The 144,179-nt window shown below is 46.2% G+C and overlaps 1 long non-coding RNA gene and 1 pseudogene across 1 annotated transcript; both read left to right on the forward strand.

Moving 5' to 3' along the window:
• The first annotated feature begins 1,956 nt into the window (after positions 1–1,956).
• Positions 1,957–103,003, forward strand: LOC144774047 (DBIRD complex subunit ZNF326-like; annotated as a pseudogene).
• LOC144772109 (uncharacterized) lies at positions 63,875–66,014 on the forward strand. Its single transcript, XR_013599647.1, has 2 exons — positions 63,875–63,978; positions 65,827–66,014. It is a non-coding gene; the product is annotated as an uncharacterized LOC144772109 (long non-coding RNA).
• Positions 103,004–144,179: the final 41,176 nt, after the last annotated feature.

Below are 144,179 nucleotides of genomic sequence, written 5' to 3' on the forward strand. Positions count from 1 at the left end.
TAAGCTCATAACCTTGTTGTCCAAGGAGTTTTCGGTCCTGAAACTTAATATGAGTTTCTGAAATAACGCTAGATGGGGCTTATACATGCTTAATTCTTCCTGCACAAGTCTCCAAGGGGGAATCAAGATGGCGGATTGACGCCGCCAAGTGAAGGAAGCAGTGCAGCGAGGCTCCCGACTTACTCAATGAAATCTAATGAGGAGAGAGGATTATCGAACTAACACCAACAAAAAACGGAACTGAAATACCTGCAATTACGGGCACTTAATCTTGCCGAGGAGAGAAGAGAAATTGAACTGTGTGCTAAACGCGCTGGCACCAACGCCGATGCTTCGACTCTCCTGCCGCTGGGTGTGGCAGAATCTGCCGGTGTGGAGGCTTTCACCAACGCGGCTGCCTGTGCGCCGTTGGACCTGGTGGGCGGGCCTTGCTCTGCTCCCGGCACAGTCTGGTGTCAGGGTGCAGGAGAAGACAGCGCTGAACGAAGGACGTGAAATCGGGATAATGGCTCCAAAGCTGAACACCCGGTCGACTCGAGCAGGGAAAACTACTATAGCAGACTCTCCGGTGGCTGCGACAATGATAAAGGTAATGAATAAAGAGACGTCGGTTATAACCGAGGGGGGTAAAATTTCGACTGTAGAAACAGCTCAGTCCACAGCTGAGTTAATACCCAAGGCTGTCTCAAAGCAACTGATTCGACCTTCAATCTTTGTTGCCGATATAAATAGCACTAACAAAAACGTTTGCAACAATGTTTCTGAACTTCCTAGCACTGACAATGCGGCGATTATTGGCGAGGTTTCGAACAAGCTGACTAATGTGCAAATTAATGTGCCAGTTAAGATAATTCAGCTGCGACCTGAGAACCTTAATAGGAGCGAAGGAGATAAAAATATACACTTTGTACACGAGCTACCTGGGCAAGCGCTTGGGTCATTTTGCACTATTGATGTGCTTGACGGAATAGAAACAGAATTACGGATTGAAACTATGGACGGAAACAGGGATCATGGAGATAGATGCGAAGAGGGCTTGGACTTGACAGAGCCAGTTTCTTTATGTGTTGAAGACGGAGCTGAACTCTGTTTAGATAAAGTGAAAGAAAACATCAGGCAATCAAACTTAAATATTTCCAGAGATAGCGAAACAATTGAGACTCCCGGCACTCTTGGTGTTGTCTCTACAGAAGTAGAGGCAGAGGCTACTGAGGAGAGTATTAATATCGAATACGAAGAGATTTCTGATGTTGAAGATATGGGAAACACAAATATTAAGGCAAAAACTACCAAGTCGTCTGGATTAAAGAAAAAGAAAATGAAAGCTAAAGATAAACTCAAGAAAGGCATCAGCAACTCAATGGCTAAGGAAGTATCTATCCTGGGTAAAAACACAAACAGGGATGTGAGCACTTTAAGAAAATGGATGCAAGCTAAAGGAGGAATCAAAAATACGGCTTTGAGACTATCAGGTGCAAGCCCGCAAGAAAATATAAACCTAGAGGATAAAACAAATTCATCTTTAAGATCTTTAAGTCCCCCTATTTTGCCATCCGCCGGGACTCACCCCTATAACATTGGGAACACTACTGACATAGACGAAGCCGATACCTCTGCTATGGTGATGCTGCATCAAACAGATATAGCTACAGCTTCATCCACTGCTACAAATGTTACCACCGCCGCTCATACAAGCCGCCTCCTGACGCTGGCTGAGGAACAGACTGGGGACAATGACACGTCCGCTCATACCAGCCCCCCCTGCCGTTGGATGAGGAACAAACTGGAGATAAAGACACTGTTGTGGCTTCCAGGTCATTTGACACCCCTACAGCCATTAGTGTTAACATTACTAATGGCGTTACTACGTCCTTTCTCTTAGATACCAACGAGCCACTGAGAGAGGAAGAAGCTAGGGGTACAGATCATGCAATTATCTCTTCTACTGACTTAATCATGCAGACTTTAATGGCTCAACGAAAAGAGGGGCAACAATACTTCCTCCAGCTACGAGAAGACAATACTAAAATGCAGACTTTTTTGCAGGAAGTATCTAGCAAACTGGGGGGGGTAACCCAGGAAATTGAAGAGCTTAAACAAAGAGTAGTGGAAGTCGAAGAAGGGGCTATTCGAACTGAATCTTTAACCTACTCACACAATGAACGGATAGCCAAACTAGAAGCGAAAGTGGAGGACATGGAAAATCGGGCAGGAAGATGCAACCTTCGCCTTTTTGGAATACCGGAGGGGTCTTAAGGTGCAGATCCCCGGGCTTATGTAGTGACATTATTCCAGAAAGCGTTTTTAGATTTGTCAGACTGGGACTGGGATTCACAACTGCAACAAGTACATAGACTGCCTCTCTTTCAAAAAGAAACAAAGAAAGTAAATGCCCACGGCCTTTATTGATAAATTTTGGGAATTTTCTGTTGATGCAGGCTATGTCCTTAAAAGCAGTGGATAATGTAACCTTTTTTGTTCGCTCAGATCTGAGTAGAGAAACCATGGATAGGCGATGGCAGCTACGTCAGTTAATTGATTCCTTTAAAGGTATAGGATGTACAGTATATTTGCAGGAACCGGCTTGCCTTAAGGTGATTAAAAATGGTCAAGCTCATTTCTTTATGGACATAAAAGAAGCTGAACAGGCACTAGTTAAATGTAGTTCCTAAAGAGGTGATGGAGATAATAGCACCTGCAATACTTTTACTCTCCCCTTTTTTCTCTTTATCTCTTATATTATTTTGGTGGGATAGGTTCGTTGTGTACTTTCTCCGTTCTCCTTAGGAAGATTAAAAATAATTCCTTTTTTGGGGATAGTCGGTGGAAGCCTCTTTGCCTGTCAATTTGTGTTGCTACCATTACAGCGGCAGCAGGGTCTAGAGGGGTGTTCTCCCTGCAGGGACTCAAGGGGGGGTCTATGTGTTCTAGCTGGGAGGGAATTCAAGGGGGAAAAATTGTTGCAAGAAGATAAGATCGCCAGTAGAAACAAAATGATGTACTCTTTTTTTAGTTTTTTTTGTTTTTGTATACAGAGGAGCACTAAACACATAAATCATAGGATATGTCTATACTCCGATGTTTAGTTTGGAATGTGGCTGGTCTCAATAGCAAGCACAAAAAATACAAATTTTACAACAGAGATCTATAATGCATAATTTATCCTCCACACTAAAATCCATCCATTCCTGGGTAGAGAACCAACACAACCAAACCATTCATTCATACCTCATACACCTTCAAATCACAAGACAATCTATCTGAACAAGTTGACACGTTTTGTTGTTTTTTTATCTATTTCCCAGTGTCGGGGTACTACATTCAGTAGGATTTTACGAAACAATTTGGTCAACTCGTTTCGGCGGCATACAACAAGATTCGGAGCCACCTTCTTCAGGACCCGTCAGATATATTGCATCATGTTCACTACACCCAGGGATCTCTGTTTTCTAATCCTCGGCGAGGAATCTATGGCATCAAGAGTCTGGGACGATGATCCAGATCTGTACTCATATGTCCAGGAAGGGCCTATTTCTATTGTTTATTATTTGATGGAGAATCTAAAAATTCAAAGATATGGGAGGATGTTCCAGATAGGTACTTGTTTGTCCAGGGGAGCCTACTTCCTAAAGCCAGCCACTATAGGTCCTTCCAGTGTCGGACACGGGTTGCTACCATATTTTGTTCAAGTGTGGAAAAACCTTCAATATATTTGTTCCCAGCGTGTGAATTTCAATGTTCTCAGTCCTGTAGTATTCCGCGATGTAACATCATCACAGAAAGATCATATTAACTTTCCCAAAGTCATTTTTTGAGTCAATATCCACCGCGTACTGGTCTCTGTGACACCGCTCGCGTCCACACGATGACTTTGGGATTATGCCATACTGATTCTGTGCATGTTCTCAACATATGTTGGCCTTAAGTCATGGCAGCTCACAGTGCAAACTTAAGTACCCCTAACCCTAAGAAGCTAACAAATAGATTGTGCAACCACAGAACATGACAAACCTGACTCCCCAGGGAATCATTGTAACAAATCTATAATATTTTCGCTCAGCCACTCGTGCATATGTGTCTTGCTTTTTCTATAGAACACCTGGGCAAGACTTAAAAAATACCAGGACTCAACATGAACACTCTTCAAAATAGAACACTTTAGAATACCAAAATACAATGTGAACAAAGATCTACGCTCATTTGCCAAGTAAAGGGGAATATTTGTTGCAGCAAGTTCCCATATATCAAATAGCAATAATATACAAAAATTAACGTATAGAAAAGTAGCTGTTTATACACAAGAATAAGACCTTGCAATACTTCACCAGCTGTCTTTTCCAGCACAACTGGAGAATCCGTTGACAGTCTCAGGCAGGAGATCTCAAACGGGCACAAAAGGCCCTGGGCAGTGCATCCGCTTAGCAGGAGAGTTCCTGTCAAAGCAGCAAGAGGTCACTTTCTTAATACCTTTTACTAACACAGATATTTCTGGGGAACAGCGTTTGCAACGCAACTTTTACCACGCAGTACCTTTACCACGCAACTTTTACAACGCAAGCGTTATCCCTGTAGGATAGGGAATAGTTTAATTTACTATCCAACTCCTTCCCTACTATCCACGGGGACTGGAGTTGGAATAGTAAATTAAACTATTCACTATCCAGCACCCCCCAACGCAAGTCGTTGTAACGACTTGCGTTGTAAAACTTGCGTGGTAAAGGCATGCGTTGTAAAAGCATGCGTAGTAACAACATACATCCGATATTTCTAGAAGCTTCCCCTCCCTTCATCTGCGCTGTAGGTGCTGGCTACACTCGCTGCACCTAGGTCACTCAATGGAGCTGGCCACGCTCCAATCGGAGCTGAGGCAGAATTCCTCACATTCTCATCCTTTGAAACATTACTCATCCCAGACTGTATTTTCCAGCAGCTTATCTCTCTTGCTAGGTGAAGTGAGAAACATAAACAACCTGTGTGAGCAAGTAACCTGGGCCAGCCTACGTGCACAGCTGAAAGGCATGGTCAGACAGATACAGGATTAAACTATGCTCACATTTGTAGTTAAAGCAAAATGGGGTAAATGGTCAATACAAGATCTCACAATGTATAACTGCATGTAGCATTAAAATACCCAAAAAGATTACCAAGGCATTTCAATGTTTATTGAACCATTGTGATTCTTGCACGAAAGACGTGCTGCAATTATAAATACATAGAAGCCAATGAGAGTTATTAGCATCAAAAGAACAGTGAAAAGGATAAACAATTCCACCATTGTTCTAAAGCAGTGTATATATGCTGGCATATAGGTACTGTGCAGAGTGTACTCCTACTAAGCACTCCCGGGTGATCTGCCAAATCCCTTACTGGTTGATCTAACTCCCCATACCTGTAGACAATGTGTTTAGGTCCCCATCTTGGTCTCAAGTTGGAAATCCCTCCTCGCAGAGGGAAAACAAGAATCAGCTGGGCTGTGATTCAGTGTACAGCAACCTCGCAATAACAGCAGAGTGCTCCTCTAATTTGAACACAATAATTTCTGTAATGTTTATAATAACAGCATCCATGCTTCCGTGCTGAGACCTCAGCCAGGCCAACATTATTTATCCTTTATTGATAGCTGCATTGCCTCATGGCCGATTAACAAACAATAACAACACAATGTACATTTTAGGCCTTGTATTAAATGTTCAAGGTATAGTTATAGTGTGCCTCGGAAGTCGAAATGTAAGGAATGTGGTTTCAGAGAAACTAATCCTACACTGTCACACAATTAGGTAATGTAGTCTAAAATTGTTCTTGTCTTAATATCCATGCATGGCTGGAGCAGTGTAATCTTTCTGGGTGGTAAAATGGATTGTATATGTTAATTGATTGAAGAAGAACTGTGTTTCTCCACAGTGCAGAACAGCTTAACGCAGATATAAGGGTTTGATATCTCAGAAAGCAGTAGAGCGGCCAGGAGTGTAGCTTAGTTAGTAAGATTCAAGGGGTGTGAATCTCAAATTTACCACATAAACAAAGCAGTGGACTGAGGGGTGAAATGAACAAAGTTAAGGATGGACTGTTTCCATGAGGAACAGGGTCAGCACTGATTTGCATTAGGTGGGCCTCACTCTTGAGTGGCACAGTAGGTGAAAAGGGATGGGTTGGAATGCTGCCCCCCTGATAGACACTGGTTAGACAATTTGCAAGCATTCATCCCATCACTTTTTGGGTGTTTGTTTGCCAGTAGTATGCCTGGAAACCATAGACTGGTGCAGTAAAAAAGTGGTACATTTGCACCCATTCAAGGAGCACTTCTCTGGGACCAGATTTACTACTTTTTGGGTAAACCGGTCAATATATATATATATATATATATATATATATATATATATATATATATATATATATATATATATATATATATATATATATATATATATATATATATATATATATATTCACTGAAAAAACCATAGGTTATAGACCATATATAGTTAGGAATTAGCATTTACAAAACCTTGAAAATTCACTGAAAAAACCATAGGTTATAGACCATATATAGTTAGGAATTAGCATTTAAAAAACCTTATTTTACTCACACAAAACCATTGAAATTCCATATATAGTTAGTTGCACTAACTATATATCGCGCACCCGCAATCCACTGCTGATCATGTCACATATTACATCATTCATGACATGGTCAGTGACATCACTGATGACATCACTGATGACATCTCAAATGACATCACTGATGACAACATCCAGTGACTGTATTTTTCTGTAAAGTTAAAATATGTCTTGAGTGGATGTATAAGTGTCTGGATGAAGGATTTAGTAGGTGCATGACTGACTGTATGAGTGAGTGATTAAATGTGTCTCACTGAATGCATGGGTTAGTGACTAAACTGTCTTAATTTGTGCATCATTATGTCTGTTGTTCTGTAAACTGCTGCATGTGTTGATCATTAGCTATACGAGAGGCTATATGTGTTATTAATTGGTTGCCCAAGTATTTCTATGGGAGATTGAGTTTGTGTGGGGGTGGCTGGAAGGTGTGTGACTCTATGCATAGATGTGTGAGCAGTTTATTCACTAGGTGTATGAGTTCAAGAGTGCATGTGGAAACAGCTACATGGGCAGTTGACTGTGTGCATGAGTGTATTGATGAGTGAATGGATATCTCAATGCTACATGTCATAGTAAGTACATATGTAAAACACAGTACATGTGAGAGTTGGCATATATAAATAACTGTGCATGAGAGCCACTGAATGAGTGAGTGGTTGTATCGATCATTGTGAACTTGTATCAGGGATTGTATAAGAGAGTAAATATGTGTTAGTATATGTTTCAATAAGTAAGGTGTGTTTAACTGTATAGTTGAAGAAATGGAGGTGAGATTGTTTCTTTGCATGACTGACTGGGTGTGTGAGTAACTCCATGGATGAGTGGCAGTGTGTGAGTGTCTGTATACACTGAGTGTATCTAAGGTTATATTAGAGTCTGAAGAGGTTTATCGTATTAGCACAAGAATGATGTCAAATGAGATGTCATCAGTGATGTCATCAGTGATGTCATTTGAGATGTCATCAGTGATGTCATCAGTGATGTCACTGACCATGTCATGAATGATGTAATATGTGACATGATCAGCAGTGGATTGCGGGTGCGCGATATATAGTTAGTGCAACTAACTATATATGGAATTTCAATGGTTTTGTGTGAGTAAAATAAGGTTTTTTAAATGCTAATTCCTAACTATATATGGTCTATAACCTATGGTTTTTTCAGTGAATTTTCAAGGTTTTGTAAATGCTAATTCCTAACTATATATGGTCTATAACCTATGGTTTTTTCAGTGAATTTTCAAGGTTTTGTAAATGCTAATTCCTAACTATATATGGTCCATAACCTATGGTTTTTTCTGTGAATTTCATTGGTTTTTTAACAGCTAATATCTGTAGCTGTAAAATGTATTCTTCTTTAAATCCAAAAATATATTTTATATGTTTATGAATAATTTTTTTTTAAAATATTTTTTTTTCTTCGTTCCCGCTTCGCAAATCGGGAAGCTTCCCGTTAGCTGACCTTGATGCCGCGAAATAGACCGCGAGCCGGTAAACGTTTCTTTACCGCAAGTGCCGCGTTACAAAACAACATCGTGACGCCTCCCGTCCGCATGACGTTTCATTTTGTCGCGTGATACGTCATATGACGTACTACGTTAGCGAACTGGTACGCGAAGCGAGTCGCAAAGCGCAGGTTTCTGGAAGCAAACCGGGAGGCCCTGCAAAGCGCTTAACGTAAACACAGCAAGTCATGTGACTTGGTAATAACACTTTTCATTGGTTCATTTCACTTTTGGTTTCCTAATGATGTAAGACTAGGTCATATAATCTAAAATGAACACTTTTGATTGGTTGAGAACTCTTGTTTTTCCCAAATGATGAAAATCCCTCCTTCTTTCCTCACTCTGACTTTCATCATTGTGAGAGAAAGACCCTTTGTGATCACTGAGCAATGGCTTCTTTAGTAGCTTCAGCTGGTGCTTCCCCACCACCTCCACCACATCCAAGGAAGAGTGGACCACCTGCTCAAGTTATAATTCAACAAGAAGAAGAAGAAGAGGAACAGGAGGACGAGCACGAAGAGAGGCAGTTTTTGCCTGAGCAGCCCAGGACGTCTCACCGGAAAGAAAACTTCATTTGGCAATTTTTTAAAATTCCCAAAGGTCAGAAAAAAGTAAATGCAAGATACGTAACTTGCCTTATATGTCAAGATAGACTGTCCAGAGGGACCGACAAAAAATACAGTTTCGGAAACTACACAATGCATCGCCATATGACTAGGTGGCATCCTAACAACTACAGTGCTGCACAGTTTCGGAACGACCTAGATAATCTCCCTATTATGGCCAGAAGATCTGTTGTACCGGAAGTAACGGGACCAGAGGGCAGGGAGATGGTGCCAAATATACAAATGAGATTTGGTGATGTAAAACACATCTGCGCATTTTGCGATGGATTCATTTCCTACGGAGAAAAAAGCATCACTCTGATCAACAGAGCTATTGACTATCATATGCAAGTTTGTCCGAAACGCCCAAAATAATAAATACTTCTTTTTTTTGTTTTGTTGCTCCTGTTGAGCCCTTTACAATGAATCGTTTTCATTGCCCCCTCCAAGAAAAACCCCAAAAAATATAAAACTGTTCCGAAAAATTCAAAAACAGTAAAAAAATGTTCAGAAAAATAAAAAAAAAAGTTCTTTTCAGAACTACCTCCCCGTTATTAAAAAATTGGTACAATATTTGGAACTGTGCCAACCTCTATTTCTCTTAGTTCGCTTCCCAGTTCGCTCGCCGGTACGCGAACCGGAAGCGAACCAAAAACAGTAAGTATAAGGGAAGGAAACAGACACTTATGTTAAAAGAAAGACAGCTATAAGGGAGTAAACTAGAGATACCATTACCCGTAATCCACTGCTGATGATGTCACATATTACATCATTCATGACATGCTCAGTGACATCATCAGCAGAGGATTGCGGGTTTTTTGGCAACATGCCTTATCCACGGTTTAATAACGCTGCCTTTTGCTTTATATAAGTTTTCAAATTGTATGAAATATATACCAATAGGTCGTTATGAACCTTTAGGTAGTGCTTTTCTTCATGAGGTCTGGTCGCTTCCATACACATACAGATGTTTCAAAGATGATCAAGAAGTTTATCTGAATGGAGAGGAATGCACTGAGACGCCAGATCATTCACTAATGTGTAGGCACATACAGTTACACGGTTCATGCAACAAACACCGACCAAATATGGCTTGCGTGTTGCAAGGCACGCCAGTTCCTGCTATCATCCCCACGTTCAAGTTGTTGGAAAATGGTAGTTATTTGATGCTCAATAATGAAGATTGTTCTGAGTTAATTAAAAGTATTCCTTTTATCGTAACAGTAAGTGAACGGGTTATTTGCTGCAGAAATGTTCTATTTCCTCCCACACATGAACATAGGGAGTTTTCAATCTGGCCACAAATACCAACCTTGGGACACGTTTCAACGGCATGGCAAGAATAAGAGCTCTTTTGTCTCAGAGAGAGGTGGCCTTGAGTTCGGCCCGTGAAACTTTCGTACTTCACATAGCGAACACCCGTACAGAGGTGCACACCCTTTTCAATTAAGATTTGCCTTTCAATTTCAGCAACATGTTTCCGACTATCTTTAACGCATCCTCCACAAAGTCCCTGGCACACTTTTTTAAAGTTGTCACCAGTGGTCTCGTGACTTCATTTGAGAAAATCTTTGGAGTCATCCCTGCTTCCTTTCATTCTATTTTCTGCACTCTGGTTCGTGGATTGGCATTTTTACTTGCATTACCAGCGGACGCTCTTGTGCTTTTTTACATTTTTAAATATGGATGTCCCTCCTATGCAACCTCCCACCCTGCAGCTGCTGACACTGTTCCGCAATCGCATGCTAGAATATTATGGCACAATGCCGTTGGCGATATTAAGCACGGCATATGGATTATCTTTTCGATTCTCCTACTTCACCTGTGTCCAGCCTGTATTTCACTGCCTGACCTGTGATTTCGATTGGGCCATTGATTTGTGTCTCTGCGGACCGGTTTCTCCTGACGTCGACTTTAATCAGCTGATGACTCCTATCATTACTCACGAGTTGGTTTGTCCTGGCGAAAGGATTATGGCTGTGGCATTGATGCATGGACTACTTGGTCCCTGGAATTTACTGGCGGCAGCACAGTCTTTCTTGGAACAGAGCTTTCTTGAAAACCCACCGAGCTGTCCTCTGATGGTGATAGAGGATCCGGTGCTGGGAGAGCACGTATGTTCTTTTCCGCTTTTAAATTGGATGGCTGAACTGTTTTCGGATGAAGACGGTGACTTCCTATTGGAGGCTGTTGCAGCTTATTTTGCATACACAGTTATGTCATAGACCTTTTTCATGTTTGATATGCTGAGTACTAGCATTTCATTGACAATTCATTGACTTATTTGTCAAGCTTTTATTATTTACCTTGCCTATTGGCTTAAGACTCGATAAAGTACTTGGCTGTTTTATTTTTCTTTAGCATTAAATTTTCCTAGTTTTTAATGCTTTACCTTGCGGACCGTCCACATATAAACTTGCAATCTGCTCTCATGAGATGGCACTTCTATTATCTTATTCAGTTCGTTTCCGGATCATGAGGAGGTGTCATCTAGGTCCTGGATATCTTTACACCGTGTTAAGTTAGCATGGGCTCATTACCGGTTTAAACGCCATTTTTCCTTTTTTGCAACTTCTGCACACGACACTTAGTTGTTGCTTTAGCTTTCCACCTAGTAGTTCATCGTGGTTTACATGAGAATAATATGTTATTGGTCTACTATCTGCTTTACTTGTTAAACTATATCTGTACAGCGAGTGCTAAAGTTTCAAGAACAACACGATACAGAATTGTTATGAGGTCTGATCTCCACGACTTCATACTCATAACATAAGTGCAACTTCTGCCAATTCTGGGCATGAGGCGGGTTTTATATTGCTTTGCCGAACACACATACACAACAGTTGATGCGGTTCACATGAAGAGAGAGCTGGTGTATGCTGATGTGATTCCTTCAAATCTAAGACACTAAAGTATGGGCACGCCCTAAACCAACACAAAGAGACCTTCTTAGCAAATAATATAATATGTGTATTAGGGAGGGTGAGATATAAGCAGCCGCGGGCCGTGGAGGGAGTTACGATGGGGCAGGGAGGCGGGGAGGGGGAGAAGCAGGGTGGAGCCCTCTCTACCTTGCCCCTCCCCCTCCCCGCCTCCCTGCCCCACCGTAACTCCCTCCACGGCCCGCGGCTGCTTATAAGTGTTGCTAACTCTTATTCATTTACAGCATGTTAACATACTGTCACCATTCGCTTTTTATGTACTAGTAACTATGCTGGTAATTTTGCTACTGATAATATGTGTACTTGTATTCTCCACCCTGCTTCTCCCCCTCCCCGCCTCCCTGCCTCACCGTAACTCCCTCCACGGCCCGCGGCTGCTTATAAGTGTTGCTAACTCTTATTCATTTACAGCATGTTAACATACTATCACCATTCACTTTTTATGTACTAGTAACTATGCTGGTAATTTTGCTACTGATAATATGTGTACTTTTATTATCTAAGGTACTACGCCTGAGAAGACGGCATTAGTAAATAAACATTTCAAATACACATCTGTTCTTCTTAACTCCATGTTCTGGTTTCTAAGAAATCTATAACGACCGACTGTTCATGAGTTCCACGTATCCTGAGGTACTATAAGTTCATATTCTGGATTGTCTAAACATTGAGAGTTTGTTATATCCAATGTGACACTGTACCTAGCTTGCTAAGGAGTTTTTGATTACTAACGTGAGTTTTGGGACACCCTAATTCGCCGAGGTTCCAATCCTCTGTCCACAGTTCTGTGTGAGAACAGAAACCCTGCGACAGGGGCACCCCCGACCCTTGCTGGAGCTTCATCACACTTGCGATACAACTCCAACAATGCATTCGCCGAGGTTCCAATCCTCTGTCCACAGTTCTGTGTGAGAACAGAAACCCTGCGACAGGGGCACCCCCGACCCTTGCTGGAGCTTCATCACACTTGCGATACAACTCCAGCAATGCGCCACCTTTACGGCACAGATACATCACGCATCTGTGCTGTTTTTGCCCCATGATGCGCCGCATTGTAAATGCAGCACACCATAGGTGACGGAACAGCGGCACAGAATGACTAACACATCCCTGGTGATGCGCCAGTCATCACAAATGTATCCCTATGCTTCTTATCTTGTTAGAGATGAACCGCCATATGTATCATCAAAGTTTTTTGCATTTCCTAAATAGCGAACTTTAAGGAATAAATAGCGATTCTTTACCATTCCTAGTTTGCGATGAGCTATTTGCTAATTAGCCGAATGTAGCCCAATGAAGCCCAATGTAGCCCAATGTAGCCCAAAGATGGCCGCCAGACACACAAAAAAACAAATGTAGCCCAAATATCAGCCAGATGTAGCCCAACTATAGCCCAGTGACAGAATGACCAATCAGCTTCGCAAACCTCCGTTACGCGAAGCGGAGCGCTGTTACAGATATATATCTTTTTTTGAACGTTAATTTCTCAAAATCCACTGGAGCACATATATTGAGACCTAGCAAAGGCACATCGGGCTACCAGTCCCTAATATTTTGCCAAGTTTCGTGCAAATCCATTCAGCCGTTCGATTATTATTATTATTATTTTTTTTTGCCCCGCGGGGCCCTTTTAAAACCTCCACATCAAACCTAGGGGGTCAGCGAGGATCTACTATGCCCCCTTATAGTTATTTCCTCCTTTGTTTTGACCTCCTCTTGTCTCTCGATCCTACCGAGAGACAAGATGGCGGCCGCTACGGACTGTTTGGAATGTTGACAGACGCCGGAGAACCAATCAGCTTCGCTTCACAAAGCTCCGTTGCGCGAAAAGTCCGCCAACCAGAGCGCTGCCCGGTCCGCTGTTACAGATATATATCTTTTTTTAAACGTTAATTTCTCAAAATACACTGGAGCACATATATTGAGACCTACAAAAGGCACATCGGGCTACCAGTCCCTACAATTTTGCCAAGTTTCGTGCAAATCCATTCAGCCGTTCGGGCTAAAAGTGAGGCCAACCGCCCTATGGAAATTAACATGGGAAAAACGCGTTTTGGGACCCCCCTTTTTTCTCGGCCCCCCCTTGACGAACCCCCCCAAAATTTTCAGGGGCTGCTCAGAAACAAAATGTGCCATTTTCCTGAAAATTTCAGCCAATTCCGTCCACAAACGCCAAAGTTATTAGACATAGAATTTTCAAAAAACCCATAGAGAAAAAATCCTAACTATATATACCTACTGGCGACCGCCAGTAGGTAATATATATATATATATATATATATATATATACATACACCATAATACAATAACACATACATTGCTGACCTGACTCAGGATCCCCAGACCCAACTACCAAAACAAGAATCCATTTGAGGAGTGTCACACCTCAAACACCTACGCTGAAACGACATCCATGCCATCCAACCTGGGCCAGGTAGTGCTCTCTGGGAACTCATGACTATGGTCACATAGAGCACATCGGCCTGTATTCTTGTATGGGATCACTTACTTTAAATGTATTATCACTGCATGCACTCTTTTCCATCTCTGCTAAAATAAGCCTTGATGGCAGAGTTGCTAAATTGCTGCATGTGGGAAGGAAATGCAGTTTTGAATGGGAAGATGAGGAGTCACAAACACAAACAAGTAAAATACCATTATAAGAAACAGGAATAGGAAAATCAACCATAAAGTCCACATTTTTAATTCTTAATTGTGTCAACAGATATCTTTGATGATGATTTGGAATCAGGAAAAGATAGGATTTAATACAAGGGCTAATGCTGATTGGCATATAATTTCTCATAGTAAGTTTCTGAACTGGGTTTGCATTCTCTGAGTTTGGCACATGTTAGACCTGGCATCCTTGGCACGGTTTTCCCTAACTTTTTTGCCTTCATCCGTCTAGTGTTGCTGATTTAAATTATAATGGCCTTAGGGCTCTAAACACACTTGTATAGCGCTAATCACTGACAGGTCTCTAAGCGCTTTAGGAGGCGAAGCCAGGAGTCTTGGACAGATCGAGAAGTCCTACAGCGATGAGCGTTTTGAGTTGTTTCCTGAATGAGAGGAGCACTGGTTCTTTGCGTAGATGGTCTGGTTGCTGATTCCAAAGTTGTGGGAGTACTACGCAGAAGGTTCTCCCCCCTTTCGATGCCATGGTGCATCTAGGGGTGGCCAGGTTACAGGCCTCCGCTGACCGCAGTGTGCGCCCTAGTACGTAGATCTTCAGGCGTTCCTTTATGTAGGCCGGAGCTTTGCAATAAATCACATTATGGGCAATGCATAGGCCTTTACACTTCACTCTTTGCCTGATAGGAAGCCAGTGAAGTTTGTGGAGCAGAGGGGAGGCATGGGCTTGTCTGGGCAGCCTAAAGATCAACCTGGCTGCATCAGTAAGCACTACTTGGAGTTTGTTAATGAGTTTTTGAGGAAGGCCAAGATATAGCGCATTTCCATAGTCCAGTCTAGAGATAATTGTGGCTTGCACAATCATTTGTAGGGAAGTAGTGGAGAGAAAGGGGGGCATGTTTCCGTAGCTGTCTTAGAAACCCTGTTCAGGTGCCTACCACCGTGGTGATTTGGTTGGTCATTTATTTGGTCATTTAATTGGTCATTTTTTTGGTCATTTGGTCCTTTGGTTGGTCATGGAGAAAGTGCTTGTGCTCTCTTTTTAAAACATGGTAAGACTGTCTTACACCCAATTGTCCTATTTAATTTACTTCTAAGTCCCTATTAATGTGACAATACAAGTGCCCAGGCCTTGTAAATTAAATGCTACTCTTGGTCCCGTAGCACTGATTGTGCCAACCACTTAAGTAGCAATTGAACATGTTTCAGGCCTGCCAGTGCAGCCTTTGTGTGCAGTTTTAAACTGCCAGTTCACGCTGACAAAATAAACCTTTTGCTAAGCCTAGACCTTCCTTCTAAAGGCACGTAAGTGACTCCTAGTGTAAGCACTGCACAGCCCGGAAGGCAAGTTGCAGTGTATTTAAAAGTAGGCCGTGCACTTTTAAGTTTTACATGTCCTGGTAGTGAAAACCTGTTAAACTCGTTTTTCACTACTGCAAAGCCTACCTCTACCATAGGATACCATTGGAGGTCCATTTAATAAGCTCTAACTAGCAATTGGAAACAGGTAGAAAAGTTGAGGTTGGTGAAATATAATTATAAATAAATACTCTCTTTAATGGTAAAGTCGGATTTTTAGTCACAGTTCTGAAAATGTCACTTTTACAAACTTGGCTTTTTCTTGTCCTAACCATTTGGTTCCTGAATCACATGACTAGGTGTAGTTGGCGTTGGTCTTTCTGTATTGCCCCCAGACAGAGACACAAAGGAAAGATAGGTGGTGGCAGGATGGGCCCATCTGAGTTAACGAGGGGGAGAAGTTGTCACTTATGACCCTTGAACATTGCAAAAGGCTCTGCTTGAGCACTCTCACAAAGAATTTGGCACTAGTCTATTTTGGCCCCAGACATGCTAGGGCCAGGCCAGAGAGTAAGTGGTTGTCTGTCTGATGCCATCTGGAAGGGCAAAACCTCTAGAAGCTTCCTCCACCTCAAAGTGGGCACCAGGTATAAATATTGGACATCAGACCCCAACACTTCAGTACACTTCTGGACCCATGGACTTTGCTATGGAGAAAGACTGCTGTGCTGCTGAAAGGATTGCCTCTCTGCTGGACTGCTGCTCTGAATGACTGTTGACCTGCTTTGCTGACCTGCTGCCTGCTGCCCTCTTACCTGGGTGAAAAGGACTGGAGCTGCATCTGTTAAACCCCGGCCTGTAGACTGACTCCAAGGGTTAGTTGGCTGGCCTCCTGACTTGAGTCTCAGGGACATAAGCCTTCAACAACCTCAATCCATCTGTTAGTTGTACCCTGCCAATTGGTGTCACCCAAGTCCTGGACCCTTGGAACTGAACCTCAATGCGCTCTACCAGCAGAACCAACACATCACCTCTGCTGCGTGGCCTTTCGACGCAAGGACTTCGTATTGCAGCCTGCAGCACCATCGGAACTGGCTCTATGCGAAGCTTCCCTGACACAGGCCCTCGTATTGCAGGCCTCTCGTTGATAGGATCCTTGATGACGATGCATGAACTTGCATCGTGGCCTCGCAGCTCCTTAAAACCGATGCATCACTTTTGCTGCGGGGTGCATCCTCGGCCCCGGACTTTTTGTCATTTTGGTCGTATATTATTTATTACAATTAAGTCTAAATTGGTTCGAGATTCTGTTGTCTTTCCACTTTATTACTGTTTGAAGCGCTGCATGAATACTTTACAGTTTGCCTCTATGTTAAGCCTGCCAAGCTACCAGAGGATTGAGCACAGGTTAATTTGGGGTTTGCTTGTGTCTCACCCTGATCAAGATTGTGGTTCCTACGTGAGGAAGGTTTCACCCCCTCAACCAGTAGCCCTATTTCTTACAGCACATATCTAAAAAATGTGCCATTAAGATGTTCTTACAAGAGGCAACCAAGTCATCTGAACTATCTAATAATTGTGCAATGTTCAGGCTACGGCTGAAATTCTCAATATACGCTAGCCATAAAATCTTCACAGCCTTATCCAGACTAAGGCAGTCTTTCAGTAACAGCTGTGTAAAAGAAGTTTGGCTTTTAGTTCAGAAAGACAGCCAAATAAGAGCAGGATAATGCCTGATATTATCATTAATGTAGTCCAACCCTAATTTTGAGTGCCAAAGAAATATGGACATGCTCCGAGGGACTGCAAGCAATATTCTTAGAAATCTGTTCTCCACTTTCTGAATATCATTGTAATCCTGAGTTCCCCATAGTCCTGAACCCTATATTGCAAAATAACACTGACTCGTAGGCCGTAAGCAATTCTCTAATTTACTGCCCAACTTTGACGGAAAGTTAAATAGTGCATCTATAATTCTCTCCCAAAAGCATCCGCCCCATTCAGCCCTACAAGGACCACCTGCACAAATCATGAACTAGGATCCCCAAATAAGAAAACATGAAACAGGCCTAATCTTAGTTTGGTTTACAACATAAGACCTATGCTTATGTTTTTTGGTGTTGAACATGATAACATTTGTGACTGTTTTATAGCAAGATCAAGGTTCGACATGAAGATTGAAAAATTGTCCAAACGTCTCTGCAGCCCGAGCAGAATCCAAACAATAAGCATCATGTCATCTGCATAAAGGAGCGATGTGGTAGAGGATGGGTAGCAACACATGGTACATTGATTGCAGAGTTGAGTAAAATAAATTCTAAGCTATTAATTTACAGAATTAACAAAAGTTAACTGTTAGAAATGGGGACTCTAGTTGGCAGTAGTATGCACCCTGTCCAAGTAGAAACCCTCACTCTAGTCAGGGTAAATAACACCTTCATACTAACCGGAGCTCACCCCCTTGGTAGCTTTGCAAGAGCAGTCAAGCTTATCCCCCGAGGCAATGTGTAAAGTATTTGTAGACACACACAGTAACACAGTGAAAACACCACAAAGGTACTCCACACCAGTTTAAAACAATAGTCAATATTTATCTCTTTGAAACAAGATCAAATCGACAAAGAGCCAACATACATAAGTCCAGATATGAATTTTCAAATATTAAATCAAGTATAGCTATTACAAAACAATAGCTCCAAAGAGTTGTGCTTGATGTCCACAAATCCACCAATTTAGTCTGACCTTGACGGAGCGAGGGCCGGTGTTGAGAGTCAGGCAGACCCTGGTAAAGTATCTTTTAGGCGTCATGAAAGCAAATACGATGCAAGATGCAGGGGAGGTGAGGCGTAGGTGAGGCAGATGCGGCGGTGGTTCCTTACTGCTAGGCAGGTTGTTGACACTCGAGGACAGTGCATTGCACACAGGAGGTGAGGCATCACTGAAGCAAGGGAGTACTTGGTACCAGATGGCGTTGCAGAGTCGGGGAGTCGCTGACACCTGGTGATGTTGCAGGACACAGGGGAGGTGATGCAACAATTTCAGAGCTGACCCTGGGTTTTCTACTGCTGGGTGGTGTCGATGATGCAGTGCAAGTCAAGCTGCGATGCCTCAATTCTGCTATGTCGAACTATTGGGCCGCAACTGTGGTGCCTGAGACAGAGTGGTGCATCACGAGCATCAGTGGTGCAGTGCTCAAGACTCCATCAGTGGCAGTATTCAGAGGCGCTGCAGCATAGTCATAGACTGCATTGTAAGTCGCGGTCATTGCATCAAAAGGGAACCACGGCTTTGGTGCACACAGCGGCACGGTGTCATAGTTTCAGATAGGTACCAGTTTCAAAGTCACTCAATGGCAGGTTTTTCTTATAGCACTATAACTCACTTCGAAGGGCCTAGAAATTTGATTAGGCACCACTTGGCAAGTAGTACTATCAGCAGAAGAACCCAGGTGCTAGCAGGTGAAGCCTTTGATGGTCCTGAGATTTCCAACATGTGGCAAGCTCAACTCAAGACCTGGGAGAACCTTAGATAGCAGGATGCAGAAAGCAGAAAGCAATGCCCAGTCCTTTCACTCCCAGGACAGAAGCAGCAATCAGCAGGCTAGCACATCAAAGCAAACAGAAAAGTGGTAGCCCCTCCTGACACTAACATGATCTTCTTCCTAGCAGAATGCATTCAATCCAAACAAGGATTTAGTATATGGTGTCAGAGGTCCAGTACTTATAACCATCTTAGCCTTTGAAGTAGGGAGACTTCAAAGAAAGGTCTTTTTAGTGCACAGGACCCAGCCCTTCATGGCCCTGACTCCAGAAACACTACATGGGGGTGGATACATATTTGTGTGAGGACAGGCACAGTCGTATTTAGATGAAAGTGTCAGCTCCTACCACCACTCTAGCTCAGGAAGACTCATCAGCCTGGGGTTGGGCCATCAGGATATGCAGGGCACACCTCAGCTCCTTTTGTGTGTGACCATCTAGAGTGAATTCACAAAAGCCCTACTGTAATACTATCCAGAAGTGTATTCCAGGGACAGGCAGAGGCACAGAATGGTTAAGTAAGAAAATGCCAACTTTCTAAACGTGCCATTTTTAGACCGGCAATTTGAAAAACAACTTCACTAAAAGATGTGTCCAGAAACACTAAACTCCAATTTTCTATCTGCTCTCAATTGGAAGATACACTTGTAAGATGCTACAAGACAGTTCCAATGCTAACCTATTGAAGAGATAAGCCTTGCTGTAGTGAAAAACAAATTTCGCGATTTTTCACTACCAGGGCATGTAAAACTCACAAGTAAATGTCCTACCTTTTCAATACTCTGCCCCTGGGGCTATATAAGTCCTACCTTTGGGGTGTCTTACATGTAATAAAAGGGAAGATTTGGGCCTGGCAAGTAGGCACACTTGCCAGGTCTAAATGGCAGTTTGAAACTGCACAAACAGGCTCTGCAGTGGCAGGTCTGAGACAGGTTTGAAAGGCTACTCATGTGGGTGGCACAATCAGTGCTCTGCACGACCACTAGTAGCATTTGATTTACAGGCCCTGGACACACATGGTGCACTGTACTAGGGACATAATTACATTAGTGTGGGAGAATAAGAGAAATTCGGTGCACGAAACAGAGTATACTGTAGGTATAGTTGAGAAATCAGAGCGGTGCTCTCAAGAGGAGGGATGGCAACCCTGCATCTCGATTTTAACAATAAATAGAAAAGATCTCTGTTTTATATATTAGGGACTTACTAGTAAAATTGCCAATCATGGAGAATCCAATCACCATTTTAGGGAGAGAAAATATACACTGCACCTAAGCACTGGTTACCAGTGGTAAAGTGCTCAGAGTCCTAAAGCCAATAAAAAGAAGGTCAGAAAAACAGGAGGAAGAAGGCAAAAGGTTTCGGGATAACCCTGTAAAAAGGGCAGGTCCAACAGTAGCCAAGACACGACCTTGTTGTACTACTGGCTGTCACCTTATAGTGCAGTTGTCTAAGAAAATTCATATTGTTGGCCTCCACCCCAAGGGCTATCAAAATATCCCATAACTTGTTACAGTTGAAATGGTCAAAGGCCGAACTGAGGTCCATAAATGCTGTGTAAACAGCCTTCCCTTTCACAACTGTATATTTATAATTTAAAAGATAAAAATTGAGACACTGCCAAGATTGTAACCATAGTGTAGATCAAATAAGATCTGATCATCCCTAACCCATGACTCCAAGCGATTTAATAAAATCCTGCTAATTATCTTGGCTGTGGTGTTTATTAACGATTGTGGGCAATAATACTTTTACTCACCTTTATTGCCCTTTTTAAAGACTGGAAGATAGCGTAGGACCAAGAATTAAGTGGATCAGCTGGCAAAAGTTCTCAAAAGTCTAGTACGGTGACGTGCCCACAAATCAATATTTGCCCTGAATAGATATACAGGGACCCTATCAGGAACAGGAGCAGAGCCGGACTGGGAACCGAAACTGGCTCTGGCAAACTGCTCGGCCATCCCCCTGGGGGTTAGAGGGGTGGGTTTCTATAGTCGGTTTTGGCCGATTTTGTTATAGGAGGCCGATATTGCTGGGCCCTGGTATCAAAAACAGCCCCCCAGGGGCCCAAAACCAGCCCCACCCTGGCGGCCCACCGGGGAAACGCCCAGTGCCCACTATGGCCAGTCCGGCCCTGACCAGGAGCCTTTCCCATGAGACATTTACTGATGGCTGTGAGTAAATTGTTAAGATCTATAGTAAGGCCACAGGACTTTGCTACCTCATTACCAGTAGGCTTAACAGTTAAAATGCCACCACAGTAAACCACTAATATGTGGGCACATCAGTTGTCCAAGGAGATAACAACATCAAGCCCCAGGTTAGAATTATGAATTATTCTAAAAAAAATAAAGGTTAATCACTTACCAGGATGCTCTACTATCTTTCCCTAAGCGAGAGATTCATACCCCTGTTCCTTCTTTTTTTTGTGGTAAGAGGCTTTTTATATTCTGATCTGCAAGAGCAGACAAGGTCCCTGTTTCTGGGGATTCATTTAAGTCCATGGGTGTCATAGCAATGCTCATGCTTTCAAGACTCACTTAGGTGTAACGATAGAGGACTTGGCTCACGTGCATTTGTAAATGCATTTTCCATGCTTTTCAGCACACACAATCAAGTATAACACAAACACAGTTTTGAAAGAAAAGTGGTTTGTGCAACCAGTTCCCATCTCATCACTCATCAGTGACATCAGGGCCCGCATTATATATAGCGAGCACTGTCCCTTTATGCAGCACAGTATACCTTCAAATGGGTGAGCAGACAGAGACCGGGTCACAAATCGCTATTAGAGTTAATAAGCTGCCTCATCGCAGCTCTAAACTCATGCCTGCCTTAGCAGTGCATTAATGAGAGGTGGACTGTCTGTTTGAAGAAGCCCTTCCCCTTTTTGCTTGTGGCCCATTGGTCTACTTTTGAATGCGGGTCAGAGACTCCCATGCAGGCAGGTGTACTGAGTGGCTGCACCACCCTACTGGGTGGATGCCTGCAGCCCCTGAGACCCTTTGTACACTCTTTCAAGGGTCATTCTTTTAGGTGCACTGACTTTATGTCACCTTTTTGTGATGAATAGTCAGTGAGCCCCATGACAGCTTCTTTGCCTCTGCACCCTCATCTGTAATACTTCAAAGTGGTTCCTCATATGCATGAGGTTATCCCCCATAAAATGAGGGAGAGCCCCTTGAAATCACGCTGGTGCACGTATATTGCCAGCATAGTTTGTATTACAGAAGCATCTGTGGCTCTGTCCATAATACCAAAGTGCCCAAGGGCACAAAAAGTAGGCACACAAGCCTGGTGCACCCTCAGGGTACATTAGGACATAATGCCTGAGGTCTCTTGCAAACATCCCCACTTTAATCCTAATGAGAAGAACAAGACAGGTCATTAGCGGACCCAATTCAGAATATCAATTTCACAGGCCCAGTGTGCTGTCTGATCTTTCAGAGGCACATAAGGTGATAAGTCACTGAGATGCTTCAGCTCTCTTTCTTGCATCTGCTCATTTTGATTGGACCTAATCAGGTCCAGATTTAGACAGGAGTTCCCATTGTGCCTGACACCCTTTGGTGTTCAGATGTAATTTTAGCTTTGTTATCTGTATCTGTCCCATGGCGCTCATCTTGATCTGCCATTGAAGCTTCACAGCCTCCAAAGCTCATTAGTATCAAACACAAACTGATTATACGGACCTGATCATCTTCCCTGTTAGATGGTTTCACCGCGCGCTCTCTCAGTAGCGACAGCAATTCCAGCTAATGCCACCTGACAGCTGAATTGGATTCAGAAATCAAATTATATAAAAGCTGTCCTATCATTAGTAACTATGTGAAAGTTTCTAAAAGGAACTTTCTTCTACAAAAAAAGTTTGGTGTAGGATTGCTTTCACCAGTAAACATCAGGCTCCTGTGAATAGTTTTGTCATGACAGTTTGCTGTATTGTGACTGTGGACCAGAGGCACATTGTATGCCTCTAGTGCTGCTGCACAGGTGTGCACAGACACACACACACAGACATACACACTCAAACACACGCAAACACTAAAGCACACACAGACACATGCACAACATTTTTTACATCTTCTTGATTCTCTGATTCAGCCTTAAAACAATGTACCTTTTCCTTCTTGATGTGATGTGACCACCTGGTGACATCATCACTCTCAAATTGAAGAATAATAAATATTGGACCACGGGTAGAGGGGGGCATTACTCCTTCATGCCTTCTACCCTCCCATCCCTCTCATCTGCACAAGCCCCCGTAGACCGTAGAGGGCCCGGGGGTCCTAACTCTGAGGAGGTTTCCAAGCTATCTCTACAGCCCATGCACGGAAAAACCATAAGGAGGAGCCACCACCTGGATAGAGTCTGCCCAACCACCCCAAATCACACCGTTATCAAGTTTCAAAATAATCTTTTGATGGTGAAGAGGGCCTTGTGGGAAAGTTGTCTCCCTGTCTTTCTCTGTTAACCTCTTCCACGCTCATGACGAGCTGAGCTCGCCATGAGCCACGGCGCTCCGGTGCTCATGATGAGCTCAGCTCGTCATCGCCCGTGGAACGCTCAGGTGCGGGGAGAATTCCCCCGCTGTGCTGAGCATTCCATGGGAGTCAATACACCTGTGACGAGTTCAGCTCGTCATGAGCACAGGAGCGCCGTAGCTCATGACGAGCTGAGCTCGTCATGAGCATGGGGGCACTGTGCGCGCCCCCTCCCCCCCTGCACAGTGGGGGAATAACCCCCGCAGCGAAGGGGTTAATGAGCATGTCAGAGGAGATAGAAAGAAGACTGAAATATTGCTATAGTTGTAGAGAGGTATAAATGGAATAGGGAAGGAGAAACTCAGAGGATAGATAGGTGGGATGGGTTGAGATGACCATGGTTCCAGAAGATGGTTGGTACTGATTTGCATTAGGTGGGGCTCTGTCTAGAGTGGCACAGTGAATAACATATATTGGATTGGAATGCCACCCAGAGTGATTTACAGTGGTTAGTCTATTTGCAAGAATTCGTTCCATCACCTGTTGGGTGTTTGATTGCTAGTAGCATGCCTGGAAACCTTAGTCTGGTGCAGCTTTACAAGCCCTTTACGGGTAATGTTTTGGAATTTCAATAAAGTTGTACGTTTACATGCATTTAAGAAGTACTTGTTTGGGTGTAAATTTACTATTTTCTTTTGTAAACCAGTAACTATGTTAATTTTAAGTTTGTGCTCCAAAAAATGAACAATTAAAAATCCTTTGTGAAAGGAGAATGAAGAGAAAACTGACGCAGACATAGCAAACGTGACTCAAGGCCCACCGACCCAACTACGAAACCAAGAATGCATTTCTGGGATGTCCATCCCCAAGCACCCTCTGAAGCTACGTCCCTTCCGGTTCCACCTGGGCCTGGTAGTTCGTCCTAGAAACATATGACTATGGTCATGTACAACACAACATCCGGGAGTCGCTGCCCTGGAATCACTTATTTTAAATGCATTTTCCCTGCACACATTCTCTTTTCTTCCTCTCTGCTATGAGAAGTCTTAATGCAAGAGTTGTCAAATTGGTGTATGCCGGCAGGGCTCCATGTTTTCAGTGACTGCCTCATGTATTAACCCCTTCCATGCTGCCGTCGGCCATTGGCCGACGGCAACGCTACCTCGCTGGTGCTGCCGTCGGCCAATGGCCGACATGGCCCCGCCCGTTTTGCGGAAGTGCCGCACTTCCGCAAAATCGGGGGCCCAGTGGAGAGGTTAAGCGCAAGTTGCAAATAGAGGTGGGAGCAACAACAAATTCATAGGGCGAGCCAAGTGAAGGGTGTAACTTGACTCTAAGAGATCATGCACTAGTCAAACCATGAAAAGCGTATTTCTTTAATATGCTGAAGCATTTCACCTTAGAACATCAGATTATTTCACTGCATAGACAGACATTTATCAAAAGCAATCATTAGGTCTCGTGGCGTTAACCGCGCGAAAGCGCGGTCTCGTCAGAGACCTATTGTCACTGACTCAGCTTTCCAGGAGACAGGACCTGGCCACGCGCATCTTCCAAAAGGCGATCGGAGCGAGCCGCGCGCGCGAGAACAAGCATGCTGTGGCCATCTCCTGTCTCCTGGGAAGCTCCAACACACACACAGCCACACCTCCCCCTGCACGCATGCGCACACACAGAGACACACACACGAGCGCACATACACGCACGCACACATACAGATGCACATAACCCCCCCGCCGCTGGCCACACACACAACCCCCCCCCACCGGCCGCCGGCCACACACACACACACATGAGCGCACAGAAACACCCCCCCTACCCCTCCCTCCCCTCTTCCTCCTCCAACTAAGCCCCACTCACCGCATCGGCGCCGGGGTGGGCTTCAGTGGGACTTCTCTCTACGGGGTGCGCTCCACGCAGGCTCCCTCAGTTCACGGGAGACCCGGACTGCCGCGCACTCCATCCCCGCCCATGTCCCAGGCAAGGTGGCAGCACGCATGCTCAGTGCGTCAGCGTGTGTGTACGAGCAGCTATTGTGCCGCGCACTTTCAGTTTCCCTTCCTAGCCCTTTGATTGCTCTCCTCTTCCTGGGCTCTCTGGGACTCACAGCCCTCCTCTGGGACCCTCCGACACCGGTGAGTCACCGTCACTCCCCCTCCCTTCTCTTCATCAACCCCACATCCGCAGGCAAAATAACTTCTTGTGAAATTCCTCTGTACTGTCAGGTAGATTTTTTTCTGATGCCTTTTAGCTGTGACAGGTGTGGGAGGGGGGTGCGCCCAATCAAACAAAAACCCACTTTCCACCCCCGGATTACGCTCTTCAGGTGATTAATCATTCCTAGTGCACAAAACACATTTTCCCCTCCTCTGAACGCTTCCCTTCACCCCAATCCTTGCCCCCCAGGTGGCGTTTCTCGCCGGAAGTATGGAGGCACCAGGTTTCTGACTGGAAATGTTCCATCACTCGAGCACGCACCAGGGAACGGTGAATGAGCGTCTCGCGCGCGTGGGGAATGGGCGAATGATGGGTTGATCTGTGTTGTCTTCGCTCCCGGTGAAGCGCCTCGCGGGTCCGATGCCACTTGATTGCTCCTTACCGGTGCTGGATTGAGAACAGAAGGCCTTGAAAACCGGTCATGGAATCACAGGTGATGCGCAGTAAGTTTCCATCGCGGGCTTTGCCACAGAATTGAAAAGTATTCCACCCGGGGGTTAGCTGTTTCGAGAGTAATTCATACCAAGGTAGTACATTGATATGGTACAGTAGTAAGGGACATAGTCTATGTCACATAGACACAAACAGGTGACGTCGTTTCGTGGGTTTTTACTGTTATAACTAGAAAAGCGACTTGTGTTTATTTTCTATAAATACATGATTAAAGGCTTTGTTTTCTTTATACACATGCTTTGTCATTTTTATTTAGGCTTCCTTAATGTGATGAAAGCAACTGTGCTTTTGTGCAATTGGGCGTGGTAGCATTGATAGAAAAAGAAACTTGATTGGGGACGGAACGAGGGGAGCAAGTAAACATTGCATCACTAAACAGCAAATGTGCTCGTTTGACGTGTTTTGCTGATTGAGAACAATGTCTTGGGTTACATTGTTAAAGCAGCAACCCTGGTTGGGCAACGAGTGTTCTGCATATCCACGAAAAGAGTGTTCTCCTTGGCTTTGTGTGTTTAGCGCAGACCATGGTAAACGGAGGGGTACTGTGCACTGTTGTGAATTAAAGAGGGGCATAGTGCTGTACGCTTATCAACTCTACTTTTGTGCAGTGGTAAAAGGAGACTAAAAACAAAACTGTGCTGGGGAAAGTGGGCTTTGCTCGATGGCATCTTAAAACCTTTTTTTTATCAAAGACACATGTGGCAGTATCAGTTTTGTAGCTAGTAGCAAACGGGAAAGCAGGGTTCCCATTTAAAATGTTGCAGAACATGCAGTTCTGAAAACTACTTTCAGAAGGAGAAACCCAAGTGAAACAATACAAAAGCGTATTTTGACTCAGGATTATTCAGAAGCCACTTTATACACTTTATAGCGTTTCGAATGGGGGCAGAAAGCACCAGGCTCGTGCTAATCTTTATGGTAAAGAGACAGGTTTATTTAGTTGTTTTTTTTTAGCTTTGTAGAGCTTCTTTACACCACGTAAGCAGTCTGGAGACGGCGAAGGGTAAAATCTGGGCACATTCTATCATTTGCATACAAAAGAAATACACATTTTACATTTCACCAGGGCTGACTTTTAAAATTTGTGTAGCGACTGCATTTTGCCTTAAAGATACTAAGGGGCTCATTAGGATGGCGGACGGAAGAGCCACCGCGGCCCTGGAGTACGCGGAAAATGCCTTTTCCGGGTCCGCCTGCCGCGGACACTCCGTCCGCCATATCAGGATAGGAAAACGTGTCAAATTCCCGTCCGCAACGGAAAAGCACGCACCGCCGCCGAACTACACACGACCACGCGGCGGACGGAACACATCCGGAGGCTCCGCCGTATGTACTGACGTCTAAGACCGTCCCCCAAAGCAAGATGGCGGAAAATACAGATAAAACCGCAGCGGAAAAACAACCTGTCTGAACACGGCGGATTCCCCACAGCGAAGAAAAGATACATAGCAGAGAGACCCACCACAAGCTGCTCGCCACCATGGACCCAGCGCTACACACTTTCCCAATGCTCTTCACGATCCACCACGTCCTAGTCTTGGCCCACCATCGACGCCGGCGCAGGTAAGGCACAAACCATTGGCTGCATGGAGGGGAATACCTGCAAGGGTCGTGACGTAGGGAGGGGGAGTGTCATGTTACCGAAACCACTGATGAGAAGCAAATAGAAATACACATTTGTAGTACGCTAACATGAATGACAACGACAAACCACGAGACATGATAGACTACCTTTATTCCACATAATAGGGGTATAATCACAGTGAATGCGTGAGCATGGGCAAAGTGGGCACCAGAGCATGAACATCAGAGGCAGCACATCAGAGGGCAGAATGCAGTATCAGAACATCAACAGGGCATTGTGGAGTACAGAGCAGGTACATCAGAGGCAGCACATCAGAGGGCAGAATGCAGTATCAGAACATCAACAGGGCATTGCGGAGTACAGAGCAGGTACATCAGAGGCAGCACATCAGAGGGCAGAATGCAGTATCAGAACATCAACAGGGCATTGTGGAGTACAGAGCAGGTACATCAGAGGCAGCACATCAGAGGGCAGAATGCAGTATCAGAACATCAACAGGGCATTGTGGAGTACAGAGCAGCTACATCAGAGGCAGCACATCAGAGGGCAGAATGCAGTATCAGAACATCAACAGGGCATTGTGGAGTACAGATCAGCTACATCAGAGGCAGCACATCAGAGGGCAGAATGCAGTATCAGAACATCAACAGGACATTGTGGAGTACAGAGCAGGTACATCAGAGGCAGCACATCAGAGGGCAGAATGCAGTATCAGAACATCAACAGGGCATTGTGGAGTACAGAGCAGGTACATCAGAGGCAGCACATCAGAGGGCAGAATGCAGTATCAGAACATCAACAGGGCATCGTGGAGTACAGAGCAGCTACATCAGAGGCAGCACATCAGAGGGCAGAATGCAGTATCAGAACATCAACAGGGCATTGTGGAGTACAGAGCAGGTACATCAGAGGCAGCACATCAGAGGGCAGAATGCAGTATCAGAACATCAACAGGGCATTGTGGAGTACAGAGCAGGTACATCAGAGGCAGCACATCAGAGGGCAGAATGCAGTATCAGAACATCAACAGGGCATTGTGGAGTACAGAGCAGCTACATCAGAGGCAGCACATCAGAGGGCAGAATGCAGTATCAGAAGAACATCAACAGGGCATTGTGGAGTACAGAGCAGCTACATCAGAGGCAGCACATCAGAGGGCAGAATGCAGTATCAGAACATCAACAGGGCATTGTGGAGTACAGAGCAGGTACATCAGAGGCAGCACATCAGAGGGCAGAATGCAGTATCAGAACATCAAGAGGGCATTGTGGAGTACAGAGCAGCTACATCAGAGGCAGCACATCAGAGGGCAGAATGCAGTATCAGAACATCAACAGGGCATTGTGGAGTACAGAGCAGCTACATCAGAGGCAGCACGTGAGAGTGCAGAATGCAGTATCAGAACATCAACAGGGCATTGTGCCCAACAGAGCAGGTACATCAGAGGCAGCACGTGAGAGGGGCCAAGTGCATCAACAGTCCATAGCACTGAACATGTCCATCAGAGGCAACACGTGAGAGTGCAGAATGCAGTATCAGAACATCAACAGGGCATTGTGGAGTACGGAGCAGCTACATCAGAGGCAGCACATCAGAGGGCAGAATGCAGTATCAGAACATCAACAGGGCATTGTGCCCAACAGAGCAGGTACATCAGAGGCAGCACGTGAGAGGGGCCAAGTGCATCAACAGTCCATAGCACTGAACATGTCCATCAGAGGCAGCACGTGAGAGGGGCCAAGTGCATCAACAGTCCATAGCACTGAACATGTCCATCAGAGGCAGCACGTTAGAGGGGCCAAGTGCATAAACAGTCCATAGCACTGAACATGTCCATCAGAGGCAGCACGTGAGAGGGGCCAAGTGTATCAACAGTCCATAGCACTGAACATGTCCATCAGAGGCAGCACGTGAGAGTGCAGAATGCAGTATCAGAACATCAACAGGGCATTGTGGAGTACAGAGCAGCTACATCAGAGGCAGCACATCAGAGGGCAGAATGCAGTATCAGAACATCAACAGGGCATTGTGCCCAACAGAGCAGGTACATCAGAGGCAGCACGTGAGAGTGCAGAATGCAGTATCAGAACATCAACAGGGCATTGTGGAGTACAGAGCAGCTACATCAGAGGCAGCACAAGTACGTGTCCCAACCAACCCGTCCCAGGGACCACAAGAGTGCAAGCAGTTCTCAATGGACAATGGACACACCATGTGAACTAACATGTGAGTGAAGTGATCAGCACCTCACATCACAGAATCAGGTGGACTGCGTGAACTACCTGCCTCGGACACACTGCCAGCACCAGCAACAGGAGTGTGAGATACAGCCACAGCCCGAGTGACACACACATGGGCCACAGACCCAGACACACTGCCAGCAGCAGCAACAGGAATGTGAGACACAGCCACAGCCCGAGTGACAGACACATGGGCCACGGACCCAGACACACTGCCAGCACCAGCAACAGGAGTGTGAGACACAGCCACAGCCCGAGTGACAGACACATGGGCCACAGACCCAGACACACTGCCAGCACCAGCAGCAGGAATGTGAGACACAGCCACTGATGTAGTCACTGACACGTGAGCCACTGTCCCAGACAGACTGCCAGCACCAGAAACAGGAGTGTGCAACACAGCCACAGATCTACTCACTGACACGTGAACCATAGACCCAGATACACTGCCAGGACCTGCAACAGGAGAGGGCACAACTGAGACTGCGCCACTACATGATGCATGACAGCAAACAACAGACACAGTGCCACTATCTGATACATGAGAGTCAACTGCACCTGCGCCACTGGGACCACTGAAATGATGAGCCACAGGGCTGTATGGGCCAGGAGGCAGGGTGGCCCTGGGAGCTGGGGATAGCTGACCTTGAGCGACATCGGGGTGGGCAGGTGTCAATGGTGTGTGTCTGCGTTTCTTAGGGATGTGTGAGTGCACCCTGGACAGGACAGGACTGGTAAGTGGTGGTGACTCTAAACAAATATCACCCACCATAGGTGGAGCATCTGCAGCCGGGGATCGGGTTTCTGGGGACGTGCTGGAGCCTGCTTGTCGTTTGCTGTGTGCCTGCCGTCTGGACTCAGAATCATGTGTAATGGGGGATGCAACAACAGGGGACTCCCTCCTCTGCTTCTGACTGGGCTGGATGGGAGTGGAGGTATGGGGGGACTCCGCCGCGGAGACATCTGTTTGGCGTTCAGTCGAAAACATCAGCCTCAGTGCAGCCAGGGGTGAAGTATGCCTGTCCTTGATTGCGCCATTGTCCATGGTAGAAGCCTTGTCCGTAGGATGTGCCTTATCCTTAGGTGGAGTGTTGTCTCTGGATTTTGCCTGTGCCCTGGTCGGCGCCCTGTTCCTGCCAGCAGACTTGTCGTCTGTGGTGTACCTGTCTCCAGTAGACACCTGCTCTCTGTGTGTGTCCCTGGCCTTGGGAGATGGACCTTGCTCTGTTGTGTGGCTGTCCTTGTGAGTCTCCCTGCTCTTAGGAGGTGCCTTTGTCTTTTGACTGTCCCTGTCCTTGGGAGGGTCCCTTTCCTCTGTTGTGGGCCTGCCCTTGGGAGTCTCCCTGCTCTTAGGAGGTGCCTTTGTCTTTTGACTGTCCTTGTCCTTGGGAGGGTCCCTTTCCTCTGTTGTGGGCCTGCCCTTGGGAGTCTCCCTGCTCTTAGGAGGTGCCTTTGTCTTTTGACTGTCCTTGTCCTTGGGAGGGTCCCTTTCCTCTATTGTGGGCCTGCCCTTGGGAGTCTCCCTGCTCTTAGGAGGTGCCTTTGACTTTTGACTGTCCTTGTCCGTGTCCTTGGGAGGGTCCCTTTCCTCTGTTGTGGGCCTGCCCTTGGGAGTCTCCCTGCTCTTAGGAGGTGCCTTTGTCTTTTGACTGTCCCTGTCCTTGGGAGGGTCCCTTTCCTCTGTTGTGGGCCTGCCCTTGGGAGTCTCCCTGCTCTTAGGAGGTGCCTTTGTCTTTTGACTGTCCTTGTCCTTGGGAGGGTCCCTTTCCTCTGTTGTGGGCCTGCCCTTGGGAGTCTCCCTGCTCTTAGGAGGTGCCTTTGTCTTTTGACTGTCCTTGTCCTTGGGAGGGTCCCTTTCCTCTGTTGTGGGCCTGCCCTTGGGAGTCTCCCTGCTCTTAGGAGGTGCCTTTGACTTTTGACTGTCCTTGTCCGTGTCCTTGGGAGTGGCCCTTTCCTCTGTTGTGGGCCTGCCCTTGGGAGTCTCCCTGCTCTTAGGAGGTGCCTTTGTGTTTTGACTGTCCTTGTCCTTGGGAGGGTCCCTTTCCTCTGTTGTGGGCCTGCCCTTGGGAGTCTCCCTGCTCTTAGGAGGTGCCTTTGTCTTTTGACTGTCCTTGTCCGTGTCCTTGGGAGTGGCCCTTTCCTCTGTTGTGGGCCTGCACTTGGGACATTCCCTGCTCTTTTGAGGTGCCTTTGTCTTTTGAGTGGCCTTGTCCAAGGGACTGTCCATGGACTTGTGAGTATCCCTTGCCTTGGGAGTACCTTTTGTGTTGAATGCCTGTGTAGCTCCTGAAGGCATGTCCCCCAACAACACTTGTGGATCCTGTGTGTGTACTCCAGTGTATCTGATGTTGTCTTCGTGAACAGATTTTGCTGACCTAGGGGATGGGGTCTGTGCCCTGCGTGCCCTGACGTGCTGTCTGACGCTGCTTCTAGTGCAATAACCTGTATTTGAGTCCTGCTCAGAATAATCACTACCCCCTGAGACATCCAGTGGTGTAGATGGGGAAACAGAAGTAGCACCCTGTCCATGCGACTGTACTATTGCAGACGACACACTGCTTGCCAATGACTGCACTGTCCTGTGTAGACCAGCAAGATCGCCATGCATCCCTTCCATGAATGCCACCACCTGCCCCAACTTCCTATCATGGTCTTGGAAAGCATTTGTCATATTGGTCTGCCCCACACACAGCTGTCGCAGCAGATCAACGGCCTCAGCACACAGTGCATTTTGGCTCACCGTGGCAGGGGCAGCGGTGCCTGCACCGAACGCCACTCTGCTCCCCCTACTCCTGCGGGCACGAACAGTACATGGTGCAGTTGGCGGAAGTGTGGGCCCTGTGTGCTGTGTTCCGACAGAAGGTGATGATTGCCCACTCCCAGTCTGTGACAACAGTGCAGGCTCACCAAGATTTCCCGAAGATGAGGACGATGGTGTCTCCACATGCGAGTCCTCAGGGACGGTCCTGTCCCCCTCTCCGGCGCTGCCCTCCTCTGTGTCAGTCTGCGTGTGTGCGAAGTCTGACCCGGACTCATTTCCTCGACTAATCTCCTCCGTCTGTGGCTGAGTGTCCTCTGTCATAGCTGAAATGCACATAAAAGAGGTTTAAGTCATGGGCACACTCACGTACAGAAGGACAAGGATTCCCAAATTCCATAGCTGACAAAGTTCTTGTAGCACCCATCCTGCACACGGCCCACCTCTACCAGTCATCCTCACAATACATAAGCGTTGGTGGACGTGACACATGTACAGCATGCGGACAGGGCAGGAGCACGTACATCTGCACACATTTCCTGCCACGGGGCCATGGACCACTAGGGGATGTGCTTCAACACTCAACTACTAAGCAAGTGGCGTGTCAACATAGCGGACCTGGATGTCAAATGACACCCACCCAATGGGACCAACATGGCATCACAGAGATACATACGCACCACGGAACTCAATACTGTGTCTGTGCACCAATACATGCATTGCACTCACAAGTTTCCTACACAGACAGTATGCTCACCGCTAGTTTGCTGTTGATCGACACTCAGACGTTCGGACAGTTCAGGATGCGTCACTGCAATGATATGGTGCATGAGAGGGGTCATGGAGCGTCGGGCCAGACGGGGCGTCCTTGGAATCATCCCCAGTGTCACTTCCGCTACATTCTTGCTCAGCCTGGAAATGTCGTCCCAGCGTTTGTGGCAGTGTGTATGTCGTCTGTTGCACACCCCCAATGCCCGTACTTCACGTGCAATGCTCCTCCACACGTCCTTGCGAAGGTGCAGCTTGACCTACCATGATGGGAGACAAAAGGGTGTAAGTCAGTGGACAGTTGGCCTGTCACACACATAGGGGCAACACGTATCTGTCAGCAGCCATGCACAATCCGGAACATATGTCGAGCCCACACTACACAGCTAAGATTGCAGTAGGCAGGATTATTTGGCCCCCTCATGCACACCAACATGTCCCACACTGCACTTACCACCTGTCCGGGTGCACCGTAGAGGCGTCCTTAGTTGCGGAGCACACCGTCCACGAGGACATCAAGCTCCGCGGCGGTGAAGGGACGAGACCGGATCTCTTTGGCTCTCGACATGGCAAGATCACGGAGTATGGCACTAGAGCAGCAGTCGGTGGTCAGCTCAGCAGCAGCAGCAGGTCGAGGTGATGGTCACAGGCAGCAGTCGGTGGTCAGCTCAGCAGCAGCAGCAGGTCGAGGTGATGGTCACAGGCAGCAGTCGGTGGTCAGCTCAGCAGCAGCAGCAGGTCGCGCTGATGGTCACAGGCAGCAGTCGGTGGTCAGCTCAGCAGCAGCAGCAGGTCAAGGTGATGGTCACAGGCAGCAGTCGGTGGTCAGCTCAGCAGCAGCAGCAGGTCGAGGTGATGGTCACAGGCAGCAGTCGGTGGTCAGCTCAGCAGCAGCAGCAGGTCGAGGTGATGGTCACAGGCAGCAGTCGGTAGTCAGCTCAGCAGCAGCAGCAGGTTGAGGTGAACAGGCAGCACTGGTCCCCAGGGTAGGATGTGTGCTTTTGGACAACACACATATATAGGGCCCTCAGCACGTGTCAGTGGCATACGTCGCCAGCAATTGGTCAGCCCTGGATGCGTGTTCGTGAAATGGGCCAATGACTGGCCCTGTTGTTGCGGTGCACTGCTTCCGCTACTTTCGATTGGGCATATGTGGCCAGCGTCCCTCTTCCCATTGGCTGCATGTGCACGGACCGTCACGGGCACACATCGGCAACCGCACGTGCAAGCTTCAGGCACGGATGCTTCAGTTGCAACAATGTTCTATCACTGGCGCCACCATGGCGGTGCACGTACTCAGCGGGGGAGGTGCAGGCCTATACACCCTTTAGATGTACTCAATGGCCATGCCAGTTCATGTTCCCTCTTATAGTCACATTGCATCATCCACCTTACACCGGCCGGAGCGGCCGGGCCTAGGACGGGAGTTGTAGTTTGGACCTCTCACACACCCCACCCTCCACCACCACCACCCTCCCTGTGAACATGGGGGCCTGTTGGGAGTTGTAGTTGTGAGCTCTCACACACCCCACACACCCTACCCTCCACCACCCTACCCTCCACCCACCACCACCCTCCCCGTGAACATGGGGGCCTGTTGGGAGGTGTAGTTTGGACCTCTCACACACCCCACCCTCCACCACCACCACCCTCCCCGTGAACATGGGAGCCTGTTGGGAGTTGTAGTTTGGACCTCTCACACACCCCACCCTCCACCACCACCACCCTCCCCGTGAACATGGGGGCCTGTTGGGAGTTGTAGTTTGGACCTCTCACACACCCCACCCTCCACCACCACCACCCTCCCCGTGAACATGGGGGCCTGTTGGGAGTTGTAGTTGTGAGCTCTCACACACCCCACACACCCTACCCTCCACCACCTTTCACACACCACCACCACCCTCCCCGTGAACATGGGAGCCTGTTGGGAGTTGTAGTTTGGACCTCTCACACACCCCACCCTCCAGCACCACCACCCTCCCCGTGAACATGGGGGCTTGTTGGTAGCCATGTACATGTTGGTGAGTAGGTGTCCGACGTGCATGGGTTGGGGCGTAGGAGATGTGTCTTCTCAGTTGTGTGAGCCTGACCATGTCGTACTGATCGTGGTGCTTGGTTTGTACTTACCAGCCTCTTCTCCTTCCTCAAGTCCGTCTAGGCTCTCTGGGTGAAGTATCACCAGCACCTTCTCCTCCCAATCGGTGTAGGGTATGGGCTCCGGGGGTGTTCCGCCGCCAGTATGATTGGCTCTTGCATAGTTTTTGGCGCGGATGCCTTTCACCCGGGTCTTCAGGTCATGCCACCGCCTCTGAATTTCATGCTTCGTCCTCGGCACGGGCCCTGACGCATTCACCCGACTGACGATCCTGTCCCACATGTGGTTCTTTTGTGCCACGGACGTCTGCTGGACTTGGGCCCCGAAGATGTGGGGCTCAACACGAATGATTTCATCTACCATTACCTTCAACTCGGTCTCCGTGAATTTAGTTTTTTTTTTGGGGTGCCATGGTGTGTGGTGCTCAGTGTGTGGGTTGAGTGAGTTGGGGGGTGCAGGTGTGTGGTGTGTGATGTGTAGGAATGGTGTGGTGGGTGTTTGTGTGGTGGGTGTGGTAGGGTGGTGGTTGTGTGTCTTCTATTTGAGTAAGCTGTATATCGATTAGGGCCTCTTGCTAGCAGCAATGCTGTGATGCAAGGGATTGTGGTAGTGTGTGGGTGTCATTTTATAGTCGTGTCTCAATGGTTGTTGCCAGTCAGGTGGTAGGTGGGCGTGTTGACTAGTGTGCATTATTGGGTACTTGGGGCGTGTCATGGTGGCTTGTGCTTGGTGTTGGTGTATCGGGGGGGGCGTTGTCAATGTTCGTATGTTTGCTTTGTACTTGCGGTACACTTTCTGACATTTGTTTGACGTTAGGGATGTTGTGCGTGTTGGCCTTCCGCAGTGATGCACTGTTTATCGTTGCATTCTTTCCGCCGCGGACGTGGATGGCTGTGCGTTCCGTGGTACAGGCGGATTTATCCTAATTGCGGAGTATTCACAGGTATGGCGGTAAATGTGTCTTTTTCCGCGGTCATTCCCGTCCGCGGCGGTGGCTGTTCATTAGGCTCCGTCCGCCGCGGACGGAGTTAGATGTGTTCCGTCCACCGCAAACGGTGTTTGTTATGATCCGTCCGCCGCGGTCGGAGTTTCGTGACATGAATATCCTAATCGCAACCGCGGAATCTCCGCGGCGCAGCCGGGAGTAAAATTTCCCCGACCATGGCGGACAGTACCCATTTCCGTCCGCCATCCTAATCGACCCCTAAGTTAGCACGAGATGGATCACTTCACCTACAGGGGGGTCTATCTGGAGAGTTTCTTTAAGCACATGTCTTTAGTGTAGCGTCAACCGTGCTACGTTGTAAGCCCCCGTGAAAGGTAGGAAAACTATAATGAAGGGACAGGCATTACAAATAGGATCACTGCAAGTGCAAGGGTAATTTAATGATATCTATAGGAGATTGAGTATTCACAAATGCATCAAAGGCTGTAAAACTGTTCTTGGGTACATTGTTTGCATCCATAATGTTGGGTAACTTGGAGTTGAACATGCATTCCAAGTTTGACTTTACTTGAGGGAACTGGAGTCGCAGCAAATCAACATTTAATCCTACCTGTCTGCACAGTCTGAGCAAGGTTTCTGTATTTACTGTACTGATGCAAAGACAATTTCGGCTTATCGAATGATTTACATGTGAGAGGATCTCTTTAAAAATGTAGCGATTATCCACATCCTTGAATATTTTGATTTTGTTGTCGGCTTACAAGTGATAACCTAAATTGTAGTTCATCATTTCACTAAGATAGAAAAACAGAGATCATGTGAATCCTGCAGGTCTCCGTAGAAGGCCACACTTCTTTTGTATGAGCAAAAGTAACCTATTTTTATCTGTTTTGTACAATTTACTACGAATGACCTAAATGAATGCATAGCTATCGCCTCTGTTGATTGGGAGGTCATGAACCAGGGTTCACTGTGTCCAAGGGCGCCAATCAGTTAGTGAAGATCTAGAACAGAATCTTGGCACTGGTCCTTGCTGATATTCATTAGGTAATCTTGGCGCTTCTGCTTGGAATTAAGTAAAACTGGAAATCACAGAGAAAGTGGTTTTTTTTTTGGGTGGGCAGAGATCTGGATAGCGATCACAGTTTCAACAAACATTTGCAATGCAATTGGTCTCACATTTTTTAAATTTATTTATTAGTTTTCACTTTTATATAGCGCAAACTTTACCCGCAGGTATCAGAGCGCTTTAAATCAGAATGCTTATAACAAGCAAGACTAGCACTCTATATTACTGCCAACTTTGCTTAGCATAAGCAGCAGCTAACCATTCACAAACAATGTTTATATACCAATTGCAAATTAAAGAAAAAAATTAATGCAAAGCATTGTCATTTACAATGCCAGTAACTCAAACTTTAATGCTGCGAGACCTATTGCATTGCAAATGCTTGTTTTTAAATATGACTTTAGACACATGATTGGCTTGTCCCCTAACAACAAAGTGCATTAGTGAACTAAGAGGCAAGACTAAACATAGCCTAGGTTCTTAATATAAATGCAGCAACATCATTACAGTCTAATACATTAATCATAACTGGTGCCTGTACAGTGCATATTCTGAGCTAAAGTTTTTTAAAGTGTGCTCATATGTGATAATAAAGAACAAGGAGGCTGTGAAATAAAACTAAATTCAAAGATCACACATTTTGGCGAAGCAGGGAAGCCAGCGTTACTTCAAGGTGATCTGGTTTCATAGTTTGAAATTCAGCCAACAGATGTACACTCTCTCTCCTATTTTACATAATAGGTCACTCTTTTGTCTTTTATTCTGGGTGCAGGAGGAGAAAACTGGACACAGACATAGAAGATCCGACTCAGGGCCCCTAGACCCGACTCCCAAGCCAAGAATGCATTCATTTGGGGGGGTCACACTCCAAACAGCCCGCCTGCAGCTACGGCCCTGACAGTGAGATAGGTTAGAAAGAGAGGAACAGATTTGTAAGAGAGGAGACCAACGAGAAAATAGATAGTCAGCAGAGTGAGAGAGGGATACAGATGAGGACGATGTTATAAAAGAACAGGCATCTGAGAAAGAGAGTTAAAAGATGGAGGGGAGACAGGTGAAAGAGAGGAGGAGATCCTGTCAGGAAAAGATAGGGAGTAAAGTAAATGGAGGTATACCAGCCTCGGAGGCAGAGAGTAAAGGTACGACTTAGACAAGCAACGAGAGAATGGCGAAAGTGGAGGCTGAACCCCTGGAGACTGGGAAGGCAAAACAGGAGGCGGGACTTCCATAATGACCCGATGGAAGACCAATAGAAAAACATGAAGAGAGACGTGCAGGTAACGAACCGATGGAGGACCAATTGAAGAACAGGAGGAGTCAGGTCAGGTTAGGTAGAGTCAGTAGAGTCGAGAATGTTGGTTCACAACTTCATTCATTGTTGGGTTACCTGTAGTTGTTAGTTTCTTCACCGTTTGGAGTTTACCTACATGTTTGTTATGTATTCCTGCCCTTTCTCCCTGTTTTCCTCTATCCCCTCTCCCCTGCTTGGGGTTCTACACATGCTTCAGATGCTGATGCCCCACGTGTCTGGGGCATGTTACTGGCATCAACTGCCCCTTCACCAGACCATCAGGAACAGAGGGAGCGCCTAGAAGTTTACCAGCATCCTCAAAGGATGTGAGCCATACAATGAATATCTGCTGATTTATATTTCTAAGGAGTTCATATCCATAAGAAGCCTCAGCCCAATGCACGCCGTGGCAAGAGCTATTAGATGATTGACTAGAACTAAAATAAGATTGAGCCAGTGACTCATATCCAAGGCTTCTGTCTGTCTCTCTCTCTTGCTTTCTCTCTCTTTCTCTCCCTTTAGCTCTGTATCTTGCTTTCTCTTTCTGTTTCTCTCTCTTTCTCTCTTTCTCCCTCTCTCTATTTCTCTCGCTCTCTTTATCTCTCTCTCTTTCTCTCACATTCAATCTCTGAACCCATTTTCTCATGGAATGAGTACAGCAGCAGGCTTTCCCTCTCTCCCTCATCCCCTCTCTCTTCAATTAGGTGATTGGAAGATTGTTGTTGGCATCCTGTCTCAACCCACTGTCCACAGAGCCCACAGAGGGACCGATACAGAGACAGGGCAGTATGAGACAGCTGAGAGTGGGGTGATTGGAAGGCGAGTTTGAAAGGTGCCAAAAGGACAGGTAAGTGAAAAGAGAACACCTGGGAGAGATGGAGCGCCAGGTGGGAGGGGGCTGATAATAAGATGGACAGGTAAGCTTCAGCACGCCCCCCATCCTCTACCACCCTACCTGCTGTTACGGGTTACACCTCTCCCCCCCCTACTTCCCACACCTGCCGGTGCTCCACCTGTAGGCTGATGACAATCACAACATTCCAGTAGTCAGCTGATCCGCTGATTCCGCCCCTTCCGGTGTACTATCGAGCTCTGTACCCCATCGAGCTCTGTACCCCCCATCGTTGTGCGCATGCGCACTAATGGTGCGCATGCGCATATTAATTTTCATGACGTTTCACTACCCCGCACATCAGGGACTGTATCCCCTGTTTGCACAATTACGTAAGTGTGGGTGGGGCCTGTTGTTCTACGTTGCCATGTGTAAACACTTATTCATTGGCTCATCAACTGCTAGTCAGCGCGTCGTTGCCATGTGTAAACACTTATTCATTGGCTCATCAACTGCTAGTCAGCGCGCTCTCTTTAGACCGCAGCCAAACTTGTGAGGGTTGGAGCTGTGAGTGAGGCGCCGCGCGCGCGTGGGGGAAGGTGCTGGCACTCCAGGATACTGCGCCTCACCCCTCAGGTACCTGGGAATGACGACGCATGGACGCATGGTAAAAACGAAAGGCCAGGGACACTCGTTTTATTTTATTTGAAATGGGTGTCCCTGGCCTTTTGTCTACTATGCGCCCATGAAACATATAAACACACACACAGCGTGTCTTTCTGTTGTATATGGAGGGAGTCATGGTAGAAACCAAAAGCCTCGGATTTCATGATTTGAATGAAATCATGAAATGCGCGGTCTTTCGTTTCTACCATGACTCCCTCCATATACAACAGAAACACACACACACACACTTCTCTGTGGAGGGCTTTAAGTAGGATGAAAAAAACTGGGTGTGGGGGGGGTTCTCGTTGGGGAGGCTGATGTATAATGAGCGTGGCTTAACACTTTTAAGTTAGAAGAAATCTGTACTTAGCATAGTATGCTGCCCCACTGCTCTGAAGAGATTAGGAACAGCTGCAGGTCATTAGTTGCAGGTAAGGGAACGCATTGCTAAGCACCCAACTTTGAAATAATCCATGTGAGAGGGTTACCCCGGAACACTGGGAGCACGTGGGAAGGGAAATATTCACCCTGCTTGTTCATCACAATAATACTTCCGTGAAAGGCTGCTTCACACTCGAGTCGAGACTCTGAATCGCACTTCATTCATTGGCCAGTCAAGGGTGCTTATGTACACAAGCATTTACAATGCAACAGGTCTCGCAGCATTAAAGTTTGAGTTATTGGTATTGTGTATGACAATGCCAATATTTTTAACTTTCGCAAATGTGACACCTATAGCATTTCTATTGCAATTTGTGTTGTATTTACGTGACTTAGATGTATTGATATTACAAATAACAATGGCTTTTAATTTTTTTAAATAATTAATACTTAAATAAAAGTTATTATAATTTATAATGACAATAGCTTAAGATTTTGTAAATATCTTTTGTAAATTAGGTGCCATGCTTACCAGTAAAAGGCTGGCTCTAAGGGAGTTAGTTTTCGGTAAGAATGTCACCAGGCACCAAAGGCACGCAGCTGCCGAAGATAAAGTGCCGCGGCAGTTGTGCCAATTTTAATTAAAAACAATAAAATCATGATTCTGGGCAAATTATTTGACCTCCCTGTGCATAAAATTGTAAATATGTGTGGAATGTAACGTGATTGTAAATATATAAAATGTTATATCACAAATGTGCAAATCTCCTGTTCATGCTTTGTTGCCAACCATGTGGGTTTTCTTCAGATCCATACAAACATACGTACATTATCTGGGGGTGGATGCGTGTGGGTGTGTGTGTGGGTGGGTTGTGTGTGTGTGTGTGGGTGGGTTGTGTGTGGGTGTGTGTGTGGGTGTCTGTGTGTGGGTGTGTGTGTGGGTGTGTGTGGGTGGGTGTGTGTGGGTGTGTGTGTGGGGATGTGTTTGTGTGTGTGTGGGGGAGTGTGGGGGGGTGGGGGTGGTGTGGGTTGTGTGTGTGTGGGGGGGGTGGGGTTGTGCGTGTGAGTGGTTGTGTGTGTGGGTTATGTGTGGCTGTATTTACAAAGTCCAGGCCCTAATTTATAGTCCCTTCTTAGGCATCCAAACCCTCTCGAACCAGAAAATGTTTTTTTAATATGGTCTGGTAGGTTGATCACAAAAGTTTGCTACAACTTACAGATTGTGGACATATCGTCTCAGAAAGTGTTGTTCTTCGCTACCAGGTGAAGCCATTGTGGCACACAGAGTACAGTTTTTTAATTCTATATCGGGAGGTGCTGTGGAAAAGATATTTGCGATCTGTTTAAAAAAAATGCTTTTACAGCTAAGCATTCACCATAATATAATGGCTTAAAAAACAATTTAAAGCCTGTTTCCTTCGACTTTCACAAATAACTAATTGTAATTCTACAAAAAAAACAACTTTGACAACACTGCATTTGGATACACAATAATCTTAGCCTCTAGACTGGAATACAGGAAGTGTATTGTTTGGTACCGGGCATGAAGAAAAATACAAAGCTACATTCTTTATGCCGCCTCCGTTGAAACTAAATTCACACTTTTAAAATATGTTATCCCTAACAAATACTGCTACATTACTTGACAATGAAAAGACTGGAAAATAAGGGTAACATGAACTTCCTTCAAAACACACCTTTCTGCAGTCTTGTGTCTCCATTGGCGCACGCACCGGAAGTCAGGCAATGTCGCCTGTGACGGGGGCGGGGGCGCGTCCGGACCGGAAGAGGAGGCAGGCGGAGTAAATGCGTATCGCGGCCCGGGGCTCCTGTGAGCGGTGGAGAGCCCCGGGGCCGCCAGCAGGAGGTTACGAAAGTGTTGCGGGGCTCCCTTAACCAAGAGGGAGCCCCGGGAAAGGAGCAGGCAAGAGCAGCAGCGGCGGAGTCCCCTGAGATTGGCCCGGTAAGTTAAAAAGGGCTGGGGGGTCTTGGTGAACTTGTGTGTGTGTCTGTGTGCGACGGGGGGGAGAGGGGGGAGCACTCGTGTGTGTGTGCGTGCGCGTGTGTATGTGTGGGGGGGTGTCTGTATGTGCGTGCGTGCATGGGCTCTCGTGTGTGTGTGTGTCTGTGTGAGTGCGCGACAGCAGCTGGCCACAGCGAGCGCGTTCGCGTGCGCGTGCCAGTTTCAAATCGCCTCCAAGGAGATGCACGCGGCCAGGATTGTCTCCTGGAAAGCAGACACGCCGACAAGAGGTCTTGGGCGAAAACACGCTTCCGCGCGCTTAGCCGAGACCTAAAAACGATAATGTCTTTAATGATAAAAGGCTGACAGATAGCTTTATTGCTGCCCTGTTATATGGGGTCTGTACGAATGCGGAGCATGTGTTTGTTTCAAGAAGGCAATGGTGTAATGCAAGTTGTCCCTACCCGCCAAGCCCCAAGATTGTGAAGAGAGTCACCTGAGCATCCCATATCTGACAGATATTTACTGGCTTTCAGATGAATAAGGGCCCCTCTTATTGATTAGGAGGCACCTGTGGGCCTAAAGGACACCTGTACCCCTGAAAGAAGACCGTGGGGTAATAGACTCGTTTTGGTTTTATACGTGATGTGTTTTGCGAAATCACATGTGTCTCGCTGTCACTGATAGCTTTAGAAACTCTCCAAGACAATCAATCTCTCCAAAACTTGTGTACAGATTGACTCAACATCCGGTGAATTCACTCTTGGGGCCTTTCATTTCTACCATGCGCCCATGCAACATACACAGCACACAGCGTGTGTTTCTGTTGTATATGGAGGCATGGCAGACACCAAAGGCAGCGCATTTCATGATTTAAATGAAATCATGAAATGTGCAGCCTTTAGTTTCTACCATTGCTCCCTCCATATACAAAAGAAACACGCACACACTTCTATGTGTGCAGAGCTTTAAGTGGAATGAAAAAACTGGGGGGGTCTCTCGTAGGGGTGGCTAATGTAATTATGAGCGTTGCTTAACACTGTTAAGCTAAAAATCTGTACTTCGCATAGTGTGCTGCCCCACTGGTATTGTGCTTCATGTGTCATTGCCTCTCCAGATAAATAATACGAGACACACTTATAGGGCCTGTTTCCGTTGGTTGGGTGTGCTTGGCTTGGGGGTCATTCTGCAAGCAGACCATTTAGAGAATTGGGCTAATTTTTGATCTGTTTCTAATGTTTTCTTCATATTTGTGCTTTAACATGCTATATTTGGATCCCTGTTTTTCTCCAGTTTGCAATAAAAATGTGGTGTAAAAGCCACCATGTGAATCAATTTTAAAAAAAAAATTCTTGCGCACCCTCCTTTTGTGTTTCGGGTTTGCTCGCATCGCTCGCTTGCTCGTTATATTAGGGTACAACATTTTTCGCCCCACCACTTTCAAAATCCCTGGCCCTACCCCACCCTGGAAGAGACCAAGATGACACTAGAATACTGCATGCCCACTCCTGTGCCCACCCTGGTGGATCCTGTTCCCCCTCCTGTGATGGCTCCTGTCGTCCCCCCCCCTAGTGATGGCTCCTTTCGTCCTGTTCCCCGGCCTGTGATGGCTCCTGTCCCCCCCTGTGTTGGATCCTATCTCTGCCCTAGGTGGCTTCTGTACCAGTCCTGGAATGGCTCCTGCAGCGAGGGTGAAGTTCTTGTCGGGCCTCTTCTCAAAAAGGCTCAGCTCAAAATTAATATGAAAAGGTGGGCGAGTGAGCAAATGAAAGGATGGCTGGATGCATGCATTAGTGAAAGGGTGAATGGATGAATGAAAGATTGAATACATGGATAAACAGAGGATGGATGGAGAGATGAGTGAGTGGAAGGATGGAAGAGAGAAAAGGTAAATAGCTGGATGTATGGGTGGAAGGGTAGCTGGATGGGTAACAGGGTGGATGGATGAGTGAAAGCATGGATGAGTGAAGAGGTGGATGATGATTGAGTGGGTGGGTGGATGCATGAGTGAAATGATGGATGGATTGATGAACTGATAAGTGCAAGGGTGAATGGATGGACAGATGAGCGAAAGGGTGGATGTAAGGGTGGATGAGTGAGTGAGTGAAAAGGAAGTTAGATGGCCAAAAGGATGAATAGATGAGTGAAGGAGTGAAAGGATAAATGGATGAGAGAAAGGATGGATGAGTGATAGGGTCAATGGATGGGTGGATGAATGGAAGGAAGGATTGCTAAGTGAAAGGGTCGATGGAGAGAGAAAGGGAGGATGGATGACTGAAAGGATGGAAGGATGAGTGACTGGGTGGATGGATAGTAAGTGAAAGGATGGCTGGATGGGTGAAAGGGTAAATGGCTGGATGGATGAGTGAATGAATGGATAGATGGGTAGGAGAGTGGATGGATGAGTGTACAGATGTATAGGGTGAAAGGGTGGATGGATGGATAATGGATGAATGAGTGAAAGGATGAATGAAGGGATGAATGAGTGAAATGATAGATGGAAGATACATGATGGATAGGTTTGCAAATGGTTTAATATGTTTGGATATGGCTGGGCTTACTTATATACTATTGCGCGACCTCTGATGTGTCTGTAAAACTTATCCAATTGTCCTGAAGTTTTGTCCTGAATTTTGACCTCCTGTCCTGAATTTGTGTCCTCAATTTTGACCCTTTGTCCTGGGCATCCAACTCTAGGACTCGCCGAGACCGGGATGGCAAACTGCAGACTTATGCTGGCTGGGTGAGTGCCCTCAAGACGTGAGCGCTTATTGTAAAGTGATAATGTCCGGAAGCATAGATATATACAGCGGAAACAGTGCAGATTGTGCATAAAGGCACACGGCATCTCCTGTGCACCGCACTGCAGGCTGAGCGGCCGCAGCCCCGGGGAGGTAGCCCGGTGGGTTGTGTAGAGCGGGTAAGAGTGTGAAAGTTCTGTGCCAGGGCTGACAAGGCGGCGCTGCACACTCACTGGCCAAGTGCACAGTGCAGTGAGAGAGGTGACACTGTGCACACTGCTGCATCAGCGTTGAACGTGTGCAGTGCCGCGAGTGTGCACGGGTATGCTCGGTGATAGAATGTGTACACTGTTGTTCCAAAGGTGGCCGTGTGTCCATGGCTGTTACTGGGCAGAGAGGGCCCGCAGGAAAGTTGAGATCAGACACACGTGGGAGGAAGCACTGGAGGGGTCCCTGCTCTTCAACGGGTCTTCAACTTCTGGAATGGGTCATTATACCTCAGAGTGCGTGACCCCATCCTGATTTCACAAATTTGCTTGAAAATGCACCATTTGCCCACTCTTTTTTCAGCTGGTTCAGGCACGTTTGCTGCGCTCACTCGGCCCCAGGCCACACCCGGTCCAGCCGGCCCATCCTTATTTATTTTATTTATGCGTTTTTATATAGCGTCGACTTTACCCGAAGGAATCAGAGCACTTCACAATAGGAACAGAACTGATACATGAGGAGAAAATTACAAGTGAACAAATTACAAAAGCAAACGCTAAGTTACATGAGGTAAAAGTGACAATTGTGAGCAAACAAAATACATGAGGTAGCAAACGGTGCATTACAGGAGGAAAAAGTGACAAGTTTGCAGGTTACAAGAGAAAGCATAGTACAATTAGAGGTATAATACTGCAATATATGCTAGACACTTAGGCACAAGAACAAACGTTACGTAGGCAATGGTGGCACTTGTGAAAGTATCGAAAGCAAACAAAATGCAAGAGGTAGCAAACAGTGTGTTACAAAAGAAAAGTGGCGTGTGCATGTTACAAACGAGTACCAAACACAGGTACAAGGATAATACTGCAATAAATGGCAAACACTCCAACCACAAGAACACACTGGGAAGGCACTTCCATAGTCATGGAGAATAGAATTTTCAGTAATGGGAGGTCTTCCTTCAGATAATAGAGAGGGCGTGAATTACTTTTGGAGGTGTCTTTGGAGGAGGAGAACTTTGAGGTCCGTTTTGAAGGCCTGGGAAGAGGTGGTGGTCCGGGAGTTCCAGATTCTCACTGCGTTGCCTGAAAAGGATTGGGCCAACGATCTTTCCTTCTTGAAAGTGGGAGGTTCAAGCAGTAGATTTTCCGCATTACGTGATGGTCTAGAGCCTCCAGAGAGTTTGTTCATTCGCCAGGTAGAGTGGAGAGGAGGAGTGCAAGGCTTTGTGGGTGATACCGGCAGTCTTGTAGATAGCTCTAGCCTCGATTGGAAGCCAGTGGAGGGTGGATAACAACGGTGCAGGCCCAGCACCCAGGCCCAGCCCCCAGCCTCAGGCAGGCCCAGCACCAGCCTCAGCCCAGGACCAGGCACGCCAGGCCCAGCCCCAGGCAGGCCCAGCACCCAGCCTCAAGGCACAGCACCAGCCTCAGCCCAGGACCAGCCATGCCAGGCCCAGCCCCAGGCAGGCCCAGCACCCAGCCTCAAGGCCCAGCACCAGCCTCAGCCCAGGACTAGCCACGCCAGGCCCAGCCCCAGGCAGGCCCAGCACCCAGTCTCAAGGCCCAGTACCAGCCTCAGCCCAGGACCAGCCTCAGCCAGGCCCAGCCCCAGTCAGGCCCAGCACCCAGCCTTAGTGCTGAGCCCAGGCCCAGCCGCCAGCCTCAGGCAGGCCCAGCCTCAGCACCAGCCATGCCAGGCCCAGCCTCGTCCCAGCCCAGGCCCAGCCAAGCCAGGCCCAGCAGTAAATTGCACAGAACACTATTTTTGCCTTGCCTCTTTGTTTTCTACTATTGTATTCTGAGCGGTGCCTGTTTCACATGACAAAGTCACAGTAAGGACTGGTCTTAAAATTGAGTAGCATTAAGGCAGGTGCCCAGTTAACGCCCTCCTGCCATCTGTATATTGAATACAATGTATGTTTGTCCTTAAAATTGTTTCTGATGATAATTTGTGCATAATTTCACGTGCTGATTTGGGCTGGTTTTTGGGCTGTTACTGGTCTGATTGGGCATATTTTGGGCTTATATTTGAGCGGCTTTGGGCTTGGGCCGTGTCTATAAATCTGGCAACACTGGGACTCAGCGGAACTGTGTTCTCCCAACCTATCCAGACAGAACTATGTTTATATAAGGGACTGCTTGTAACTGACTTCCTTGCACTGATCACCGCCTCCGGTTGGACAAACATAAGCTCTTTTGGTAACTGTCAACATCTTGCCTAAGGTATGAAAGCTGGAGCTGATGTATATTTTTTCCGCAGGATTTAATCGCGCAGCTTTTGGAGTGACCGCTATATAGTTGTTTGGCTCAGCGGCTCATCTTCTAGCCTGCTTTGTCACGCCTCCGAACATGGCAGCCGCTCTTTGTGGAGCTTGGCCACCTCTGCCTTCATCATTTCATCATGACGTGGATATGGAGCCCATGTGCCAATGAAGGTTGAGGCCCAGTGACAACCACAGGGTGCTGCCCAGAGCAGGTGAGCTGGAGGTTGCCGAGGAGGGATCCGGTCGCTGGGAGAACCAAGCCCCATGGAGTGGAGGCATCGGCAGACCCTTCTTTATCGGTGAAGGAGTAAGGTTATTTGGGGACAGACTTCATAAGCGGGAGAAGGGTGAGAACCGGGGGGGGGGTGCACTGTAGCTCAGTCATTTATATAGATTGGGGATCATTGGGAATAGGGGGGTGCAGCGAGGAGGATTTCAGTGGTAAACTTGTCTATCTAATGGTCGATGAAGCGGTCTATGTCTGTGATAGATTTAATTAAAAGTGCTATTTAAAAAAAACGTGTCCACACTTCCGAACGCTCTTAAAAACTACACGTGCACAGAAAACTCACAACCTCCATCCCAGCTGCTGACTTCAGGAGAGCAGAACCAACATCAGTAAAGCACTGCAACCCTCCCTCCTCCAGACCTACGGTCTCCCCGTAGGGCCAGTCTCCACCCTGCGGCACTACGTATCACAGGCACCAATATTAGGCAAACCACACAGGTCCATCCCTAGAAGGGCCCTCAGGTCACGCACTCACAAGCCTTGCACTACTGCAGTGGTACTGTCCCCTCCTGAAGACGGTATCCAGACTTGGACGCCTCCGCAGCTCCAGCAGTGAAGTGGTACAGCACCCCTCCCCCCTCAGCAACTTCCACCAGTGGTACAACCCATCCTCTATAGGACCACTAGGTCTGGAAAGCCTTGGACCCCCGCCCCCAGTCCCTCCTCTGCAGGGCCACAATCAACATTTGTAAAGCGCCACTCTGTCACCCCTAGAGGTATTGGTGCACTGGTCTGAACACCTGCAGCTTGCATCAGTAGTGGTACAGCCACCTTCTCTGCGGACCACCAGCGACCAGACATGAACACCCCATGGCTCCCACCAGTGCACTTCCTTCCCACAGAACAACCCTTTAGCCCAAAATAAGACAGAATAGCCCCTGATTCATAGGTCCCCTCAGGTCAGACCACCTATGCAGCTCCCACCAAAACAGTCCCCCTCCCTACACAACCAAACCACGTGCACAGTCTACAGATCTGAACAGTCCTCCAGCTCCCACCTTGGACTTAGTACAGTCCCTTCCTCTGCAGGCCCCTAAGGTCTAGAAAGACCTGCAGCTCCCATCAAGACCCTGGTACAGTCCTTACCTCTGCAGGGCCCCCATGGCTGGAGCGTCCTGCAGCTCTCACCGTTGCCCTGGAACAGTCTCTGCCTCCACAGGACCCCCAGGTCTGGAGAGTCCTACAGCCCCCACCCACTCTACCGCCCTCCCTCTACCGCCCTCCCTCACTTACTCTATCTATCTATCGCCCTCCCTCACTTGCTCTATCTATCTATCACCCTCCCTCACTTGCTCTATCTATCTATCACCCTCCCTCACTTGCTCTATCTATCTATCGCCCTCCCTCACTTGCTCTATCTATCGCCCTCCCTCACTTGCTCTATCTATCTATCGCCCTCCCTCACTTGCTCTATCTATCTATCGCCCTCCCTCACTTGCTCTATCAATCGCCCTCCCTCACTTGCTCTATCTATCTATCGCCCTCCCTCTCTTCCACCCTTCCCCTTCTCCAACTCCCTGTTCTCTTCTCACCCGGTTTGATCTGCTGTTCCCTTCCACTGCCTCCTTCTCTAACTCCGTTTTCTTCTTCCGTGCTGATCTGCTGCTCTCTTCCACCCTGCCCCTTCTCCAACTCCCTGTTCTCTTCTCCCGTGCTGATCTGTTGTTCCCTTCTACCGCCTCCTACTCTAACTCCGTTTTCTTCTCCCATGCTGACCTGCTGCTCTCTTCCACCCCACCTTCTTCTTTAACTCCCTGATCTCTTCTGCTGATCTGCTGCTCTCTTCCACCTCGCCTCCTTCTCTAACTCTCTGTTCTCTTCTCTCGTGCTAATCTGCTGTTCTCTTCCACCGCTTCTTTCTCTAACTCCCTCTTCTCTTCTCCCGTGCTGATCTGCTGTTCCCTTCCACCCGCCTCCTTCTTTAACTCCCTGTTCTCTTCTCCCGTGCTGATCTGCTGCTCTCTTCCACTCCGCCTCCTTTAACTCCCTGTTCTCTTCTCCTGTGCTGATATGCTGTTCCCTTCTACCGCCTCCTTCTCTAACTCAGTTTTCCTCTCCCGTGCTGATCTGCTGCTCTCTTCCACCCACCTCTTTCTCTAAATCCCATTTCTCTTCTCTTGTGTTGATCTGCTGTTCTCTTCAACCTCGCCTCCTTCTTTAACTCCCTGTTCTCTTTTGCTGTGCTGATCTGCTGCTCTCTTCCACCCACCTCCTTCTTTAACTCCCTGTTCTCTTCTCCTGTGCTGATCTGCTGTTCTCTTCCACCGCCTCTTTCTCTAACTCCCTGTTCACTTCTCCTGTGCCGATCTGCTGTTCTCTTCCACCCACCTCCTTCTTTAACTCCCTGTTCTCATCTCCCGTGCTGATCTGCTGCTCTTTTCCACCCCACCCCCTTCTCCAACTCCTTGTTCCCTTCTCCCGTGCTGATGTGCTGTTCCCTTCCACCGCCTTCTTCTCTAACTCCATTTTCTTCTCCAGTGCTGATCTGCTGCTCTCTTCCACCCACCTCTTTCTCTAACTCCCTGTTCTCTTCTCCTGTGCTGATCTGCTGCTCTCTTCCACCCGCCTCCTTCTTTAACTCCCTGTTCTCTTCTGCTGTGCTGATCGGCTGCTCTCTTCCACATACATCCTTCTCTAACTGCACACACACACACAACCACACACACAACCACACCACACCCATGTTTATATGCATTTTATCTACTTTATTTCTCAAGCTCACTAATGCAAATGAAAACCTGTACAGCAGTGTCCATACTGCAGTTTTCAGAATTGTAGCCAAGAACCTACCAGAATGGCAACAACTGCTGCTTAGCCGGCGAATTCCTTTACCACCCAACAGTGGTTCTTGGATTATGCCTGCCCATGTTATAAAACTGTTAACACATTTTTGCACACCATGTAACTTGCCTTATCTGCACACGCTCTGCTAATTTTATGTTAACCAATTTGCAGGATTATGGGGGTATGCAGAGACCTGGAATTGTTGTCGACTACCAGACAAGTCTGGTATTTGGTGGGCCTGCTGGAAGGGGGATGAAAAGCAAGATGATGCAACCGCTAAACCCGTTGGAGGGGCGTTTGTCGGCAAAAAACCTAAATTGACAAAACCTCGATCAAATGGCAATGTGGTAAAAAAAGGTAGGTTTCTAGATAGACCGCTTCAAGAGTGTTTTTTTTTTAGGTCTTGCTGAGTCAATGCGCTTGCGCATTGCTTCGGCGAGACTTATGTAGGGGTTCCAGGAAAGGCTGCCAAGAGGGCTTTGGAATGCGGATTATGGCCAGTGCATGTGCGCCAGGCGCCCACTCACCATTTGCTCCGACCCCCCCCCTTCAGACTTGAAAGGAAGCCGCTCGCACACCACCATTTGTCTGTGCCTCGGCATCAGACTTCAAAGGGATGCGCTCCCACCCCCGCCACAGCAATGCCGAGAGTTTGTTTGCACTGTCCGGCGGCCATGCTTCTCTGCAGTATCCACTTGTCCTTCACGCCATCATATGCGCTGTCAGTTTGTCCTCTTTGCACTGTCAGTCTGTGTTGTAACTCATTCTGTGCGCTGTCTGTCCGTTCTGCGGCTTATCCTCAGCGCTGTCAGTCGGCCCCGCAAACTTTCCCTTAAACCGTCTGCCTGCCCTGCACCTCCTCTGCACTGCCAAGCTGCCCGACCTTGCCATGCAGTGTTTGCCCTGGGATCTGTCCTGTATCTATTTCCCACCGCTGCTCTTTTCCTCTGCATCGCCCGCTTGCCCTGCACTTTTCGCTTTCACTTTAGTCTGCCTGTAGATTGGCATCAACTTTATGACCAGCTACCCTGTACCCATTAGTTACCGGTGCATATCTGCACTGCACCTCTTGCCATCATACATACCCCTCACCTCTTTCCAGTCTGCCCTGTACATTAACAAGTGCGTTGCTACCTCAATCCGCCTCCATAGCCCCTTAATTCTATTTTTTTTCAGACTAGCGCATGTATATATCTGCTCATGTGCTGCATATTGTTTCCAATTCCCAAACCCCAGGACTTCCAGCCAACCCCAGCCCTAATCTCTCACTGCTCCATGTTAAATCCATCCAGTGTCCTGCTAACTACGTGCCGTTTTGTCCTTCAGCGACTTCTGCCAACCCAAATCGCTTCCTGAAATCCTCTTCCGCTAACCATTTCCAGCTTCCTGCTAATCCCCCAGCCGCTTCCTGTTTTCCTCCAAACGCTGCTGCGTTTCCTGCTAACCGGCGAACAAGATCTTTAAAGCCCCCCGCTGACACCTCGCCTATAATTCTGTAACTATACTTTCATTGCTACCGAGATATGCTGAGTTGAACACATTAAAAATGTTGCACAGTGCTGGGGAGTATGTGGTCTGCGTTGGGCCATGGGCAACACACCAAACAGTGTCAGGGTCATGCCTGCATCTTAGGGACCAGTGCACGGGCTTCCGGCCTCTGTGGTTTTTTTTGTATTATATTTCGATTATAATGTGGATGATTTTATTGTGGGCGGGGGGATTAGAGTTCTCCCACTTGTTTATTTTTTGCAGATGCAATACAGCGTCGCTGTAAAGTATTTAGCTGATGCTTAACAGCATCTGCAACAATCATTAGCAAAGCCAGTGGATGCAAAAGGCAAACCCTATTGGTCTTACCACTGCTTTTTTAATTGTTGGTTGCCGAAAGGCTGTTTTTGCATAGTTGTATTTTCTTTCCGATAACCGCACGTCCCCACCTTTTGATAACCGCACTGCCCCCCAATGCTTGCTGTTACAACCTACGCTCATTTGTACTGAAGTAAAGAACAAACTGAACCTACAGAAGAGAGCTCTCTCAAAGTTTGCTTTAGCAGCTATGGGGCTCTTTTCAGAAGAGCTGATGTGAGATGGTCACAAGTGCCAGAATTGACCAGAGCATAGCACTAACATGTGGGTCCTTCCCTGCTAGGTCTTGCTGCTTCATTTTTGGCCAGGATCTTCTTTACTGACTTCACACTCCATCCAGAAGGTCAGGACTGGCAGAGCCCTCAGTGACGTTTGACTCTTCATGCTGAAATTAAACTGGCCAGAAGGCAGAGGTGCCCCTGACCAGAGATCCTACTCTGTTAGTACTCTACTGCCCTCACTCTACTGCCCTCACTCTACCTCCCTCACTCTACTGCCCTCACTCTACCGCCCTCACGTCCTCACTCTACAACTCTACCGCCCTCACTCTACCACTCTACCGCCCTCACTCTACCACTCTACCGCCCTCATTCTACCACTCTACCGCCCTCACTCTACACTCTACCGCCCTCACTCTACCGCCCTCACTCACTCTATCTATCGCACCACCACAGCATCACTCAGGGGCACCACAGCATCACTGTGCGCTACCACAGCATCACTGAACGCAACAGCATCACTGAACGCAACAGCATCACTCCGCGCCACCACAGCATCAATCTGTGCAACCATTCAACAAGTGGTTCAAATATGTTCTCTCAATGTTTCAAGCTTTATTACAAATGTCACAAAAATATGTTAATATTTCACTTCTGTTCTTGGATTTTCGTCACAATAAAATACACTGAACATAATCTTCACAAAAGTTATTTACAAAAGTTTAAGCTATTGCCATTATAAATTACAATAACTTTTATTTAAGTATTAATTATTTAAAAAAAATAAAAGCCATTGTTGTTTGTAATATCAATACATCTAAGTCGAGTAAATACAAAACATGTTGCATTACAAATGCTATAGGTGTCACATTTGCAAAAGTTAAAAGTATTGGCATTGTTAATGACAAAGCTATTTCGTTATTTTCAAAACCAACACATAAATAAAAAATGTGTCATTTACAAGACCAATAGCTCAAACTTTCCTAATGCGAGACCTATTGCATTGCAAATGTTTGTTTTACCTTCACTGTCGTCAAAGCGTAGGTTATCCATGCGCTATATTTTACTTTATGTTCACCTTTAGTTTCTTTGCTATCGTAACATTTGCAAACAATCGTAGAACCTTCACCCCTGTCCTACCAGACTAAATCCAATGCCTCAAACGAATTTGCCATAGGCCTCAATTGACTTTATTTTTTATTAAACAGACGAGAAAAATGACGAGGAAGAAGAGAAACGCAGAATTGAAGCCAGACGAGAGAAGCAAAGACTGAGAAGGGAGAAAAACTGTGAAAAATATTGCGATGGATACAGGTTTGATTTATTTTATTAGGGTGTGAAAGTTTTGCACACAAGCCAATTGAAGAATGGTAACATGGCTGTAGTCCTGTGGGGGGAGAGGGTGAGGGGGTATCACACTAGTACTTTACTGACTATGACTCAATTATGCTATTAGCATAAATTATAGTTTTATAATGCATTAAAATAAAATACATTATGGTAATAGAATCAATTATAATCGCAACCAGTCAGACCACTGTTCCAAGAAGGAACTGGGTGGAAGATTGTTTTCTATTGTGGGATGTAAGCAGCTTGTAAAGCACCAAGGGCCAGATGTAGGTAATTTTTATTTACCGACCTCTTAAATACCGAGTCATACCGACTCGGTATTTAAGAGGTCGGAAAATAAAAATACCGAGATGTAGGTAATTGCAGATGTGCAATTACCGAATCGGAAACAGTCGGTAATTTCCGATGTGGTAAATACCGACCAGTCAATGCCCATGCATTCCTATGGGCTTTGAAGCCCATAGGATTGATTGGGCATATACCGGTCGGTATTTACCACATCGGAAAATACCGACTGTCACAAGGGTGCAGGGGGTGTCACTTTGACACCCTCTGGCACCCCCAAAAGAGGCTCGGGTGCCATGTGGCAGGCATACCTGCCCTAAGGGCAGGTCTGCCTGTCATATGGCATAGGTGTGCATGCACACATGTGCATGCACACCAGAAACGGTATTTTACCATCAAGTAGTATTTGATGGTAAAATACCGATGTTGTACTGCTTGTGGGACTCAGAAGAGTCCCACCTACATACCAATTGTCCGGAATCAGTAATGATACCGACTCGGTATTTTACATACTCGGTAAATTTACCTACCGGTAAATTTACCGAGTCTGTAAATTACAGGGACCTACATGTCAAATTGCTTTTACCGGGTGGTAACGGCCGAATTCGGCCGTTACCACCCGGTAAAAGCCTACCTACATCTGGCCCCAAATGTCATGATCGAATTTCAGATCGCAAACGTTCCAGCTCGACTGCCTTTAACCCTGAAATGGCATAAGTGCTAAGAATTCACGAGCTTCTCCATGAACAGGTTCTGGAATAACCTATTTTTGAGGTTGGCTTATGGGATGTTTTTACTTCGCTGGTATATGGTGCAGTGAATCACTCCCATTAATCTGTTCTGCTCTTCAAAGGCGACCATTGCTCTGCCCACCAATTGCTTTGGTCAGGCAATATACTAGAACATAACTTACTAAAGGTGTAGCTAGTGAACACGTGTTTTCACAACTTGTAACTTCTGGCCACAAGGAGCGGATCTGTAACTTCCTGGGTGCCATGAAAGAGACCCATGTGTTCCAGGGCCTTTGTCAGTGGACTAAACTTTGATTCATATAAAAGATACTCGAGAATCTTGATCACTTTTATAGAGCGTTTGTCATGATGCATTGCAATGTTTGATACTAACACTTCATAATCCATTCTCCCAGGATTGCGTTACTTGTTCCTTTTTGAAAATTTCGGACATTTGAAGAAAAGGACATTGAAGCTCACCTGGAAAGTACTGCTCACCAGGAAACCTTGGATCATATACAGAAGCAAACCAAATTCGACAAAGTTGTGATGTCCTTTTTGCATGTAAGTGATGGTGTTCTGCATAGTGACATTTCAGACCGTCCTTCTTTTTTGGTTTTGCTTGACGTGCATTATGCTTAGAGGTTTTTTAACCAGTGTAGTTCTGGGTATCACATTATTTATAGCTATGCTATAATGGTTTTCAAATGTCATGTTGGCAATCCTAATTATACTTCTGCCGTGCCTTAAACTGCCCCTGCATCTTTCAGGAATGCATGGTCAATCAGTTTATGAAGACCTCTCTATGTAAAGCGCAGACTAACCAGACTGAGGCCGCAAAATCACAAGAAAAAGATCTACTGGAAGGTGAAGTTTTTCAAGCTATTTGAACTGCGTCTTTTTGCAGATTGTCAAGATTTGTGGTGCTTGTGGCGGGTTCTCAAATTTTACAATAAGTTAAGGTTGTCCCATTCCCTTTGGCTGCGTTTCCCGAAGTTCTTGAGAATGCACTTGAAGGGTAGAACCACTAAAATATACTTTGGTGAAGTTTCATGCATCCACCATTGCGCTACAAGCCTACTTTTTTGGTATCTAGGTGTTTCTACTGATGATCATATGATAAGTTGAGACTGTACATTGCAGTGCTTGCAGTGTCTATGTTCCTGCTTTACATAGTTCTGTGCAGCAACATGTAAAATCATCTGATCACGCAAAAAGCAAGTTGGTAAGTTTATTTAAATGTCTTACCTCATTGATCTTTGTTTTACTCCATGTATATACAGATTTGTTTCAGTGTTTTGACATCTTGTGTAGTATTTTCTGTTCTTGTGACCTCCCACGATGAGACCTCAAGACCCCCTGTTACATGTTTCTCAGTAGGTTTTATTTGCAGCCCGCAAGCACTATTTTCTTAAAGGGCAGGCAGGATGCGCTCTCCCGCGACAGTTGGTTACTTTTTTTTTAACTAGCATCGCACGCCTCCACACTAAAGATGGCCCGCTTTCGTTTTGTGCCTGGAGAGTGTCCAACGCGGCTATATGCCTCTTAATATACTTTTTTTTTTACCAACTCATCAGCCGCACTTTATTTCAGGTGCTGCCATTGTAACAAATCTAAACCAATAGAAAAAAGTAAGCATGGGCGTAAAATCCGTTACGCTCGCGGATTTTTCGTATTTTCGGGGAATCCGCAATCCGCGAACTCTCGCGGATGCGGCGAGAATACGCAAATCCGCGCGAAGCGGATTTTTTGTTTGTGTTCGCACTGCTCGCGCTGCTCGCGGTCCGCGGCGCGGGCAGGAACAATCTCGCACTAGCGAAAGTACAAAAATTACTTAGTAAAGGAAGTGGCCCAGTCTCCAACTTCCTGTTCCTGTCCAGCAAGCTCCTCCCATAGGGGTGGGGTGAAGGAAGTGCCCCAGTCTCCAACTTCTTGTTCCTGTCCAGCAAGCTCCTCCATTTCCTGGCCACTTTTCGATCATTCTTGACTGGGAAGGATTACTTTTTGTGGTTGCTGCTGGATATTTGGATTTGAGGCCTTTTGGATTACTTTTGGATTCGAATTTTGATTTCACAAAGAAGTAAGTTGATGTTGTTTGTTTGTGGTGATTTTTGTGTGTGTTGTTTTTTTTTTGACTTTTTTGGGGGGAAAATCTGCAAGTTCGCGAGCTGAGGATGTTTTTGCTTGTGTTCGCACTGCTCGTGTCCCGCGCAGCAACAATCTCGCACTCGCGAAATTGTAAAAATTACAATTCTGCTGCACATGAATTGAAAACCACCAGGCTTATTTATGGGTGCATGGATGATACAACTGTTTTGTTGAAATTATTTTTGTTAACATGATTCTGGCCAGGGCATGGATGACATTGGATTGTGCTGATTTTTGTGTGTTTTAGGACTTTTTGGGGTGGTGTTGGGGGCTTGCTATGGGGGTGGGGGCCATTTTATTGTCTGGTCCCGTGAGGGTGGGGGTCTAGGGGCCATTTGTAAGTTGTGTGCTTTGTGCCATAGGCCTGCACCCACTGTGCTCTGATGTCATCCATTATGCCCAGGGGGGCCCAGAATCGGTCTGTTCGCGGATTTTGCGGGTTTTTGCCACGTTCGCGCCGTGAAGCAACAATCTCGCACTCGCGAAATTGTAAAAACTGCAATTTTGCACCGGAAAACCACCAGCAGGCAGCATAAGCCTTCTGAAAATGGATGGATGGCATTGGATTGTGGTGATTTGATTTGTGTTGTGTGTTTTCACTTTTTGGAGTAGGGGTTGGGTGCTGGCTATGTTGGTGGTGGCCATTTTGAGGCATGGTCCTGGCCATGTGGATGGGGGGGTCAAGCGGCCATTTTGAAGGCAGGCAGTGAGCTTTGAGACATAGGCCTGCACCCATTGTGCCTTGCTTTCACCCATTGTGCCCAGGCGGAGTCAGGGGTACATGAAAGCACAACCCTCTGTGTGTGTGCTCTCTTGGATCAATGTTAAATTCCTGTTTCCCAAAAATTTTGCAAATCCTAATTTTGAAAATTCCATATTGTGTGGTGTGCACGTGTGTATTCATAAATGCCTACTTGCTAACTGTTTATTCAAGCGCTACATATGCAACATTTATATTTACTGATGTTCCTCTGTCTTCGTTTGCGTTTAGGTGCACAAAACTACGCATCATCGTTGAGCATCAGTGCCAGGAAGAAGTGCTGCTGCGGCCTGTTGTTCCGACATCTGAAGAAGATGGCTCCAAAAAGAGGTGCCCGTAGGTCCTCTTCCAAGAAAGATGTCTCTACTAAGGAGAAGAAGAAGCAAGTGGCACCACTTACCAAGGCGACTGGTTGCTCAACCAAGACATTTTTTGGGCAACAACAACAAAAAAAACAAAGGCCCACCATGAGTGCTGCACAGGTAGCCTGTTTAGTTGTTGAATCACCAACGACCAGTGATGTTGGATCATCGCAAGAAAGTAGCAGCACGCCATCAACACAGGTTTTAACTCATCTCACAAGTACTATTCAACAACCAAAGCCGCAACAACAACTGCATGGGCTACTAGTACAAGCAGAAGTACATGCGCAAGGAGCTGTCCAAGAAGGAGCTGTCCGAGAAGGAGCTGTCCGAGAAGGAGCTGTCCGAGAAGGAGCTGTCCGAGAAGGAGCTGTCCGAGAAGGAGAAGGCCGAGAAGGAGAAGGCCGAGAAGGAGAAGGCCGAGAAGGAGAAGGCCGAGAAGGAGAAGGCCGAGAAGGAGAGGTCCATGGAGACTTGCAAGTAGAGGTCAGTGAAGATGGCCATGGAGCGGTGCAAGTGCCCACAATGGTTGTTCTTCCAGAAGTAGGGGCACAGGAGGAAATTGACTTTGGAGCCGGGGTATCATGTCAGGAAGACGAAGCCACTCCTCCTGATGATTCATTTTCTCCCAGCTCCCCAGCAAGGAAAAGATCAAGGAGGGTGTGTAGAAGTTCCTCTTCAAGCCCCGCTCCATCAGATGATGATGTGGATCTAGATTGGCAACCATCTCTGACGTCTGAGAGGGAGGCACACCATGAGCTGCGAAAGGTATCACATGGTAAAAGGAAGGGCCCCGGAAAGCTCATACTTATGGATCCGAACGTCGGACTTGATGAAGTGGTGCATTCTGATGTTGTTGAAGAGGATGACAGCAATGACCTAGTCATCACACATGTCAGTCCAGCCACACCGGCCATGCAGCAGACAGACATTTACACCCTATCCCGACGTCATGCTGAGCGTGACCCTGGCGACGTGCCACTGGTAGCACCACCAACGCAGTCAAGTAGTACCACAAGTTCAACAAAACCTACAGCTCCCATATTTTCTCCCCAGAGGGGGACTCCATCCAGCTCGACTCCCTCAAGTAAGGTTGCTGCAATAATTGCACAACCCAGTAGATGTCTGCAAGGCTCATCCACCACTGCTTCATCTGGCATTGGCAGCAGTATCACCTCGTGCGGCAAAACCAGAAGTTTCCAGTCCCCAGTTTGGAACTTTTTTAGTGTCCATGAAAAATATGATAACATAGCCGTTTGTTGCATTTGTAAGACTAGCGTTAGCCGTGGTAAGACTGGTACCAACTATGGAACCGGAGGCCAGATAGGTCATCTTGAAAGAAAGCACGCTGTCGAATGGTTTCCGCACCTAGCAAACGTCAAGGGAAAGCGATCCCAAAGGGCAAGTGGCCAAAATATACCCATAGTAGGTGTTTCATCTGAAGATGATGGGGAGGTAGAAGAAGCGTCAGACATGTGTCCGGTTGCACCCAGTACCCCTTGCAGCACCACACCCTCCGTAACACATAGCAGGCACACTGAGAGTCTGGGAGACACACCAATGCGGAAAATGTAAACACTGATCAGAAGTGGGTCCAAGAAGGCATCAGCATCATCCCGTAAATTTGTCCAGCGCACCATTTCAGCCATGTTCTCCTCAGATGCGCAATTTCAACGCAACCACCCAACTGTACGCCTCTATAACACTAAGCTGGCAAAAATGCTAGCGGTGGACCTTCTCCCTTTTTCGTTTGTCGAAGGTGTGGGTTTCCTTGAACTCGTGGCAACATTGGCCCCTAAATGGAAGGTTCCTAGCCGGTACTATTTTGCCAGGGTTGCTGTTCCAGCACTACACAAAGAGGTGCTTGAGTTGGTGGGGGCAGCTTTGCAGAAGAGTGCTGTTCACACTATACACCTGACAACAGACATGTGGACCAGTTGCCAAGCCCTTGATTACATGTGCATCACTGCACACTGGGTCTCTTTTTCAGGGGTTATTAAACAGATAAATGCAGGTGGTGACTTGGTCGAGATTTTTAAGGGTGCTCGTAAACATGCAACATTAGCCATGTTTGGCATGGAGAAAAGTCATACTGCAGTCAACATTTTGGCTGACTTTAACAAAAAGGTCTTTGAAATGGCTGCGCCCAAGACATTGCAAGGTTGGTTATGTTTCTACAGATAATGGCAGGAATGTAGTTAAGGCCATGGAGGACGGTTTCTATTTCAGAGTGCCGTGTTTGGCGCACTGTATCAACCTTGTTGTGCAAAATTTTTTGAAAAAAGAACTTGCAGTCGACAAAACACTGACCATCTGCAGAAGAATATGCACACATTTCAACCATTCTTTTAAGGCCCGGAAGGAGCTGAGGCGCAAGCAAAATGAACGTAGAATGCCAGTGAAAGCACTTATCCAGGAGGTGGCAACACGTTGGAACTCAACCTTCTACATGCTTGAGCGTCTGCATGAGCTGTTTCCAGTAGTCAATGAGTATTTCTACAACCTGGGTGGTGATACGACAGGAATGATGCTAGCGGTGGAGCAATGGCAGCTAGTTAAAAGCCTGACAGACATGCTTCGGCCTTTTGAGGTCTTCACGCGTGACGTGAGCAGGGAGGACTGTTCTTTGAGCAAAGCTATCCCACTGTTGCTGAAGCTCGAGCACCAAGTCAAGGTGGTGTCTTCACAATTAAAGGACGTTGGAAAGAACGAAGCACATGAGTTGGCGCAGAGATTATTACAACGCCTAGTTAGCAATGAACGGCTTGTAAATATCAAGAAACAACAGCACTACATTTGTGCTACTATTCTGGATCCACGTTACAAAAAGCCATTGTTTGGCAAAGTAATAATTCCTTTTGAAACATCGGATGTTACAGAGTACAAAGGTTGGCTAGCTCAGTCAGCCATTCGTTTTGAAATAGAGCGGAAGGAAACTGTAGGAGAAGACAGTACTACTAGTGAATCAGCAGGCGATCAGGCGTCCCAAAAAAGCACTTCACCATCTGTGCCTGTGGCAGAAGTGAGTGACTTTCCCTCTGAGCCGTTAACCACACCAGCAACCGTATCATCTGCACCAGGCGCATGCGATATGTCTGAAGCGAGTTGGCTAACTCAGCTAGGGTTTCCTGGTCCTAGAAAGGACACAGAAGTGCAAAGTACAGGAATCCGGGAGGACATTCTTTCAATGGTGCAGGCCTATCTGGATGACTCAACAGAGGTCAATATTACAGAGGACCCATTGGCGTATTGGCATGGGAAAAGAAAAATATGGCGAGAGCTCACCAACCTGGCTATCAATTACTTGTCTTGCCCACTCGCAAGCGTGTCTTCAGAACGTGTTTTTAGTTCTGCTGGTGGCATTGTGACTTCCAAAAGGTCCCGCCTCTTGCCCGCAAATGTGGAGCGGCTCACCTTGATAAAGATGAACCAGCACTTCATACCACCAGATTACAGAGTACGAGAATACACGCAGGAAGAAGAGGACACCGCCCTACCCGAGGAAAGTTCTCCTCAGTTACCAGAAGTAACCCCGACTGATGATTTAGCAGAGTATGAGGACGAGTTCTGCTTCCCTGACAGCGAGTTCTGAAAATGACTCAATCATTCATTCATTAATTGTAAATAGTCCTCCTTATTCACTTTTATTCCTGTGTGTCTGTCTTTCTTTAGCAAGTGCTTCATCACATTCCCAACAAAACTGTAATCAAATCAACCAATAAAACAACAAGCCCATCAACAGAACTGTCTTGATTTTGATGCCGCAGCATTCCTCAGGTTCACAACAGTTAGTTGACACGAACTCAGTCCTGGTCGTCTATCCTGAGTCCTCCTCCTCCAGACTCACCCTATCCATTACCCATAATGCTGATGCCTGGATTCTGCACAATGAAGAAACTTACTTAACGTTGACGAGTCCCCCACTGTGAATTCCAGGTGGAGCCAGCCCTCAAACACAAATTACAGGTAAGATAAGCGTTTGGATGGGAGGTAGTATAATGGAGTATTTGGAGAGGCGAGAGAGTGACAGTGGTACTAGCAGCAAAGTCCTAGGGCTCTTGAATTAACAAACTCTGTGACAGGCATTTACTTAGGAAAACATTTGGCCTATTGCACGTGAACGTGTAGGCGTTATATTGCTCGCTTGCCTGTCTCAGGGGTGCTGTCTCTGGGGCTTCTAGGTTTTAGGGTTGTGTCAGCACCGCTACCACATTTCTAATGTTGATTGCTTTTGATTTGCAGAAAATCCACGCCGGGAAACTCCAGTTGTGGCCCTGCTGCAGAACGCGTTAGGACTCTGTGAATTCCAGGTGGAGCCAGCCCTCAAACACAAATTACAGGTAAGATAAGCGTTTGGATGGGAGGTAGTATAATGGAGTATTTGGAGAGGCGAGAGAGTGACAGTGGTACTAGCAGCAAAGTCCTAGGGCTCTTGAATTAACAAACTCTGTGACAGGCATTTACTTAGGAAAACATTTGGCCTATTGCACGTGAACGTGTAGGCGTTATATTGCTCGCTTGCCTGTCTCAGGGGTGCTGTCTCTGGGGCTTCTAGGTTTTAGGGTTGTGTCAGCACCGCTACCACATTTCTAATGTTGATTGCTTTTGATTTGCAGAAAATCCACGCCGGGAAACTCCAGTTGTGGCCCTGCTGCAGAACGCGTTAGGACTCTGTGAATTCCAGGTGGAGCCAGCCCTCAAACACAAATTACAGGTAAGATAAGCGTTTGGATGGGAGGTAGTATAATGGAGTATTTGGAGAGGCGAGAGAGTGACAGTGGTACTAGCAGCAAAGTCCTAGGGCTCTTGAATTAACAAACTCTGTGACAGGCATTTACTTAGGAAAACATTTGGCCTATTGCACGTGAACGTGTAGGCGTTATATTGCTCGCTTGCCTGTCTCAGGGGTGCTGTCTCTGGGGCTTCTAGGTTTTAGGGTTGTGTCAGCACCGCTACCACATTTCTAATGTTGATTGCTTTTGATTTGCAGAAAATCCACGCCGGGAAACTCCAGTTGTGGCCCTGCTGCAGAACGCGTTAGGACTCTGTGAATTCCAGGTGGAGCCAGCCCTCAAACACAAATTACAGGTAAGATAAGCGTTTGGATGGGAGGTAGTATAATGGAGTATTCGGAGAGGCGAGAGAGTGACAGTGGTACTAGCAGCAAAGTCCTAGGGCTCTTGAATTAACAAACTCTGTGACAGGCATTTACTTTGGAAAACATTTGGCCTATTGCACGTGAACCAACACGATGACAGTGTTCAGTTAAATGAAATTACTGCAAAACCACCACCCACCCAGCTCAAAAGTAGTAAAAAAACAGGTATGCTCAGATAAAGTTTGAAAAAGTATATTTATATCCCTAACAAAATAATCTCCCGCAAGACCCTCCCTAACCCCAACAAATAAATAGTCCTCAAAAGTCCCCAAAAAACCCAACTCCCAATTCCCACCCCCCAAAAGTCTCAAAAACAGGGGCAAGGGACACTCTATGGATGCAAGCTGTTAAGTTTGGCCTCCAGGGCATCATGCTTTAGGGCCAGGGCATCATACTTTTCTTGGAGGATGGCTTGATCTAGGCGGAGGCCCTCCACCACATTCTGATATTTGGTCCATTTCTGGACCTCCGCCTCTAGGTCGGACACTCTGCGGAGTGCACGGCGCAAGCGACCTTTAACAGTGCTGCGAGGTGCAGCTTTTGCTGCTCGGCGGTGGCGTCTTCCGGCACGGCTCTGGTTTGCTGGAGCACTGTGCTTACCGGTAGAACGTGGGGTAACAGAGGAGGATGTAGATGTTGTTAGGTTTGATGCACTGGAGTGCGTGTCGTCCCCCTCTAGTTCCACCAGTCGCCGATATTCAGCAACAGTTGCTTCCAGCCTCCGTTGCCGGGCCAGTACAGCCAGCATACTCCTCGTTGGTTTGGAGGTTTTAGTATTGCCAACTACATGAAGAAAGAAAGACATAATCTGTAACCAATGCTCTTTAAGAATATGATTAACACAAAATGATTCAGCAGGAAGTTGTGTCACAGTACAACTAGCAACTAGCCAGGGCAGTACAAAACTATTCAGGCCAGTATCATGGGCGTCCGCAGGGAGGGGCGCTTGAATCACCATTTCCCTTCCCACAACTCACTTGTATCCTTGGTTTGGTGCTCTTTCATATGAAAGAGATCTGGCAGAAGTGAGTGATTTTTCCTCTGAGCCGTTAACCACACCAGCAACCGTATCATCTGCACCAGGCCCAGGCGATATGTCTGTTTCCCTCCCTCTCTCTCTCTCTCTCTCTCTCTCTCTCTCTCTGTCTCACTCTTTCTGTCTCCCTTTGTCTCCCTCTACCTCGCTGTCTCTCTCTCTCTGTCTCCCTCCCTCACCCTCCCTCTGGCTCCCTCCCTCTCTCTCTCTCTCCTTCTGTCTTCCTCTCTCTCTGTCTCTGCCTCCATCTGTCTGTCGGTCCCAGCCTGCTGTAATTACCATATTGTAATTTGTCACTGGGCCACCACTGAATACACATCATATCCTATCTAAGAGTCAGATAGTACCTCCATGATCCAGCTTACCTGTACTCGCCACCGCCACCGTCTCCTTCCTCACAGTCTGTACTTCTTGCTCTTGGTCCGACTCCTCTAGCGCCGCCTCCTCCCCAGATTGACCCTCGGACTCCGAGTCACTGATGACCACCACATCTGAGCTGGCCCCGCCACCAGATGTTCCACCTACAAAGTAGATTTAAGAATGTTAGATTACACCACTCCACTAGTATTTGGTCTATGAATGAAAAAATGTGAAAACAACAGAAAAATTAATTGACTGTCTACTCTAGTCTAAAGTAAAAATGTCCCTCCTTCCAGGGAAAGCTGTTGTCTTGCTTCATTTTTTTTGTCACAATTGTTGAATGCTTGCTTAATTTTAACACACACTATTTTTCTCTGAACAGACAGAAACTGGACTTCTAAGGACAAGAGGAACATCAACTTCAAACCAGGTGAAAGCTCGGCTCGACCACAAGAAATGTGTACCAATCCAGTACTCATCAACTCAGCACCAAGCACTTTTCCATTTCCAACTAACTTTATTTTCATATATGTGTTTACTTAAACTTTTAATAAAGCTTTTAAACTTGAATTGACTCTGTGGTTTTTAGTCCTCCAGAGAGTCCAGACTAGAGTGACTGAGCGAAAAGTTTTGCAATTTTTGCAAGGAGGAGTCTGTGCTGCTGACACTACCAGGTTTATTTATACAGTGTGCCAAACACGCCACTCTGAAATATTATTACTCTGGTCTTTGCTGTCCATAGTTCGGTTTGTGGAGAATTGTCCCTGCAACAGTTGGACTATTGATTTTGCTCCTATCTAAACCCTATTTCGAAACAATTAAATTAGGAATGCTTGGACAACAATAGGTCCTCTATATTTAAATGAAAACTTACTGGGGCCAGCAAAGGAGCACTCGCCGCCCTGGCCTGCATCCTCCTCCTTTGGAGCCACTGCTGCATCAGATTTTTCGGTCCGCTTGCCCCTGGGCGGACCTGACGTACAACATGAAAGAAATAACAGAAAACATTGATGATTGCTGCTTGCCGATGTCCTTGTCAACCAAATCAAACATTTAGAAAGAACAAGAACCTACTATTTCATCCAAAAAGAGGGCTACAAAGGAAGGACTGCACCTGAGCCTCTACTCTAGGGGCAGATTTACAAGCCCCTTGCAGCTCTTTTGCTCCATTCTTGCGTCAATTTTGTGACGCAGCGCCACAAGAGAGGCGCCATGGTGTGGCGTATATTAACAACGTGACGCATATGGGAGATGCATCCCATTCTAAAACCCTGCGCCATTAGGGAGCATTCCATCGCAAGGGAGGGCGTTCCTGCGCAGGAACGCATGCTAAAAGTGGCTATGGGGAATATATACAATTTCAATCAGTCATTTAGGACAATGATGCGTCACTGAAACCCTGCGCCTGCATGAAGCAGACTTACGGCTTGACGCAGCATTGCTGGAGCTGCGCCATCGTTGCAACGCAACTCCATCAAAGAGCCGCCTTTACGGCACCGATGCGTAACGCTTCGGTGACGTTTTGGGACCATGGTGTGCCGCATTGTAAATACGGCGCACCATGGGTGGTGCTGCCGTGCCACACACTTTGCAGGGATGCGCAGGTAATTGCTAATCTGACACTTACGGGCATACTTACGAGTTCTGAGCTGGACACCTCCAGATGTGCACCAGAACAAATACGTAACGCAAAACTAACCTTGCGTCACGGCAGATGCGCCGCTATTACAATGCGGCAAACCCTGGCGCAAGGGTAGGCAGATGCGTGACGCATCTCGTGACGAAATAGGGGCGCATCTCTAGAGTCGCGTCGCGGGCGCAATGCAACTATAGCAGTGCTCAGGGCTGCCCAATACTCTACATACCGCATCAGTCCATACGCCTGCTTCAAGCAAGCAGGCATAAAGAATTGACATAGCAGCGTCGCGGAAGTGCCTGCGTTAAATCTTGTAGATTTCACGCAGGCACTTTTGCGAGGCACACATCTGCCTGACCGGCACCCCCAACCCCCCACTCCCCCCCTGCGTGGGAACGCACCCATTGAGGCGCAGGCCCAGGCATTCACGTGGCGCATCTCCTTAGATGCATCACGTTGTACATGACTCGCAGGGATGCGCCACGTTTACGTCGCTGTGCGTCAGGTAAGGCAGTGTAAACGTGGAACAAGGGGCTTGTAAATCTGCCCCTTTGTGTCTAGCATTACGCAGTTCTGTAAAATACACTCATACTCAGCCCAATTAAATGAACACAAAATACATAACAAATAAGCAGTGGCACCGGCACAGAGAAGGAGAACAGTGCACCTGAAATGCACAGAAGATTTTGAAATATTAATGAAAAAATTGCTACTACTACTCACCAAGACCGGGGACCTCCACTCCCAGCACGTCTAGCAGGTCACGCTCTCGGTCAAGGATGTCGGTCCAGCGGTGGGTGACCTGATTGTAGGTGCGCTGGACCCCGGTGATCTTAAAAAGGGCCCGGCACACCTGCCCCCACCGCTTCCGTCGCTCCTGGCTGTTGGTGTAACCAGCAGCAATCCTGCCGCCTGCCGCGATGGTCCTGGGGAGACGGCGCTGCACGTAAAAAACAAGTGCGCCCACCTCCTCAGGGCTGAAAATCTCCCGGGGCACCACCATTTCCGCCCTCAATCGACCACACGGGAGCCGGGCACGGGCTGCGGTGCCCGTCTTGGGCAGCTTCACAGCTGTCTTGACCATGTTCTGGGCAGGTGTGAGCAGTAAAGAAGAGACAAAATGAAAAAGAATAAGAGTAGGGAAGAAGGAAAGTAAAAGTTTAAAAAAGTAGTTCAAAAGTAAACAAAAGTAGCCTAAAACACAAAAATATAGATCTAGAAAAATACAGGGATAGAAAATAAGTTAAATAGATCAAAAAAATATTAAAACAAGCAAAGGATGGCAGAGATATAGAGAGGATAGAAACACCATACCCAGACACATAGGAATGAATGAAAAACAAGATGGCGGCCCGATCTCGTGCGCGTAAGTAAGTTCGCACGCGATTTCTCTCGCGAACTCGTGCGAACTTGTATTCGCAAGGCGCGAGTCGCGCGAGATTACACTTAGCGGGCGGAAACGGAAATACGTCACGCAAACAAAATGGCGGCGCCCATACTCAACCTTGAGGTAACTCGCACGAGTTCGCGGCCTCCACGGGCCAGTTCGCACTACGACGCGCCCCGCGAATAGGGCGAAATTACCGAAAAACGAGTTTTGCAAAAGCAAAACGAACGAGCAGGTGCAAAAGTTCGAGCTCATCATTTGTAACCATTTACCTGTAGTGCTTCCTGAAGGGGCCCTCCAGAATCCGGTTGCCTACTTGCAACTATTGTGTGACCCTGCTCTGACAGTCACAGAATAGTTACAAGTATGCCATTGCATCCTGTTAAAAAAAATTATTTACATTGCATTTGCAACAAAAAGGAAAGGGAGCAGACAAGCAGGTGCCAGCCTTCATTAATGTCAGTTGGGGCAGGGCAGGTGTTGTTGTTTGCAAAACTTAAAGCACTTAGCAGGTGTTTGTTCACTCAGTGGTCAATCAGAGGGTGTTGTGATGACACTGAGGGTGGCATGGGTGTGCCAGCCAGAGGGTGGCATGGGTGAACCAGAGTGCCAGTGTTGACAGAGGATGGCAGTGCTTTGCTTTGCCCCAATAATGTACACTGGTGAACTAGAGGGTGATGTGATGACACAGAGGGTGACATGGGTGAGCCAGAGGGTGGCATGGGTGACCAAAGAGAGTGCCAGTGGTGACAGAGGGTGGCAGTGATGAAGAAAGCTTAGCAAACAGGCTGGGCACGTAGAAACAACAAGTTTGCTAAACTGGCGACCCGACAAGTAAGTTCGCAATTTGCGAAATAGTACAAAACCCTCGCGAACTTGCAGAAACCCGTGCGAACACACACACCCCCAAAAAATCCGCTAATCCGCGAGAATTCGCGGATTTCGCGTATTTTCGCAATCCGCGAATACGCAAATCTGCAAATTCGCGGATTGCGAATCCGCAAAATCCGCCCATGCTTAGAAAAAAGGTATGCAGCTGCCATTTCTTTCTATATCTTTGCTTTTGAAGCAATTGCAGCTCCTCGTCTTTATCTTACGATGTTTACAGCTAATGCACGAGTGCCTCAAAGGTCTCGTATTTGAGAGAGTTTGATCTATTTGCATTGTAAATGACAATGCTTTTTATTTGTGTTCAGAAAAACTGCCAGAGGTGTTTCTAACCATTCAATCAGACTCGCTGTAACCCGTTGCCTTGCAATCTGCCTTGGAGTCCTGCTCGCCTTGTCTCTTGGCTGTGCTCTTATCCCTTGAGGGTTTCAGGTCACGGCCTGTTTGGTGGGGTTTGATTGCTTGCTTGTGGAGGGAGCGAGATTGCAGGTCATTCCCTAGTAAGAGTCCCTGGTGTTTTTTAAACGCTTCTCTGGCACACCCTGGTGGCAGAGTAGTTTCTAAAGGGTTTCTGTCCACATTGAATGCCTTCTCTTCTAGGTTGCAACCAAGTTATTGTAGTTGAACAAGCAGTATGTGTATAAATTAACGTTTATTTATCTACATTTTTTTTCCAGGCTTACAAGGAACACATAAAAAGGGAGAGCGTACTCACTGCTACAAGTATCCTAAACAATCCAATAGTCAAGTCCTGGTAGGAACAGTATGCAAAGGTAAGATTTTTAGGAGCCAAATCTGAAGACATTTAACGTATTGCCTCAAGTTGAATAATTGCTTGGCCAGTTAAATCAGCAGTCCAACTTTTTCTATGAGAGCTACCACAATGGTGAGTGACCATGCCTTGCAGAATTATTGTTCTGACTACCCAGATGTATGTCACAATTAAAGTTTTACAATCCACTGAAAAAGCTAAAGGTTACAGGGACGTTAGTTTCATTTTTACCCACACAACCATAGAAAATTCAGCACTTAAAGTTTGAATAACTTAAAAAAAAAAACTCGTGGCCTAAAGTTACTTAAGGGCACAAGTTCTAGTTTCTTTCTTCAGATAAGTATAACTGCTGAATTTCTATTGTTTTTTATTTCAAATCTGTTTTTATTTTCAAAACGAGAGGGTTCGTAAGAGATGCATTTGGAACACACCGTTAAGCCTACAACCCAGGGTAGGGCCGGCCGCGTAGTTGTATTCTAGTACTAGGGCCTAATCGCTCACACGAGATGGAATATTTGACACAGCGTTCTGCCTACAACCTCACTGGGACCGGCCGCGTATGATGTCGTAAGCGTTGGCAAATATCAGATACTGTAGATAGTCCATTTGACCAGTTCATTCATAAAAGATAACCCATTAACTAGTCCAACAGGTAAAAGGTAGCCCAACGGGGCTCTCAGGTCTTCACAACGTTGAGAGTCTGAGAAGGGAGCGAAAGGAACAGGAAAGGATAAAAGTGTATTAGAGAGGAAAGGAATAGAGTGTAGTGGAGGAGAGTGAGGCGCGCGTCATGAAGGGGACCTACGGGAAGAAGGTTGCAGCACACCGCCTATGTTGCCAAGGTGTCTAAGGCAGCAGTCTAGCGGGATTGGGCGGGGTCACAGCATCATCAAAGAGGCACAGGGTCCTAAGCCTGGTGGGCATGTGTCGCGCATGTGTTATGTTGCAGAGGTAGCTAAACAAGAGTTTCCAGACAGCCCCAAAGCGTGTGTCGCGTGCTTGCAAACGTGCTGTGAGAAATTCCATTGTTATAACATGCCAAAGTTTCACAAACCAGGTGGCTATGGGGGGGGCTTTGGTCCTCTTCCAGTATAGGGCTACGAGCTGCCTGGCTGCTCCCAGCATCTGGAGCGTCAGGATCCAGCCGCTGCGTGTAAGCGCCTTTAGACCGGCAGGTCTAATGCTGAGTAAGATCGTGCTCACGTCTTCAGGCAGAGGAAACCCCATGACCCCTTTTATGTGGCTAAGAACTTCCTTCCAAAAGACAGACAACACTGGGCATCCCCACCATATATGCACAAGGTCCCCTGTTGCAGATCGACACCTCCAGCACGTGGGGGAGACCGCGGGGAACATCTTATGGAGACGCTGAGGAGTGTAGTACCACTGGGTCAAGAGTTTGTAAGCGTTCTACCTCTGCGGGATGCTCTGATGTATCTTAGGTATATCTCGCCAGAGCCGTTCCCACTGTGGGGGTCCGATGTCCGCGCCAATCGCCAGTTGCCATTGACGTTGATATGTATGAGATGGCGTGCTCGTCGGGTGTTGCAGGATGTGATAAATCTTGGATACCAATCCCTTCAACCCTCCAAGGGAGCGTGCTAGTTTTTCGAAGGGGGTAAAGTCTTGCGTGGCTGCCTGTGACATCCCCTCTTCCGAGAGCCAGTGTCTGATCTGAGCATACTGCAATCTTGTCTCCCGTGGTACACGAAACTCTTCCCGGCAATGCTCAAATGTTTTAAGTGTGGCCACGTCATACAGGTCACATATTACCCTACAATCACCCTGTGTCCATTTGTCAAAGGCGCGGGATTTGTGGGCTGGTGGAAACTGCAGGTTCCCGACTATGGGGGTGTGCGGGAATGGGAACGTGGTGAGGCCCCTGGACACAGCCACCCTGTCCCATATATCAATACCGTCTTCGTGGGTGTCGCCATATAAGCACTTCTGGAACGAACCGCGCGGTGCAACCATGGTAGGTCCCAGATGGTTCGCCCCGTCACCGCTCGGTCCATGTGCGTAGTGTTTCTGTGCACTTTTCTCTCTGCTGATCAGGGGTAAAGTGCAACTGTTCCTGTGGTAAATTGTGCTATGGATTGGTGTTTCCAGGATTGGGTATTTGATTTACTTGTTAGTTCATAGTAAAGTAAATGCTACTAGTGGGCCTGCAGCACTGATTGTGCCACCCAAGTGAGTAGTCCTAAAAAGGTAACTCAGACCTGCCATTGCAGAGTCAGTGCACATTTTGTAATTGCCATGTCGATTTGGGGAGTGCACCCACTTGCCAGGCCCTAAACCTTCCCTTTTCTACATGTCAGTCACCCCTAAGGTAGGCCCAAGGTACCCCTGTGGGCAGGGTGCAGTGTATGTGAAAGGTAGGACATGCCCTGGTGTGTGTGGCATGTCCTGATAGTGAATTACAGCCCATTTCGTTTTTCACTTTTGCAAGGCTACCTGTTTCCCATAGGACAGAATGGGAAGTTTGTTTATAACATCTTATAAACATAACTGGCCCTGGGAACTAGGTGGGAAAATAAAGTTTAGTATGCCTAAACTCCGAGTCTAAAGATGTATCTTTTAGTGAAGGTGATTTTTACATGAAAATACCACTTTTAGAAAGTAGGTATTTCTTGCCCAGTCATCCCATGTGCCTCTGCTGGAATGTGGATGGGTTTTGGACGACAGAAGGCTGGGGAGCAGGAGTGGCTCCAGATAGTCTATGTAGGGTCAGGAAAGGGCTGAATAGACGAGGGATGCAATGGGGAAAGGGGGAGGAGATTTCCTTGTACCTCAAAGGGCCTGGTCTGCCTCTGACAATGCCGTCCTCACCTCCTGCCAGGAAATCACACCAGAGAAGGCAGAACTGGTTCTGGTTGGGCACATACACTCTCTGCCGAAGAGATCAAAGGATTTTGGGATATATTGAATTTATTTATTAACTGTACAATTAAAATCATTACAATAAAAAAGCATAAAAACAAGATAAAAGATAAAAGAATGGTCACAGTAAAAATATAGGGGCTACTGATATGCATTTTTTGTTCATGTACTATATCCCCTCCCCGCAGCACCCACTCGATCAGCCAGCACCGGGTCATTGGCATGAGTCCTTGCACAGAGTTTGTAAGACACCTGGGTAAACCTTGGCGGTTTTCTACTTCGGCAGTCTGTAGGTCATTCTCTTTGGCCCTTCCATTTAGATATAAATATTGGGGCCCAAACCCCTTGATTTTAGAACTCTTTTGGATCAAGAAGACTGGCAAGAAGAAGAGCTGTAGAAGCTGTGAGGAGGGACTTCCACTTTGCTGTGTGCTTTGCTGTGTTGACCTGCAGTGGCTGCTTCTGCCTTGGGCAGTGAAAGGACTGGACTGAACTTTCTGCAATCTACTTTTGGGAGTTTCTCTAAGGGCTTGAGGTAGAGCTTGTCCCCTGTTCAAGAAGTCTCAGGAACACCAAAGACGTCAGCCTCTTCTGCCCTCAGCACTGCAGACTTTGTGTTTTGTGCTCGAACAGAAGAAAAGCAACTCGATGACGTCGACAACGCCGCTGCTGACTCCGTGTCCTGAAGGCACCGCAGAGGGCACTGCAGAGGGCATCGCCGTAATGCCGCACCACGACCCTGGTCCTACCCACACCACCTGCTGATGCTGCCACCGAGCCGCTGTTTGCACTGCGACCTGTGGGCACCCCACTCCGCACCGCTTCGCTTTACGATGACGCCTTTGCACTGCATAGGGCACCACCGTAACACCGCACCGCAACCCTGGTCTCACCGACGATGCCGCCACCAAGCTGTTTCTCGCACCGCGACCTGTGGACACTGCACTCTGCACCACCTTGATTCACGACGATGCCCTGGTATCCCCGACGCTGCAGCTCCACGTCGAAATCGACGCTGCTGCTTGCACCATGGTTCGAGGGCACCGCTCGTAAAGTTACACAACGAATCGCCCTCATCCCACACCGCAGCCTTGGCCTGTCGATGCCGGCGCCACCGACTCCAGTTCGTCAGCCAGCGACATCGCTTCAGCAAAGATGATGCCACTGCTTGCACCGTGACCTGCCAACACCATGACGAGCACCGCCTTCATCTCGCACCAGGACCCTGGTCTCACCGACGCAGCTATCTGACGCTGCCATCAAGTCACTGCTCGCACCACGACCTGAGGGCACTGCACGCCACACGGCTGCACTTCATACCGCAGCATACGACGCCTGCTGATGCCAGCGCTCCTGACTCCATCAGAGAGGACATCGACCTGCAACGCGTGTGACTTCGAGGGCCCCGACGACTCCTGCACCGATCTCTGGAACCAACGCCTGCGGATGCCGTGTTTTCAGAAGCTCAATGAGAGGTCATTGACGCCCTGCATTTCTAAAAGGTACTGTTTGCTGGTCTTCCCGATATCATAGCTGGCCGGAACTGTTTGGATTTGTTTGCTCACGACGCCGTGATAGCCCCGGACGGAGCTATCGACATCAAGGAACTATTGTTGAAGCATATTTTGATAAGTGAAGATTTTGAAGTACTGTATTGTGGATTTTTATCATTTTTGTTCTTGTCTTAAGTATATAAAATTACCGGATATTTTTCTAAACTGGTGTGGTGTCCTTTTGTAGTGTTTACACTATGTGCAAATGCTTTACACACTACCTCTAAGATAAGCCTGACTGCTCGTGCCAAGCTAGCATGGGGGTGAGCAATGGATATTTTAGAAGTGTAACTCCCTTATCCTGACTTGGAAGAAGGGTGCCTATTTGGACAAAGGTGCAAACCCTTGCCAACCAGAGACCCCTATTTCTAACACATAGCAATGGAAATCTTTCACTCCACACACTCATCCCCTATGAGGGTATCTTGTGTCTTTGCAATGGGAATCTTTCTCCACACACATTTATCCCATATGAGGGCATCTTGTGTTTTAGCAATGGGAATCTTTCACCACAAACACACTCATCCCCTATGAGGGCATATTGTGTCTTTGCAATGTGAATCTTTCAAACTCACACACTCATCCCCTATGAGGGCATCGTGTGTCTTTGCAATGGGAATCTTTCACCCCACACACTCATCCCCTATAAGTGCATCTTGTGTCTTAGCAATGGGACTCTTTCACCACACACACACTCATCCCTTGAGGGCATATTGTGTCTTAGCAATGGGAATCTTTCTCCCCACACACTCCTCCCCTATGAGGGCAGCTTGTGTCTTAGCAATGGGAATCTTTTAAAAACACACACTCACCCCCATGAGGGCATCTTGTGTCTCCCCACACATTCATCCCCTATGAGGGCAGCTTGTGTCTTAGCAATGGGAATCTTTTAAACACACACACTCACCCCCATGAGGGCATCTTGTGTCTCCCCACACATTCATCCCCTATGAGGGCAGCTTATGGGAATCTTTTAAACACACACACTCACCCCCATGAGGGCATCTTGTGTCTCCCCACACACTCATTCCCTATGAGGGCATCTTGTGTTTTAGAAATGGGGATCTTTCACCCCACACGCTCATCCCCTTATGAGGGAATTTTGTGTTTTAGCAATGGGAATCGTTCACCCCACACACGCATCCCCTGTAAGGGAATCTTTTTCTATCACAAAGGATGTCCTTCAACACACTCATCCCCTTTGACTTTTAAGACACCCAAGCAGTGCAGCTCGTTCATTTCCTTCTTAAATAACAATGAGTCGTTTTTGTCACTAACAACAGTTTCAACACATATGGTGCCATTGACCAAAGGTCCAAAATTAATGTATACATTTAGATCTCTGTAAAAACTGTAGAACTTGAAAATTTAAAAGTGATAAAATGTCAGCAGAATCTGACATCACCTGTCGAACATACTTTATCTTGTAAACAAAATTAACCATGAAGAGTGACAAAAATATGCATCAGCACCGACCCCATAAGCTATTAAAGTTAAAAGAAAACATGATCACTTTTTTTCTGCAATTAGGAGGAGTGTTACCCTCCCAAAAATAGGAACTGCATATTTTCCCCATAGTTTACTAGTGAGTCACAAACGGAAATAAGTGTGGCTCTCATTCATCTTATCAAATAGCGAAGCCAGTACAAATTGTTTTGTCACCTTCAGAGCAACATTTCATTACAATTTCTTTAGCACTGTAGAGTTCTAAAAGTTGTGCCCTCAGATGCACATATGGTGAAGTCAATATCCAAATCAAGCAGTAAATCGACAGGCATGCGCCTCCACTTAAAATGTTCTTGAAGAATAATTATCTCTACACGATAATGAGTATTTTTATCATCTTTGCCTGTCATGAAATGAAATATCTTCTAGGCTTGGGCTGCTGATGGGCTGGTGGAATGCATTTGAATGCTTCCGAGAAACAACGTCATGGCGCAGACAGACGCAGGTTCACTTCCCGACATTTGCAGCTACAAGTACACCAGTAATTCTTTGGGAAAATGGGAGGTGAGGACATGCACCAATATAGAAAACTGCAGTTGTCTCCCGCTCAGACCTGCCAGTTGTAAATGGCACTGGTGTGGTCAACAGTTCGTCCAAGGCAGTGCTGACCCCCCTATGCTTTCTTCTTAGCAGCATTTTCTTTTCCTTATATGTTACTGGACCTTCCACACATGAGTTCTATATTCTCGTCGCCAATATTGTGATGCAGGTTGGCGTGTAGAAATACGCAAACAAAGTCAGTAGATTAGGAGTGGGTTCATTGTAAATTATATGGATACATAAATGACCCTGCTTGGATCAGATGTCATTAGATGCTTAGACCTGGCATGTCTGGCTCATCCACCTTCCAGGGAACCCTCATAACCCGGATGATATAATTGGGTAACCTGACAAGCAGAATACCACAACTATGTATTTAGATATTTATAAATAAAGATAAAAAAGACAGACAGGCAAGAAAGAGACACCTAATAGAGAGAGGAAAACAAGTGAAAAAGACAGGAGGGTTATAAAGAGAGGAGAAAGATAGTGGGGCCATGTGTGAAAGAGAGATTGAGACAGATGAAGAAGATACAACTGAGAGAGGGATGAGATTTATGATAAAGGGATAGCACGGCTAGGAAGAGAACTGATGGAATAATGGAAAAGGCATATGAGAGAGAGGAGAGAAAGAGTCATGGACATGTAAGAAGGATTTCACCGAGAGGAACCAGAGCATGCAAGTGACATAGGTGATAAAGAGACAGTTAGATAAGAATGAGAAAAACCACTTAAAAAGAGAGTGGTGAAAGAAAGCGATATTTGAAAAAGAGACAGCTGAGAAAGCGGGAAAAAGGTGAAGATGGGGCGATAATACTATACAAGTAAATGAGTATAAGTGGAACAGCTGAATTGAAGAGATGTAGACAATTTAGAGAGGTGATAGAGACAGGCAGGTGAGAACGAGACACCTGTGAGAAGTGTAAGGGGGTGATAGAAGAGAAAGAGACACATAAGAGAGGGGTGAGAAGGAAATAGGTAAGAGATACATGTTAGAATTATGTAAAATAACACAAGCATGAAAAGGAGCTGGCAGAAAGAGGGAGATGGGTGCGAGAGAAACAATAAAGATAAAGACAGGTGAGAAAGAGACAGCTGAAAGTAAAGTATGGTAGATTGGAATGGAGTGGGTTAGACTGAAGTGGACGGGGTAGAATGGAGTGGGGGTACTTGGCGTGGGGTAGATTGAGTGGATTAGAATGGGGTAGATTGTAATGGAGTGGGATCGATTAGGGTAGATTGGAGTTGCATGGTGTAGATTGGAGTGGGGTAGTTTAAAGTAGGGTAGATTGGAGTGGAGTAGGTAGATTCATTTGGAGTCAGGTAGAGTGGTGTATGGGTAGACTGGAAAAGAGTGGGGTAGAGTGGGGTGGACTGGGGTAGAGTGGAGTAGAGTAGATTGGGGTAGACTGGAGTGGGATAGATTAGAGTAGGGTAGATGTACGTAGAGTGGGTTTGATTGCAGTGGAGTCTAGCAGATTGGAGTGGGCTAGATTGGACTGACATTGAGTGGGGTAGATTGGGGTACAGCAAAGTATGGTAGATTGGGGTATAGTGGAGTGTAGTGGGCTAGATTGGAGTGGAATACAGTGGGCTAGATTGGGTGGATTGGAGTAGGGCAGAGTAGAATAAGGTAGATAGGTGTAGAGTGGAGTGGAGTTGGATAGAGTTGAGTGGAGATTGGAGTGGTATAGATTAGAGTAGATTGGAGTTGGGTAAATTAGGTGCCATTATGCGAAATTCACCCAGGTGTCGAAAATAAAGTTGCGGACGCTTTATCCCGCCTTGTCCCTAGTGATGAGTTGAGTCAAGATGATGATTTCAATCAATCAATCAATCAATCAAAGCATTTATATAGCGCACTACTCACCCAGAGGGTCTCAAGGCGCTGGGGGAGGGGGGTCCGCTACTGCTCGAATAGCCAGGTCTTGAGTTGCTTCCTGAAGGCGAGGTGGTCCTGGGTCAGGCGGAGGTGGGTCGGGAGGGAGTTCCATGTCTTGGCGGCGAGGTAGGAGAGGGACCGTCCCCCTGTGGTGGCTCTTCGGATGCGGGGGACGGCGGCGAGGGCGTGGCCGGTCGATCGAAGCTGGCGTTTGGCAGCGTAGAAGTTGAGGCGGCTGTTGAGGTATCCTGGGCCTTGGTTGTGTAGGGCTTTGTGTGCGTGGGTGAGGAGTCGGAAGGTGATTCTCTTGTTGACCGGGAGCCACTGCAGGTCTCTCAGGTGTCCGGAGATGTGGCTGCGACGGGGGATGTCCAGGATGAGACGTGCTGAGGCGTTCTGGATCCGCTGGAGTTTCTTCTGGAGCTTGGCGGTGGTTCCGGCGAAGAGGGAGTTGCCGTAGTCCAGACGGCTGGTGATGAGGGCCTGGGTGACCGTCTTCCTGGTCTCGGTGGGGATCCACCGGAAGATGAAGAAGAAAAAATGGTATGTGCTAAAGGTGAAAATGTGATTGATAAAAACAGATGGCTAGAGGCTTTACAGGAAGATTCAAACCTTATGGAAATGTTGAGACTGGTCAATATAGGCTGGAAAGTTAAACCCAAAAATAATAAAAATTTTGAGAAATTTTGGCATGTCAGAGACCAACTTTCAGAACATGATGGTTTACTTGTTAGAGGTACTAGGTAAGTTCCACCTATGTCTATTAGAAATGAACTTATTTCCTTAGCACATAATGGGCACATGGGCATTTCAAAGACTAAAGAGAATATGAGAATGTCGTATTGGTGGCCAAGCATGGATTTGAAGGTGGAGCGGAAAATTAGACATTGCATCGAATGTGCTTTAAGTAAAAGAGTGGCAAAACCTAAGGTTCAACCTATGATTATAAGAAACCGACCGTACAAGCCTTGGGAAAAGGTAGGTTTAGACATCTTAGGGCCTATATACTCTTCAGGGTGTGAATGGCATGTTCTTGTTTTAGTTGATTTTTTTGCAAGGTGGCCTGAGATTGCCATCACTTGTGGCATTGAGACTACATGTTATAACGTTTCTAGAAAATTTGTTTGCTAGGGAAGGAATCCCTAATACAATTCTCACGGACAACGGTAGTCAACTTGTGTCTAGAGAGATGGAGACATTTTTGTCAAAGCATGGTGTAAAACATAAAAAATCATCCTTGCACCACCCAGAAACAAATGGCACTGTGGAAAGATTCAACCGTGTGTTCGAAGAAACCATTAGAATGGCTAAACATGCAGGTTCAGATTGGAGAAGTGATATTTTCAAAAAGGTTAAGGCTTATAGGCTATCTCCCCATGCCACTACAAGTAAGACACCGTTTCAAATTTTCAGGTGTAAGAGTGCTAATACATTGGTAACACCTCCTTGGGTGAAAGACATGCATCTTAAAACATTCTCGAAGGGTGAGAATTGTAAATGGAAATTAAGTGCACATAAGAAAATCCAAGCTAGAAAAAGACTTCATGATTTGAGAAAAAGTGTTAAAAACATTGGTAAAGGTGGGAGATTGGGTTCTCATAAAAAATCCTTGTAAAAAAAATAAAATGTCATCAGCATCATTCTTGAAACCTATTCAAGTCATCAAAGTTTTTGATAATGCGATCAAAACGGCAGATCATCGAATTTAGAACTTGAACAGAGTATTGGTGATTAAAAAAGACTTTGTACTTAAGTCTCCTAATTCTTCAAGCACGCAACCTCAAGTTTCACATCAACAAAAGGGTGATTCCAATGTACGTCTTCAAGATACATCCCACCAAACCATGGTTGTTCCACATAACACAAGGAAATCTACGAGAGTTTCCCATACACCTGCTTATTTAAAATTTTTTGTAAGATAGAACAATTATTTACTTATTGTTTGTTATTGTAAGAAGGGAGATGTGTGACATCCTGATGTTTGTTGCTAGGCGCTTTAGAATACTCTGTACTAGGTCTAAGAATGTTATGTTTAGAGTAAGAGCAGTTGGAGCTTGGGAATTGTACTGATGACAGCTCTCCTGTGGATGGGATCCTTAATCCTGAATGAATACTTATTTTACTTCATTTTATCCTTGGACTTCTTTACATTGAGTCAAACCAACCACACACTCCAGCCTTTCGTATTTTCCATTTTGCTGAAAGGCCCTCGCCCATACCCTATTTTATTTGGTTAAATGCCAAGATGAAGTTATGTGCCTCTGTGGTTTCATCTAGGCACACTTCAAAAGCCTCCCTCTCTTTTTGAACCAGTTTTTCGAGGAAGTTAAGAGGATCCACAAGGGACCACTTTAACGCGTAACCATTACAACAAGAGATCACAATTTCTTCTTGTACAAGGGCTTTAGATTCAACGCATACTTGCCCGGTAAAATCCACCTTCAACGTGGTACTTTGGGGATAATGATCACTAAGTGCAATACCATGCAGAATAAACTCCAGGACCAATGTTCAATGAAGCTGGGGAAACAATAAAAAGTCTAACACACTATTGTCCCCCCTACCACTGTACGTACACCTCACGGTGGTTGGTGAAACAGCTTAATTGTTACAAAACCCTAAGTTGTATTTGAGAATTAGCTCATTTAGGGTATCCCCATACTGTGAGTGAATAAATTGGGGTATCTCTCTCTCTCTCTTTCTCTCACTTTCACTCTCTGAACTTATTTTCCCATGGAATGAGTACAGCAGCAGGATTTCCCTCTCTCCCGCATCTCCTCTCTCTTCAATTAGGTGATTGGAAGATTGTTGTTGGCATCCTGTCTCACCACACTGTCCACAGAGCCCACAGAGCCCACAGAGGGACCAATACAGAGACAGGGCAGTATGAGACAGCTGAGAGTGGGGTAATTGGAAGGCGAGTTTGAAAGGTGCCAAAAGGACAGACAAGTGAAAAGAGAACACCTGGGAGAGATGGAGCGCCAGGTGGGAGGGGGCTGATAATAAGATGGACAGGTAAGCTTCAGTATGCCCCCCCATCGTCTACCACCCTACCTGCTCTTACCGGTTACACCTCCCCCCACTCCCCACTCCTCCCAGTGCTCCACCTGTAGACTGATGACAATCACAACATTCCAGTAGTCAGCTGATCTGCTGATTCCGCCCCTTCCGGCTCTCGAACCTCTATACTTCCGGTATCCCTGGCCCAGCTCATATGGCCCTTCAGGGGCCCTAACAAGGCTTAGGCGTCCCAATGAGTCTCTGTAACCTTGTGCTGCTGCTTTACCACTGGGCTCGGCCTGCTTAGATGAATGGGCCTCTTTTTAAAGGACGTGCTGACCCAGTGTTTTATGTTGTGAGTTTCTGTTTCTCATTCTGTCCTCGGTCCCTGGGGCAGATTCCGCTATTTAGATCCGCCAGGACACCTGACCGTTTGAGAACTTGCTTCTGCTTGCTATTTCCCCTTGCATTAATTTGGCCTATCATCAGTGCACGATGGATTTGTAGTTTTCATGATATTTTCAAATTTTTGTGACGTTCCCGTCTTGCATGCTTATGTTACTGCTGCTGACGATGCTTATGGTTGACGGCCACCTCCCACACCGGTGAGCCGCCCTCTGCTGCTACTTCTGCCACCACGGAGCAACAGGGGCTCTGTCTTGTTTTGTATGTGCGTGGACTCTCCCACGGTACTATTCTTGTGATGCAAAGTGACATGTAGAAATAAGCAAACAATGCCATAAGATTAGGAGAGGGTTTATTGTAAGCTAAATTGATACATAAATGACCCCACCAGAAGCCACATGTCCTTACATGCTCAGCCCTGGCATGACAAGCTCAAGAGCCTTCCAGGGAACCCTCATAACTCCTGACATTCCATGACATCATTGGGTAACCTGGCAAGCAGGACACCACACATCTCTCTCCTTGTGAAACAAAAAAGAAATGCCTCCTATCTTAAGAAACTCAATGAAAACTCAGACCACAATGATACCAGGCTGTGCAACATTTCACAGCATCATCAAATGATGCATGTAAAAAGGATTTCACAAAAACATGCCGCTGTTATGACCACCACCAAACTACACCATTTGTGTGACAAACTTAGGGCCTGGTTCACAGAACTAACTTAAGACAAAATCCTAAATGTACTACCATTTTGTTATTTACAGAAGGCACTTACTCATTTTGATATTCACAGAAGGCACGTACTCATTTCGGTATTCACAGAATACCAAAATGAATGTGAATTGGGCCCACAGAGGGTGGAACACAAAATGCTAACAATTAAGTGCCACAACACAAAAACAGACGCTGACAGAACCGCTCACACAACCAAGAAAACAACAAAAACATAGGAACTGCAATCTTTCAATATTCACACAATGTTTACTTCAAACAGACATATTTTAATCCACACACCCATTCTACGAAAAAGCATCTTGTTCTTTTTAGCAATATGAACCTTCCACCCCACAGACTCATGCTCTGTAGGGACATCAGGGCCCTGGTCTACTACATTATCCTCAAGGGCGGCTGGCATGGCTCACAGATGGGGGGGGGGGGCGGTTGCAGGGGTTGCGAGAGGGGATGCAGGGGCAGGTCGCTGGGGGTGTCTTGCGGGGGGGGGGGAGTGGGAGTTGAGAAAAACAAACTTAACTTCAGGCCGAGTCCAGCGTCTCTGCTCCTGCTCTCCTGATCCCGCTTCCAGGAACAGGAAGCGGGCAGCCAGGTTCCCACCCGTAATCCAATCATAACGCTCCAATGGAGCATTGTGATTGGTCTGAGCGCCGTCACACGACACTCAACCAGGGGCTGGAGGGGTGGGCATATTCTCCATGCAGGCTGTAATGCAGCCTGCATGGAGAAAGAAAAAGTGTACATGAGTGGTTTGGGGGGCCCGAGATAGCCTACCAAATAGTGGATATTGCTGATCTTGCCAAACTTGCCAGGCAAGTGGCAAGAGTGGGAGGAAACCTCTCCAACCATTTCCAGTTGTTGGAACACCCTTTGAAAGGGTATGGATGGACATTGTGGGGCCACTGGATCCCAAATAGTAATTGCGCCCCTGCCTTGCTCCGTGTGCATTGCAGCCCTACCACCCTCCTGCCCATAAAGGAAACATAACATGATAATAACTGAAAGTTATTATGTTATGTTTCCTTTTTTCAATCTGCTTGAAAGCCGTGAGGTGACACTCCTCTGCCATAGCGGACGAGCCGCCACTGATTATCATACAGTGCATCGCAGCCACCAAAAATGATGTGCTGCATGAGAAAGATGGAGCAGGAGAGTGCCATTTAAAAAAAGAATATCTCACCCTTCTCCCATCTCTCTAGCGCCGACGCAGAATTGTGCTGCAGTGTGCCACAGAGATACCTATGTACCATTCTGCAAGGGTGTCTCCATGGGTCTATCATTGGTTTTGTAGTGGAAGGATACTTTAACAGTACAAAATACTATGCTTAGACTGACTTTAAATATTTTCCCTCCTTGCATGTGTTCTGTACAGTGCAGCACACATGCAAAGTAGGAACAGAAAGGAAAAATAACAGCATTTCTCAGTTATAGCACCAGGTCGAAATGGGCGCTAATTTCTGATGCTAAACCTTGTCTACTTTTTTTTATAAATAGGGCTTAGAGTCAGAAACCATGGGTGGTTGCATGGGAACGCACAAGCATCACCCATGGAATGCACCATTGCCGCTAAGGAATGCAAATGAGCGCTCTGCACTGCTTTGAGCAACTTTCAGGGATTTTTCAGTGAGAAACAAGTCTAATGATGGAAAGTAAATTAGTAAAAAAAAGATTTAGCGTAACTTTTGTGACACAAACAAGGTTCTACTAGTGTTAGCAACAGTCATCTTTCAACTCACACACTCATCCCGCATAGGGGCAATTAGTATTTGCGTAATAGATATATTTCACTACACATACCATCCCTTGTAAGGGATTCTTGTATCTTAGCAATGGGGATCTTTCTATCCACTCACTCATCCACTATGATGGCATATTGTGTCTCAGCAATGGGAATCCTTCACTCACACTCATCCTCTTATGAGGGCATATTGTGTCTTAGCAGTGAGAATCTTTCAAACCCACACACTCATCCCCTGTGAGGGCATCTTGTGTCTCAGCAATGGGAATCTTTCTCCCCACAGTCTCATCCACTGTGAGGGCATCTCACATCTTAGCAATGGGAATCTTTCACCACACACACGCACACATCTCCGATGAGGTCTTCTCGTGTCTCTGCAATAGGAATATTTCTCCACACACACACCCATCCCTTATGAGGGTTTATTGTGTCTCAGCAATGGGAATCTTTCTCCCCACACTCTCATCTCCTACGAGGGTGTCTCAAGTATTAGCAATGTGAATCTTTCTCCCCACACACTCATACTCTATGAGGGCATTTTGTGTCTTAGCAATGGGAATCTTTCACGACACACACACTATTCCCGAGGGCTTCTTGTGTCATAGTGTTAGACTTGGCATCTTTTGGCGTGTTTCCCCTGAGTGTTTGCTTTCCCTGCCGGTTTTGACTCTGTTTTTGCTGGCGTAGTGTTTCTGCGCACTTGTCTCACTGCTGATCAGGGGTAAAGTGCAAGTGCTCCTGTGGTAAATTATGTTATGGATTGGTGTTTCCAGGAATGGGTATTTGATTTACTTGTTAGTCCCAAGTAAAGTGCACTGAGTGTGCCAGGGCCTGTGGTATGGTATGGTAAAAATATTTCTTAAGCGCGCTTACACCAAGCGGTTTCATGGCGCTGAGAGAAGAGGAACAGGAACGAGGGTACTTATTCGTAGGCTTGAGAGAATAGGAGGGTTTTCAAAAGAGTTCTGAATTTAGTGTAACATGTGGCCAGTCGTAACTCGTTAGGAAGGGAGTTCCAAAAACGGGGGGCTACAGAGGAAAATCTGAGACCTCCATGTTTTTTCCGTCTGAAAGTGGGAATGGTGAGCAAGTGATGGTGGGAGGAGCGGAGCTTAAGTGACGGGGTATAGAGTTGGATCCGGGAAGAGATGAATGCCGAGGATTGATCGGTTAGAGCTTTAAAGTTGGTGCAGCCAAGTATGAAGAGACAGCACTTGGCTACAGGAAGCCAGTGCAAGCACTTCATGAGGGTACTAACGTGTTGGTGTCTGGGTTGGTGAAAGATGAGCCTAGCTGCCTGGTTTTGTACGAGTTGAAGGCGATGGGTTTGGTAGGCCGGGATACCGACATACAGGGCGTTTGCGTAGTCGATGCGGGAGGTGACAAGAGCCATAATGACAAGGATGAGAGCTTCCTTAGTAAGGAATCTGCAAATGTTGCGGATTCTGCGAAGGTGGAAAAAGGAGGAGGAAACTACTGCATTGATTTGGGGCTTAAGCGAGAGATCGCTACAGATGATTACTCCGAGGCTCTTTACAGAGTTGACTGGGGTGGGAGCAGCGCCTAAAGAAGAAGACGGCCAGAAGCTGGGATTCCATGGGTTGGCGGAGCCTCCGACTAAAACCAGCTCGGTTTTGTCGGGATTAAGTTTAAGTTGGCTGTGGTACATCCATTCACTGATAAAAATCATGGTGGTTTGGAAGTCAGTGATGGAAGTGTCAGAAGAGTTAATGTTGAAGACCAGCTGGAGGTCATCAGCATAGTTGAAGATAGTGACGGGGTAGTTTTGTAAAGCCTTGATCAGGGGTTGCATATATAAATTAAAAAGAAGGGATGAAAGGGCTGAGCCCTGGGGAACCCCACAGGTTAGGCTGGTTTCTTTTGCCGAGAAATTATTTAGGCGCACTGCCTGGGAGCGCCCGTCGAGAAAGGAGACGATCCATTTCAGGGCCATGCCCTGGATGCCGGCATCGCCAACACGGTCGATCAGGAGTTTATGATCGACCGTGTCGAACGCCGCCGAGAGATCCAGGAGCACCAAGGCCTGAGAGATGTTATTGTCAGCTCCATGCCTAAGTTCGTCTATCACTGCCAAGATGACGGATTCCGTGGAGTGGGCAGGCCTAAAGCCCGCTTGCCGGGGATCAAGGAATTGAGTGTGCTCAATAAATTAACTTAGGCAGTTCGTGACATGGGCCTCAAGGACTTTGCTGAGGTAAGGGAGCAGAGAAATGGGGCGAAAATTGCTTAGCACCGCGGGATCTGCATTGGGCTTTTTTGGTAAGGGGACAACTGTAGCGCATTTAAAGATGTCTGGGACAACGCCTGATTTAAGAGAGTTGTTAATGAGCGACAGCGGTGGGTCCGGGCAGGTGCTGAAGGCCTCTTTCAAGATGTGAGGGGGGCAACGATCGTTGGGGGAGCCAGATCCCACTCTGTTTAGGAGCGTCAGGAATTCTTCTTTGGAGATCAGCGGGATGTGGTCGAACGTAGAAGGGTTTTTACAGCCAGCAGGACGGATGGAAGGGGAAGTGGGGGTAGGGATATTATTTTTGATGACGGTGATTTTATCTATAAAGAACGAATTTAGGGAGTCACATAATACTTGTGATGGTGAAGACTTTTGAGTGACCCTGTCAGGTTGGGCAAGCTCGTTGACAATCGAGAAGATGTCCTTGGCCTTAGTAGAGGAGTTTGTGATTCTTTGGGAAAAATAGGCCATTTTAGTCTTAACGATGGACGCTTTGTAGTTTTTTTGTAGGGTGACATATGTCGCTCAATCCTCCGGAGCGTAAGCTCTGCGCCACCGGCGTTCTGCCTGTCTAAGTGTTAGTTTTTCCTTTTTTAGGGCATCAGAGAACCAGCGTTGTGCATCATGGGGACGTTTGAGTGAGATTTTTCTCAGAGGGGCTACCTTGTTACTGGCTGCTTCTAGCCAGCTGTCGAGACTAGAAGCTTGAAGGGATATGGGGGCCTGTTCTTCTACTTGGGGGAGGGTAGCAGTTAGGATAGCCTGGAATTCGTCTAAGTTAATCAAATCCTACTAGTGGGCCTGCAGCACTGATTGTGCCACCCACGTGAGTAGCCTTAAAAGGTAACTCAGACCTGCCATTGCAGAGTCAGTGTCTGATTCACAGAACTAACTTAAGACAAAATCCTAAACTTACTACTTTTAATATTCACAGAAGGAATTTAGTAGTAGTAAAGTTAGGATTTTGTCTCAAGTTTGATTTAAGACAATCTAAAGACAAACTTAAGACAGACTTAAGACAAAATCCTAACTTAAGTCTGTCTTAAATCTGTCTTATCCCCTATGAGGGCATCTTGTGTTTTAGCAATAGGAATCTTTCAAACCCACACACTCATCCCCTATGAGGGCATTGTGTGTTTTTGCAGTGGGAATCTTTCACCATACACACTCATCCCCTATAAGTACATTTTGTGTCTTAGCAATGGGAATCTTTCACCGCACACACACTCATCCCTTATGAGGGCATCTTGTGTCGTAGCAATGGGAATATTTCAAACCCACACACTCACCCCCATGAGGGCATCCTGTGTCTCCCCGCACACTCTTTCACTATGAGGGCATCTTGTGCCATAGCAATGGGGATCTTTCATCCCACACACTCATCCCCTTATGAGGGAATTTTTTGTTTTAGCAATGGGAATCGTTCACCCCACACACGCATTCCCTGTAAGGGAATCTTTTTCTATCACAAAGGATGTCCTTCAACACACTCATCCCCCTTGACTTTTAAGACACCCAAGCAGTGCAGCTCGTTCATTTCCTGCTTAAATAACAATGAGTCGTTTTTGTCACTAACAACAGTTTCAACACATATGGTGCCATTGACCATAGGTCCAAAATTAATGTATACAGATCTCTGTAAAAACTGCAGAACTTGAAAATGCAAAAGTAATAAAATGTCAGCAGAATCTGACATCACCTGTTAAACATACTTTATCTTGTAAAAAAAATTAACCATTAAGAGTGACAAAAATATACAGCACCGACCCCATAAGCTATTAAAGTTAAAAGAAAACATGATCACTTTTTTTTCTGCAATTACGAGTGTCACCCTCCCAAAAATAGGAACTGCATATTTTCCCTATGGTTAGTGAGTCACAAACCGAAATAAGTGTGGCTCTCATTCATCTTGTCAAATAGGGAAGCCAGTAAAAATTGTTTTGTCACATTCAGAGCAACATTTCATTACAATTTCTTTAGCACTGTAGAATTCTGAAAGTTGTGCCCTCAGATGCACATATGGTGAAGTCAATATCCAAATCAAGCAGTAAATCGACAGGCATGCGCCTCCACATAAAATGTTCTTGAAGAATAATTATCTCTCCACGATAATGAGTATTTTTTATCATCTTTGCCTGTCATGAAATGAAATATCTTCTAGGCTTAGGCGGCTGGTGGAATGCATTTGAATGCTTCCGAGAAACAACGTCATGGCGCAGACAGACGCAGGTTCACTTCCCGACATTTGCAGCTACAAGTACACCAGTAAGTCCGTGGGAAAATGGGGGGTTAGGACATGCACCAATGTGGAAAACTGCAGTTGACTCCCGCTCAGACCTGCCAGTTGTCAATGGAACTGGTGTGGTCAACAGTTCGTCCAAGGCAGTGCTGACCCCCCTATGCTTTCTTCTTAGCAGCATTTTCTTTTCCTTATATGTTACTGGACCTTCCACACATGGGGCCTCATTTATGAGGCCTTGCGTCAGTTTTGCGCTTCCGATGCGTCACTTTTTGTGACGCATCGGCGACGTAAAACATGCCTCCTGTTAAGCACTATTTACAAAGTGACGCATCTAAGCAGATGCGTCACTTTGTAAACCCCTGCGCTACATTATACCTGCGTCAGGTATAATGTATGCAGGGGGGGCGTTCTGGCGCAAGAAAGGGTCATAGAAGTGACGCTGTGAAATCTATGAGATTTCACTGCGTCACTTCTAGGACGCCGTTGCGTCAAAATCTTGCGTCTGCCTCACAGCAGGCGTAAGACTGACGCAGGCCCATTCACATGGGGCTTGCCCCATGTGAAAGGACGCATTGCTGGAGTTGCATCACTTTTGTGACACACTCCAGCAATGCGTCACTTTCGCGCTTACAGATACGTCAGAAATACTGACGTATCTGTAACTCCTTGCGACATGATGCGTCATATTATAAATATGACGCATCATTGGTCCCGCAAGAAGGGCGCAGTGAAAAGTGACGCATCGCTGTTCTCACGCAGCGATGTGTCACTTTTCATAAATGAGGCCCATGTGTTCTATATTCTCGTCGCCAGTATTGTGATGCAGGTTGGCGTGTAGAAATACGCAAACAAAGCCAGTAGATTAGGAGTGGGTTCATTGTAAATTATATGGATACATAAATGACCCTGCTTGGATCAGATGTCATTAGATGCTAAGACCTGCCCTGTCTGGCTCAACCACCTTCCAGGGAACCCTCATAACCCGGATGATATAATTGGGTAACCTGACAAGCAGAATACCACAACTATGTATTTAGATATTTATAAATAAAGATAAAAAAGACAGACAGGCAAGAAAGAGACACCTGATAGAGAGAGGAAAACAAGTGAAAACAAGCATTTACAATGCAACGGTTTCGCCTTTAGTCAAGAGGTAAAGAAGAAGCAAGGGGGATAAAGAAAGACACACAGAGAAAGTAGAATGGAGGAGAAAAAGAAAGCACCACTGAGATAGAGCACCATACATCCGTGAGGTGAAAGAGAGTGGGAAGAACTGAGAGAGACAAAGAAAGTGCAGCAACAGAGGTACAGAAAAAGAAGAGAGACCAAGAGAGTGCCACTGAGATAGAGGTAACAGGTAAATCCAACCTAGAAATCTCTCCCGAATGTAATCCTGTCAGTAAAATGTAATTTAGAGTGGAAATAGTGAGGTGCCACTACCCCGAAAATTGATGGAGGTGGTCGGTAAGGGGATTTCTAAGAGAAATATTTTCTTCATTAAGAAACAGAAATAATATGCACGTGTAAGTTTTGTATTTTATATTTGTTATGCAGAACTTGTTCCACATGTGAATCTGAGACGTATACAGGCTCGCTGGAACAAGCCAGAGAGGTGTGAACCCACAGGACGAAAAGTATTTTTTTCCCCTCTGTAATTTTGTGTGAATTGAGCCATGAGTAATGAGACCACCAGTTATGGCGACCCCAATCTCAACGAACCCCCCCCCCCCCACCCCACCCGAGAGCCACCGCAGTTTTTACCTTGGATCGGTAGCATCTTCATTCACCCACTCGGGTGGGGGTGAGATGAAAAAGTGAGAAGTACTGCAACTAAAGTTCTTCCTGGCAATCACTGTGCTGTATTTGTAAAATGAAATAAAGAGCGCAAGGAAACGCAGGGAAGCTGCTCGGCTATTACAGGCCGTAACTCAAAGGCGCCGAGCGCTTCTCAGCCTCGTTTTTCACGAGCCATAATTCATTCTCCCCCGCCATCATAATGAAGGGGGAAAAGTGTTTATTTTTGTGTCCGATGCTTTCTGGCCATGAATCAGTGTCATATTAATGTGCAACAGACTAGGGTGGAAGTGCGCTTTTATGGTCATGAGCTGCGAATTGCGGCATTACCTCTAAGTGCCGGCCGTTGCAGAGGTCACCCTCCGATCCGGGGGCACGAGGACGGAACTAACATTATTTGCTGATACCCCACCCCCCAATCCCAGCCCAGATTATGTTGTAAAGCTGGATATGCCGATAAACAACATTCAACAGACCTAGCACATCTGAGCTGGCATTCCCAGCGCAAGGAGAGACATTGTTGTATTGCAATCGTTTTTTTTAGTCAGAAGACAGCAATGCAGCACTTCGGCACACATCCAACATTTCCCTACAACGCACTGCCTGTGAGATATAAACGAATAATTTTCGACTGCTCGTCAGTGCTCGTCAGCACATGCCAGGGTGCTACATCTTACTGAGCCCGACCTACAACCGCGTTTCTGTTCCCCCAACAGTCGACGTCGGCACTCACCCACTGCAGCAGCAGAAACCACGCGGGGCTCATTCTGTCTTCGAAAGAGGGCTGGCCGGATTGAGTTCATTAATGGATGTCTGCTTTAAACTTTGAAAAATTTATAAATGGTGGTAATAATGGCTTCGTTGATTTGCATACACATCAAAACAAGTCAGGTCCCGGGCCGCGCTGTGATTGGCTGACGTCACGGGGGTGTCCCGGGCCGGCAGCCTATCACAGCGCGGCCCGGGAATGACGTCACGGGGGTGTCCCGGGCCGGCAGCCAATGGCAGCGCGGCCCGGGACAAAGGGGCGGGGCTTAAAAAAAGCACCAGAAACGCCCCCGAATCGCGTTTTCGAGAGAAAACGCGATTGACAGCCTCTGCCTCCCAATGGCTAGCCTCCATTTATGGAGCTAGCCAATTGGAAACAGAGGCTGTCCTAACCTCACTATTAAAAACAACAGATTTCCACCTGGGAGGGGCTTCGCCCCTCGCCAGGTTACGAAACCTAAAAACAGGGGGGTTATAATGAGAGGAGAGAGATAGTGGGGCCATGTGTGAAAGAGAGATTGAGACAGATGAAGAAGATACAACTGAGAGAGGGATGAGATCTATACTAATATAATAAAGAGAGAGCCCAAACCTTTGAGGCGGGTAATCTCAGGAACCACAGCACCAATCACAACACCCAATACAGCGTTGGAAAGGGCAGTTGCAGCAGAAGGACATAGGCTATGCAGACGCCCATCATATACATTTAAAAGGTAAAAGAACCGTTCCAGCAAAGTAGTCCCTTGTTAGCGTGTCTGCATTGTCCTGTGGGCGTGTGCTGGGGGCGTGACAAACGCTGGGGGCGTGTGGTACGTTCCGCCCTTCATGCCATGTCTCATATCGTGTGCTGTGGGCGTGTGCTGGGGGCATGGGCGTGTGCGGGGCGCGGGATTACGGAAAAAAAAGCGAGCGTTGTGCCCAATATTTCATTGTTTTTTCTTCCCAGGTTCTGTACATTCCATCTCCGGGTGTCCACCCTGCTCCCTTTAAATACCCCTGCACCCCATAATCATAACCCACCCTTACTCCTTAAAATCCCCAACACCCTTAAACACTAACCCATCTTAACCCTATAAATACCCCTGTACCTCAAAACCCAAACCTACCCCATAACCCTAAAAATACCCCTGTACCCCCAAACCCAAACCTAGCCCTGAACCATAAAAATTACCCTGTACCGCAAAACCCAAACCTACCTCTGAACCCTAAATTACCCCTGTACCCCAAAACCCAAACCTAGCCATGAACCCTAAAAATAGCCCTGTACCCAAAAACCCAAACCTAGCCCTGAACCCTAAACATACCCCTATACCCCAAAACCTAAACCTAGCCCTGAACCCTAAAAATATCCCTGTACCCCAAAACCCATACCTATCCCTAAACCCTAAAACTACCCCTGTACCCCATACCCCAAAACTATATCTGAACCCTTAAAACACCCAAACACCCCAAAACATATACCTCAGTACCCCAAAACATATACCCCTATACCCATACTTACCTTATCCAAACATGCTTTTACCATTCATGCATTTACAACGAATTTCGTTGTAAATGTATGCGTGGTAAAAGCATATAAAATTTAATTCCATGCGTTATAATGGCATTGCGGAGTCATGTTACTTTCATAATGAAAGTATTTGGAAAGAAAGTTGCGAAATAATGGGTGTTTACCCTCCCCCGGTAAGTACCTTGGTGGCACGGCGGCCCACATCTCCAGCAACATACTCGTATTTTTTCACCACCTATTTGAAAAATGCACAGGTCTCTCTCATTGATGGCCAGCACGGACATACACTTTTAGACACACCTCCCGCCACAAGTTCTAGAATTGCGAACTTTAGAGCGGGGAGCTACGTTCGAATCTCGGCATCAGCTCAACATCCTGTAATTCCAGGCAACTTGCTTTGTCTCCCTGTGCCTACCACAAATGAATGTGTTTTTCTGTAATGTAAATTGTGCTCCTGCCATGTTGTCGAGTTCGCGCTATATAATATTGCAACGAAAAATAAAGTAGGGAAACTCGAGTTCACACACTACTGAAAGCGCACTCTTATGTGCATCAGCAGTGCAATGTGAATCGGAGCGTTTCACAGGCCTGTCACAGATAAGAAATGCTATCAAAACGAAATCCTACAAAACAATATACTACTGGCCGGCAGCTATTCATACCCGGACAACATCAGGACAGGCTGCTAGTATATGATAAAGTGATAGCACGGCTAGGAAGAGAACTGATGGAATAATGGAAAAGGCATATGAGAGAGAGGAGAGAATAAGTCATGGACATGTGAGAGGGGTTCCACAGAGATAAAGCTGAGCATGAAGGTGACATAGGTGAGAACGAGACAGTCAGATAAGAATGAGAAAGACCACTGACAAAGAGAGTGGCGATAAACAGACAGCAATAGGTGAAAAAAGAGACAGCTGAGAGAGAGGGAGAAAGGTGAGGGTGATGCAGTAACACTAAATATATAATTGAGTATAAGTGGAACAGCTGAAAGGTAAGAGGGTATAAACGTGAGAGAGGGGATAGAGACAGACACGGCGAGAAAGAGCAACCTGAGAGAGGTGTGAGGGGAGATAGAAGAGAAAAAGACACGAGAGAGGGGTGATGTGCAGATAGATGAGGCATACAGACAAAATGATAAAGAGACACAAGCATGAAAGGGAGCTGGCAGAAACAGGGAGATGGGAATGGGATAGATTGGAGTGGTGTAGTTTAAAATAGGGTAGACTGGATTGAAGTGGAGTAGGGTAGATTAGAGTGGAGTGGGATAGAGTGGCTTGGGGTAGATTGGAGTGGGGTGGAGTGGAGTAGAGTGGGGTAGACTGGGGTAGAGTTGGGTAGAGTGTAGTGGAGTAGAAGAGGAGTAGATTGGGCTTGACTGGAGTAGGATAGATTGGAATAGGGTAGATTGGGGTGGAATGAGTTAGATTGGAGTCTGGTAGAATGGAGTGAAGTGGAGTGGGGTAGATTGGGATAGAGTGGAGTGTTGGAAGGGGCGATCTCAGAGGGCCAGGTTGTGCTCACCCGACCACCCCAGGACCCACCTCTCCCACGATAACTGCCGAGTCTTATCGTGAGGTCCCCACCGGGGAGGACTTCGAGTCTAGGATCGTATACCCTGAGCTCACACCACACTTACGAACGGACACCACACTGTAGGTATTTAGTAATAACTTCTTTATCGAACAGTAAGAAGAATCAGCCCTCTTATTTACAAGCGATCGAGGGATCGTAAAGTCTTTGAGGGTTCGGGAAGAGGGAAGCGGGACAGTCTTAGCCTTTCGGCCAGTACGAAGCGTACCCTGCGCACAGCTCTCAATCCTCGAGCCGGGGGATACGGAAGGTGATGGTTGTACTAGCTGCTTCACTCACGTCGAGTCGGCTTCGGTCGTGATGATAGCGACGATGGTCCGGCCGGACCAGAGTATTCCTCGAGCCGCGACGAGGTCAGCAGGGCTCAGCGATTTATAGGTTCAGTTCTCCTTCAGGTCAGCCGCGATCAGATCAGCAGGGCTTTCTTGTCCAGGATACAACTGCCCGCTAGTTGTGGTGCGGGCCTTGATATAGTCCAGTCGCGCTTTGATGTCCGGACCCTCGCAGGTGGAGGTCTCAGGCCTAGGGGGCTGGTCGTTGGCGAGGTCCGGCAGTTAGCTCTTTGATCCTTTGAGGATGCGCCCGGGAATTCCCAGACGCCCAGCAGGTCTGGAGCCAGCACTCGGGGAGGCCAGAGGTGCAATCGAAACTGGCCCACCGGGGAGGGCCAAAGGTGTGATAGAAACCAGTCTTTCAGGGGAGGCCAGGTGCCATCGAAACTCCCGGGCTTATCTCACTCGGGGAGCCCTTTACCCCCCCATCCGGGACTGGCACGCCTTGGCGTCTAAGTTTCGCTGGGGCCGGGGTCACGCTAGGCCCAGGGAGTCAGGGATCTTGGGAAGGGAAAATGGCTGCCGGGCCTTGTGGGGCATGCAGGTTCTAGGCGCTCGGAGCCGGGAGTGGGACGGGATAAGCGGGGCTGGTCATCGGTTACGGGGTCTGGGTGTACAGGGAGCAGGACGACCAGGGAACTCTGGGTGCAGGCTACGCTAAAGGGGTGCTGAGGAACGGGGGGGGGGACCACGCCACAAGGCCAGGTCCAACATGGAGCATGATAGATTGGGGTAGAATTGAGTGAATTGGGCTAGATTTAAGTGGAATAGAGTGGGATAGATTGGGTGGATTGGAGTAGGGTAGAGTGGAGAGGGATACATAGGGGTAGAGTAGTGTGGGGTAGATTGGAGTGGAGTTGAATTGAGTAGAGTGGAGACTGGAGTGAGCTAGATTGGAATGGAGTAGAGTGTATAGATTGGGTGGATTGGGGTAGAATAGAGTGGAGTGGGGTAGATTGTTGTAGATTGGAGTGCAGTAGATTGGAGTTGAGTGGAGTTGGATAGATTGGAGTGGAGACTGTAGTGGAGTGGGGTAGACTGGTGTGAAGGGAAGATAAGGGTGGGGTACATTGGAGTAGAAGAGATTGGGTTATCAGAATAGGGTATATTGGAATAGAGTGGGGTAGATTGAGATAGAGTGGAATGGGATAGACTGGAGTGGGGTAGATTGGGTAGAATTAGGTAGACTGAACTTGAGTGGGGGAGATTGGGGCATATTGGAAGAGGGTAGGGTGGTGGTAGATTGGGATGGGATGGTGTAAAGTGGCGTGGTGTCAATTGGAGTGGAGTGGGGTAGAATGGAGTGGGTTAGATTGGGTTGTGGTAGATTGGAGTGAAGTTGGGTAGAATGGATTGGACTAGATTGGAGTGGAGTGGGGTAAGTGGTGTTTAGCAGAGGGCCGTAGAGTGAAGGGGTGAAGACTGGAGTGGAAAGACGTGTCATAGAGTGTCTTACAATGGAGAGGAGAGGCATGGCATGTATTGGCATGACATAGAGTGTCATAGAGTGTCATAGAGTGAAGGAGTGAAATGGTGTAGAGTATTGTAGAGTGGTATAAATTGGAGTGCTGTAGTGTGGACCATGCATGGTGTGAAAACGAACTGCCCTAAGAGGCAACTCATTTCCATTGAAATAACTACTACATATTATGCACAGACTGTTATGTTTCATATAGGTACCCTAATATAGGCTCGGGTAATAACATACCCCTTCACCTACATTACCTCCCCTACACTACACAGTAACAAGCCTTTTATGATTGAACCTTTACCTAGATCTTGTCTTGGGCAGAGAAGGAGGGTTTTCCCTGAACAATAGTGTTCTATAACTTCATCAATAGACGCCCACAGTATGAATGAATATTCATAAGGGTCTTGGAAACCAGGCAGGAGCTAAAACCACCTGCATAATCTCTACGTACAAGGTTCATCCTATACGTCATCCTGAAATCCAACAATGGCTAATACGAGAAACAAGGGACAAAAGAACCCTAAATACTTTCTGTATAAATACAAGACTTCTTGCTAGAGTTAGCAAGAGGGAACCAAGACTTCCAGACCGACACACTGACCAGAGATGCTGAGGTTTCTGCATGCAGACACTCCAGCGGACAGTGGTCTAACACATCCCTTGCGGGGTGTCCAACTCGAGACCAGGGTGGGGTTAGACTAAACCTAGAGGGATTCTTGGCTTCACACCTACTTACATGTTAGGTACACTTAGGTACATCTAGATCGGCATCGTAGGAATACGCACGCATTCTTTTATCATGCATTTTATATCCATGTATGTGTTCATGACTATTGCAAAATGGTAGACCAGTACTATCATTTTATATTCACTGTACTGCTGATCATATAAATCTGCTAATGTCTAACAGTTGTTGCAGCACATCTATTTTACACTAGAAGAACAACTGTGCAATAAATTCTTATTGTAACACGCCTGACTGTTTCTTGTGTGTAAACTCTCTGAGACCAAAGTAAGTGAGCACGAGTGACTGAGCGAAAGGTAGTACATCGTTTCCACGATCCTGGGGGATCAGGGTTGTCATGTTCTAAGGTTGCCAGAAACTATTGTCTCCCCGATAAGAGGAGATTCAAGTGGTACTGTGAGCTAGCTAATGCAAAAAGGCTAACATACTCGGAGGGGGTGCTCAGAGTTAATCTGCCACCAATCCTATAGTTTATGTTATCCAAACGCACAGATCCTGTTTGGGCAATATAGGGACTACATGACAAGACATACAGTTTCACTGTGCACAAATGATAATGTGTGGAAATGTCATTACCTATGTATTGACGTGTTTTGATCGTACTAAAATATTTGTTTCCACCACACTTCAGAATTACAAAAAAAGAGCTTCATTTCTACTTTTCCCATTCTGATGTATTCTGAAATACCAGCACAGTTCATGTTTGTTATTTAGTAGAAAAAAGATAACATCCTACAGCCTGTCCTCTCACAAGGGTACTCAGCAGGATGGACTGTCACATACATTCTCTCATTTTGAAGTCAGCAAAAGAAAAGTAAACACCAAGGGCTCGATTCACAAAGGACGTCTGTGCTGATGGTGGAGGCCCGCAGTAGTGGCAGGGGGTCCTCACTCGTGCCGGGTCCTCTGAACTGCAGTTTCTCATTGCGGGGGTCCCGCCACATGTGAGGCCCCCCCGTGAGTGCAGAGGCTCTTTTTTAATCAGGCAATAGGTTCCCTCAGAATACAAAACCTGGCATTTGACCTCTGTCTTTGAATGCATAGTAAATAAGACAAGATAAGAACAAGATTAAAAGGCCTGTTTATATAGCTAGTGCTCTGAAGGATACTGTAAACAAGGAATGCTCACGGGGAGGACAAAGTCAAGCTGGACAGCCTAAAACAAATAAATCCAGCAAATAGAAAGCAAGCTACTGTGAGCTACAAACCACAAAGCTAATAGTAAGCAATGGATGGAAAGCATTCCCAGGGAAGCTTTCAGAATGCCCACAAGAAGTCGTAAGCAAACCGGATAGCTACACTGTCTGGTAAGAATGACCGAAAAAGAGCATATTTGGTCTCTCATAGCAATTCATTCAAATCCAGTCCTGTACTACAGTTCTATTCAGTTAGATGAACGAGTCTCATTGTCCAGCTAGCTAGGCACATAGGAATCCCATAGATCATTTGAAGGCTTGCTAGGGATTTAACTGGTCTCAACCCTGTGCAGGGAGAATGGATCCTGAGAGACCTTCCTTACTCAACAGGTTCCCTGCGGGTACACAACCTCAGTGACCTGTACTGTAGAAACACAGGATGCTGTTGAGATGTTTCGACCCCCTAAGTATCCCTACTTGGACCAGCCTGCTGTAGAGTACTCTGTTGCTGGCCAGCAGGTCTGTGCTTTAGAGATGCCACAACATAAATACAGACATACTCACAGATAGTATTACATACCTTAAATATATCAGGGGCATCACAGGAACTAGGGCTCATTGGTTTGACCTACGGAAACTGGAAACTGTAATATTGAGCAAGCATCCGACCATGACCTCAATTAAACACTCATTGTCCCAGAAATGTAAGGTTTTGTGAGACCATTCACATAGTGTTGGAAAAGGACACTACCTTAAGGCTGGGGTCAAGAAGAAAACTGCTGAATCCTGTGGGCTTGGAAATAGGATTATTTGGCCAAGACTAGTTGCGGGATGGTCTCCAGTAAGTTATCTATGATGCCTTGGTACCACACTTGTGCCTGTGGGTCTTCTTCTGGAGGTCATCGGTGGGAGTGTCTGTCAGGTTTCACCTGGGATCGGCAGAATCTGATGCAACAGTGTCTTTTTCCTGAGATCAGAGCCGGAGTGGCCGGAGTAGGCATCGGGTGGTTCCCCGAGAGGCTGGAAGGGTGGGGGCCAGTTATTCAGCTGTGGGGTCTGGTTTTGTTACTACGGACTGGTTTTGCAGCGGTGCTGCAATATCGGCCCCCAGTTACAAAAGCAGCAATGCACACTTGCGCACCCCTGGGGGCTGGCCTGACAAAATTGCCAAGGCTCCTTTGGGTTCTCAGTCCGGCACTGCCCTATTCTTGCTGCGTCTATTTTGAGTGCCTGCTCCGGGCCTTCCACAGACATGCAACAGGACAGGGGCACAAAAAGAGAGATATTATCATGCACTGAGATCTGCCGGTCTTGAAAGCGGGTCCAAATAAACTGTGGTGCAACCCACACTGTGTCTAAATAGATTTCACCTGGCAGGAAGAGGAAGTGCATGTAGAAAGCAATAGTCTCCTGTTTAACTGCTCATTTATTTTTTGGGAGAGGGCAATAGCAGGACACAAACACACAGCTGTATTCCTTGCATTTATATGTTTCGTAGGGGCATGTAAGGATCAAATCCCTAACATTGAATTCAACTTGTAGTTAAGTCTCTCACTCACACACACACACACACACACTACACACTACACAGTCACAGATACTCACACACAGTCAAACACTCACACACGCAAGTGCATACCCAGACACGCAAGCATACACCCACACCCACACTCACACACACACAGTTATCAGTTGCTAACTAGTACCAAACATTGCATTGCTCGTACAAAAATTCTGGGAGTTTGTATGGAAATGTGTTAACTTAGACCTGTCTCTTTTAGAAATTACAATTTTCCTGTAGCTTTCCCTTGATGGTCCTACGGTGCTGCAGTCTTTATATTCATTCTGTATCTGATTACACCGATAAACTGCCTTGAAGTATTTTCTTTATATTGCAAAAGAATCGCCTTTCTTGGGGCAATGGCCTTAATGTTATTGAAAGAGCATTCCCTGTAATAACAAGACCGTGCATTGCACTAGTAGCATCATTTAGTGGGTCATGTTCAAGACATAATGTGCATGTTATCTAAATGGATGGTTTCAATATCTATATATTGACTTTAAAATGATATGCTTATCATATTCTAGAGCACAAATAGCCTAATATACTTCACTATAAAATATATTAGGATGGCTGAGCTGCCACACAAAATGTCTAAATAGTCCTGATTGCATTATTAGGTGCAGTAACCTAAGTTGTCCAGGCACTTTCATAATGTTTCTACTTAATGTCTTCACTAAATGTACTCATTGCTCACATTGACTCAGGGGTTTTGAGATCAACCCACTGTGCCAGTTTTCAAACAGAAATTGATGGTTGTGTGTAGCACACATACACATCAGAAGCTCTACACACTCACAATGTTGCACCACTTCAACATTGTGAGTGTGTAGAGCTTCTGATGTGTATGTGTGCTACACACAACCATCAATTTCTGTTTTTTAAATAACTCCCTCAGACACAGGTTCAGTTCAGGAGCTTTATTTCCAGCTTCCACTCTCTGCCAAAGAAGAAGTGGAATGCACACAACCACAGCATTCTAATGTCTGCTCCAGGAAGAGGGAAGAACCAAAGCAAGTGTAGGGGGAAAGAGGAGAGGACAAAACCAAGTCCAAGCAGATGGGCTGACGGAACACAGGGAGAAGGCAAACAATAAACTAAGATGTAACACATCTACCCTCCCCCGAGATTATAATGAAAAAGAATAATCGGAAGATAAGGGGGCCGTGAACGCTGTACCATATAGAACTTCCATGTACTAAATACACCAATAGGTTCATCAGTTCATATTGAAGTCTTGATAGCAAGCAGGGGCTCTGCGGACTCTTTGGTTATCCGGGCCAAAAGGGGGAAGGGCTCTGGTGAAGATCTGAGTAGATCGAGGTTCCCTGGGCATGAGTGCCATTGGTTGGAGGAGCTTTGACTAATCTTTCCATGCTCCTTGTTTGGCCATTGTCCATAACCGCTACATATTGTTTCGTTGTGGCAATCTGCATAGGTTTGAAAAATTTGGAAGCACACTCCCCGCCCTCTGGGACTCTTGACACATACCCAGTCACCAACAACCCATTGAGGAATCTTGGTGCCATGTTTGGTATCATAATATGACTTGTATTTGGCTTGGTGTGCAGCGGTTGTAGACCTAACAACTTCAGTTTTGACCTGTACCCCAACCCCCCTCCCAACAAAGTAGGGAAAAATTTGGTGCATGGTTTCCTCCCTTTAAGAGCTGAGAACAGTGACACCCCAGTGGTCTGGTTAGGAGTGGTGTGGTAAGCCCACAGCATTTCTTGAATGGCTTGTTCCACTGGAATCATATTGGTGCATGCTAACTGAATGCACCCCTTAATCAACCTATATATTCTTTCAACACGCCCATAGGCTCTGGGACAAAAAAGAGAGGTTTTGAGGTGGGTAATGTCTAAGTTTCTTAGGAACTCTGATGTGGTCACACATGAGAATTGTATTCCGTTGTCAGTGATAATAGATGACAGAATTCCTGCAGTAGCAAAGGTGTCCAGTGGGAATTGTAGTCTATTAAAACAAATGCAAATCGCTTCGGTACATTTCTCTGGTTTATAGGGCCGATGATATCTAATGCAAGTCTCTCCCATGGTTTAGATGGAACAGACACCAGTGATGGGGAACCATGCAAGTAGATTTGGATTGATCGCTGTTTGAGCAGATGCTGCAATCTTTAACTCTGTATTCTACGAAGGAGTCCATAGTTGGGAACCAGTAGCATTCCCTGAGTCAAGCTTTAGTTAAACTTCTGCCCAGGTTACCCTCATGAACCAGGTCTACAATTTTATTGCGTAACAGATCGGGTGGAATGATTTTATCATTTCTTATTGAAAGGTGTTGGCTTATGCTAAGTTTGTGGTGAATCTCCCCAAATTTCTTTGTTATCTGAAACAGAATCTTTAGAATTAGGCCACCCACGTATAGTAAATTGTCAGAGTTGCTGTATGGTTTCGTCTTTCGTCATGCATTCATTCCACTACTGAGGCGAGATGGTAGTGTGATTGATTTGTAGAATGGGGTATTCTGTGGTCTCAAATTGTTCTTCCTTATTCAATGATGCTCTGGATGGGAAATCAGCTGCTGATTCAAGTTGCCTGGTACATATTTCATTCTGAAACAAAAAGCTTTCTAGCCCTAGCATCCACCTGACAATCCGAGGCTTACTGCAAGATGTGCATTTAGGATTGAACATGAATATCAGAGGTTTATGGTCTGTGCGTATGCATAATTGTATGGCCCATAGGAAGAATCTGAAATGTTTGACAGCCCAATAACAGGCGAGGGCTTCTCTTTCCACCACAGAATAGTTTTTTTTCAGATTTGGTGAGGGTGCGCAACGCAAAAGCCGCTATTTTCTCTTTACCTTCTATGATTTGGGATAGAGTGGCCCCCAGGCCTTTTTCACTTGCATCTGTAGTTAGAAATGTCTTACGGCTGGGTTCAAAGTTGCACAAATAAGGGGCAGCAAGGATAGCGTCTTATATTTTCATAACAGGATTATGTTGATCCTCTGACCGTTGGTAGTGTGCATGGTTCTTTATCAAATCTCTGAGATTCGCAGTTATGTCCGCAAAGTTTTTTTATATTTTTTGCCATGTACTCGGCTAGTCCCAGGAAAGACTTTAGCTCTTCCTTATTTCCTGGGGCAGGTGCATCCTTAATTGCTTCTAAAAGGCAAAACTTTGGTTTAAAACCATCTTTCGAAATATTGTGACCTTAATATTCTACTGAATTAACACCTAATTGGCATTTCTCTCTTTTAAGGGTTAATCCAGCATTTTTGAACCTAGACAGTACTTCTTTTAGAATTGTGTCGTGTTCCTCAGTATTGGCACCATAGATTAGGAAATAGTCTTGATAACACAGTGTATTCTGTACCCCTACAAGCACTTGCTGCATAATCTTTTGAAAAACCACAGCAGCTGAGTTGAGTCGGAATGGCATGCGGCGAAACATGAACGTGCCCATGCGTGCAGTGAAGGCTGTCAAATACCCAGATTCTGGGTGTAATTCCACTTGGTGGTAAGCCATGGATAGGTCTAAAACACTAAAACATGTAGCCTCACCCATCATGCTTAGCCTCTCCTGGATGCGTGGTAACTGACGCCTCTCCACCCAAATGCTAGCATTAAGATCACGCAAATCCACACAGAGCCTAATGTCATCAGATAGATTTTTCTTGCCGATTACGATAGGTGCTATCCAGTATGAACAATCTATGGTTGGATGATGCCTAAATCCATAAGCCTATCGAGTTCTTTTTTAAATGGATCCCACATAAGGTGAGGAATTGGCCTAGTTATATGTATAGCAGGTTTAGCGTTTGGCTTAATTTTGATTTTTTGTTGGAAGTCTTTAAGTAACCCTAGTTTGCTTGAAAAAACTTCTGGGAACTCCTCTGTTATGTGCTCACTGGCATCAGGTTGGTTCACCACAAGGACTTGTTCAGGATTATTGGGATCAAGTTTATTCCCCAATTCCTTTTGGTGTTGCCAACCAAAGAGATTAGATCCCTCCTCCACGATGTACACCTTGCCAACAGTAGTGCGGCCTTTAAACGATATGAGTGTTTAAATCACGCCTTTCATTGGAATGGGGTCTCTATTGTACCCACTGGGTGAAATATCAGCTGGGAGTATCTAATTTTTGTTAACTTGACCCATGGATTTCTAGTCTCTGTAGTTAAGTAACCTAAATGGTGAACATGAGTCTGCAAACATTTTGACTACTTTACCTTCTAACTGGACTTCACACATAGGTTACCTGTGCTGGTTTTCTGTGCTTTCCTTAACTTGCAAGATTTCTCATCTTGAGGATTAGACTCTTTTCCAAACCCTTTCTTTGTGAAGCTATTTCATACTCTAGCCAGATGACCTCTTTTGTTGCATTTCTCACATATAACTGTCTTAGCTTGATGATTAGGATTGTTTGCTAGGTGCTTGCTATTTCCGCAACTGTAGCACTTGAACTTGAATTTTCTGTATCACTCAATTGGGTAGGTTTTTTGTCAGTCTTAATCTTGTATACAGCCTGATCAGTTTCTAACTCTGCATTTTCTGTGACTTGTTCATTAGAACTAGGTGATCTGATCTCCTTCAAACACATTGCAGTGTTTTCGATCGATTTGGCAATTACAATGGCTTCTTGAAGATTGGGTTGTTTTTGTGGAAGTTTCTCTTAAATCTTATTATTGTTAGTGCACTGCACCAGTTGGTCTCTTATAAGCGAATTGTTAAGGTCTTTGAATTCACATAACTTACTCAATCCTCTAAGTACAGCCACATAAGTTGAAACAGATTCTTGTTTGCCTTGGACTCTACTGAAGAACTTGTGCTGCTCAAGTACAATGTTCACTTTGTCCTCAAAGTGATTTCAAAGTTTTATTAGGGTCGATGTATAAGCATCCTCATCTGATTCACTATCTCATAATACTGGTTCAGGTAATGACTCAAAAATCTTCCTGCCATGCGGACCTAATCTGAGGAGTAAAATGTGCTGCTTTCTAAACGTGCTGAACTTTTCTCCTCCTATAGCAATTAGGCAGGATTCAAAAATGTCTTCCTACTCCTTCCATGGGATGTTGGGCTCCCCAAACTCATTTAAGAAAGGAGAAGGTTGGGACATGCTAGCAGCTGCCATCATAATAGATGTATCAAAAAACAAAAAGAAGAAGCCACCAGGGAAATGTGGATAATGAATGGGAAAGGAGGAGATATCCAATATGAGTGCTGGAGGCAGGATAAAAACTGTACGTGGAATCGCTGGAGAAATGGCAGAGAAACCAAGGAAATGCTGTGCCTGTCAGTGATATGCAGAGCTGGCAGAGAAATGGCAAATGCTATGCCTGTCAGCGATATGTGACAGGCTGGAGTAAAATGCATGGGGAAAGAGAAGGATACTTGAGACGTGCAATGTAATGAACTATGGAGTGCGTGTCTCCGACACAAATGCTGGAATGCGGCTAAAAATACCCAGAAACCAATGAAAGTTACTTGAGACACGCAATGTAGTGGTCCACTGGAGTGCGTATCTCCGATGCAAATGCTGGAGATGGCAGAGAAACTGAGGAAATGTTGTTCCTGTCAGTGATATACAGAGATGGTAGAGAAAATAGGAATTGCTGTGCCTGTCAGCGATATGCGACAGGCTGGAGTAAAATGCGTGAGGAAGGAGAAGAATACTCGAGACACGCAATGTAATGAACTATGGAGTGAGTGTCTCTGAGGCAAATGCAGGAATGCGGCTAAAAATACTCAGGGACTGCTGAAAATTACTTGAGACACGCAATGTAGTGACCCACTGGAGTCCGTATCTCCGATGCAAATGCTGGAGTTCTGCTAACCAAACAAAGAGGACCCTTGGAATTGGGCTTAAGGTGCTTTGCCAGAGGGAAACAACCATTACAATGCAGTCATTACAATGCACTACATTTACAACGCAGCTGTTACAACACAAATGCCTTTACATTGCATGCCATTACAATGCATGCCATCACAACGCATGTTACTACAACGCATGCCAATACAACGCATAACATTACAACGCATGCCAATGGAACACATTATAAGGTAAGTAATGGGGATTTTGTTGTTTTAGGGTGGGTATGGGTTTTGGGGTACATGGGGATAGTATTTTTATCCCTACAATATCCAACATTTACCCTACTGTTGCACTCACTAGAGTGGGAATAGTAATTTTTACCCCTACACTATCCAACACTTACCCTACTGTTGCACTCACTTTAGTGGGAATAGTAAGTTTGTATGCCTACACTATCCAACACTTACCCCACTGTTGGCCCAAAAGTATTATGCTTTGTAGTGGTATGCGCTGTAATAGTATGCGTTGTAATGGTAGTTTCTAAAAATGTGTTGTAATGGCATGTGTTGTAAAATCATGCTTTGTAATGGTAGTTGTGATGTAAAAACCGTGTTGTAAAGGCGTGCATTGTAATTATTTGCCTTGTAACATCATATATTCTTTGCCAGCCAATGTGAATCCAACGGAATAGATACATCCCCTCTGCTTTGCTGCTTCATGGATTGTACCCATCATAAAGACATGCATCACTGCTGCAGCTGGCATGGCCTTCAGAACAGCAACTGCTCGATGCGTCCACGGTGCAGGCTCTCGCATCTCTTGCCTATGGCAGCCTTGACTGGTGATGGAGGTCTCCGCATCACAGCCTCAAAGGTCTTTAGAACTGATGCATTGTCCCACTTGTGCGCTGCATCCCCAACACCACAATTTGCATCGCAAGCCCCGTCGATGGGATCCTTGATGTTGATACAACAGGAACTTAGACCGCAGTCTCACCGCATCACATAATTTCTAATACTTGGGGTAGAAATAGGTAAGGCATTCAAGCAATAAAATAACCCTGAGGCTGACAATATATATGCAGGGTCGCTGGAATTATGTGGCAGGGCAGGGCCAAATATTGAAGCAAGTTTGACTATATTATGCTGCAAGAAAAGGCACATTATGTGGCATAATGGGCACATTTTATTGTTGTATTACCTCATTATTTTAGTATTTTTACAAATGTTAAAACTTTTTGGGCAAAGGTTTCACTTCCAGAAATATGCAAAAACAAATGGTGACAACTCAACCTTTTAAACACATTTTGCCATTTTTAAGTAAAATTTGATGTATTTGAGCTAGAAACACATGTTTTGCCAACATCTGCAGATTATGCAGCAGGTGATGGATTTTTTGGCAAATGTGGCAAATCAATAATATCCGGAAAACACAGCAGACACATAATTTCAGATTCCCTGTATATATGCAGATAATAGACAAGGACGACTGTTTCAGGTATTTAGAATGCTTACCTTGATTTATAATAAGATTATTGAGCTGCCCTTATCAAATATTGTTCTGATGCACGAGATTTCAACAACTGTGTGTATGTCAACAGATTCTAGGGGCCAGGTGATCTGTATTCCCTCCACTTGAGAGTTACTCTGGCAAGGTTTTCTGACTCCTAGTCCTCCTTAGCTAACTAAGCATAAATTGTTGTTGTGTCGAATTAGAGATGCCTGTTCACATGGGCCATATAATTTCTCTTGGGGCTTCAGAGCACAATTCAGACTCCATCCTTTATAAGTTATCATTGTGCAATTTCACAATTATTTTTAGTCATGTTTGAAAGTGTAATCTTGTATGCTTTTACTCATGTTCGCATGTATTCCTGAGATACACGTGCACATGTGTAACCATGTATTTGAAGTGCACATTTAATAATAATCATAATAATAAAGGAATTTATAAAGTGCATGGTTACGCCATCTCGGCGTGTCCCCGCGCTATGGTGAGAGAAAGTGGCAACGGCCCGGCTACAAGGCGCTCAACCTAACTTAGCCAGAGAACAAGTGGGTTTTAAGCGCCTTCCTAAACCTAACTTCAGAAGTCTCCATCCGGAGATTTATAGGGAGTTTGTTCCAGTTCTGAGCTGCCAAGACCCGGAAGGATCTACCTCCCATTCTGGCCTTCTTCACTTTAGGCACCATCAACAGGCCCGTCCCACTAGATCTCAGGGACCTTCTAGGCAAATAACTGGTGACAAGGTCCTTCAGATACGAGGGGCCTGTGTCCTGGGTGATGCGATGACATGTACATAATGCTTTAAACATCACTCGCTTCCTAATTGGTAGCCAATGCAAAGTATCCAGGGCTCTTTTAGAGGCTGCCCTCCTAGGCTGTGCCAGTATCAGTCGCGCAGCGGCGTTCTGCACAACCTGCAGTCTCCCAAGGCATTTAGCAGTAGCGCCCAGATATAGGATATTGCCATAGTCTAGGTGAGATGTAATGAGGGTGTGCACCAACGTCTTCCTAACCTCTATAGGAAGGAGATCCATTGTTTTCCGTACATTCTTGAGGACTCCGAAACATTTCCCCACTACACGTCTAGTGTGTATTTCATAGGAGAGAGTGGGGTCCAGCCAGACTCCAAAACTTTTTGCCAGGGTACACGGTACCGGAGTGGGGCCCAAACTCGGAGGCCACCATTGCCGACGTCCAACCTAATGCGTTTTCCCCACCACAAGCACCTCAGTCTTGCTGCCATTTAACTTCAGGCAGTTCTTAGCCATCCAGGAGGCAAGATCCTGCATGCATGCCCTGAAATTAGAGGCGGCAACATCCGGTGCCCGAGATAGGGAGATCACCAGCTGGGTGTCGTCGGCATATGAGACAACCCCTACTCCAAAACCCGGCGCGATCTCCGCCAAAGGAGTAACATACAGGTTAAACAGGGTAGGACTCAGGGCAGAGCCCTGAGGCACACCCTGTTCCAGCTTGATATCCTTGGAATAGTGCGCCTCCTGTCTGACCTGAAAGCTTCGCTCCACCAGGAATGATTTCAGCCAATTCAAAGCCGGGCCAGAGACACCGCCTTTGTTCAGACACTGCAGCAAAGTGTAATGTGCCACAGTGTCAAAGGCAGCGCTTAGCTTCCAGCATAACCAGGGCCATAGTTTGCCCAGCGTCTGCCCCCTGTCTAATGGATTCCGTGGCCAGGAGTAATGCAGACTCCGTAGTATGAAAAGCCTGGAAGTCCGATTGGGACGGGTGCAGAAGGCTAGATTCCTCAGCATAGGTCATCAGCTGTTGATTGATCACCTTCTCTGCTATTTTGGCCATGTATGGCAGAAGCGAGATAGGTCGCAGATTTTCCAATATGTCCGGGCTGATGTTCGGCTTCTTCTGGAGTGGGAGAACAATGTCTCTTTTCCACCTGCCTGGCACCGTATGAGAATTAAATGAGACCTCCAAAACATGCCTGATATAGGGCTCAAGAATATAAGTTCAAGTTCAAGTTCATGCATTTGTAAAGCGCACTACTCACCCAGAGGGTCTCAAGGCGCTGGAGGGAGGGGTTTATTGTTTATCGAATAGCCATGTTTTCAGTTCTTTTCTGAAGGAGATGTGATTCTGAGTAAGGCGGAGGTGGGTGGGGAGTGAGTTCCAGGTCTTGGCAGCCAGGAAGGAGAAGGATCTGCCACCCATGGTGGTTTTTCGGATGCGCGGGACTGCATCCATACTTCCGGCCAACAACTTGGGTGAGGCAGGGTCTCTGGGTGAACCAGACTTAATCCTGAGACAGATTTTCCTGAGAAGCTCGGGGGAGGGAATAGTGAAATTATTCAATCTCTGACCCACCTCAGCTTCCCCAGTTTTTTCCTCGAAATCCACACCTCTCATTCCAATCGCTGGAAAGGAGGAGTACATTTTCTCCACTTTCTCCGCAAAAAAGTTCGCAGTCCGGTTGCATGACTCGGCCGAGCCAGCTACTGTTGCGGCGGTAGCTGTGAGGGAAGAGATCTCCTTAAAGATTTTAAAGAGTTCTTTGGTGGAATTTTCCGCAGACCCAATTCTAGCCAGATAGTGGGTAGCTTTGGCCCGCCTAATAAGACCATAGCATTTTTTTCGTTTCTCAGTATATTTCACTTTTTCATGGCACAAAAATCCCTTTCTCCACTGCCTCTCCAGGCGTTTACATTCAGCTTTTTTTTGCAAGATGCAGAGCTGATGTGAACCAAGGTGCAGATTTCTGAGCTCTACCCGTAGAACAAGGCCACCGTATTAAGAGCATTGTTTATGTGCCTCTCCAGGTTAAACAGGCAATTTCAGTATCTGTGCCCCCTGGGGGCCCGCCCCCAGTCAGTGCTCTGTTAAAATCATCCTGCGTGAAATTTTTCCATTTCCAGCGTGGGTGATTGCATGACACTTTTTCCAAACCTCTGGTCTCTGGCACCTTCACCTCAAAGAGGATCAAACAATGATCCGACCAGGGAACCGGGAGGGGGGAGGTAACTCCTAAATCCTCCCAGCTAGCAAACACAGGATCTAGAAGGTGTCCGTGCTGATGTGTCGGGGCACAGGATTTCAGGCTCATATGGAGCGATAAAAGGTCCTGACGTAGGTTAGAGGCCTCCTTATCAAAAGGATCCTCCAAATGCAGGTTCAAGTCACCCAATACCAGAAGCTTATCATATCTTAAGGCCAAGTGGGCGATCCCCTCAACCAGACTCGGGAGGAAACGTGTTGGAGGACCGGGAGGTCTATAAAGCAAGAGCCCTTCCATCGTAAAATTAGCATTAATTTTAAGCGTAAAAGAACCCGCCTCACTTTCACAAATCATAGATGGTTCGAGAAGGCACTCAAGGGGGTTTAAAGATGACTGATATCCCTCCTCCCCTGCCTGTTGCCCTATCCATTCTGGCTATAGTATAGCCAGGGGGAAGAGCCTCTAGGAGATCTGGCTCAGAATCTTTATCCAGCCAGGTCTCCGTAAGAAACAAAATATCAAACTTATTCTCAGCGAGCAGGTCATAGATTTAAATTTTGTGTTTACATAAATATCTACAATTCAATAACCCGCAACAGAGGACAGCACTCCCTGACTGCCTTAGGTGATCAGTGTTCCACCTGAACGAGCAGTGACAGCAGGCATCATCTAGGGTGGCCGTCATATTGTGCCTACAGCCACTAGCCATAATAGGGCACAATGCCTGCAACTCTGTCGAGTTATATTGAATTCTTACCACTGTCGGAGCAGGGTTTCTGGCCCCGGTCCCCGTACGGCTGCGGACGGGCGCAGACGGGCGCGCCTTTGGCGTGCCCGCTGCGAGCGTCTGCTGCGCGCGTCCGCTTATGCATGTGACCTTTATCCCTGCTCTCCTGCAACAACTAGACCGCTACCCGGCCCACCGGAAGTGTCTTGGCTCTCACTTCCTCGCAATGGCGCTAATTGCCGCGTCGGACCAGGGCAGGAAGGATGAAAGAATGAGCCCAAGCACAGAGTAAGCCCTGGAGCCCCTCAAAAACAGCATAGCTGCCAAGGTTTCAGATTGCCATGTGTGACATTTTTATATTTTCAGTGTTATTCTGAGTGACATTTCAACGAGTATGAGTGACACTTTCTCGCGAGCAAAACAAAGCAATGAAGATGAGAGAAACATATAAATATTGCAGATTACAACCATTTAATCAATGAGAAACCATGCACTAGTTCCTCAGTGCACCCCTGCTTCCTTTGTTGCAGGAGTGAAATGTCTGGCAGGCATTACTGCACTGTGAAATGGACATTAGTGAAGTTTGAATAGGAGCATTTGAAGGCTGTAAAAGTCCCACGTGGAGTGATAATGTGCACACTTCAACTAAGAGACAAGGAGGCAGAAAGCGATTAACTGACACTGGGACACAGACACAGAGAGATTGACATGGGGGCATAAAGACATGGGCAGACTGCCTCTACAACTTAATGCAGAAACGGGGTAGAAAGGCAGAGGGAACTCGCACCAAAACGTAGAAACACTTAAATGGGTCAGCTTAGCATCACTCCAGGCTAGGCCTCTCCTGCGTCTGGGACCCAACCCCACTATCCTTGCTTGCATTAGGGCCTATAGCAATTTTGCTATGTCACAGGTCCTGGTGCGCCATGCGCTTCTCCAAGCCTGACCACTGATTGGCCGTATTTAGAATGCCCCCTCCACCCTAAACGCTGCTCCAAACAGATCTGAAGGAAGTCAGTGAAGTGGGCAGCCAGGTGCTCTAGATGCAATGGGCCTAAATGACAATCTTTAAAAAACTTAAAATCGCTGCTTGCTTGAGGTGGTATTTTGTGTTTTTTATCTAGCGCTTTCCATAACCCACATAAAGGGTGGGAGAGGAAGGGAGACAGAATACAAAACGAAAGGAGCCGGTGCTAGCCTGCAGAGTTAGAAAATAGAACTCCAGAACAACAGTTGGAAAACGCGGACCTCGCCTAGAAATAAATCGGGAGGAAAGATTGGAAAGGAGAGGCTACAAATGAAAAACAAACCTTGAAAAGGCAGACGTAAAGGGGAAAATGGCAAACCATAAAAACTGTGCATCTTTCAAATTATTAACAGGATCTGTGAGGCCCCAACAACTACAACACCACACTGGTGCCTGGTTGTAAAGATCCAAGGAAGCAGTTGTAGTTAAGATGATTTATTGAGCAGCACAGCATCCAGTCCTGACACAGCAGGACACAGGTTACAACTGACTAACAGTGGAGAATGCTGTATGAGCAAAGCTCTGTTAAGAATGCAGAGTTAAAAGGAAACACAGCATGGCTCATGCAGTTAAAGAGGTACAAGCATAAATAATATAGGCACTTAATAATAACAGGATATAACACACCTCCCTCATTAAATGAAAATGAAAGGAGTAAGGCTGGGAGGGCTACAGACCAAACAAAGGAAAGAGAAAAAACAGCTATACAAAATCTTGCAAAGAAACTGGTCTTCTTCTGATTCGCCTATCGTCTTTGATCCTTGAAGCTACAGAATCAGAAAATGAATCAGACCCACCATCAGAAATGTAACCTCTATCAGTAACAGCGTGAGGTTGGAATTTAGACACATCTTGAGTAGGACATTTAGCAACCCTGCCTGAGTTCCAAACCTTGCCATCCTGAGTAACAACTGAGTTACTGAAAACTCTTTTGATTTGAATAGGTCTGCCAAACTTACTCGTACCTTTGGTGACTAAGAAAGGTTTTAAGATTCTTACCCAATCCCCAACACACAATTCATGCTCTCTTGTTTTCCACTTCTTATTGTACCAAACTTCAGATTTACTTTGTTTCCCACTTACTCTCTTTGCAACCTCCTTGACATCTACATTATTTTGTACCAGAGCTTCACATTTTTCCTTGAACCACCAAGGGCACGTGTCTGACGCAGGATCCCTACCTTTGAGTAGTTTGAACGGACTAATCTCAGTAGTGCTATGGGGAGTTATACGATAAGTCCAAAGTTTCTGTCTGATACGGTTTAACCAATCCCCTTTCTCTTTGATGGCATCAGAGACAAAACCCTTTAAAACACGGTTGAAACGCTCAACCTGTCCGTTCTCATGTGGCTCGTAAAGAGATGTACACATGTGTTTGATGTTGCAGGATTGTAAGAACAATTTCATTTCAGCGGAGACTAATTGCACCCCATTATCAGAAACCAATACCGAAGGACAGCCTTCCCTAGCAAAAACTTCTTTAAAAAAAGAAATGACAACTTCAGAAGTGATTTTGGCTACAAATTTCACTTCTGGCCACTTAGAGTGGTAATCCACAATGACCAATGCAAAACGTGAACTTTCTGGCAACACTTGGAAGGGTCCTGAAATATCAAATGCTATCTTGCTCCACGGAAATTCTGGCCATTTCACTGTCTTAAGAGGTGGAACATGTAATTTTAACATCTTGTCGCTGTTACAGCACTCATTGCATTCTCTGACAGTACGGTCTATGAATCTATCCATTCCAGGCCACCAGAAATGTAACCTTATAATACGCTTCATGGCCGAGATTCCCGGATGGGTCTTGTGTGCTAATTTGAGAATAAGTTCTTGCACCCCACTTGGTGGAATACATTTTTCAGATTTGAAGAACAAATCCCCTTCACACCATAACTCTTCTGCTATGTTGTAAAATGGTAGTAGATCATATTCAACGTTATTCTTGCTGGGCCAACCTTCTAGAAGGTATTTCTTCAGCTTAACAAATTTCTCATCCTTATTCTGGCATTCTAACCAAAACTGTTCAGAAATATCTTGATACTGGGGAGATACTAAATCTGTCAATCCTAACACAAAATCAACTTCAGAAAGATTATTCACATTGTCTACTTTACTTTCACACGGAAGACGTGACAAACAGTCAGCAGTGACATTTTTCTTCCCTGGAATATATTCAACCTTAAAATTGTACTCCTGTAGCTTGGATGAAAGACGTGCAATCCTAGCTGTCGAATTCCAACCACCCCCGGCTGATAGGATATGCACCAAAGGTTTGTGGTCCGTTCTTAGAATAAACTCACTGCCCCAAATGTAAATCCTATAGTGTTCAATGGCCCACACACAAGCAAGCAACTCACGTTCAATAACCGCATATCTGCGTTCAGTTTCACTCAAAGTTCTGGAGGAGAAAGCTACGTTCCATTCTGCAACATCATCAGTTTGAGATAGCACACACCCAAGACCGTACAAACTTGCATCAGTGGTGATGATGCATTTTTTTCCAATTCTAAATGGTTTCAAAGTCGGGGAATTAACAATATCATGTTTGATATCTGTAAAAGCTTTTTCCTGTTCAGTTTCCCATACAAAATCGTTGCACTGTCTTAACAGTTTTCTTAAAGGTTCCATCTTGGTGGCAAAGTTCACAACAAATTTACTATAGTATTCACACATCCCGGAGAAAGAGAGAAGTTGTTCCTTATTCTTTGGGGCTGGAGCACAGAGGATGGCCTCAACATTAGATTTTTTAGGAACAAGACCTTCCCCCGACAAGGTGTGACCTAAGTATTCCACCGACTTCCTAAAAAGTTTGCACTTGTGTGCTTTGAGGGTAAGGCCAGATTTTTCTAATCTTTTGCATACAATACTCAAATGTGAACTATGTTCGGCCTCATTTTTTGAGAAAATTAAGATGTCATCCTGAAAGCATTTTACGAATTTATCAAGATCCCTAAAAATTTGAAACATAATACGTTGGAAAACGGAGGCAGCGGATGCTAATCCAAACGGCATCCTTCTATATTGAAATAGTCCCATAGGGGTAATGAAGGCTGTATATTTCTTGGAATCTTCAGTAAGCTCAATTTGATGATACGCAGATCTAAGGTCCAAGGTGGAAAAGATCTGCGCACCATCAAACAAGGAAACCAGCTCATTAATATTGGGGAGTGGATGACAGTCTATAACAATATTAGAGTTTAAAGCCCTCAAATCAATGCAGACCCTCAATTTCTGGTCAGGTTTGCGCACCAAAACGATGGGCGAAACCCACTCTGAAGATTCAATGGGCTCTATAATACTGTCCTTGAGTAGGTCATCCAACATTTCTTTTAGCTCATCCCTAACATTTAAAGGAACTCCCCTAAGCTTTTGTTTGACTGGGACAGCACCCTCCTTGAGAACAATTTTGTGTGCAAAATTTTCCAATCTTCCTAAACGGTCACAGAAAACTTTATTGAACTTTTCAGACCATGAAATAATTACATCATCCTTTCCATTAACATCAGAAACAGAGTTGATCATATCTTGTTCACTACAAAGAGAGATGGGATCCTTGGCACGTGGATTCAACGTGATGCCAAGTTCCCATTGATCATGCCAACCCAGAACATTGACTCCTTTGATAGCTATATAAAGCTTGATTTGAGCTGATCTACCTCTGAAACATAAAAGAACATCAAAGAAACCTTCAATATCGATAGTATTTCCATTGAAACTTTCAGCTAAAATGTCTGAAGGTTGTAAATCAGAAATATTGCAAACACTTGTTAACTTTTCGTTAAAATATTCTTTGGTAATAATTGTCCATGGAGATCCTGAATCTACCATAAGTTCAATAGCAAAACCTGAGACATGAAAAGTACATTTGGGAGATTTCTTAGTGGTTGATCCAAGAATAGAGACAACATAGCCACGTTCAACTTCATGTTGTACTTCAACCACCCCAACAGAAGATACCTTTGAGGAAGAGGGAGTGACAGATCGTCCAGAACGAGGTTGAGAATTGTACCTCCTTTCTCTACATACGTTGCTGAAATGTCCTACCTTGTTACAAATATTACAAGTTCTGTTTATGGCAGGACAGCCCTGAAAAGAGGCTATATGTGATTTACTCCCACATCTGTAGCATAAAAGTGATGAACTATTAGAATCAAATCTTCTATTACCAATACCCACAGTATTTTTAAATTTAGATTGGAAAGGAACAACATTTTTTTCATCAACTTTGGATTTAACAATACACACTTCTTCTTCAGTGTTGGATTTAACAGAGTGAGAATTAGATGTTTGTTTCACAACAATATTCATCCATTTCTCTGACATTTCTGTAGACTTAGCAATAGCTATAGTTTCTTCCAGATTAGGATCACCTATACACCAAAGCTTATCTTGAATTTTTTTGTTTTTGACATGGACAATGATCTGATCGCGAATCATTTCATCTGCCATGGCACCAAAATTGCAATGTAAGGTTAATGCTCTTAGAGAAGTAAGAAAATCATCAAAGGATTCCTCTTGTTTTTGTGCTCTAGTATAAAATTTAAAACGATTCAACGCAATGTTAGCGGTAGGCTTAAAGCGTTTTTCCAACCTACCTAGAGCTTCAGTGTAAACATTCACAGAGTCACCACTACCACTAGGCGCAGCAAAAGGAGGCAAGGTCCTAAAGATTTCCTGACCCTCAGAGCCTAAACAATGTAACAAAATACTTTTTTTTCTTTCTGAACCCATACGCTCTCCATCAATAGCTTTCATATAATTGAAAAACTCCTCTTTCCACCTTGACCAAGGCAACGGTGGATCGCCCTTGACTTGTAAAAATTTTGCAGGAGGATCAAACTGCATGTTGTTAATAGTAAAATAGAATAATAAATTGAACAAACGAATAAAATGATAAAATATAAAAAAAACAAAATGTAAATATGCAGAAAAGGTAAAAGGTAAAATGTAACAGTACTTATGCCAATTGAAGTCAGCGTGGTCAGTGGCTTGTCAGTGGAGAAGAGGCGAAGCTGTGGTTTTAATAATGGTTGTGGAGCGCTTGGCGAGGTAAATAAACAGTGTGAACTGTAATTAAGAGAAGCGCTAGTAAAAAGGGCTAAAAACTAGATAAAATCAAAAAGAAACGAAGCAAAACGATGACTGGAAAAGGTTCCTTCGTGAAAGTTGATCGCCGTGTGAAGTTGCTAGGCAACCAAGAAACAAAATGGAGGCACGTGATGTAGCGTGCGTGTAGACGTCCAAACAATGCGTGCGTGATGACGCGAAGACGTTGTTAGCAGATCCAGACCAATGATAGCGTGGCTGGTAACGCAGGGTGATGACGCGGAGGCGTTGCTGGAAGTTACGGCCCAATTGTAGCTGGTTGCTAAGGAGCGCGTAGAAAACTGAAATGACTCCGACGATGTTCAAAGCGTCATCGCTAATTAACCAAGGCGATGACGTGTGCGCTGGCAACCAAAGCGTTGTCAAGGAATGAGGCAATGACGAGTGAATGTTGTCAAGGCAGCAGGAACACTCGTGAAGAAGTCGCGTTGTCAAGGCAGCAGAAACGCTCGTGAAGCGATCGCGCTATAAAGTACCAGCTTGAAAGATGCCAAAAGACATTTAAAGGTCAGAAAAGGAAAATAAATGCCACAAAAACATCCAAATTGCAGGGAAACGTTGGTAGAGACGTTGGTAGAAGCCAGTAGGTAGTGCAGGATGTCTTGGGTATTTTCAAAGCAGGCAGATCAGTAGAATTTTGTAAAATTAAGTAAATATATCCAAAAATGGGTTCAAACTCCGCTCCTGTGCTGTAGATGGCTGGAGTAAGGTTGTCCTCGTCGCCAATTTTGTAAAGATCCAAGGAAGCAGTTGTAGTTAAGATGATTTATTGAGCAGCACAGCATCCAGTCCTGACACAGCAGGACACAGGTTACAACTGACTAACAGTGGAGAATGCTGTATGAGCAAAGCTCTGTTAAGAATGCAGAGTTAAAAGGAAACACAGCATGGCTCATGCAGTTAAAGAGGTACAAGCATAAATAATATAGGCACTTAATAATAACAGGATATAACACTGGTGTTGCCGAGCGGGCAACAGAAAAACAAAATACAGTTTGCGAGCCAATGTCCCCCCACCCCCGCTGCCGGCAAAATCAATCTTAGCACTCACTCGGGCCAGCCCTGCCCCTCTCTGTGATTCTATTGACTGGCGTGACCCAGCCAGCCCAAGAGCACCGTGAAAGGCCGGATTCCACTCCCAACAACGTCATGAACAAACAATTAGTTGGTGCGGATCTGCAATGTGCCTGATAGCGAGCTGTTTGGAACCAATATAAGTAACACACACTGACTACTTAGTAAGTAGTGGTAACTACTCACTGTCTGGAGTCGGGCGGCGACTCTCTGCAGCAGACTGCCAGGCTCAGGCGGACTTCCAGCAACCTTCGCAGCAATCATTTCCGCGCTAAATGCAGAACATTATAAAATAAAATAAAACCTTAACATGAACACCGGCTGACCCTTACTTAGTTGAGCTGCTGGGCGGCTGTGCTGCCGCGGCGGGGGGCACCGCCCGGCCGCGGGCCCTCGCAGTTTTTCTTTCCTGGTGGCGGCCAGAGCGGTGTCCTGTCTGCTGCCGGCTCAGCTGAGCTGCCTGCGGCTGCCACAGTGGTGATCAAGGTGCGCTGCAGGCCCTGCTGTGTTTTAGCGGGGGGGAGGGGGGCTGCACAGGGGGCCGCGGCGGGTGGCCATGCTTGAGAGTCAGGACTCATGCGCGCCGCCACCCGCAACCTGCCTGCTGCATTCTAAATCACCCGCCGCTTTACTTCCTGCTTCCTCCGGACGTGACGGCCCATCCTAGGCCGGCCCCCCTGGCTGTATAAATCGCTGCATAGTTTCCAGGGCAACGGAACAGAGCCGACGTCGGACTCTCTAGCTGCAGGCAGAGCAGCAGAGATACATTGTAGCGCGGCGGTGCCGCTCACGAGCTCAGCTGCTGCAGTGTCTGTTTGGCACACACAGTAGTCGGCAAAGTTGCGCAGGCAGCATAACTCTCGGAACTAGAGAGCTGGCACAGGTGGCAAAATGCGTGACAAATGCATTCAGTGCGGTGATGCGGATCACCGCACTGATATGCGTGAGTGTCACACCAGTTGCATGACGCTTGACAGGACTGAAACAGTAACTGAGGCCCCAAGGTAGGTTTCCTAGTTATTTTGTAAAAACCCCAGTTAGAATTCCCTTCAATAAAAAATGCGGAGTCAAGCGTGAAAGTGCACATTAAAAACAGCAAGTCAGCCAGACAAGCAAAGCGCCAGAAGTTCACGGGCTCTACCACCGCCCACTCACCACAGCGCGACCGCACTTGCAAGCGGCCTTTATTCCCGCTCTCCTGCAACAACTAGACTGCTACCCGGCCCTCCAGAAGTGTCTTGGCTCTCCCTTCCTCGCCCTCCGCGCAACGGCGCTAATCGCCGCGTCGGACAAGGGCAGGAAGGATGAGAGAACGAACCCAAGCACAGAATAAGCCTTGGAGCCCCTCAAAAACAGGAACTGAGGCCCCAAGGTAGGTTTCCTAGTTCTTTTTTAAAAGCCCCAATTAGAATTCACTTCAATTAAAAATGCGGAGTCAAGCGTGAAAGTGCACATTAAAAACAGCAAGTCAGCCAGACAAGCAAAGCGCCAGCAGTTCACGGGCTCTACCACCGCCCACTCACCACAGCGCGACCGCACTTGCAAGCGGCCTTTATCCCCGCTCTCCTGCAACAACTAGACTGCTACCCGGCCCACCGGAAGTGTCTTGGCTCTCCCTTCCTCGCCCTCCGTGCAACGGCGCTAATCGCCGCGTCGGACCAGGGCAGGAAGGATGAAAGAACGAGCCCAAGCACAGAGTAAGCCCTGGAGCCCCTCAAAAACAGGAACTGAGGCCCCAAGGTAGGTTTCCTAGTTATTTTTTAAAAGCCCTAGTTAGAATTCCCTTCAATTAAAAATGCGGAGTCAAGTGTGAAAGTGCACATTAAAAACAGAAAGTCAGCCAGACAAGCAAAGCGCCAGCAGTTCACGGACTCTACCACCGCCCACTCACCATTTAAATGATTTGTTAACATTAGCCTGACTAAAGGTCTTCATTCTGAAATGTATTTTGCTTGGTTAGCCTGTTCTTTAGCTTTTAGGTGGGTTCTTGTGAATTAATTGGCTAGAGAAAGTAGTATTGTTGTATTTTTTAGTTTATTGATAGTTAGGCCAGAGAAAAGAAACGTCTGTAAAAAAATGCAGACCTACTGAGCAGATGAAGCCTCCTATTAATTGTGTATCAGGAACGAAGGGATGCTCAAGGTTACAGTAACTGTCTAAGTTCTGGGGTATGGGAAATTCAAGTGATGTTGCAAATACATACCATCAGAAGCTATTGATTCCTCGAGGGGTGGGAAGAGATATGATTGTTGTTGAAGTTTTATTGGTTCTAATTGTGGTTCACTCTATTAGATGTTAGGGCAGATACCCTTAGATGTGGAGGGGTACAGACCTCTCGGCTTCCTTTATGCTTGCAAGTGTGAAACTTTACGCTAAACTCTTATTTCAATTCTGAAAAAAACATCTACTGGAGTCTTTACCATGCTGACACCTTCCTGCATGTCTGAATTTCCTGGAGACTCAACTGTGCGGCGCAGCGGCTAGGGCGCCTGACTCCAGACCGCAGGAGCTCACGATTCGATCCTCGCCGGCAGCAGCAGGCAAGCCCAGCCCCATGTGACTCTGAGCAATAGCTGCCTAATCTTCCCGACGGTCCCCAGTTCCTTGACACCCTTGGGTAATTGTTCCCGCTTTAAAAATTCTGCATTTCTTTTCATTTCATTTCAATCTTAATATAGACTTAGATGGTGTTTATGCCAGTGCTGTTGCAATAGAGCAGCTTGATGGTTAGTGACTGCACAGAGATCACCCCCTGTGCAGGAAGTAGGTGGAGCTATCAGATATTGGTGTGTAAAGAATGCACTGCATTGCCCTTTACTGTAAACAATACTGAGGAATTGAGGGGCATATTAGCAAAAACCTTGTAAAAATTATCGCAGTTTTAGCGGCAGGACACTGCCTCTAAAACGGCGATAATGGGCTTGCTAATATGCGTTATAGAATTCCAATAGAAACCCAGGTTAGATGTCCTGCACATCTAACTGGGCTTCCATTGGAATTCTATAACGCATATTAGCAAGCCAATTATCGCCGTTTTAGCTGCAGTTTCCTGCCGCTAAAACAGCGATAATTTTAACGAGGTTCTTGCTAACATGCCCCTGAGTCTTTACTTGAGGTGAATAGTTGAAGCCACGAGACAACTGAGGAACTATAGTGTAATCCCTTTCACTTTCCCCATGAGATAGCCAATTCAAAATAAGGTATTTTGGAAAAGGACACATGTTACCTGTCAATATAAATCACCTATGACTTCCAAAAATGGAAAACACTCTCATGTGCTACTTTCTAACCAATCAACATTATTTGTATTTACAGTAATATCTAAAGATGCTACTGGGCGAATGTGATCTCCAAGGCTTAAATGAATGCTGCAATAGTGCTCTATTAGAAGGATACTCAACACAAAATTTGTCTCTTCTTTATATGGAGCAGTTCAAGTAGACTGGATAGTCTTTTTTCAGTGGCACTTGCATTATTCATAGAAATGATAACCACATTCTCCTGATTTCATGGCTTTTTCAAAGCTTTGATGCAAGCCGACTCTGGACGCCTAGAACTGAATACCTGTTTCAGCCAAACAAATATAAATCCATTGTGATAGAAGCACCAGACACCAATTCTCTGCAATGCTTTTTTAAGTTCTCGAGGCTATCATGCTCAGCTGATCTACCCTATTTTCTGACCTGGTAGCTCCCTGATGCTGATATGTGTCCCATGGCCTCACCACTCTTCACCCTGGCATCTGGTGACATCACAACCTTAATTTCACCTCCCTTTAGTACTTCAACAGAACTGATACATAGCTCCAGTCACTGCACACCATGGTCAACTCCAACTATGGCCAACCACTCCTGGGCAACAGGTGCCATCCTCTCCCGGCACAAATTTAAACAGATGAGAAAACCTAAAATCATTGCATCACTGTGAACTAGTTTATTGTATGGATTACTAGACTCCTCCTTTTTTTAAAGCACTTATATAGTGTATACCCTTAAAAATTCTCTACAATCCCTTCCCTTGGCTCCTGTAAATCATTTGCATCTAGGTAATAATTTCCTATAAACCCTCTCTCATTAAATGTTTTTTGTTGGACACTTGCTCTACGTAGAATACTGTAAATATAGAGCTCATTATAGAAAACAATGTCCTGGCCTGTCCATCATAAACCGGGTTAATCAACGAGAGTGCACCCAATTTTCTTGGATTTAGTTCCCCTAAGATTTTAAATGTTCCACCCTGAGTGCTTGTCTCACCCCTGAGGAGGAGTAGCAATTTCTGATGCTCAGAGCATGATGTTACTTTAACCTACCCTCTGAGAAGTTCTCTAGAGGTAAATGTTAGTACCAACAAACAAATATAAAACTAAATCTTTGTAGGTATTTCTGCTATATTGACCTTCTGACAGTCCTACTGACACACTGAATGGTTGATCTGGTTTTCTTCGTTATTTTATGTTAACCTATAGTCATGGTCTGTTCTTGGTGGACCTTAAACCTTGTCTTGATGCTTCAGCTGGAGCTGCAGGATCCTTCTTAGCAATCACTATATGCCAGGCTTTACATTTCAAAATACTTTAGCTAGTTCTATGGCAGTTCAATAATTCAATTCAGAGTTTTTGGTTAATTATTAGAATTTGGAAGAACCTATTCCGTTTACCTGGTCCAACCACTCCATTATTCCCTTTAAGGTATTCAGCTTTACCTTCGTACAAGAGAAAACACCTAGTCTTCTTAAACCTGTTGGAAACTCAATATTACTTAACATAACTGAGTTTTTCAGGATCAGCTGAGTGCTGATTTACAGAACTGTCCAAGCGAATTTACTGCTGCTGTCCCAGTAGCTAACCTGACAAATTTTGTTCTCTGAACAGTCCTCGGTTCACTGGCAATTTAAAATCATGCTGCAAAACTGAACCTAAAGCACTTGATTAGAGTTTCTGGGTTTCTAAACAACAAAATCGTATTGCTAAATCATTGAATGTGGGCAGAGAACTATTTTTAAAGGAATGTCTAATTTCCATAAACCAGGATTCCATCAAGGCCTGCTAACCCCTCCCAACAACTGTGCAGCGTGCTCTCTTTAAATATTTGAAGAAAAGTGGCATGAATTTTATCAGCCATTGAGTTCAAAAACTGTCCTTGTACAGCAAGATTTTTGATCTTCTGTACGCCATTTTAAACCACCCCATGTATCAGAGTTTTTTCCCTCTCGACTGCTCAGAATTCTTCAAACCTTTAGCATCATATCTTCCTTGAGAGACTCTAGCCAACCCTTCCCTGCTTCTCTAGTCAAGTAGGTTGGAGCTGTGACTGCTGGCCCTCTTTGTAGATAGTGAAATAGCTCATTGGTCTTCGCTTCGCTGCCACTTGCCCCGACAAGAATAGTCATCACAACAATATTGAAAAAATGCGCTACTCACTTGTATGACTATAGGAAATGTACCTATTTTGCTTCTTCCTTACTTAGGGAACATTTTGGGAAAAGCTTCGGAGCTCCAGATCTTCCCTGAAACTTCCAATATTCTGGACTCTGCTTAAGAAGGTGTTCACCCAGGCAAAAGTACCGAATTGATTATGCTCTCTTTCCCTAATAAACTATGAATTGGGTTGATTTTAGTGGTTTCGGTGCTTAGACCTTGCTTAAGCTGGCAACTAACTTAAACATTATTGACAATCATCTCCTTTTTAAGAGACAACATAATATGGGTTCTAGAATAAATGTTCTACATTTGCTTATGGCCTTTCCTCTAAATGCTTTCAAAAGACTGCATTGCCACAGTTCACCTTGTCATCAGGGGAACTGAAATAGGCTGTCCATCAATGGAGGGACCCTCAATTACCCTTGTTATTTGACTTCTTCATGCAAGCTCTTTCCTATCTGCTGCATACTCTAGCTGTAAAGTTCTACCTCTGCAGATGACACATAACTCCTGTTTAACCCCTTCCATGCTGGTGACGTAACCGCTCCGTCACCAGCCTCGGTCGCGCTGTGCTGGTAACGGAGCGGTTCCGTCACTGCCCGCTTGGCGCACCTGCGCGGCGCTGATTTCACGCCTGCGCGGTGCGTTCTATTGAGTGGGCGTGGCAGTGACGGAACCGCTCCCTCACAAGCACAGCGCGCCCGAGGCTCGTGGCGGAGCGGTTCCTTCACGAGTATGGGAGCACCGCGCGGCCTCCCCAACCCCCTAGCGCTGCGGCAGAATTGCCGCCGCAGCAAAGGGGTTAACCTGACTCAGCGCGGTTCTTCCTATACTGCTGACTGATCCGTTCACATGGTGACCTGCCTGGCTGCTGAATATTGCTGGGTATCTGGGAACGTTTTCAAATTAAATGGAACAAAGATTGAGAGGGCATATTATCAAGAAGGGTGATAACATTATCTCTGCTTTAGCGGCATAAAACTGCTGCTAAAGCGGCGATAATGGGCTTGATAATATGCCCTTGTGAATTCCCATAGAAGCCCATGTTCTTGTGTGAACATGGGCTCCTATTGGAATTCTCCAGGGCATATTATCAAACCTATTATCGCTGCTTTAGCTGCAGTTTTCTGCCGCTAAACCGACGATAATTTTAACACCGTCCTTGATAATATGCCCCGAAGTCCTTTCAGCTGATGCATCCTCTCCCCCTTGGAATGCAGTTCAATTGCATTTGTCAATAAGCACTCCCCCTGGTCCCACCAAGACAGTAGGAAATCTAGGCGTTATGCTGGATGCTAAGCTCTCCTCGGAACCGTAAGTAAATTATAATGTGAAATTGCCACAAAATGACATGAAATTATGTGTAACTATGTGCAATACTTGAAATGCACCGCACAATACACAAAATACCCAACCAGTGCATTTGGGTAAAACTTCTATTTGAAAATTTCATTTCCGGTGTTCAGAACACTCCAGTTCGTGTTTGGATTTATAGTTTTCTGGTCAAAAATTACCATAACGTCTGTTTGGGTAAAATACCTACCTGTAATGTTTGTTGACCGCTCACGTTAATAGAACTACAACTCGTATTCAAAACACTGCTGCTCGCATTCAAAACACTGCAGCTCGCATTCAAAACACTGCTGCTCGCATTCAAAACACTGCAGCTCGCATTCAAAACACTGCCGCTTGCATTCAAAACACTGCCGCTCGCATTCGTATTTGTAGTTTAGCACTCAAAAATTGCCGAACGGTCGGTTGAGGTAAAAAATCTTCTTGAAAGGCTGCTTATGTTAAAATTTCTCCTTTGAAATTATGCAGTGTGGCGTAACAGTGTAAACTTGGTAATTTTACGTAAATTTTGTTACATGAAATTACCAAAATTACGTCAATTATGCAGCGTAATAAAAGCTTTGTCCTGGTCTAGTTGTGACAGCATCCAGTTACAGGTTCTACCATCTGAAAGTTTTACAGTACATTTTGCCTTTCCTGACTTCACAGTACAGCGCTTTCAAGTCATTAATCCCATCACAAACACCAGAACTGAATATGGTGAGAGCAACTACCTAGGATCCTCTAAAACCATAAATTGTTAATTGCCTCTAATTAATTCTAAATGGAGTGACCAGGCTGGTCACAGGAAGAAAACAAAATAATCATCATTGTAGGAGAGTAGGGTCTGCTATCCTATGGTCACCCCAATTTTTGCTTTTTGCTTCACTGGTTTTCGACTTACTGAGGCTGTGGGCCTGCTGAACAGACCCCCAGCCTGCTGCTCTCTCTCTAAATTCATAATACATGTGCTATAGGTACATACCACAATTGGAAATGGACTCCTTGTCAGCCCCTGTACCATGCACTATAGGTGCTCAGGGCATAGGTGCCACCAAGGCCTACCAGGGGCTGCAGCATATCTTTTGCCACCCCTGGCTGGTTCTTAAATTGACACAACTGGCTGATCACTCAGCTGGGGCAAGATGGTGTAATCACCTCTTGCTTAAATATAGTATACCTGTATCTAAGCCTATATCTGGACACATATAAACCTGTGAGCCACTCCTATGGAAGGCCTCATCAATCCTGGAGGCAGAGTGCGTGGTTTAATGTGAGATGGAGCTCTAGCATACTATTAAGTGCATTATAATCCTCGCGGTTATATGGCAACTTTGGTTTGGCTTTATCAAAATATGTCGTGTAAGGTGTCATACGATTTGGAATACTATCCCCTCGCCAGTCCTGGCGACGGGAATAGCATTCCACCCCTCTAGAGGGAGAAGACATGTTGCTTTACTGAAATGCGGTTGATTTTTAAAAGAGCCTCAGATCCACAAAATGGATGCTTCTGCCACAGACACGGGTCTGACCTCCTGCAGCTGACCGAAACTCGGCCAATGAGGCCTGGACAAAGAATTTCCTGTCACAGGGAGGTGTCACACCACCCCAGACAGGAGATAGTGGATTGTAGCAGGGAGGTTTGAAAGAAACCAGACACTGCCTGGGGAGCACAAGGCAGCCCCTTGCATAATCCGGCCAAACCGGTTCTGGGGCACACCAGCCCCTGTCCCAGCGCGGCCTGGATCAAAGGAAAGGGGTGTATCCACCCCCTTCCTGGGTCCCACCCATAGGAGGGGACCTAGCAGGTAATCCAGCCCCCCAGATTCGAATAAGAGTGGGAGCAGTGCCAATGCACTTCAGATTATCCTGATGAAACATAAGAAACAAAACTCTGGACCCTTCGACATCCTACTTGACGTAGAAGACTGAAGAATCTCCCTTGTGGTCAAAGAGTGACCACCCTGTGCAAACAGGCACCATCCAGCACCTCAACGTCTGCTTTGTTGCAGTTCCCGCCGGAACTCGAGCAACAGAGATCGACAAGATCAAGCTTGCCTGCCTTCTTACAGCCAGATCCACAGTCCCTGCAGAGCTGAGACCCGTGGAGGCGACCGGAAGCGTAGGGCACGCCATCTTGAAAAGACCACGAGACGCTGACCGTGCAGCCCACGAGTGACCCTCGAAGCTGTACACTGGGGTTTGAGAAGCCCCAACCCTGAGCCACTTTTGCACCAAAGCTCACCCCTCTACACTCGACGAGTGCTACGTGGGGCCCTTCTGCTTTCTTTGGCTCAACGTGTTGGCCCGGTCACTTGCCAGATGGCTTGTGGCCCCTGTGCCAGCAAAAACCTAAATACGACTTGGGATTCTGGTTGCTCCAGATTTGCACCCGCTCCTCTGAAAAGGAGCACCCGCTCTGACCCTCCTGGTCGGAGTGAGAAGCAATATTCCAGTTCTGCGTGGATTGCTTTTGCCAAGTGTTGTTTGCTCCGATCTTGAAGCTGACAGCGCCGACGGTGAGAGCCTACATGGGACAGCTCGTGACCCACTCCTGGACGTCGCAGATGCCCCAGAGCCCACGTGGCAGCGGAGAGAAGCTCCTCAACAACCACCCGATTGCGCCCGACATTGCCTGGTTCCGTCTTGGCTCCACCCTGGTCACTGCTGAGTGACCCAGACTCTGTCCCCTCTGCTTTCAGGTACTTTTCTAATCTGATCCACCCTTGGATCACACCGGACACTTCTCCTTCACATCGCCTGCAGCATCTTCAGCTTCAAGCACCCAGAACCTGCGTGACGAAACCCGACACCACTTCGACCCTATGCACCCGCTTCCTGTGGGTGAGGTAACATTGCAACGCCGGTGTTCCCACACTGGTACACAACTCTAGGGTCTGTGTCTAAAGTTTTGTCCTTCTAGGTTCAACGGAAGTATCCTAAAACTCTGTTTGTGAAACTTTTACGCACCATTGACTTAACATTGGTGCATGCGTGTGCTTTAAGTACTGCACCCGAATCCCGCTGGCTTTTCCCGACTTCAGCATTGCTTGTCCCAACTGCTCCCAGCGATTCCCTAGGCCCCAGGCCTAACCATTGTTTGATTGGTATCTCTTATACCACTTTCTTAATATATGGTTTGAGTGGCCACCCGCCCTCATCCATAATTGTGCAACTTTGTATGTTATACTGTGCTTTTGATTTAACGCTTGTGCCCCTTTGTTCATAAAGAGTACTGGGGATTATTTTTAGAAATAAACACATATATTTTTATAATATATACTTGTGTGGTGTCCTTTCATTTGATATTACAGGACTGTGATTGGTAAAACAGCTCGCTTAACACGACCTCTTGAGTTTAGCCTTTAAGGCTGCTTAGTCTATGCTACCATTAGATAGCTTGTCTACAAGGTTGACTTACAACCAGACACCATAAGGGATTGTTTGGACTGATACAAGGTGGTTCCAGAATTGGAACCATCATATAGCAGGCCAACTTCTCACATTGGTGCGCAGCGGTGCGGATTTGAGCTTGCTGTTGTTTTACCATTGCAATCTTTTTATCAAATTGAAAGATCACATCAAGTACCTTAGGTTCATATAAATCAAAAGCTTAGCATATTTAAGTTCTACTGAACTTAGTAGTTGCAGATTAAAGGGAGTAGCTCACCCTGACTACAACTCACTAGCAAGGTACAGTAGGAAAACACTTAGTGTAGGTAAGTGCACCCCTTACAACTCACTAGCAGTCCTGTCTGGCACAGGCGAAGCTCCTGGCTCTCAGCCTGTGATGGTTGACCTTACCAAGGCAACCTCCAGCTATGACAAACTTAGCCATAAAGACTTGTGTGCCTTGTGCATATCAAGAGGGCTAAAAAGGGGTCATAGCCCCACCATTCCTACCCTGATAGCCATTCTGGAAAAGGATGACTTAGATAAGGCGAGTGCAGCTCCCTTAGACTTAGGAGATGGAGTGAACCCCCCTGTAAATGAGACCACTCCAGAGGAAGAAGAAGAGGAGGAAGAGGAGGACTCAGACGTAGAAGATCCTGAAGATCAGGATCAGAGGGGTAGCCAGGTGGTAGTTGCCAGGCTTAACCATTCCAACTTAAACCTACTTGGGAATGGAGAGGGCCAGCACCTCCCCAGATCCCATAACATCATTCTCCCAGGCAACAGAAGGGTGAGATCTCCATCAGGGGACTCTCATATTTCTAGTGCCTCAAGATAATCTCAGAGAGGAATGACTCCCTCTTAGAGGAAAGAGCATAGGGCCAGGATGAGGGCTGTCAAACTCCAGATAGAGAGGGAGGAGGTAGCCCCGGCTCAAGCTAGACTTGCTTTAGCAAGAGAACAGAAGTTGTGTGGCTTAGATGCCACTGGTGGCAGCATAATTCCTAGAGAGAAAGACAGGAGCTATGATAATAGAAACCTGACAAAAATTGTGCCCCCCTACAAGGAAGGGGATGACATCCACAAATGGATGACTGCTCTTGAGAGAGCCTGCATGGTACAGCAGGTTCCTCAGGATCAGTGGGCTGCAATTTTATGGTACTCCTTTTCTGAGAAAGGGAGGGATAGGCTCCTCACAGTTAGACCTGAGGATGCCAAAAACGACTCTGTCCTGAAGAGTGCTCTTATTGAAGGGTTTGGCCTAACCACTGAGCAATACAGGTTGTTGTTCAGAGATACCCAAAAAGCACAGACTCAGGAATGGACTGATTTTGTTGATTGTGCCACTAAGGCTCTGGAGGGTTGGCTGCAGGGAAGTAAAGTCTCAGACTATACAGGATTGTACAATCTTATAATGAGAGAGCAGATCCTTAATAACTGTCAGAACCAGCTGTTGCATCAATACCTTATTGACTCTGATCTGACCTCTCCCCAAGAATTGGGAAAGAAGGCAGACAAATGGGTCAGAACAAGGATTAAGCAGAAACCCCAGAACCAAGGTGGTGACCAGAAGAAAACAGACCAGAAGGGTGGGAATCAGAAAGATAAAGTAAAGGTCCAGAAGTCTTCAGGCCCCCAAACTAGTAATAAGGAGGGTGGTTCCCAAAATGGAAACAAGAAAAAGAAGAACGATGGCCCAAAGAAACCTTGGTGTAATACCTGCAAATCAGTTTCACACTGGGGCAGTGAATGCACCAAGAAAAATCCAGTCCCCACCACTGCAGCTCGTAAAGCACCTGCACCCCCTAGTACAGTTAACAGTGGTGGTACACAACCAAAGGGTATAGTAGGGTTAACCTTGGGTACTGAGATGGAATCTGGCCTAGTCAGAATCCCTACTCAGGCAGTTCTCCTATATGATGTGGACTTAACTTTGTCACTACAGTGAGTCCCAGTAACCTGGGCAAATATAGGCAGACGCCTTTGATAAATGAGAGACTGGCTCAGGCCTACAGGGACGCATGTGCCAGTGTCACTATGGTGACACCTGACTTTGTGGACCCTGGACAGATTGTACTAGGTGAGAGTTACCTAGTGACCAATGCAAGCAACTCCACTACTACACATAGTGTGGCTGTTGTGAACTTCTCCTGGGGAGGGGTAGATGGACTAAAGAAAGTTGTTGTGAGTGCAGACCTCCCAGTAGACTGTCTGTTAGGCAATGATCTTGAAAGCTCAGTTTGGTCAGAGGTGGAGTACAGGACTCATGCAGAAATGCTAGGGATTTCAGCACATGTCCTTGCAGTGACAAGGACTCAGTCTAAGAAGTGCCTTCCTGAACCAGTGGTGGATCTTGGAACAATAGACCAACCACAACCCAAGAGAAGGAGCAAAAGGGTTAAGGCTGTGCCTTCCCCCTTGCCCCAGGTTGAGGATCAGATTTCACAGGAAACTGATTCTGCAGTCCAAGAGGAGACTGTCTCTGAGGAACCTGAGCCTGATCAGGTTGAGTTTCTGGGGACAGGGGGACCCTCAATGGCAGACCTAGGGCAGGCCCAATTAGATTGCCCTTCACTTGAACCCCTCAGACAGCAAGCTGCTGCTGAGGCTGCAGGGAATGCTCAAGGTGCCTATAAAGTATATTGGGATGATGGACTCCTTTACTCAGAGGCTAGAGACCCCAAGCCTGGTACCACCAGGAGGTTGGTTATACCTTTGAAGTTTAGGGGTTTCCTTCTCACCTTGGCCCATGATATTCCCCTTGCAGGACACTTAGGCCAGAACAAGACTTGGGACAGGCTTGTTCCTCACTTTCACTGGCCTCACATGTCAGAAAATGTCAAGGAGTTTTGTCGCTCCTGTGTCACTTGCCAAGCCAGTGGTAAGTCAGGTGGCACAACAAAGGCCCCCTTGATACCACTACCTGTGTTGGGGGTACCCTTTGAAAGAGTTGGAATAGATACTGTGGGTCCCATGGATCCTCAAACAGCATCTGGGCACAGATTTATTCTGGTGGTAGTGGATCATGCCACCAGGTACCCAGAAGCAATTCCCCTGAGGACCACCACAGCACCTGTGGTGGCAAAAGCCCTCATTGCAGTTTTCTCAAGAATGGGCTTTCCAAAGGAGGTTCTTTCAGACAGAGGTACCAACTTCATGTCTGGATACTTTAAAGCAATGTGGAAGGAGTGTGGAGTAAACTACAAGTTTACCACACCCTATCACCCACAGTGCAATGGGCTTGTGGAGAGATTCAACAAGACCCTCAAGGGAATGATAAAAGGGTTACCAGAGAAGCTTAGGCGGAAATGGGACATCCTTTTACCCTGCTTGCTCTTTGCTTACAGAGAGGTCCCACAGCAGGGGGTTGGCTACAGCCCTTTTGAACTTTTGTTTGGCCACCCTGTGAGGGGTCCACTATGTTTGGTGAAGGAAGGATGGGAGTTACCTCTCAAAAAGCCTAAGCTAGATGTTGTGGACTATGTACTTGGTCTCTGCTCCAGGATGGCTGAGTATATGGAGAGAGCATCCAAAAACCTGGAGGCCAGTCAAGAATTACAGAAAGCTTGGCATGACCAAAAGGCTGTTCTGGTTGAGTTCCAGGCAGGGCAGAAGGTGTGGGTGTTGGAGCCAGTGGCCCCAGCAGCACTCCAGGACAAGTGGACTGGACCCTCACCCTAATATTGAGAAAAAGGGAGAAGTCACCTATCTGGTTGACTTTGGAACCCCTAGGAGCCCCACAGGGTGCTCCATGTAAATCGTTTGAAAGCATTTGTGGACAGGGAGGACATGAGCTTGCTCATGGCCACAGATGGGGAACAGGAGGAAGAGAGTGACCCTCTCCCAGACCTGCTTTCCCAGAACCCTGATGATGGTTCAGTTGATGGAGTAGCCTTGGCAGGCAGCCTCACTGAGCAGCAACAGATGGACTGCAGACAGGTTTTGCAAGCCCACAGACACTTGTTTTCACTCACACCCAGTCAAACTAACTGGTGCACCCATGAGGTGGACACTGGTGACAGTCTGCCTGTGAAGAATAAGATCTACAGGCAACCTGACCATGTCAGGGATTGTATAAAGGCTGAGGTGCAAAAGATGTTGGAGCTTGGAGTGATTGAGTCATCAGAGAGCCCATGGGCTAGCCCAGTGGTCCTTGTGCCACAACCTCATACCCAAGATGGAAAGAGAAAAATGAGGTTTTGTGTGGACTACAGAGGTCTCAATGCTGTCACTAGGACAGATGCACATCCAATTCCAAGAGCAGATGAGCTCATTGATAAATTGGCTTCTGCCAAGTTTCTGAGCACATTTGATTTGACAGCTGGCTACTGGCAGATCAGACTAGCTGAAGAGTCAAAAGCCAAGACAGCATTCTCTACCCCTCGTGGACATTATCAGTTTGTGGTAATGCCCTTTGGTTTGAAGAATGCACCTGCCACTTTCCAAAGGTTGGTGAACCAAGTCCTTGCTGGGTTGGATGACTTTTGTGCAGCATATCTAGATGATATTGCTGTCTTTAGCTCCACCTGGGAGGATCACCTGATCCACCTGAAGAAAGTTCTGGAGGCCCTGCAAAAGGCAGGCCTGACTATCAAGGCTACCAAGTGCCAGATAGGGCAGAGCAAGGTTGTGTACCTGGGCCACCTAGTAGGTGAGGGTCAGGTTCAACCACTGGAGAGCAAGATCCAGACCATACAGGACTGGGCTCCTCCAACTACCCAGACACAAGTCAGAGCATTCTTGGGCCTGACTGGGTATTACAGAAAGTTTGTGAAAAACTATGGGTCCATTGTGACACCATTAAATGACTTGACATCCAAGAAGATGCCAAAAAAGGTTCAGTGGACAGTTAGCTGTCAAAAGACATTTGATGACCTGAAGAAGGCCATGTGTTCTGCACCTATCCTGAAGAGTCCTGACTACTCCAAACAGTTCATTGTACAGACAGATGCTTCTGAGTTGGGAGTGGGAGCTGTGCTTTCACAACTTAATCAAGATGGTCAAGACCAGCCCATTGCTTTTATTAGCAGAAGGCTGACCCCCAGGGAGAAACGTGGGTCAGCTATTGAGAGGGAGGCCTTTGCTGTGGTTTGGGCCCTGAAGAAGTTGAGGCCATACTTGTTTGGAACTCACTTCCTAATTCAGACAGACCATTAGCCCCTCTTGTGGCTAAATCAGATGAAGGGTGAAAATCCCAAACTGCTCAGGTGGTCCATTTCCCTACAGGGGATAGACTTTACAGTGGAACACCGCCCAGGGACTGACCATGGTAATGCAGATGGTCTCTCCAGGTACTTCCACTTAGAACATGAAGACTTATCTTGTCAAGGTTAAGTTTAATGTCCCTGCGTTTGGGGGGGGGGGGTGTGTGTAGGAGAGTAAGGTCTGCTATCCTATGGTCACCCCAATTTTTGCTTTTTGCTTCACTGGTTTTTGACTTACTGAGGCTGTGGGCTGCTGATCAGACCCCCAGCCTGCTGTTCTCTCTCTAAATTCATAATACATGTGCTATAGGTACATACCACAATTGGAAATGGACTCCTTGTCAGCCCCTGGACCATGCACTATAGGTGCTCAGGGCACAGGTGCCACCAAGGTCTACCAGGGGCTGCAGCATATCTTTTGCCACCCCTGGCTGGTTCTTAAATTGACACAACTGGCTGATCACTCAGCTGGGGCAAGATGGTGTAATCACCTCTTGCTTAGATATAGTATACCTGTATCTAAACCTATCTCTGGACACATATAAACCTGTGAGCCACTCCTATGGAAGGCCTCATCAATCCTGGAGGCAGAGTGCGAGGTTTAATGTGAGATGGAGCTCTAGCATGAGCTGAGCCTGTCTGCAGCTGTCGGGAACAACTCCCTAAGCTGTTTCGGGATAATGCCATACCATATACTATTAAGTGCATTATAATGCTCGCGGTTATATGGCAACTTTGGTTTGGCTTTATCAAAACATGTCGTGTAAGGTGTCATACGATTTGGAATACTATCCCCTCGCCAGTCCTGGCAACGGGGATAGCATTCCACCCCTCTAGAGGGAGAAGACATGTTGCTTTACTGAAATGCGGTTGATTTTTCAAAGAGCCTCAGATCCACAAAATGGATGCTTCTGCCACAGGCAAGGGTCTGACCTCCTGCAGCTGACAGAAACTCGGCCAAGGAGGCCTGGACAAAGAATTTCCTGTCACAGGGAGGTGTCACACCACCCCAGACAGGAGATAGTGGATTGTAGCAGGGAGGTTTGAAAGAAACCAGACACTGCCTGGGGAGCACAAGGCTGCCCCTTGCATAATCCGGCCAAACCGGTTCTGTGGCACACCAGCCCCTGTCCCAGCGCGGCCTGGATCAAAGGAAAGGGGTGTATCCACCCCCTTCCTGGGTCCCACCCATAGGAGGGGACCTAGCAGGTAATCCAGCCCCCCAGATTCCAATAAGAGTGGGAGCAGTGCCAATGCACTTCAGATTATCCTGATGAAACATAAGAAACGAAACTCTGGACAATTCGACATCCTACTCGACGTAGAAGACTGAAGAATCTCCCTTGTGGTCAAGGAGTGACCACCCTGTGCAAACAGGCACCATCCAGCACCTCAACGTCTGCTTTGTTGCAGTTCCCGGCGGAACTCGAGCGACAGAGATCGACAAGATCAAGCTTGCCTGCCTTTGTACAGCCCGATCCACAGTCCCTGCAGAGCTGAGACCCATGGAGGTGACAGGAAGCGTGGGGCACGCTATCTTGAAAAGACCACGAGACGCTGACCGTGCAGCCCACAAGTGACCCTCGAAGCTGTACACCGGGGTTTGAGAAGCCCCAACCCTGAGCCACTCTTGCACCAAAGCTCACCCCTCTACACTTGACGAGTGCTGCGTGGGGCCCTTCTGCTTTCTTTGGCTCAACGCGTTGGCCTGGTCACTTGCCAGCTGGCTTGTGGCCCCTGTGCCGGCGAAAATCTAAATACAACTTGTGATTCTGGTTGCTCGAGATTTGCACCCGCTCCTCTAAAAAGGAGCACCCCCTCTGACCCTCCTGGTGCGAGTGAGAAGCAATCTTCCAGTTCCGCGTGGATTGCTTTTGCCAAGTGTTGTTTGCTCCGATCTTGAAACCAACAGCGCCGACGGTGAGAGCCTACATGGGACAGCTCGTGACCCGCTCCTGGATGTCGCAGATGCCCCAGAGCCCACGTGGCAGCAGAGAGAAGCTCCTCAACAACCACCTGATTGCGCCCGACATTGCCTGGTTCCGTCCTGGTTCCACCCTGGTCACTGCTGAGTGACCCAGACTCTGTCCCCTCTGCTTTCAGGTACTTTTCTACTCTGATCCACCCTTGGATCACACCGTACACTTCTCCTTCACATCGCCTGCAGCATCTTCAGCTTCAAGCACCCAGAACCTGCGTGACGAAACCCGACGCCACTTCGACCCTATGCACCCGCTTCCTGTGGGTGAGGTAACATTGCAACGCCGGTGTTCCCACACTGGTACACACCTCTAGGGTCTGTGTCTAAAGTTTTGTCCTTCTAGGTTCAACGGAAGTATCCTAAAACTCTGTTTGTGTAACTTTTACGCACCATTGACTTAACATTGGTGCATGCGTGTGCTTTAAGCACTGCACCCGAATCCCGTGGGCTTTTCCCGACTCTAGCATTGCTTGTCCCGACTGCTCCCAGCGATTCCCTAGGCCCTAGGCCTAACCATTGTCCGCCCCAGAGCCCACATGGCAGCAGAGAGAAGCTCCTCGACAACCACCTGATTGCGCCCGACATTGCCTGGTTCCGTCCTGGTTCCACCCTGGTCACTGCTGAGTGACCCAGACTCTGTCCCCTCTGCTTTCAGGTACTTTTCTACTCTGATACACCCTTGGATCACACCGGACACTTCTCCTTCACATCGCCTGCAGCATCTTCAGCTTCAAGCACCCAGAACCTGCGTGACGAAACCCGATGCCACTTCGACCCTATGCACCCGCTTCCTGTGGGTGAGGTAACATTGCAACGCCGGTGTTCCCACACTGGTACATACCTCTAGGGTCTGAGTCTAAAGTTTTGTCCTTCTAGGTTCAACGGAAGTATCCTAAAACTCTGTTTGTGTAACTTTTACGCACCATTGACTTAACATTGGTGCATGCGTGTGCTTTAAGCACTGCACCCGAATCCTGCGGGCTTTTACCGACTTCAGCATTGCTTGTCCCGACTACTCCCAGCGATTCCCTAGGCCCTAGGCCTAACCATTGTTCGATTGGTATCTCTTATACCACTTTCTTAATATATGGTTTGAGTGGCCACCCGCCCTCATCCATAATTGTGCAACTTTGTATGTTATACTGTGCTTTTGATTTAACGCTTGTGCCCCTTTGTTCATAAAGAGTACTGGGGATTATTTTTAGAAGTAAACACATATATTTTTATAATATATACTTGTGTGGTGTCCTTTCATTTGATATTACAGGACTGTGATTGGTAAAACAGCTCGCTTAACACGACCTCTTGAGTTTAGCCTTTAAGGCTGCTTAGTCTATGCTACCCTTAAGATAGCTTGTCTACAAGGTTGACTTACAACCAGACACCATAAGGGATTGTTTGGACTGATACAAGGTGGTTCCAGAATTGGAAACACCATATATCAGGCCAACTTCTCACAATCATGCACAATTAGATGTCTTCCTCCTTTCTCCATTCCTTTGTGTCTAAGTTGAGTTAGTACTCTCCATCTCACACTTTGTGATCCTCATATCTGATGCTTTTAGAGGATACTCTTCCAAAGTAGACCATTTTCTGTAGCTGAAATACCCTTCTGATCTTTCCTCCAAACTCAACCTTGCGTGAGTACTTTAAGGCAATATCTCTTTGCCTGATTTACCCTCAGTATTATTTTATTTTTGTTTAATGAAATTCAAGAAAATTGCCTGGATCTTTAGCATCAAGAAGCTTTGGCCACAGTGCGCTTTACAAATGCTTTTAACATAACAAGTCCTTTAACCTCTTTTTCTTCACATGAGCACTCTATTTAGGGCTTCATTACGAGGTGAGAGTTCACATTGGGCACAAAACCCATCCAGGAAAATACCATCAGTGCACAATAACAATGTGGAACCCGTTCTTGGAAATAATGCCCTAACACCATTTGTGCGACACTCAAAATCAGGCAGTACGTTTAAAAAGTATGAGCGACTACTTAAAAGTTCATTATGTAAAGCTGCAGGTGCTCCTGTTCAGATCTTCACTCCTAGCAATCAGGTTACAGAAAGAGGTGCACTTCCAACTCCTCTGAACATGATGCACTCTCTTAAAATAAGTCCTCTATAGAATGAGTTCTCTTCAGTCAGGTACAGTTAAGTTCCAAGATTGTGATGAATGAAATGCTTGAAGTAATCTCAGCCACTTGAAAATATTTGGGCCACATCCCAGTCCATTCCTATTTTGCACTCCATACCACCTCAGCTTGGACTTAGCCATATGCACATCAGTCTTGACTCTACTCCAATAGGAACAGTCCAGGCTGAACTGCCAGCAGGGTGCTCCTTTAACCAGAACACAAGCAACCTATGATTGGTTTCACCCTAGTTATGGCTCTTCAGGCAGGTATAGCTTGATTCCTGTTACAATGTGTGCATTGGACCTACATCTGGAATACCCATTCCAAACATGACGACTCACTAAAGTATACAAAAAAAGTGATGGAGGGTTGCTTGAATTATTCTCAGCCACTGGAAAATACTCGGGTGGTATTCCAGTCCATCAATTTTTTTAACACCATGCCACCTCAGCTTGGACCAAGTCATTTGCAAATTAGTATTGACCCTGCTCTAATGGAAATTGTCCAGTCCAAACTCCCAGACCAGGTCCTCCCTGAACTGGAACACAAGCATCATAGGTCTGTTTTTGTCCTAGTTAAGGCTCTTCAGCCAAGTATAGCTTGGTTCCAGTGACACAATGTGCATGGGAACCATGTCTCTGCATACCCGTCCCAGTTAGGGCAACAAACTAAAGTGTAGAAAAAAGTGATGATTAATTTAATATCAGCCACTGGCAATTACTTGGGTCCCATGCAAGTCCTTACTTATTGTGCACACCATGTCACCCCAGTTTGGACCAAGCCATATGCAAACCAGTCTTGACCCTGCTCCAATGAGAACCTCTCAGCCCATTCTGCCAGGTCAAGTACAGCTTGGCTTTTTTGTGTGACAGGTCAATGCATCTGCAGGACTGGCCTACTTAACAACATTTAGTGTCATATATGAAAAAGTAACAATAATGAATGGGAAGAGATGGGGTGGTGACCTCCTTTCTGACCCAACCTCCAATTGTTAGTCTGTTAATTAGTTTGTAGATTGATATAGCGTGGCTTATCACCCGTATTCATATAGGGGAGGGATTGGAGGGAGTGTATTTAGATTTAATAGAGAAACATGAAACCTGTCTCAGGAGTGGTCTATATCACGGATTATTACTAGGCCTTGGCAAACTTTTTATTGTGCTGGCACAATTCCTGTAACTTCCAGAATTTCACATTATGCTTGTTGCATGAAATTCCCAAAATGCCACCACTTTGAGTAATTATGTGCTGTTCCCAGTGACGCCAATGGAGTTACAAATTTACCACAAATGCACAGAAACATTAGAGCATGAGTGGCTGATGTTCACTGTACTTTTGTTTTTCTTACTATTGTTTAGTGCAAAATCATCTTTGCAGTAAGAATTGTTGCGAGTATTCATTTTGTGCAAAAAATGCCATATGTCACATTTCGCGTAATTATGCATAATTTCACATGATTTTGCAGCAATTTCACATGATGACTTGAACATTTGCGAATCATTGCAGTTTTGACCTTCTAAACACAAGCTGTATAGGTGTTTTGCATGGAATGGCAGATTGCACTTTGGGGCAGATTTATGAGGCCCTTGCGCCACGTTTACGCCGCTGTTGCGTCACGCAAGGCGGCATAAACATGGCGCATCCCTACGAGGCATTTTCAACGTGACGCATCTATGGAGATGTGTCACTGTGTAAGGCCCTGCGCCACATGTAGGCGTTACGGTGCAGGGGTGGGCGTTCCGTCGCAGGAACGCCCCTGGAAAGTGACTCAGTGAAATCTACAAGATTTCACTGAGTCACTTTCTACGTCAATTCCTTACGCCTGCTTGAAGCAGGCGTAAGGGTGATGCACCATGCAATGTAGGGGTGGCCCCTGTGCATTGCAGGAGTCATGTCGCACTTGCGACATGACTCCAGCAATGCGCCGCCCGTACGCCGAAAGATGCGTCACGCATCTTCCCTGCCTTGCACCATGGGTGGCGGAGCTGTGGCGCACTGTGGCGCACAATAACTGGCGCATCCCTGGGGATGCGCCACTTAACATAAATCTGCCCCAATGTTTTTAGTAATTCCAGGGAAATCAGTAGTAGTAAGCTTTGGCAAATTGATGGACTGGCCTTTCACATAGCCACAGTACCTCAAGTTCCTGTATTTTATTTATGTATCTAGTTTTGTGATTTTATATAGCATGGACCTGGCCCAGAAGCATCAAAGCACTTTACATTAGAGTCAAAACACATCGGTAACAAATGGAAAATTTAACAATAATGCAAAGAATTATCTTAGGAAGAGTGAGTGATAAGTTGCCCCAGAAGAGTGTAAAATACACATACTCATAACAAAAACAGAAAATGAAGAACAGAAAATCTCAGCCAATGGGGCAGATGGTGGACCATGTAAGATTCATCAATAGACCGTGCCGGGAAAGGATAAGGTGCACCCAAAGGTGGAATGCAGCATGGGTGGTTAAACAAGTGTTGTTCGAATAGGAGAGCTTTAAAGTTGTTTTGGAAGATGTTGTGGCTTGTGGTCAGGCGGGCTTGTGGTCAGGCGGAGGCACCTCCAGAGAAGGATTGGGACATGTAACGCTCCCTCTTGAAGGTACAGCGTTCAAGAATAAGGGTTCTTGAATCCTGATTAGTGCTTGAAATGTTCAGCTTCTTGGTTGGGTACGAGGACGAAGAGGAGGGACGTGGTGTGTGCATGATGCAGGTCTCTTTAAATTGGACTGTCAACTCTATTGGAAGGCACTGAAGGAAGCGTAGAATAGGGCAAATGTGATCACATTTCTCGTGGCCTGTTACGAAGCAGGCTGCCACATTTAGGACTACTTCGAGTGGTTCTAGCTGAACTTTGGGGATGCCTGGCAGGAGAGTGATTCCATAGTCTAGTTTGGAGATGATGAGCACCTGGACAACTGATTTTAGGTCCCGCTTGGACAATGTCCATGCATCACCAAATAATCCTTAGCTCTAATGAGCACTATTGGCCATGCATGATGTATGGCTCTGGTGTTTTAGATGTCTATTGAGGGTGAATCCCAGTAATTTGGCATTATGGTTGCTGGATGGACAGTCTTCCTGGTCAGGGAGAAGAGACATCCAGTCTTGAATTGATGGGTTAAGTTTCTTTGGAGAAATGACTATGAACTCTGTTTTTGATGAGTTAATTTTGAAGTGGTTGTTTTGTCATCCAAGTTTGAGTATCTTTTCAGGGTGTTGGATAAGAGGGCACAGTTATTCAGGGAGGAGACTTTCAGGTATGTTTGGGTGTTGTCTGTGTACAGATGGAAGAGTATTCCAGAGTTGCTGAGAATCATACAGGGTGGTTCCATAAAGAGGTTGAAGAGGGTTGGAGAAAGAAACAAAGCTTATAGGACCCCTTGCAGTAGGCCCCACTGCCTTATGCTATAGGCTATGGAAGGAAGAAGCAAAATGTAAAAGAATAGATTACTATATTTAAAGGAAGGTCCTTTTATACACACACACACAAACACACAAGCACACACATACATATATTAAAAAAATGTGCAGTTCTTTAAGTCGTTGCTTGAGGCCCCTCTTGAGTCAGATGTAAAATCTTCAAAAGATTTTCACAGGGCTTCAGTTTCTCAAGGCATTACTACAGCCCCTCCCTTTCAGATTGAAAAGCTTTGACATGCTTCCATGGAGCTGCAGTTCCTCATGTTGTTACTAGAGGTCCATCTCAAGTCAGATGCAAAAGCACTGAAATTCTTTTGTGGAGTTCCACAAGACATTACTAGTGGCCCTGCTCAAATCAGATATAAGTGCTTGAAATGTCAATCACCAACATGAGGGTATGTGGCTATAACTGCGGAATTTGCTTATACGCTCTAATGACTTGTGCTCATTTTCTGTTGGATAAATAAATATACAAAAGCTGGTTTATTGGAGAGGTCAACGTTGATACTTACAATGAATTTCTTGAGTGTGGAAATAGTTGATAGCAAGCTACTATACACAGGGGCTAGCAGTCACTGGGAAGTACAAGTGTCTAAACATGTCTTTTCTTTGAGAGCTACTTGCATTATGCATTCCAGTGCAAGGGAAAATGCAGTCACTCAAGGTGAAAGCATCCAGTGGTTGGAGTGGGCTGGTTTGTTGATCTATACTTTGTGCTATGGTGGGAGGGAGCATAACTTGAGTGACATTTGAACAGACCAACAGTAATAGAGTGTTAACTGAATACTCATATATGTATATGTATATAAGTATGATTTTTTTCTAAAACTTGAGGCCAGCAAGACACTAAGACAATCCCACAAACTGACAAATACACCTCCTACACAATGACCTGTTGAACCATCCTTTCTGGCCTACCAGATTGCCCTATAGGCAGTCCATCAATGCAGGTACCGCTGTCTTTGACCCTATCCAGCTTTCCACTGCATATAGGCTGAGTTTGTGCTAATTTAAATAGCACGCATATATATTAAATACCAGGGCAGTAAGGAGATGTAGCAATGTTGTGTTATATTGAGAGAAACTGACACACAGACACCTATAAGGTGGGTGAGACACGGCGAGGGGGTGTCACGTAGGTATTTATTGACTGAACCACAGCTGTGCTTACAGCTTCCCATTCTGTGCATTAAGTCCAGGTATAATGGAACCGCAGTAGCATTTGCCACACTTTGAGTCTAGCAGTCACAGAGCCTTCCTGGCGATAAGACGTTTATTGCCACAATCCATCTCCTAATATTATACGCGTCTTGTCCCCGGGCACCAGAAATATTAAATGACATCCGTTCAGCCTAGCGAAGGGCTCAATTTTTCAATACTGTGGTGAGAGGCATGCCTGAAGTCAAATTGCAAAGTGGGGAGAGATTAGAGGGCCACAGCAATTTGCTTCATAAAATAGCAGGTCACAAAGTGTGCTGTCAGAATGTGATTGAGTTTGACATGGAGGCAAAGAAAGCTACTGTGCTGTCAGCGCATCTTACTGAAGGCATGAGATCATGGCGTGCTGAGGCAATAAGAGCTGTTCCTAAATCCTTTCACGGCATACAGGGTCGCTGGTTTGAGCACGCATCAGGCAGAGCACCAGAGCTTCACCTAGAATGCCCTGCTGACCAGGCAATGCATTGGAAAGTAGCCTGGCCAATACTGCCAGCAGACTAGGAAATGCATTGCACTTTAGCCAGACCAACATTGGCCCACTTAATAGAAATGCATTTCATCAGAGCCTGGCCAATTCAATGCACATCAGATGGAATCTTTGGGGCAGATTTACAATTACTGGCACATCCCTGCATATCAGCAAGGATGAGCCAGTAATTGTGCGCCACAGCTCCGCCACCCATGATGCGCCGCATTTACAATGCGGCGCAGCATGAGGCAAAAAACAGCACAGATGCGTCACGCATCTGTGCCAAAAGATGACGCATTGCTGGAGTTGCATCGTAAGTGCGACGCAGCTCCAGCAAAAGCTCGGGGTTGCCCTATTCTTCCAATGCTGCGTCAAGCTTTACGCCTGCTTCAAGCAGGCGCAGGGTTTTGACGCAACATTGGCCTAAAAGTGACTGAGAGAAATCTTGTAGATTTCACTCAGCCACTTTTAGGAGGCGTTCCTGCGCCGGAACGCCCCCCCCCTGCACAGGAACGCCTACATGTGGCGCAGGGCATTACAACGTGACGCATCTCCCAGATGCGTCACGTTGTAAGTACCCCTGCACCATGGAGCAGGATTTGCGCCGCCGCTGCGTCACAAAAGTGACGCAACTGCGGCGTAAATGAGGCGCAAGGGGCTTGTAAATCTGCCCCTTTGTGTTGCATTTTGTAATCAACGTAAATTGTAATTGGTTGGATTGTAACCAAAAGTAGCACAAAGCTGCGCAAGGCACTGCCTTTAATTACTGTGCATCAAGGTGGCATTCCATGGGTAATGTGTGAGAATCCCATGCAACCACCCTTGGGTTTTGATGGAAATCCCTATTTACAAAGAATTGCACTAAAATCCTGCACCTCCTTGAGTCAGGCGTATCCAAGGGAAATGTTGTCATCTCTCAATCTACAGCACACAAAAAAGAGGGACACTTGAAAACATAGTTTTTGTAGGGGCCTAATCCTGTACAAAAACTATGCTTACCACAACCCAGGCACACTTACACTATGACGCTAGGGCATCTGTGTTGGCGAAGAGCAGCATGTAGTACCGCAGCGCAGGAAAAGAGCAGATTGGCACCACATCTTAATAAAAGTGGCTTTGTTCTTTTCTCTCCATTCACACAACACAGTTCTTCAACTTTTCTTGATTTCTTAGTAAACCTGGGCCCAAATGTTCTATTGGCAGTTTCTCTGGATTATGGGGAGTACACCATTTGGTACTCAGATTCCTCCACTCTTGGAAGTGACTGCAGAGTCGCGAAATCCCCCCATAATGTGGAATCCTTATGGACAATGGTAAGATTGAGATATTCTTTGTCACTGTGGCACCGTGCAAAGTTGGGTGAAGACCCCAAACCTCATATTTTGTAGGTATTCACAATTCACTTGAAAACACATATAATTGTTCCTGTCAAAGGTAGGAGTAAATGTGTTTCAAGTAGGGGACAAGAGGCACCATCCCATATTTAAGAATTTAATTTAAGATTTCTATCCATAGCGAAAATATTTTCCCAATGGAAAAAAGAGAAAGACCTTATATGTGTTAAGGCACTTAGGGCCAGATGTAGGTAGGCTTTTACCGGTCGGTAACGGCCGAATTCGGCCGTTACCGACCGGTAAAAGGCATTT

Source organism: Lissotriton helveticus, chromosome 8, assembly GCF_964261635.1.
Source record: "Lissotriton helveticus chromosome 8, aLisHel1.1, whole genome shotgun sequence".
NCBI lineage: Eukaryota > Metazoa > Chordata > Amphibia > Caudata > Salamandridae > Lissotriton > Lissotriton helveticus.